At 35.9% G+C, this 144,179-nt stretch overlaps 1 protein-coding gene across 5 annotated transcripts; it reads right to left on the reverse strand.

The window, feature by feature from the left end:
- Nucleotides 1-39,464: 39,464 nt before the first annotated feature.
- Nucleotides 39,465-101,980, reverse strand: FLRT2 (fibronectin leucine rich transmembrane protein 2). 5 transcript variants are annotated; one of them, XM_072337304.1, is made up of 3 exons: nucleotides 99,279-101,980; nucleotides 97,713-98,032; nucleotides 39,465-49,935 (listed from the first exon to the last, which is right to left on the reverse strand). In XM_072337304.1, the coding sequence occupies exon 3, from the start codon at nucleotides 49,513-49,515 to the stop codon at nucleotides 47,527-47,529; it is 1,989 nt and encodes a 662-aa protein (XP_072193405.1). In that variant the 5' UTR covers nucleotides 49,516-49,935; nucleotides 97,713-98,032; nucleotides 99,279-101,980; the 3' UTR covers nucleotides 39,465-47,526. The 5 variants fall into 5 exon arrangements, with proteins under 5 accessions (XP_072193405.1, XP_072193406.1, XP_072193408.1 ...); XM_072337305.1 differs by having other exon boundaries at nucleotides 97,713-98,035; XM_072337307.1 differs by having other exon boundaries at nucleotides 100,670-101,977.
- Nucleotides 101,981-144,179: the final 42,199 nt, after the last annotated feature.

Consider the following 144,179-nt stretch of genomic DNA (forward strand, 5'->3'; position numbering starts at 1 on the left):
AATGACAAAAATCAGAGCCTGGGCTGAAATGCATGTTACTAAGTTGGTAATCTGCCATCCTTCACGTTCTCCCATAAAAAATGAAATTGTGAGTCAACTGTTCAAAAACAGAAGATATCATCCCAGAATAACTATCTGGAGATAGACCAACTATTATCTCACTAGAAGTTAATGCAACTATATATAAAATTAAAAGCCAGAAACAACAACAGACGGAAGGAATGCAGTCAGCAGCAAAAAAAACATTGGTGTTTAACTGCAGTTTTGATTCTGTGCCTTTCCCAAGGGTCCTCTTCCATCTTACACTACATCAACCATTTGGCTCACAGGCTGTTCTGTACACAATGAAGATAAGCTGCACATGTTGCTCTATCTGGCATGTGGTGGGTCACACTGCCTGGCTCTTTGCTCAGATTTGACTAAGATCCTCATATCTCTCTTGTGCTGTTTCTCGTTTTTCAGTCAATTTTGATGCCTTCATAGCTCTTTATACTATTCAATTGCAGCCAGAACCTATCCCAATTATAGACAGCTGAGAGGTTCATTGAGTAATTTTTTTTAATGATGACAAAAGCAAGAGTAGCACTATTATACAGTCCTTGCAAATTTAAGTCATATTTAAAAAGAGGGAAAATTGTAGTTGTCATTCTACTCTTCTTCAAGAAGATGTAGATTTTCTGGATAGAGATAATATTTTATTAGATCAACTGATAAATGAAGGAAAGTGTGATCTGCATCCCTGTAGATCCTCTGTTTCTCAAAGATCAACAGAACAAGAAAATATGAACATTAATGTTTTCAAAAAATGTAGAGGTTACATGTGAAGGGAAGGAGGTTGGTAGTTTCTTGCTTTTCTAGAAAATCTGAAGAAAGATACATTTGAAAGTATACAGGCCAAGATATATTTTGCTTTTATTCTATTTTATTTTATTTTTGAAAAGCAATAACTTAGACTCACATGAAATTCTTTTTTAGATTTTTGGAGAGATTTTATAGAAATCTCTCTTTTTATGTTTACTTCTTCTTAAAATAAAAGGATTCAAAGCCAGATCTGTATGAAACCTTGTCTAATTAGAAGGAACACCCAGGGTGAATACTGTGAATCATATGTGAAAGCAAATCATCTCACAAAATTTCTCCCTCTTTTGAATCTAGAAGATTCAAAATTCGAAAGAACATCTTAAGAAATTTTGTTGTTGATTATTATCTCTTGCCCTGGTTTACTTCTCACTGATGCTTTATTTGTTATGACACTTCTTCCTCTCATTTATTCATAATAAGTCTTCTTAAATGGAAAAAGAAGAAAGACAATTCTGATTTCACTACGAGATAAGTTAAGCAAAAGAACGTGTTCACTTATAATCCAAGAGAAAACACAGTTAAGCGAGGCATGCAATTAATTACTGTTTGTCAGATGCATTCAGAGCGAATGACTGTCATTTTGTCCTGAAACTCCAGAAAAACAAACAGTAGGTATTGGTAACCTAGACAGAAAGATATAAAAGAGTAATATATAGAAGTTTGCTGTGCTCTGGAAAAGGTCAGACTGATAAATGTGCTATGAAGGATAAAATACAATTTATTTAAGGCTGAACAGATTAGAAAAAAAATAATGATCATATAGGAATGATTGTAAATGTAAATGTAAATACCTTGCTAGAATTGGACTTAGTCCAAAATCTGAATCAGTTCCATGAATGAGGAAGGCTGAAATCCTGGTGCTGCCATCAAACAGATTTTGGCTCTTAGATATTATAGATATTCACTGATTTATCCCATGGAGAAATAATGATTATGAGTAAGTGTAGGTGCGGACAAAGACATTCTTAGAGTTAAGCATGAGATCTTCAAATATCTCTCTTAAAGTTAAGTGTATATATTAAGACTGTAGATTCAAAACAAAACAAACAAACAAAAAATTATTTTGAAAATTTTGTGTTAGAAGTTTGATAAAATATTGTCATCTCTACAAAAGATGGGTAAGTAATTAGAAGACTGAATGACACGTTTTCACAAGCTTTTACAAAATTCAGGCCTTGAATACACTACATCCATAATGCAGAAACTGGGACAGTTCAGACCTCTAGAGGAAAACATATCAGTAAATAGATATATGCTCTAGGAAAAGATGAAACCTGATGGTTTTGGTAGAATATGAGGATGTGAGGTTGATCATTGGCAAGATAAGAGGATTTTTATTAGCTGCCTTGTATTCAGCATGAAGTTTACCTGTTATTTCACCCTTGCTTGCAGAGATGCTTAAGAAGAAATTTAGAAATCTCACACTAACATGAGCAGCAAGCTGAACCAAATGTAATAAATAAATTGAATCAACTAATTAAGTCATTTTTCTCCATTTGATTTTAATATGATTAATCTTTCAATATTTATAAAAATACTTGAAAGTCTGAACCACTGGTGGCTATAATGCTTCTTAGCAGTGTGCACGTATTATGTAATAGATATTTCACAAGTGGGTGATACAGATCAAGAAGAGAACAAGTTATTCATTTCAGCATTACTGTTAAGCTTGACACTCTTCCATTTTTATGGTCATTACTTAAAAAAAGAAGGAGAAGAAAACCCACATTAAGACATACTCTCACACAGTGGCTTCATGTCTTCTGAAGAGCTAACCATACAAATCTTCAGTGTATGCAGTGGCATAGATGTGTGAATGCAGAACTGTATAACATATAGATATATGTTATAGGCTGCAGTTTAAAACAAACAAATAAATATCAACTGTGGAAGCGTATTATAGTTTGCCACACATCAGAAACATCTTGCTGACTATGCTCAAACTTACAGAGATATCCAAGTAGGATTAAAAAATGTTGTAACAAATAAATATCATCCAGCCACCTTATGGAGTAAAGTTAGTAACTTCATTACTGCATGTCCTGATATTCTGGTTCTAGAAAAGAAATAGCTGAGATAAAAAAGAATTTGTAAATAAATTCAATAATGATTAAACATGATTTATTTATTTATTTATTTTTAATATGCAGGGTGTTTTCTAGACACAGACTTTATTTTTTTCTTTCAAGAATGGTTCTTTAACTTCTGAATAATCAAAAGCAATAAGCCATATTCTGGATATCTTAACATAACACTTCTATCAGGGCATTTAACACCATCCTATTGGGATGCTCAGGGGGCTGATCCTGCTGTGAGACTGAGGCAGCAAACCACTGACAATGGGAAAGCTGTGACCAACAACTTCTACCTAATTGAGGTCACCTCACACCCTTGATACTTTTAGAAAAAGCAATTCCAATGTAATGAGGCATATGAGCTGAATTAATCAAAGGGATAAGAGCAAGTTAATTTCATCTTAAAATGTAATGATAATTACAGAATTTTTATACGGACGATTAAGGACACAAAGTGTTACATGTATATGTGGAAGACAGCGTTTCTTGTTTGTGCTTATATTCTAAAAAAATATTTCCATGGAAATAATTGAAGATTCATCATGCTAATTTTAGACTAATTTCTCATTGACTTTACTTGCTTGAATGGATTTATGATGAGGATCTGTCTAAGAGCTATTCTTTCTCTCTCTCTCTCTCTCTCTCTCACTGACACACACACACAAAGTTTCTCTTCTCTAGGTAACTGAGAATGAAGGCTAGGGAAACTGAAATATGACATTTATGCATACTTGCATGTCTGAAACACAGTCATCAATACTACAATACTGAGAATGCCTTCTTAGTAACATAAGTGTGGTAAGCAAATTCTTGGCCACAGAATAATTGTAGTGTTGCCTGTTATTTAGAACTCAATAAGCATCAAATGATCTTTTCACTTTGGTATCGTAAAATAAGATACATTTCACCTTTTCTCTTCTTTAAAAAAATACTTAAACCTGAGATTTGTGAAAGTTCAAAGGGCATAAAAAACAGACAAGTGTGAAATTCTTTAACTTTCTGAGATTTCCTTTCCTCTTTTTCTTTTTTCTCTTTTCCTTTCCTCTTTTCTTCCCTTTCTCCTCTCCTCTCCTCTCCTCTCCTCTCCTCTCCTCTCCTCTCCTCTCCTCTCCTCTCCTCTCCTCTCCTCTCCTCTCCTCTCCTCTCCTCTCCTCTCCTCTCCTCTCCTCTCCTCTCCTCTCCTCTCCTCTCCTCTCCTCTCCTCTCCTCTCCTCTCCTCTCCTCTCCTCATTTTCTTCAAGCTGTGGTAATGATGATTAAATTCATTCCTGAGATCTTAATTTCACTTTAGTTGAGCTTTATGATTTTATCAAATCAAGTTTTTGTTCTTGGAGATTTTTTATTTATTTATTTATTTTTTATCAGAAAGAGATTTTATTTATTTATTTCCATTTCAGGAATAAGAAAATGAAGAAATATCTATTAGGCAACAATATTGGAATAGAGAATAGGAAGCTTTACAGGATGAAGAATTTTCTGGAGGAAAAAAAATTTAAAAAAATGAGATATCTGGATGCTTCTGAACAACACACAGATCTTCTTTCCTCAAATGTTACCTTAACATGTTCCAAAATGAAAGATCATTTTTTCTGTTCCTGTCTGGTTATTTTCTCTCCCATATCTTCAATCTACAGAGAATGACTTGTAGGAATTTGCAGCATGGTGCATTTTTAAAAAAAATGTGGACTCCACATGTTCACAAGAATGAATTTTGCTTCCTTGACTCTTTCCCATCAAAGCTTTCTGGTATTCTTCCAGCTACCTGTCCTCCCTCATACATAATGTCACTTCTGATACTGTGTAGAAGCAGCTGAAAAAAAAAATTAAAAAATCTGCAGCTGAAGTCTGAAGTACCCTTAATGCTTCATTTGCCATTACTACCAGCAGAATTTAACAAATTACTTTTCCAGAGATATTTTTTGTTTTTCCTGGTCCTGCATGATTGGCTTGGTGAAAAAATGTACTCAAAGAGTGCTCACATTTTGCTTCTCCACTTTATGTAACTCTTTCCCAAATTCTGATGATCAGATCTGTTTGGGTTGCTTAGCTGGTAGCCTGGTGGAATTCCTCCCGGTGTGCAACATGTGGATGCATGGCAGGTATGTTGGAATTAAGTTATCTTTAAGAGTGCTTCCATCCCAAGCCATTCCTTGATGCTACAACTCAAAACGTATGAAAAGCTAGGAACCATTGGGATTTAATTTACACTAATTTATAATTTTAATTATTATGAAACTAATAAATATCATCTATAACATACTGAACAACTACAATTCATCTTTTACTGTACTCCTTGTGTTAACAGTGTCTCTTCGTATTTACATATGTAAATATGCACACAAAAAATATAACTATATACACATATATAAATATGCAAATATTTAAATAGATCAGGAGATTCTACAAAAATAATGCCTCCTGTTTTATTATGTTGTCCCACAGTATTAGAATTGACTTTTGGTGGTATGAAAGCAGAGACTGAAGATTCCCATCAATATTCCATTATATTTGGTTGCCCCACAACAAATGGTGGTAAACAGGTAGTCTGATAAAACTGCAATGAATGGTATATGGAAGTACATATGAAGCAAAGGCGAGGAATTGAATTCCTCTATGTAGGAAAAAAAATTGCTAACATTGACATTCATTAACACTTGCTAAATGTTTATGGAGACAAAATAGTGGATTTGAGTACCGTGATGTGGTGAGTGGTGTATTTCAGCAGTGTTAAAAGCAGAAGTGAGTTACCTCTGCTAGTGAAAATTTTTGAAACTGTGGCATGCAAGTTCTTCCATTGCAGTTCCCCTGGAGATGAAGCTCTTGACTGCACCATCTACAAGTTTAAAATGTACTTACCAAATATCTTGAGATCTAGGTATGGCAGAAGTTATTCATGCACACTGTTTTCATTTTTATGAGATGAAGGGACAGTGGAAAATATCCAGACACAACTATTTTAAGTATTTTTGGATTTGTTCTAATTTTAAGAATCCATTAAATGTAAGTGATCCAAAGCAGAGACAGTACTCTGAAAATTAATTTGAACAAGTTCAAAAGGATTGTTAGTTTTTTCACATTTTGTTAACCTCACTGTGGTAAGTGCAATGCCAGATAAACATAACTGCATCACTTCTAAACCTGAACTGTCCTGCTTAAGATCATTTTTATGAGATATTAGACAGTAGTACAGTTAAAAACTGCATTTAATGTGAAGGGGAGGCCAATTTAAAAGTATGTTTTTGTTTAATAACTTACTGAATAGATACCGCATCAAATGAGAGGATATCAGTGCTCCATATAAAATGAGATTACACACACACATACTCAAACAAAATAAGAAGGAAAAAAAAAGAAAATATTTGAAAGTAGGGGGAAAAAACTCACAGGTAAATTGAGATAAAGTTTAAGAAGATGATTAGGGACAGGGAACATCTCCCTTACGAGGAAAGTCTGTTCAGCCTGGAAAAGAGAAGTCTGAGAAGGGATCTTACTGATGCCTATGAATACCCAAAGGACAGGATTCTCAAGGTCCCTAAGACTCTATGATTCAGTTGGATTATCAAAAACATGAAATTTAGGCCTCTGATTGTCCAGAATCAGTTTTATGATTCTCAATTCCTTCTACACAAAGCAGATCTTTTGAAATGCTATTCCCAATTATATATCTCACTAATAAGAATTTTTATACATCTAAGATTAAAGAAACATAATATTCTGGTGATTATTCAGTTACTGCAGGATTTCCTCAGATTTCATTTCCAAAGTATATCTATCCAATAAAATGTTAGCTTCATCCAACCTGTTTTCCTGGTATGGAATAGTGGTGTGATTGAAAAGGTGACCAAATAGACGCCTAAACTTGCTTTGTACTAAATTTTCACTCTACTTGTAAAATGTGTTTTTAATAAAATATTTCTAGGCTTAAAGTTACTTTAAAAATCCTTTTGATGTAAATGTCGTTATATCACCTAGTAATATCTTAGGTCGGAGAGTCAGGAAATATATAACTCCATCATTAACAAAACTAAAATGAGAAGTGCAAAAAATTTTTAAAATGAATTATAAAGGAACGGGAAAATTCAATAATGAAAGACTATAGAAGAAGTCACATAGATCTGTACGTCTCTTGCTGCATTACCTGAAACATAGACAACTGTCTAAAAGATACTTAATGTCATAGCTGGCAGGCAAATGTTAATCATACCTTGTAAAGTAATATTATTCAAAATGAGATAGTTAATTAGATACAGCCCTTAAGATTTTGGCTTTCAACATGCAGAACAACAATCTGAGAGTTAATAGAGCAAAATAGGATAAGGTGTTCTTTGGATATAGTGCAAGGAGCCAAAGAAGTACAACCAGAAAAATCAGAATGCTTTCAGGGAGGAAAAAGAGTGAATCAAGTGATACTTTCTGCTACCAGAAAGTGTTTGAGAGCTGATATAAAAATGTATTGCACACTCTATTCAAGATACGTCTGTAACATACTCCCATTATATCAAGTTAACTAATCTCATGTGAGAATAATTTGTCTTATGAGAGGCAGAAATGAATTAGCAGAAGGACAAACTGGTATACCTTCAGCTTATGCCTGTAGAATATGGGTCACAAAACCAATCATACCCTAGGCAGAGAAATTGCAGTCATAAATAATAGTACAGTCAATGCACCTCAAACAGGAAATATGAAAGTCTCAGAGAATGTCAATAAATTAATTGAGTTTGAACAAAAACATGGTGAAATTTCAACAGAAAACTACGTACAGAATTGGATGGAATCTAATTTTACTATTTTGATGGTAATATGAATATGATTATCCACAGTGTAAAGAATATTTAACAAAAGTATAAACTAAACTTATTTTCTGAAAGTTTTTACTGATTGGGAAAATCAAACAAGGAAAAATTGAGTAAAAAAAAAAGAAATTATAGAAGTGAAGACAGATGAGAATTTTTCATCTGACTAAACTGTTACTGCACCTGTTCCACCATCCTCACCCTAACAAATACACAGGAAAATCTGTGCTTTCCATCTAACCTAATTTTGATTTGCAGAGGCTGTCTCTCTGCAAAGGCCAAAATCACACAGAAAGCTGGTATTGTGCAAGCCAATGATAAAGCACATATACAAAGCAGTAAGACAAAACATAAAGTTTGGTTAGTCTCTTGTGGAGTAATCAACTTCCTCTTTGGAAGTATACAGGGCTGCCTGCTCTATAGTAGCATCTTACAGTATGTCTACAAAGAATCTGATGCTGCTACTGCTGCCGTCTGGTAACAAGGGATTTTAACGTCTGTTCTATAGTTCGTTATCATGATACAAGAATACATCTCTTCCTGACAGGATAATTGATATGAGCCCTAGTAACTCTGTCCCTAGAACCCTAGTAATTTTGTCTCGCTCTTACAAGTACTTAAGTCTAGTAGAAGAATATTATTAATAGTTTCCCAGAGTTTTCTTTTTTTTTTTTTTTTTTTCCAAAATATGATGGTACAGTGAACAAACATTTGACTTTTCTATTCTTATAAATCCATGCTACCTACATTAAAAATATGGAAAATTTTTACTGTTGAATGCAGCATATAGAAATTTTGGGAAAAAAAACCTTAAATGTAAAATTGTGCTCAAAAGGTTTATTTGATCTCAGTCCTATTAATAGAAAATCTGTCGTTTAATCAGACCAACTTAGCTCTTCATTTTCACAGACTGTTTTAATTAATCAAAACGAATATCCATAAATTATTGAAATTTTCAACTGGAAATATTTCTAATGATTTTATTCGACATCAACTGATGATCAGTACTGAACAAAAGCTTTTGAGTACACTCTTGTTACTACACTACTGTTATAAGGCCGACTGCTACTACAGATTCCTAAATAACTCAGTCTTTCCCGAATCTTTATCATTTCTTAAATTAGTACTGTTAGCAGTCACCCAAAAGAATGCTTAAAGAGCTAATAGATAGAGAACCCATTTCAGACTGTGCCTGCTCCTAGTGACTCTGTAAATTATTATTAAATAAAGGAATTTTATAAGACTGGATACAGATCCTGGTGTATTTCATTTAATAAGCATGATTACTATCAAAATATTTCTTTTTAAAAAACATTATTGCTAATCATAATTTAGGAAGCAGGGGAAGTTTCTTTTAAGTTTAAAGTAATAATGCACTTTGAAGTCCACCAATTTTTAGTGGCTGTTCATTGTGAACTACGTGATGATCTATCAATAGATGATTCCAGAGGCTGTTCCTTAAAACATATCAAAGAGATTTTATGTTATAGTATAACAAAAAAACTAAACATCCTTGGAGAAATTTGAGTCAGGAAACAGTTTACATTTAGCAAGCTCAGTTTCAGCCAAATCAAATATTTGCTATGATGCTAGACTGCAACAAAGCATAGCAATCTCTTGATGAAAAAGTCACTAAGTACTTACAAGGAATGTCATTTTCCTTCCTGAATCTGCTAACAAAGTGCACAGTGACCCTAGAAATAAAAGAGTTAGGAGCTGTGCTCTGCCAAATCTGCTCTGGAACACAGAAGCCAAAATAAGTTTCAGTTGGGGAACATGCCAGCAAGAAGCTTGTTCACAGATTCAGATTCTTGAGAATCATGTTAGACCAAAATCTTCAGGAAAGGCTGTACAAGATCCTATATTTTGAGGAGAGGAAGTTAGTAAAATTTATTACCTAGTGTTATCTAGTTCTTTTTTTGTTTGTTTGTTTTGTTTTGTTTTCCTAAAATGAAAAAAAAAAATAGCATTTCTTGCATTTTAAATTACATTTTGGCTCAATATTTATCAGTTATCTTGCAGCTCTGGTGACTTATATTCCCATTTTAACACCCGGTCTTCTAAGAATCTGTGTTTGCTTGACTTTAAGCCTTGATCTACACTTTTATTACATATTGTGTTCAGTTTGCTTATCTGTAAACATATCGTGAGGTATTTGTTTTGGGAAGCCAAAAATGTTAAGAGAATGAAGAATGTTCCATCACTCTCTTGGCTGCTATTGTCAGAGAAATTGATTTTCCCAACAAAAATGAACTTTGACTACATACATCATTATAGACAATATTTTCAAAGGACTAAAGCAAATTACTCTACAATACCAACCTGTAGACTAGTTAGGTAACTTATTTTTTAGCTTAGAAAACTTGTTTAAGATTACCAAGATAATGGCATTTTTCCAACATTTACACTTTCTCCCAAGTTTGCTTCACATGAATCCAAAAAAAAAAAAAAAAAAAAAAGTCCCAAAATCAAAAGTACATGCATGAAGCAGAAAATATCTGAAAAAAATAGGTATATTGTGTATTTATTTAGCCTTGGTGATAACTCATTCCATTTCAGTGGTTTAAGCTTCAAGGCAATAGCAATAAGCCTTGAGTAGATATAGCTTGAGTATACACAGGGTCAACTTAGATATGTAGTAAATGGTATAAATTCTTCAGTGTGATGTCAAATAATGCAGCAGACAAGAATCAACATATATCAATACATTATAATGCATTTTCATAGTGAAATAATTTATTTTTTTTTCTAATGGGAACAATTTCATTTTGGTAAGACTGCCAAGAATATAAGTGGTGTATAACCATTCAAGGCAACGGTATATTATTATTCACCCTCTTCATCTAACCTACTGTATGTGAACGCAAGATTTGTCTATAATCATTTAACACTGCTCTAAGCCTTGGAAATTGTGTGTAGTGACTCTGAACAGAGATACCCTCTAGTGGTTACATTTTCAATATAAAATGGATATCATTTTATCCCCAGAATGGAGTATTTGCTTAAAAGCTGAAGAGATTAAAAGAGAATTTTTTTCTTTTCCTTTTCCACTCTATCAGTAAAGGGAGATAACCTTGGGTTTTTCTGATCTCTGACAAGTTAATTGCATTCCTTCTTTTATCACTCCAAGTACAATGCTGGGAGCCTTCCTAGTCTCTTGGCCCCATTCTGAACAGATATGACAAAATTGAGTCTACTGAAATAGATGTACAGTCACCTGTTGGCTTGTTTTCACTGAAAGTATTTTTGTCTTCTTTCCTTCATGCCAATACAGAGTGGATTGGATATAAGTTATTGCAGAAATTTTATCTACAGTTGAAGCAAGGGGCTCCCATCTGGGGCACTAGAATTTATTACCAAGTCTATCACTGCATTTAACTTTTGACTAGACACTTAAACATTGCATACCTCAGTTTGAAATGATTGTATAAACGTGAGCTTCACTCAAAGTACTTTACAGAGTGTTAATTATGCATTTTTAAATTATTTTATTCATTTATGAATAGAAAAAACTGCAGTTCCACACCACTATCTGTAGTACCTAATCAGAGATGAAACTGTGAATAAATGTAGTCAGACACCTTTTTCAATGTATATACATTGCTGGGACTGTCAGACTCTAAGATATTTCTGCTGTGTCCATAGACAACTTCTATATGAAATTATTTCAGTATCCAGTAGTACCTAAGAAGAAGAAGAAAAAAAGTAGCAGCAATTATGCATCATCAACTACAATATTAAAATTATCAGAGGACAACAAATATCTACAGGTCGCAAAGTGACACACTCCAGCACACAATAGTCTGCAGGAACTAGGGAAGTTTGATGCAAATGCTCTTTCAATTATTTAATTGTGCTGCAGTATGATACACATATTTACTGAAAGAAGTCTATATTAACAACTAGTTACCTTTGGTGCTTTCTCTGTGAAAATAATGGGAAAACTCATTATTTACACCTATTCAGAAATATCATCAAGCAGAGATCAGTTAGCTGGCTATCCATAATGTTAGATGGGAAGAAATAAGTGGAGGAATGAAAGGAGGATTTATTTTATGATTGGAAAACAACAACAACAACAACAACAAAACAAACAAACAAAACAAACAAGCAAAAAAAAACCACAACAAAACAGCTAGGCATCTTTGTATAGAACAAATAATAATAATAATATATGACAACTCCACATCTTGTTTGGATAAGTAACATAAAGCAGTTCACATGTTGGGTACAGATTAGATAAAAACAAAAATGAAACTGTGATTCTTTTTAAGTTTCAGTATCTATTTCAGATACAATTATTTCTGAATGTTAATCTTGGCCATTCGAGATGTTAAACCCAGTTTAACATCTGGGTGCTTGACCTAGGAGTCTGCAGGTGGATAAATCTGTTATAGAAACATAGGTACTCGGGGACCTTGTGAATTCACTCCCTGATAACATCAGGTCATTTAATTATACTCTTGCAACTACTGCTGGCACTGCTGACACTGAAAATCATGTCTGAAATTCAGAAGTCTGACTTAAGAGATGAAAGGTTCCAATTTTCAGTATGTACTCCCAAGTACTCAGTCATATTCTTTGCAAAACATTAATATGTTCTTACATTAGACTTTAAACATGATTCATTCAGCAGTTTTGGTATTAAAACTCTGATTGGGTAGTTTAGTTTTGCTATTGCAAAAGAAACATGCTCATTTTATTACTGAGCCATGACTAGAAAATAAAGCTTTATAAAATATAATTAATTTTGCACTTTAAAGGTCACTATTAATAAAAATCAACATGTAGATTATTAAGCCCATAGAGAAAATCATTAATAACACTTTCAGATATTCATAAAACCAATATTCTAAAATGGAAGCATAATGAATTTTATCTGAAAGATACAGCAGATTCCACATCCCCTGTTACAGATGAAAAACCTTCAGAACTTAATGTGTCTACCTTAGTATTTGAGTTATGAAGTTATGAGACTTGGTGAAAGGTAGCATCATAAATTTTAGTCATTGTATTTGCTTATCAAGTATCCTTCAATGTTAACCAAAATAACTCATTTTCCAGTTATTGTAAAGATTCTTTTATTCCAGAAAGAATTATGAATTTTGGAGAACTTTTCTGTTTCTTTCCATTTCTCTTTTTTCCCTCTTATCATCCTAAAGGTATTACTAGAGGACATTAATATGGTAATAGTGCAAGAAATGATAGAAAAATATCATTAGTACCCAACTAGCATATTAAGAATGAATCCAGAATTCATAATTATTCACAATCAAAATCTTCGTTAAAATTAATTTCCTTATTTTCACTGTGTCTTGAAAATTTCATTTTTAACAAATCATCTTTTCTTTCACCTTTTCTTTTACTCCTTAGTGGAAAGAAGCTGTTGGATGTATACGATTGATTTCATTTATTGTTGATTCAGGGTAAGAAACTCATACATTTATTCTATGAGCTGCAGAAGTCAAAATATAATGAGTTAAGGTATAGAAAAGTATAGTAAAGACTTCCAAAGAAATACAATCCTGAAATATTCTGGCCCTGATTCTTATTTACATAAAGACCTCTTTCACATTCTGACAGCAGAAAGGAACCCTAAAGTGTATTTAAATGTAATTTATGCCCGCTCTAAGACTTCTTATGCTGCCAGAAGTGTATAAATGAAAATCAGATCCATTATGTTGGATTTTACTTTTCTTTCATTCAGCTGTTACACTGTATATATGGGAAAAATAATAACAATAATAAAAAAAATTCTTTAAATCTTTGTAACTCCTACACTATTCTTTCCAAAAATATTAATCTATGCCAACAGCAAAAATCTAGGGTTTAAAAGCCAAATAATTTTTAGAGTTAAAATTGGGGGGAAATAACTACTTTTAAATGTTGTAAATTATATGAAATGCAATATGTTAAGTATACCTTCTTTGATTTTTCTTTTGTAGTCTGAGAAGCTGTGATAGGGCACACTAAATATCAGGGACAATGGTTTGAAAAAGGGAAGGGAAGGGAAGGGAAGGGAAGGGAAGGGAAGGGAAGGGAAGGGAAGGGAAGGGAAGGGAAGGGAAGGGAAGGGAAGGGAAGGGAAGGGAAGGGAAGGGAAGGGAAGGGAAGGGAAGGAATTGGCTAAATCATGTCAGGCATAAAAACAAGGTCGTGACTAGTCTTAAAAGTGAAGCAGTTATGGATGTTTCACAATGAAAAATGAAGCACTTGGAATAAGTTATATTAAATATCATTTATAGGACAGTATTTATTTCCCTTGAAGAAAACTCATTATGAAGGCAAATTGTAAGCCCTTTTTTCAGATTTGCTCTGACAAGACAGATTTTGAACTGAAAAGTCAAACTGTGGTGCTGTGGTTGCTGTCAAACTGTGGTGTCTCTGGCTCTTATAGCTAACTGCAAATAAATTATGAGACTTCTCTATGAGTACAACTCTGTCCCTGCGTAGGCTGTGTGCAGCCTGAGTTCAAGGATTTGTACTTTTTGCTTTGACATTCCTTTCTCCGGACTTTCTTTTACCTGCAGTTCAGGTGTTGGCCTTTCCCAATTTTAAATTTAGTTTTCCTTGCTTTTATACCAAGATTAATATGGATTCTGGCCTTTCTCTCTTTTCATTACACTTGGAACCCAAACTCGCAGAAAATAGATGAAAGCTTACCACTTTAAGGAAAAATACATACATATATTCCTCAATTAATTTGTCATTAGATGTAGTAGGTTCCAAGTCTGTTACATTTTGAAATTTCTTTCATTACATGAAATTTTCAGCCCTTCCTGGCCATTTGACATAATTTTTCTCAAGTGCAGACACTGGCAGTGAAGCAGTGTGCCCTGTTGGTAACCTTGATTTGTACCCCTTTTGGAAAAAGAGCAAAATCCTGGTTCTGCCTGCTTTCTTTTTTGATCCACTCTTCCTGTCTAAACTTTTTCCTACCCCCAGTGTTTCATTACTTCTAAGACCATATATGAGTACTGACAGTATATCTGGTCTGTCAAGGACTCTCTTGGACAAATAATTGCACATGAGCAGCAGCCAAGTTTGGACGGAAAGGAAAGATTTCTCCCATCACTGAAGTGGACAATTTTGTTTCCTGGATTTTCTTATGGCACTATTGCAATATGTCTCCCAGAAATGAGTGAAAAACAGATGCTCTTGACTATCATGAAAGAATGCAAAAACTTTGCCTGTTAGTGCAAATGAATTTTACTTTTCACAGACAAAGGCCTATATAAAAAAAACCTGAAATATCTTGGAGGGAAGCTGAGTGGCAGTGTGAGATGAAAGAGAGTGATAAACAGTCAGTCTAAGAGCAAAATTTCATAAAAATACAAAATTTCACAAATATAAATAAAAGGTAGGTGTTTGTGCACACGTAAATCTGGAATATTTAATATACAGAATCCTTCTACTGCATAAAGAATTTACTAATACAAATCTGTTTTGGTTTTTTTTCTGTCTCCCTTTGATCATTTATACCAAGCATTTCTTTACTGCTTTTAGAGTTCCCATCTGATTAGATTTTAAGGAATGGCATTCCTAAAGTTCTCTCATATCAGTAAAGGTTATTATCACCACCTGTCTTTAATCCTCCAAGAAGCATATAAACATGATTAGACATTAATTATTCCATTCAACATGGAACACACAGTTCACCAGTTTTCATTATATTTCATGCTAGACTTAAAAGATGCTTACTTTAAAAGAAAGTATTTATCTGTCTGTATTGCAAATTGTCTTATTTATAAAAGTTTGTATGTTATGTATGCATGTAACATCAAGTAGTGTTACTGTGCTCTTTTTAGCTGTTGAGGTTTCCATGGAAACAAATAGGAGGCATTAATTTTTGAGAGTGCTATGTAAATATGAAGAACAAGCTTAAAGAAAGGATAAAAACACCTAACTGAAATTTGAAGAGTGGACACTGAGAGTAGATCAAGTGTCACCCACATGGACAGGAACAAATCCAGAGATTAGCTGTTCTGCAGATCACATCCATACTGTTCTGATATTAAAAAATAAATCTTAAAGAAATATTGCACTGTACTTACTGCTTAATTACAGGACAACAAGCATTAGTTGTATTAAAAAACAAACAAACAAAAATCACTATAACACCAAACAAAAAAAAATCTTCAAAAACCAAATTGTTATAGCAACTTTATCTTTCCAGGAGGAAGTTCACTTTCTTAGGAGGATAGATGAATTAAGCCTAAGTCATACTACAATTTTGTCAGGCTTTGTATATTTGTTCAAAATGTCACAACTTTATGCCAAGAGATATTATTCCTTGAAAGTGTGTACAGGATACAATATTCTTCCTTGTCATTAGAGGACAATGAAGACAGTATAAAAATACTTATGAACACAAATCTTTACAAAAGTTAAAATAACAAAGATATTGCCTGACTAAACTCATGATCCGAAGGCCCTCACTGCTTTGGCAGTTAACATCTGTTTAACTCTCTTCAATTCAGAGTTGCATACATAGCAGGGAGGGCCTGAGAATGGGTGGATGAGGGGAGGCACACAGGATGTTTTTTAATCTTCTGTCTCACTGTACCAAACTGATGAAACTGACAGATTTTGAATCCTTTCAGCATGCCTGTGGAGAGCTGAACACTTATTACCTCCTACTACAAATGCATCATTTTAGTAGGGTAAAGATCTCTTGTGATATTGAGCAGAACTAGAAATAAATTCCCAGTGTTTATGTGTTTCTTACAAGGCTTGTTTCCCCTTGTATAAAGCACATCTCATTTTCACTGATGTATGTCACCACAGACCTTCATAAACATCTTTCTTTTACTGTAGTCCAGGTGTAGGTGTTCACCTGAGTCAATATATCTAACACAATTAATTGAAGTAAATATTTAAATGCTGAAAAGCCTCAGCTTCTTTGGGAAAAAATAAAAATACTTCAGGGACACAGATATATTGTCACCCCTTCACACAGTCACATTTTCACTTGCACACGTAAACACAGACACTCATCATGTATGACACTGTAGCTGTTCTCAGTGGCATTCATTCTACTTTAAAACACCTGTCAAAACAATCATTAAATTGGGTTAAGCCATCTGGCTTTGTGAAAATCTTTTATTGTGCTATGATGTACTTAATGCAAAATTGATTGACCAACTTCTGAGAGGGGAAAGGTTTCTGCACTTGTAAAAGTCAAATTAAAGCCACCATTGCCAAACAGTAAGGAAGGAAGGGAGGGAGGAAGGAAGGAAGGAAGGGAGGGAGGAAAATGAGAGTGGTGTCAGGCTATGAGTGTAACATGATAATTTCTAAAGAATAGAAGACCTGTAGCTTATTTCAGCAGAAGCTTAAGCATTCACATTCCTACATCCTGTATTCTATCTCGATATGTCTGATTTTCATCAGGATTCAGAGGTTCTTAAATAGGACTGGAGAAAACATTCCATATATTAAAATAGTTAATAGTTAATATTGATACTCTCATTACAGTACTATGTTGATGATCTATTTAGTATGTGGGTCAAATTCTATAAGCTAATTAAAAAATAATGTAATCTCTGAGGCTTTTACAATCTAATTAAAACACAATTATGTAAGAGATGACCAAATAAAGCTTTCCTGACAATTAATTTACAGGTATTTAATTTTATTTCGGTACTAAATGGTTACTTCTATTCATAGACTCGTGAGCTTTTGCTCAATTTGTTTATCTTTATAACAACTGTGAGATAAGACACTTTATCAGAATGATAGCACCTCAACTGTGAAAAGAAAAGAAATACAAAGACTGTAAAAAATAATTCAATTTCCAAAAGTTACCCATACAGTGTTATTGGTTTTGCTTGTTCGTTATTTTGTTTTCTTGAAAACATCCTATTTTAACTGTAATTTTGGCTTGACTGCTCACAGGAGGGTTGACCTCTTGTGATAAGACAAATTAGCTAGATTTTATCAACAAAAATTTCAAGCATACAGTGCTCTCAAACATTTCAGCATGGCTGTGAAATAAGTTATTTTCTGATCAAAAGTCTCTTGATTCTCTCTTTCACCAAGACTGTTCATTTTCATTCTTCAGCACAACCCAGTACTCTAAGATGCTATAGCTGCACAGAAGTTGTGGTTTACCAACTATGCCCTCTGGAATGTGCAATCATTTAAAACTTTGCAGCTTCTGCGCAATAACATACATAGCAGTTCCTTCCCTGATAACCAGAAAATGACACACAATTTTTTTTAATTCTACACACAATAATGATATCAATTTTCTGAATTCAAGTGGAGTTTTATTTCAACAAAGTTGATCTCAGCATTGTTAGATATTTACTTACTTGTAGCATTGCTGAAGCTTTTCTGCTTTGCAGCATATTGTCTGTAGACGTGAAGATTTCTAAGTTGGTGTTATTTTGCTTTTCAAGACAATGAAATTTTTGCAGTTTGATACTATATCTAATGAGAAATTGCTGACGGAATTCTCACATTCCTCCTAGCTATTAGGCACATAACACTGCAACTTACTTTTGTGTCATACTGGTAATTATGCACTCCCAGGGTGAATTGGTCTAGTGAGCTATTTGTTACATACACAATGTGAATACTTCTGTTACTTTCATGGAGCAACATATCCTCAACGTTGACTTTCATTCCTTTAAAACTTTTTAAAGTTTTTAATATGCTGTTCACCTTTAGAATGGAAGCGATTTCCTGCAGATTTCCTTACAGCACAACAAAAACACCAACTGTTTTTCTCTTTGACCTGACCTGCCAGCACAAATTACATTGAACATGCTGACCATACAGATGTCTTTCCATTGGACAGGCTTCCTGTCTCATTCCTTTCCAATCACATGTGCAGCACCTGAGATTTCAGTCCAAAAAACTAAAATACAAGGCTCTCAAATTACCATCTTAGATTCTCTGATTAGAGGTTTTGGACTCTCATTTTCAGGTCATATTTCTGACTTTTTACCATTGGTCATCAGAAACAAACAAGCAAATAAACAAAAAAAACATCTAAACATCTACTTCCTTGCTATTCCTTTGCTGCAGCCTGGTGTCAAAGCAAACAACTGACTTCTAATATTGTCTTACATGAGAGGTTTAATAAGCTCATTTGCTTTCAGACAGAGATTGGATTTTGGTTTGATTTCCCTTAGAAACTGAACACTGTGCTGAAAATAAACAAGACAAGGATTAGTTAGGAAGTTTAATATATTCTATTCTCAGTAGCTCAAGTAGTCACACACAGGGAGATTGACCAAGAACCCATGTCCAAGGGGCATTTTCTGTTCTGGATTCTGATGCATCACTTACCTAACAGTCCATGACTATAAGATAGCAATTAGATTTAATATAGCTGAATTTATGAGAGCAAGCAATCCAGTCTGCCTGAGCTCCAGTCAAAAACTCAATTACCTTTTATTCCCTCTTCACTTGCCCAAACAATCAGCCCAGTGGTGCATAACCTCATGCACTTTGAAAAAATTCTGTGCTGGGTGGTACAATGACTCAATATCTTATTCTTACTATTTTTGTATATCCTGGCAGCTGTTGCAATACTGCTGCTAAAGTTTTTATTTTGTACTGGCTCATGATGTGATTGCTAATGCTTATTCTTCATCAAAAATGTAATAGATGTGAACAGTAATTGCAGAGAGTTAAAAGGGGTTAATTGGGCACACAATTTTCTCTGCAGGTTGTCTGCTTTGCTGTAAAATCCAGTGACACTGTAAAAAAGCATTGTCCCAGTGGAAACATGAAGCCTTCATAGAATGCACAAAGCTGCTGACATAATTTCAACATGAAGAGAACTACGCTAAGCTGCTGCTGTTGCTACATGGAATTTTATTATAAGTATCCATGGAGCACTTAATTCATTATTTCACTTTTTACACTAGTGAAAGATGGGCAGAAAAATGTTTGCTTTTAGAACAGATGACATTTTACAACTCAGTGAATACACTGCAAAAAGGGATTGGGTGTGGCTGGGCTACTGTGACAAAAAGATGAGGAAATAGGAAGTGAAATATTTTCTATGAATTTTTATGATTATTTGTAGATTATTTTCTTTCTCACATTTAATTAATTCCATTTTCACTTTATTGTTTGCAGGAGATTGATAATCATTGCCATAAAATTATAAGGCACTAAACAAACAGCAAACATAAACCTATAGATGAGTACATATACACCTGGGGGTACTGCTATCTGAAAGGATAACCTGGTTATTAAGCCTAAAATGTTCTGCATCTCGGTAACCCTCCAATACTGTGATGGGTGGCAGAGGAAAATTGACACCTCCTTCTAGTGTGAAAATCTTTGTGTTACAAAAACAGCTGACATTAATAGGATTTTCTAAAGCACTCCTGCAAGAAGAAGAACTCTTTAATAACAGTGGAGTTATCAGATTCTGGCCCTTGTTGTATTGTAAAATAGAATTCTACCTTTTATGTCTCTCAGGAAAAAAAAAAAAAAAAAAAAAAAAAAAAAAAAAAACAAAAAAAAAAAAAAAAACATTATAAAACTTATAAATTGGAGTAACTGTAAGGCATAATTTCCACTGTTTTAGTTGCACAAGAAAAACATTTATTTCTTTGAGCTTATAAACAATGCAGTACATATGGCGCTTTAGGAAAGGTGAGACCCATTCCTGTATGCAAACACACTATTCTATAATTAGTAGCTGAGCCCTGCTTGTTAACACATCAATTCTCCCCACTGTTATCATTTAACCTGACAGGCAGCTAAGCACATCACAGCCCTTTGCTCATTCCCACTAAGTGTAATGAGGAAGAGAAATAAAAAATAACATGTGGGCTAAACCTGCTGTCTCCTCACTTACCTACCACCCTGTACCCAGCTAATCCACCCCCATCCCCTCCCCCCCCAAAAAAAAACAGTCAACCCCAAACCACCTCCTAATAGCATCATAGCTTAGGAATGTGTCACCTGGTGGGGACTAATGTCCTACTCAATTCAGGCCACCTGTCCTTTCTCTGCCCCACCCCATGCTGTTGCAACATAAAATCAGTGGCACTTTGCCTCTTAGGGCCTTGGCTTGAAACTGGGGAAAGAAACTGGGGGTGGTATAATTATGTTTGTAATCAGTGAAAACATGAGTATGTTATTAGTACTTTTCAGCTTAATACAGAATTCCCTATGCAATCCTGATGAAGAAGATAACGTATTATTTGTACCTAGAATCTGACTGAAGTTAATGGGTATTGAGGTAGTCTTGGGTAGATGTATGGACTGGGAGAAAAACTCATTGAGAGTAGCCCTACAAAGGAAAACTTGGTTCCAGTGAATGAGAAGCTGGATGTGAGTTGGCAGTATGTGTTTGCAGCCCAGAAAGCCGACAGTATCCTAGGCTGCATGAACAGAAGAGTGACAGCAGGGAGGATGGGATTGCCCCCTTCTGTTCTGCTCTTGTAAGACTTTATCTGGAGTACTGCACCCAGGCCTGGTGCCTGCTGAACAGGAAGAATATGGAGCTATTGGAGTGTCCTAGGAGGATAACACTAATGGTTGGAGAGGTGGAGTGCCACTCTTAGAAAGAAAGGCTGAGGGAGTGGGGCTTGTTAAGTGGAGAGAAGAAAATGTTCTGGTGGAGACTTTATTGTGGCCTTCCAGTACTTCAAAGGAGCTTATAATCAGGAGGTAGGCCAACTTTTTACATGGACTGATAATGATATGATGCAGAGGAATGACTTTGAACTAAAAGAGGGTATGTTTATGTTAGGTGGAAATCTTCTAGTGAGAAGGTACTGACACAAGCTCTCCAGAGAGACTGTGAGTGCCCCATTCCTGGAGGTGTTCGGTACTAGGTGGAATGGGGCTGTGGGCAGCCTGATGTAGCGGTTGGAGCCAGATGATCTTTATTGTCTTTTCCAACTCATATCATTCTATGAAGCATGAGGGAAACAGGACTGAACCCTTTATACAGGTAGTAAGTCTTGTAATATTTTCTTTGTTAAACCAATTCTAAACCAGTGTAACCACCCTCTGCAAACTTCAGAGGGACAAAAAATAATTTGATTATTCTGTTTTCAGCATGTTTTTAAGTAATGTTTTTTCATATATCTACCTGCCTCTGTTTATTGCTTCACTATACATTAGACTTTACACTAGCAGGATTTGTTATAAGCATCAATGGAGAAATATAATGCCAGCCAGTGTCTTTTACACAATTACTTCCTTTAAACTGAATTGCTGTGCATGTTTTGTAAATGATAATAAATGCTCACATCCTCTAGTTTATAATAAAGTATCATCTACCTATCGCACAGTTTAATCAAATTGATATTTAGAATAGTGCAGGATTTGCCTCTCCCAAGTGTTGCTGTAAATAAGATCTGACATCATTGCTCTGAAGGGCTGTTTCAATAGTATTACTGGGTACAGCTCCTACTGTGTTGGAGATGCAAATCAGTGATTAATGAAGTAGTTCATAAATCTGCAATGTCACATCTGGCTCTCGAAATGATGCAGGTCCTTAAAAGTATGTATAATGTCATTGAACTGAATTAGAGGGACATGGTGAACTTGATATTTAGCCTATTACAAATATGGGCTAAAGCAATTCTACAGACATTTACATGAGCCTGGTTTCTGTGTAGAACTTACAGGATAATAACTTTTAGGTAAAACAGATATTTCTGGATAATTTCTGTTCTGGTCAGATATATATATGCATTCTTTTCTCCTCTGACTATTCTGAGTTTCAGAGAGCTTAGAAAGGGAAAATTTCCTTTCAAATAGGGAACAGCTATTCAATCTGGATTTGTATAAATTTAAGAAGAGTTAAAAAAAAAATAAAATGAAAAGTCTTTATGTACTCCTCTTATGTTTAAGTTTACACAGAGAACTGGTGCTCTCTGGCTCCATGTAAATAGGGAAACTAAGAGACAAGTAACCGTTTAAGTGTATTTTCTACTCACCCACCAGATAAAAACCTGTACAGAGCTGGTTTTCTGATGCCACAAACAAGAAACTATTCCTTTTTAGCATGGTGCATTTATAGAAACACCATGCCTGTCTGAATGTGTAGTCTGAGTTCCTACTTCTAGTGAAAACCTTCCCATTAAGATATTTTGGTGGTGGAACTGTGAACAAACTAAGAGAATCTAGACATCTTCCCTCCACTGATAATGAAAATAATTGCCTCACACAGTTCCTTGTTATTTGGGTGGTAAAGATACATAGAAAGGATAATTAATACTGAGATCTGCAGTAAGATATATCTCCTAGATATATCTCCAGGTGACTTCAGAACAAATTTTTTAATTATTTATTTTTATTTTTATTTTTTTTGCGTGTAACAATGGGGAGATTTGTAACAAAATCATTATTCAGTACAAAAGTCCTAGTAAAGATGGGCTAGCAATTGAGACATTCAACCTGGACATTAAGGAAAAATTCTTTTCTGTGAGCCCATCAAACACTGGAACAGGATTCCTAGAGAACTGTTTGATGCCCTGGACCTATCAGCATTCAGGAAACTTTTGGAAATAACTTGAACCCTGAGTTCAAGCTGATGATTTAGACTATCTTTGAAGGACCATTCCTACTGAAAATTCTATAATATTTTCTACAATATTCTGCATTTGGGAGACCAAATCTTAGAGACTGTTTTAGTTCTGAGATACCAGGTACACATTTAGAAAAAAATTTGAGGTTGAAGTAAGCAGAGAGATATGCTGCAATAAATCTCACTCTTTTTGTGGGCAGTACTAAGAAAAGCAGTTATTATTTCCTCAATGTCTCTGCTTCTTCATAGTTTAGCATGAATTTTTAAACACTGAATTCCTGCTAGATTTACATAGTCCTTTTTGATATATATATTAGCAATGCTGACTTGTTTACACAGTTAGGTACATAGTGAAACTTGTCTTATGTCCTACCCTGGAGAAGTGAAATATGTGCTGCTTTGCAGGTAGGGCTTTTTGTAAAGGTCAGCTACAATTGTAAAAGAAACCTTGGGGATCTTTTAAAGCTGGACATGGTATTACTTGTGAAACTTTCTCTGCTTTTTATGAAAGTCAGAGTTTTGGTGAGGTGAGTGTTCAGCCACAGCAAAACATACTCTCCTGAGTGGTTTTACTGTCTCCAGAGTGGCATGAGCCAGTAAGTTCTTAATGACATAGGATGGGGAAATAACCTATTAGTCTCAAGCACAAGTTTATTTTCAGGTTTTAAAAATTAGAGAGAGTCTGAATAAAGTTAAAATTAAAGGTCTTATCATTACCACAGAAGGAGTGTAAGAGAACAAGATGATATTTCATTGAGTTATATTGTGTGTAATATGCAAAATAATTGAGTAACAACAGCAAAAGTTTTCCACCTCCTGCTGCTCCTGACTTTTGAAAATAGATTGTATCAGGTAGCACTGCATCTGTGCACTTTCTTCTATAACAAGGGAATCCTAATAATACTAATGGAACATCCCAATAATATTTCACACCTGCACTTTAATATGAAATTCTTACTTTATACTTGTGAGAGTCTTATTTCCAGGCCCCAGTGGGGCTTCAAAGCTCTTCAGAGACTAGGATAAACAACTCAGTGTGACATTTAAGCAAACTCCATACTACACTTGCTTATACTGTGAGTGGCAGTACACTAGCCTTTATGCCTTTTGTACATTCTGAGTCACTTCTGTCTGCCTTTGAAACTGTTGTCCATAAAATGAAAGATTTTTTCTCTAGCCATCTCTCATACAAATAACATTCAGCCCCTTCACATTCTACCTGTACAGCAATGACATTTAGCCTACTTCACACAATGTTGCTTGATAATACATATAGTGCGATGTCACTTTTCCCAGCCTCCCCATCTCAAAACTTATGCATTCACATAAAACTAAACAAGATTCAGAATTAGCAGGTATTTTTGAAAATTCATGGCCCTAAGTAAGATATTCAGCCCAAAAACACTCAGGGAAGAAAAAAATACTTGTACTAAGGCCTGAAAAGTTACTGAAAAATAATCCAAAGTATAATTTCTACATTTGGCATAAGAGGACATTTTGCAGAAGAAAAGGAGAAAGTGAGAAAAAAGCATGAATAAGAGGGAAGGAGACAAGGAAGGGAGAGAGAGAGGAAAGAAACAAAGTAGGAAGAAAGATGATAGAGAAAATGAAAAAAAGGAAAAGGAAGGAAGGGAACATTATCTAGCATATTTGCTACTGCAGGCAAAGTGTTTGAAACTGGAGGCTCCAAAGTACCCTGCAAACTCATCATTTATGTTAAAGAAGTTGAATCCAGCTGTTTATTTTTGTTAAGAAGGAAACTACAAATCTGCAGCTCATAACTCATCTAGTTCCTTTCTCCTTAATTAACTATTTAACTGAAAACCATCTGGTAAGCTGCTATGTGCAATCATCTCATTACTCAGATTTTCTTTTGAATTTTCTTGATGTTACGGTATCCAAAAGACCATTGTTGTCACAGAGAAGGAAATTAATCTATATCCCGTTGTTCCTCACTGCATAAAACTCTAAATCCTGTGGGTTTTTTTCCCCTCTCCTCTAGGAATTTCTGTGGTGCAAGACAGGGCATGCATTAAAGCAGAGATATTTTAATGGATCATTGGATTTCTTACCAGAGGTTTCAGCGAGGGAAGTATTTTTGCTTTGGTCAGTGGTGAGTACAAAATGTATTAAGGGACATAGATGTTTTTATGTCTAAGTTATTATGTGTCTCTACAAAATCCAAAGCAGAGAAGTTTAAACTGGGAAACCAGAAAGCGACTAGCTCAGAAGATTCAGTATTTAGAGCTTCATAGAATCACAGGGTTGGAAAGGACCTACAAGATCATCTAGTCCAACCGTCCTCCCATAACCATTGTTACCACAAGACACTATACAGTATCTCGTAGCTCCTCATCCAGGCACCTCTTGAACATTGCCAGGGATGGCGACTTTTTGAGAGAAAAAAGTTTTTCATTATGTCTAATCTAAACCTCCTCTGGTACAACTTGCAGCCATTTCCTTGGGTCCTGTTTGTTGCCTGGGAAAAGAGGCCAAACCCCTCTTCATCATAGCCTCGTATGAGGAAGCTGTAGAGTGTAGTGATGTCTCCCCTGAGCCTCCTCTTCTTCAGACTAAACAATCCCAGCTTCCTCAACCGCTCCTCATAAGACTTGTCCTATAGACCCCTCACCTGTTTCATTGTCCTTCTCTGGACATGTTCCAGGGCCTCAATGTCGTTCCTGTAGTGAGGGGCCCAAAACTGAAAATAATACTCGAGGTGCAGTCTCACCAGAACTGAGTACAGGGGGATGATTACATCTCTGCTCCTACTGGCTACACTATATCTAATGCAGGCCAGGATGGCATTGGTCCTCTTGGCCACCTGGGCACACAGTTGACTCATATTCAGGTGAGCATCAACCAACATTCCCAGGTTCTTTTCCTCTTCACAGTCATCCAGCCACTCAATCCCAAGCCTATTATTGCTATTGTGGCCAAAGAACAGGACCTGGGATGTGGGCTTCTTGAACCTCATCCCATTCACCTCAGCCCAGTGATCCAGCTTATCTAGATCTCTCTGAAGGGAAGGGCCTCCTTACCCTCAGGCAGATCGACACCACCTCTCAAATTGGTGTCATCTGCAGACTTACTGAGGGTACAGTCAAACCCCTCATCTAGGTCATCAGTAAAGATCTGAACCAAGATTGGCACCAGTAACTACCCTTGGGGGACATCACTTATAACCGGTCACCAGTTGGATTCTATTAACAACTACCCATTCAGCACAGCCCTCTAGTCAGTTCCTTACCCAAAGAAGGGTATACCTGTTCAGGCTGAAGTCTAGGCAGACTACATCAACAGCCTTTTCCTCATCTACCAGGCTGGTCACCCAGTTGCAGAAGGAGATGAGGTTGGTCAAGTACAACCCGACTTTCATGAACCCATGCTGGCTGGGCCTAATCCCCTGGATGCCATGCACTGTTTGATCTCACCCAAGATGATTTGCTCCATAACCTTCCCCTGTACCAAGGTCAGGCTGTTAGGCCTGTAGTTCCCTGGATCCTCCTTACGACCCTTCTTGTAGATGGGAGTCACATAGGCAAGCCTCCAATCCTCTGGGACCTTTCCAGAAAACCAGAAACACCGGTAGATGGTGGAGAGCAGCTCAGCAATCACCCCAAGCTTTTAGTCTTGGTTAAAGGATAGGAAAAAGTTCAGTGTCAGCTTCAGTTCAAATCACAAAAGTGACACACAGTCTCAACAAGCAATTGTTCTACAGTGACTGGCACTTCTATTCCGAGGGAGTGTTCTTTCTCTTTCTTCCTCTTCCTTTGAAAACAGAAGAAATAAAAAAAGGGCAGGCAGTAATCAAAGAACAGTTATCTTCATACAACAGTGAAGCCATGTGTTATTTATCAACACCTGTATGACCCTCATCATTGGTATAATCACACTGAGCCATCATCACCATTAAATTGAATCAAGAAAATAGTATACTTAATGTAATAGATATAGGGATGGAAGATAGAACTTGCCCAAAATAGTTAGAGAGGACTAGTAATCAGAGGCATCTTGAATTTACGACAGATAAAGGAAATACAAGGAAGGAACTGTAGAGAGAAAATAAGTTGCAAATTTGAAAGTCAGGAGACTGAATATTAGAGAGAATATAATGATGAAAATTTTAATGGGACAGTCTCATCATTAAAGACTCATCTTTCTCTTTAATCTCAGCTCCTGTTATGAAATCCACTGAAACGGATCTTTGAAACTGTAAAGCTGATTGCTGGTTTGGTTTGGGGAAAATCTTGTTCACTGAGTTCATACTTGGAACACAGAAAAATCATTTCATAGCTAGCATGAAATAATACTTTTTACTAGCATTTGGCATTTTCATGGTGTATGGTCACAGTGGAATTTTCTCCAAACAGTGGAATCAGGAACACAACAAAAAAAAAGTTAAGAAGAAGGGAAAGCTCAGGAAGAAAACAATATAAATATCCCTGATTGTATTCCTGTATCACAGGAAAGGAGGCAACCCGAGGCAACCAAGCAAGATGAACAGGTGGAAAGGGAAACAACTTGTAAGAGGAGTACAAATGAGTTGATTTGGCTCTTTTAAATAGTTTGTGTGACCTCTAGTGGCCTTTGCTGCCTTCTGTGTCCCTACCCCTTCAATTTGAGGAAATCACCTGGACCTATGGGAATGTTAGATACTGTTTGATTTCTGTTTCAAAAAAAAGATAGGGGGTGTAGGTTAGTTTTGACTACACTTCTTCCTTTAAAAAAAAAAAAAAAAAAAAAGGAAAAAAATATTTTAATTAAAATAAATACCTTTTTCTAGGTAACCACCCCCAGAAGAGAATCACAGAATGGTTTAAGTTGGAAGGATTCTCAGGAGACAATCTTGTCCAACCTCAGACCACAGTCAGCAAGAGCAGGTCACAAAGATCTATATCCAAGTAGATTTTGAGTACTTCAAAGGATACAGAATTCATAGCTTCTCTGGACAATCTGTTCCATTATTGAATCACAGGAAATGTAAGTTTTTGTTTGTTTGTTTGTTTTGTTAATATCTAAAGGTAATTTCTTGCATTTCAGTCTATACTAAGTGTATAAATTCTTGTTCTCTTGCTGAATAAAACTAACAAAACCTAAGGTAAAAGATATTTTAGAACCTGAATAAATTATAAAATACATGATAGAGGCAAATTAAATGGTTATAAAACTTACCTATTCCACATATTTTTGTAAGGTGTATTTTCCTCCTTTCATTCTCTCGTTCCAGCAATTTCCATGGCCTCTGAGCGTCCACACAGTCCTCACTCTGTGTTTGTTTTACTTGGCTATGGATTTGCTTCCTGTTGCTCTCAGGAGACTCCCTGTCTCTGCTTGCTCCCAGCTTGTCCCTTCTCTCATACTGTTGACCCCTCACACTTTGTGGCCTCCCTCATTGCCATGGGTACTATTTCTCTTAGAAAAGTACAATCATCACACCCACTCTCCCAAAAGAAACCAGAATTTAGCATCAAGGAGAAGAGATCTTCTTCCTTGTTGTTTATACATGTTCTTTTGTTAGAAATATATGTATATATTTAAAAGGCATATAAAAAAAATAGTGCAGAAGAAAAACACCAAACTTATCTTCAACCACTACTTTATATGCTGATTGTTTGGTACTGTTGCTAAACATTACTGCTAGCTTTCCAGTATGTTGATAAGCTTAAGATGGGATTTTTTCCAAGATCTCCAGTTAAAAAAAGAAAAAGAAAAAGAAAGGGATGTATTATTCCAAATCAGAATTATTTCTTTTATAGAGTAGTTCATTAAGCTGCAAGTAGCAGATGGTGGAACTGCTCGCCAAATGAAGTATACATAGCTGGTGTAAGGAAGGTATATTCTTCATTGCTCTTCATAGAATAATTTCACATTTAGTCATTTCATCAAAAAAATGTAGATGTTAATAAAATTAGCTTTTTAGTTCTTTTCTTGTTATTCTCTTGTCCTGATTTCATTGGTTATCCAGTCAAAGACAATAATAAAGATCATTACATACTATCACATCAATACATTATCATTTTGGATTTTATGTTATATTAAAAGTTTGAGTGACTTGGCTAACATGACAAGAAATCTTTAAGAAAAGAAAGATGTTATAAAAAGTTATACCTTTCTTTTATAACTATTATTTGTATTTTGTCTGTGTGTGTGTGCTTTTTCTAACCAGTGTCTGCCCCTGCTAAAGGAAAAAGGGAAAGATTTAGTTCCCCAATGTACACCACTATATCACCAGCCTTGACTGACTGACTAAATAGGAAAGATGAGGAGGAGAGTAGGGATCAGACTTAAAAGTTGAAAGCTTAGATGAATTTAGGCTTTCTTATACGTATGAGCAGGGTAATTTCCTTTACCCAACAAGTTTTTAGCAGTCACGTTATACATGAAATGTAAAAACAACACTCATTACATTCATTAACATATATTTCAAATCACCAGTTATTGAGCTGGCCTGGGTATTTTTTGACCCCGAGAGTGTTAGCTTTGTCCCTTTTGGCCTTTTGATTAATAATTTTGCATCATGATTGAATTCTGATATTCAAATGTTTGAGAAGACATAGCTGGTGCTGAGCAGATGGCATACATTGTATATGGGTAGAAGAAGGTGGTATTGTTAGCAATGTTTGCACTGTGTTGCAATTAAATTAAATAAACACAGTTAAAGTATATATAATACAGTATAAAGTATATATAAAGTATAAAGAAATTGCTGATTGTGAGTGATAAGTTGTAATATATTTTTGACATACAGTTTTGACATACAGTTTTTATCTCTGCTCAGCAATAAAGACTTCATAAATGATATCTCTGTCATAAGGTAAGCAAAGATAATAGAATTGATTTGCACAAAGCATATGGACCCTTGGAACACATTTCTTTCTTTTTTTTCTTTTTTTTTCTTTTTTAAATTTATTTCTTGTCTTTGCCTAAGACTTCTGTTCTATTTGTTGAGAGTTTATTTAAAAAAAAAAAAAAAAAAAAAAGATTCTCTTTAAATTGTGCATTGTCCCAGTTATTAATAGCGTAGTGCAGACATTTAAAGAACTGTCCCACAATATAATTTTAAAAAAGAAAAAGCTCGCACAGATCTAGCCAATTATTGACTCAATTCTCCCTTGTGAACCTTCAGCATCTTCATTTGATAGAAATGTACTATTAATGAAGATATGCAGTGGAAAATCATCTTTTGATATCTCTTATATAATGGAAGAACATTTTTAATTCGTAAGCCTTAGGACTGAATTGCTTTTTGCAGTAAGTAGAACTTTTTCAAACTGAATATGAAATTGAGGTTTTAAAATAAACAGGTAAAATGAATATTAATAAGTAGCCAACCAATATTAAACTGTGAGAACTACATGGTCTCAGAAATAAAATTTATGAAATACAGTAGTCAATCTAATCACTTAAAAGTATGCTTCACAGAAATAAATACAAGTTGTTTAAAAAGCAGCTGTTAAGGAGTGAAACAGGACCACATGTTTGATACTCACACCAGAAGACCACATATACATATAAAAATAAGAACAATAAGAGATACAACACTGTAGAATGTATAGTTACTGAAAATGGAATTTTGGGTCCCACAGACCTACCCAAGGTCTTTCGAACAATACTTACCACATGAATCAAGTAGATCTGTTGTATGAGCTAAGCAGGAGTCAACAGTGTAATGCTGTGAAAGGAAAATGCTAAACTATAACAGCAGTAAATACAACATAATTCTGATTTTAGTAGCACTGGTGGTTTCTCAAGATGTTGTGATTTCACACTGAAAAGTGGAATGCTTTGGCAGAGTCATCAGAAAGGAAAATGGAATAAAAGATCTTAGAATCATGAACTACAAGAAATAATTACAGGATCTAGCCCTGCTTAGAAGTTAGAAAAAGTAATAGTTTTTATAATCTAAAAGTCTCTGCATGGACAAATAATAAATGCTGGTTTGTTCTCCACATTCAGGATTAGTAGGATAAGGAAAAATGGTTTTAAGTTTCAGTAAAGTCTTAGACAAGGCATTGGGAAAACTTGAATAAAGTATAGACATGCTTCCCTGAGAAGTGGTATTTGTCAATGAATATAATTTATTGAACAGACATCTATCTGGAATGTATATGAAGTATGAGAGAGAGGGATTAAAGGGCTTATAAAATCCTCCCTACACATATTTTCTATAATTCAGTAATTATATCTATATATTTGAAGGTCTGTTTCAGGAGTTTTTAATCTAAGCATTTAATCTCATTAGCTGTACAGTAGTTCAGTTGTGACACTAATTATAACATTTCCAACAAAGCATCTTTGTTTTCTCATTGGAAAACATTCCTTCAATGCTTGTTAGCAGTTGCTACAGTATTCCTCAAAGGTTAGTTTGGGCAACATTCATCCCAGGCCATTATCATTCCAAAGTGCTGACTAACTTCATGTCTGGTCTCAGTTAAGAACTGGTAATGAATGGCAGGCTTTTTTTGTTTGTTCATTTGTTTCCCAATTTGTAACCTAGAATTAGGTATGTTTTGTAGTTTACCAGCTGATATGAAATGAAACCTGTTCCAGTGCTCTATCACCCTTACCATAAAGAAGTTCTTCCACAACTCAGAAACACAGAATTAGAGAATTATAGGGGTTGGAAGGGATCTCTAGAGATCATCAAGTCCAGGCCCCCTACAGCAGGCTACACAGGTAGGTGTCCAGGAGGGTCTTGAATATGTCCAGAGAAGGAAAACCCACAACCTTCCTGGGCAACCTGTTCCAGTGTTCCATCACCCTTACTGTAAAGAAATCCCTTCACATATTGGTGCAGAACTTACTTTGCTCATGTTTATGGCCGTTTCCCCTTATCCTATCCCCACAGACTGCTGAAAAGAGGTTGGCCATGTCTCTTTGATTCCCACACTTATTAACGTTAATCAACCTTCTTGTACAGAGTTTCCCATGTTCATGTTTTAGGCCATTACTCCTTGTCATATGCACCATTGAGAAGAGCCTGGCCTCATTCATTTGCCTCCCACCTCCTGTTAGATATTTGTAAATATTAATCAGAGTCCCTCTCAGTCTTCTTTTCCCCAGGCTGAATAGACCCAGGTTACTCAACCTTCCCTCATATGGAAGATGCTCCAGGCCCTTTATCACATTTGTGGACCAGGCCCTTTATCACATTTGTGGACCAGGCCCTTTATCACATTTGTGGACCTTTGCTGGACTCCTAGGAGATTCCTGACATTTTGGAACTGGGGAGCCTAGAGCTGAGCATAGTGGTCTAATTTTTGCCTCTCTGGGGCAAAGTAGAGAGGGAGGATCATCTCCCTCAACCTGCTCACTATGCTCACTCTTTTTAATGCACCCCAGGGTACCTTTGACCTTCTAGATTACAAGAGCATGCTGCTGGCTCATGGCCAACCTGTTGTCCACCAGAACATTCAGATATTTGAATAGACCTTTTGTTCACATCAAGGTACAAGTCACTAAAGTAGGTTAGGGAGAATGTAGGAGTCTATTACAAAATTTTTAATATGCATGCTATCTGTTTTATTCCATTGGCCAGTAATATGGTATTTTCATTTCATGGCTAACAACAAAGCATAGAATGTGTGAGACCTCAGGACTACAGCTTGTCAAGCTTATTTTGTCAGATCTTGCCTTGATCTGCCTGGCATTTTTCTTTGAATTCTTTAATTGTAAATAATATTTTTCTCTCACAACTGGGTGACCATGCCTAATCAGGTTAATACTACTTTTCTTCTTATATTGTAATCATAGTTTTACATATATAATAGCAATAAGCAGTTAATCTGTATGGAATGAGATATTCATGATTCTAAGTAATGAAGAAATAAAAGGAGAATATAATAGTTTAGTTGAAGGGGAACTTCTCAAATCAAATCTATCTTCCTGACCTCTTCAGGGCTACCCAAAATGTCAAAGTGTATTAATGAGAGCATTGCCCAAAATTCTTTTATACACTGATAGTCATGAGGCATTAACCACCTCTCTAGGGAGCCTTTTCCAGTGTTTGACCATCCTCACAGTGCAGAAATTTTTCCTAATATCCAATCTTACCCTCCCATGGTGCAACTTTGGGTCATTCTTGCAGATCCTGACATCTCCCAGGAACAGAGCCCAGCACCTCCTTCTGTGCTTTTCCACATCAAGAAGTTGAAGAAAAGAATGAGGTTGCCTCTCAGCACCCCCCTCTTCCTCAGATCTGTCAGCTCAGGAGTACTCAGCCTCTTCTCAGAGGACATGCCTTCTATCCCATTTACAGTTCATACAAACATATATATATATGGTGAAATATTACAGAAGAAGGACAGGATGCAGCATAGAGGAATAAAGGCTGACTAAGCACTGGAACAGGTGCCTGGGGAGGTCTTTTTCCTTCAAAAGCTATCTGGACACAATTCTGGGTAATGTGCTCTGGGGTACCCTACTTGAGGTTCCTTGCAACCCCAGTCATCCTGTGATTCTATGAATCTGTGAAAGGCATACTTGGTAAGAGATGGGTCACAGGTTGGCAGTGGAGAGACCGTAGCCATAAATAATTCATCAATAGTCAGTTAAAGAAATGAAAACATGGACAACATTGTTTTCAGGAGTATCAAAATGAACTTGTAGATAGTAAATCTGGATGTAATGTAGACTTGCAGAATCATAAAGAAAAAACATGATACAAAATATAAGCATACTAAAGTGACAACAGAAGATCCTAATGTGAAGGAGAAAAATAAACAATAGTAATACCATAGTCCTTACTGTGAAGGATTTGGGATCCAGGTGATTTGCTGTATATTATCCCAGAACACTGAAGGGTCTTGAAAGGCAATAGAAAGATGTGCCTAACACCAGAAGAATGGATAGTAGCTTAGGAAGTGTCAGCAACAATTCTAGCTATATTAGTATTGAGGATGTTCTGGTTTGGCTCAGTTGGTTTGGGGTATTTGGGTTTTATTTTTGGAAGGGTGAGATTGTATAATGGTATCCTTTTCTTTTTATTCCTTATTTTCTCTCTTTCTTTACTTAGACAGTTAGGATTTCAATTATACTAATAATGATCTCCTCGCTTCACATGTAATTGTTTCCATTCTGTACACAACCATTTTAAGCAGAATTTACAATACTTTAATTATATAATTCCACTGCAGCTTGTATATCTTTACTGAGATCCTATGGAGAACATATATTAGGTTAAAGAAATCTCTTTGCTAAAGTGGTAAACTAGAATCTTACCTCCCAAAATGCCTCTAGATTAATCTCATGGTTTTCAGCATAGATCACACCATGTAATGTGATATAATGAAAATGACTACCTTTTATATAGTGCTTATGTGAGGCAGGTCAATAAATAATACATCATTTACCCCTTATAGGCAAGAATAAGCAGGCATGCAGACTTGGGATCATTAGCATTTTGATGTCAGAATTTCTATTTTCTATGCACTAGCCAACATTGAAGGTTAAACTTTATAGATATTTTGCAGAAGAAACCATAACTGAATTTGATGGCTTTTCACAGAAATTTTTCTAATCTGACAGTGGAGTTATCATATTTTTGGTTATAGATATGCTTCTATATTCAGGATTCAGTCCAGAGTTTGTGAATCTGCTGAAATCTCTCAAGAAGTCCGTAATGTGATCCACAGATCATGCTATAACTTTCAAACTCTCATGAAATCCTCATCTTTATTAAAAATGCATAAATTCAAGTATTCTTAAAGAATGTGGATTTTCCATTAAAAATATTAGTATAAACTATTGCATAATTTTAAAAGTAGACTTAGGCATTAACTCTGATTCCTTTACAAATTCCAAAAGCTTTGGCTTTTGTCTGTTTTATATATGATCCTACAAAGTACATGTAATGTATGTAGTTTGTGAAAAGAAACAGAAGAATACAGAGCTAAACTCATAAACCACATTTAAATCCCATCTGTGCTGTTCACATTGCCCAAAGGGCTTGTAAACATACTTCAGGTCATTCAGTAGTGATCCTTATGCTGATATACATGTGTCAAATTGAAGGCCGCAGAGACACAAGGCAAGTAGTATGATACTGAGCAGAGGTGTCAGACACCCTTATGATCCATCATGTTGTAACCCTCCCCTTTCTCGGCACCTGCCTTAGTGCTCTGCATTTGCTGTGCACATTGGGCTGCCTGCAAACTGCTCTGGGGTCACCATCAGAGGACTGAAATGATCAGACACTTTTTCTCTCCCCTCTTGCATAGCTGCACTGAGAAGAACCTGTAAATGGAAAAATATGACATACACTCCCCATGATCTGCTCCAGTCAGGGCAGTCAAGCAAGAAAAAGGAAAGGAAAAAACCTGCAAGCAAATCCAAGACAGCATTACCTAGGATCTGTCAGGGCTGGGAGCAGCCCTTAAACAAAAGGACTAGAATTTATCATGACTAATAGACCTTTCTTAAGTGGCACGTTGCTGAAACTCAAGTTTTTTAAACAATCACTGGAAACACTTTGTGAATTAAGTTGTAGGGGTCATAATGTTCATTAGAAAATACAAATATTTTAGAACAAGCAATAAATTTGAACACAAGGATATCCATGTTATCCAGGTTTGTACTACTCAGTACTCGACAGGGTAATACTGCTAGTGTCTTACATAACTTTTCTATTTTTGACAGTTATTTCAATCTCATTCTTCAGCAAAACCCAAATGAGTGTTTGTCAGTTTTTACAATCAGCTCAGTAGAGGTGCTCATTTAGCAGTCCATTTCTCTATAATTTCAAATTAAGATCAGCCTTTGAAACTGAAAAATCACGTCTCTTGACAAAATTCTGTAGAACTACTGGGACTTGCAGAAATTTCTCTCTAAACAATTTACCTTGCATAACAAGGCAGTGAAATGTCTGTTTTGATCTTTTTTGTTTGTTGTTTGGAAAAATATGCAGACACTGGTATTAGCAGGAGGGAAAAAAAAAAAAAAAAAAAAAAAAAAAAAGTAATTCTAATTTAGGAAATAAAGGGTTGGAAAATGTAAGTATCCAATATTTTATCTTCTCATTCTAGACATAAAATAATCAGTAGTCTGTTACTTCAGACCTTTAAATAATGAGCTAATCTAATTAAATCCCACCGGTTGAAAATGTTTCTCTGATACAGATCTTTTGTATATTTGTAAAACTGTATCTAAATACCCCAGACTTGAACCAAATTTTTATGTTTGGAAATATATTTATTCAAAATGCATTTTGTAAATACACTGTTTTAGTTTAAATCCTATTTATTTCCTCTTATTTCCTGTTGTTGTTTTTTGTTGTTGTTGTTGTTGTTTTTCCTTCACAAATACTGCATTAGCTCTGATGCTCAGAGTAGACTGGTACAGAAAATATAAGATTTAGAAGGAAATGTTTTACTCACATATACTTTCATTTACTGGCAGGGGTGAACTCTAGCTAAAAAATAAGTTCTAGGAAAACCAGCATTTTGTATACTTTTCTATTTCTGAATATGAAAGATTTAGAAGTATATATGCAATACTATGTGTAAAAAATAGTCTCATAATGAAAGAATATTTATACTGCAAATACATGTATTTTAAAGTGGAGAACACCAGACCCTTGTTTAGAAGATCAGAGCAAGGTATGGGACTTAGAGGGTTTGCTTTGTAGGCTATTATGTGGTTAGGTGTACAGCCATTGACCCTGGCCCAGTAGCTCCTGCTCCCAGTCATAAAATCTGATTTGTCACAGTTCAATATAATTACAGAGTCAGGATACCTAAGTTGCATAGGAACCACTGAAGCAATCAGCAGGCTTCCATATTTCATTTCAGCAGCCAAGTGCAAGGAGAATGCCAGGAAACAAAGAAAGGGGTGGAAAGGCTGTATTGGCATGTGATGTCCCTTGCACATTTGTTGCAAATAGAGAAACTCCAGAATTGTACATTAGAAGAAGATTCCATAGAAAAATAATTGCAAATTTCTAAGTCTTCCTGGAAAAGCATACTAGCTGTGTGGTTCATCTCAGCAAGATATTTTTTCAACAGTTAGAAAAATGAATTGAGGATAATAGGTGACAAGTGGGTAATGGAGAATGCTGACCATATATGCTGCTAGATCCAAATACATCCCACAGGCATGAGAATATCCCTTATTTTGGACTTTCCACATTAATTCAGTATAATAAAATTTCTATGTGAAGCAGAAGGTGAAGAATGAGTTGCAAGACAGTTCATGTGAGAAGGAAACATTGTTAAGTTCAGGGAAAAATAGGTCACAGAGAAAAAAAGTACATAGAAATATTCAGCTCCAGTACTAATGATGTAGAGACATCTGAATCATTCTCTACTTGTTCATATGTAGCTTTAGTTATACGTTGTCTTTTCCTACATTCTTCTCTGTCTGAAGTTCCACAGCCACACACCCCTGCTATAAACTGATTTCTCAGCTGTGCTTTGTGAAAGTACTTTTCAGAAGGTGCAAAGTATCCCTTACAGAAACTGTGTTAATCTTCTCTGTATTATTCAAGTTTTAGTGCACATACTACCAAAGCACATACATTATTGAAAAGACATTCTCACCAACACCAACAAAACAGTTCATTAAACAAAACAAAACAGAGAACAGAAGAGGAATTTAGGATATTCTACCTCTTTGCTTTCTCTAAGGAGCTTAGGTGAAACAGAAATTAGGTGCAAATCTAGAACAAAAGATCAGTACAGGGCTTAACATAAATCGATTTGTACTTGTACACAGATATACATAGCATATGTGTGTATGCTTTTACGTTTATGTCTGTGTATCTAAATAATATGTAAAATAGTGTGCTTATATGTATGTTTGTGTGCATATTTTAACATACATGTAAAAATGTTGAGTGATAAATATTGCAGTTGTAAGACAAAGAGCAAATCCCAAAATTGCAGTCAATTGAAAAAAAGCTTTTTTTTTTTTCTTTTCCTTTCTCTTTTTTTTAAGTCTTAAATTCAAATAGTTTTAAATGTTCTTATCTTGTGAGTCAGCAAGCAGTAATCCACCCTCTAAGCCAATCATGCTAGAAAAAATGTTGACATGGTATAGCAAAAAATGATGCTAAGACAAGGGAAGTTTTAGGGTTGTAACCTCTGTGTATTTTATAGTCTGAATCCAGAACTTTTATGAAATGATAATTAAAAGACTTAAAAAAAAAAAAAAAAAAAAAAAAAAAAGAAAAGAAGGAAAACTCAGATCCTTCCCGCTTTGGTAAGCCCTCTGTTACAGGCCTCCAAGAGGATGAAGTGAAGGTACCTTCATGGGGACCTGTACAAAACAAAGGTCCTGCATAATGTTGAAGAGGATCTGTAATTTCCTGCATGAAATACTGCAGCTCCACTATGTCATCTTCTTGAGTCAGCAAGGAAAAATGACAGGACTCCGGTTATTTCCTTCCTTTTCAGGACACTTAGTTTTCTGAGAGACATCTATGTGAACTAGCTGACAACTCAGAAGTCAATCTGTTGTATCTGAGTGAGGAAGAGGAAATATTGGCCCCATTCTCTTTGTGCAGTTACTGGTAATAGCCTGTAATATCTGAACCTATAACATAAAATGCCTATAGCCACAAATCCTAGATTACTCAGATTTCAGAGCAAAACTTCCTAGATGCAACAAATGTTGAAAAATAATGAATTTAACATAAAATTTATCGAAAAAATCTTTTAAATTTTTTTCCTTAACTTGATCTTCTTACATTTTAATTCTTCTGCTAGAAAGTTTGTTGCTATAATGTTAACAGAAATCCATTTTACTTGCTCTAATGACTCTATTTCATTTTCTACTTGTTCTTAATTTTGAATTGTACAGAAGAATGCCAAAACCAAAGCAGAAAGATATAGAATTATAGTTAGCTATAAATTTGCCAGGAAAGCAGATATCACATAAAGACAGTAGAAAACAAACAACACAAAATTTTCATAGATGACAAAGTATTTCAGTGCATGGAGAGACCTCCAAATAAACATCACAACCAATTAGATCTGAGAATACCATGAACTTGGTATTATTACTCCTTGTAATCAGGCAAAAAAGAAATGATTGTCTTCAAGATACACAATCCAAATATAAGTGAAAATCTGCACAGACTTATTGTTTGTGAATAACAAATAAAATGCATGCTTGGGAGGGATTTTTAATAAAAAAACCTTTAATACCTTTAAGATTTTTTAAGTATTCAATAACATATTATTAGAATTACTATGATAATTTGAAATATCTTCCCTTTCTCCATGTATTTACTTTTCCAAGTCATGCAAGCTTTTCAGCAGCTAAGAGTAGTGGGTAGTATTTTTGAGAATTCTATTTATTTATTTATTTATTTTAAACAATAAAGTTAATGTGCATCTAGTTTTTTCTGCAGCCCTTACCTACAAAGAAACACTAATGCTCTGCTTGAAGAAATTACATTTAGATTAACATGTACTACAGTATTTGACTTCACAACTCTCAGTTTTTCTTAACATGTTTCTTTAATCAGGAAAATTCTTAACATTTGTATTGTAAGTTAGAGAACAATGAATTACATGTTGGTTTCTGAACTGTGAATGCACAAACCAGTTTGTGAACACATACAAGATTAGCCTTTCAAGACTGTCATTTAAATCATGTGACTTTAAGGCCAAGCCAAAGCTTTAAATTCAGGTGAGTGGGTTAGAAATTTGGAAGGCCTTGTAACTAGAAATATAAAGCTATTCTAGTTTGTTAGTCATCTTTTCAAATACTATTGAAGTTTTGAGAAAGCACTGTGAATTTCCTGTAAATAGGAAATTTATTGCATTTTCTTGAATCTATTCATTTAAAGGGGCTGTAGGCATTTCTGAGGATTTAACTGTTTTGGAATGCTGTATATTTATTAGAAGAGGATCTGATCTGAAAAACCTGAAAAATTGCAGAGGAAATATAAAATTACATTTAAGGGCATATGTGTCTTTTCTCATGTCCAAAAAATGTCAATAAAGAGGATTATCACTGTTTTCTGTACATCAATACTACTGTAAGTCATCTTCAGAGAAAATAAGGTTTTTCCTTTATCAGCAATTTGTTTTAAAGTATAAAAAGTATTTCATTTCATTCTTTAAATATATTCTTCAAATACCTATCAAAAAGAATTCCATTATGTGTGTGATTACCTGCTCAAAAAATTGTAAGAGTTAAAATAATTCTTTCAGTTGAGGAATACAATATTTTCATTGTATATTTCTGGCAATTGTGCTTTTCAAGAATAGTTTCACAGTATTCACTTTAGGACTTGGACTATTATTCATCACAGAGACATCTTGCTTTTTCTCAAAGAATGACAAAGCTGTAAACACAACAGTTTGAGTTGGATTTTCCGTAACAGTTTATACATCTTAGCTTTTCAAGGTATTTTACACTTAGAAAAACAGTATAGTGTAATCAGCATGACTTTCATTCTTCTTCTGCCTGCTTTCTACATTTGAATAGACGCAGTGCACAGGATCAAGACTGTTCTTGCTCTAAATAAGATGCCCCTAACTGTATCTATAATGCAAACTTTTAATGAATAAAACTTTCAATGCAAATTTATGCATGCATTTTTGCAGTTACATATGTTATCCAACATATGGAGTTCTAAGCAGGAAATATGCATAGTTTTATGTAAAAACCTTCTTGCCATGCTCAGTTTGTGAATTATAAAAGCTTGTATTTTCTGTATCGGAATGAACATTGTTGCTCTGTTTTATATTATTATCTTACCTCAGTTTCTGTGAAGTATTTGCACCACCACCTTTTCAAAACAGACATCAAGTTTATAAAGCTTAGGCCTACTGTTTTATTTGGTTATTTCATATGAGGACACTACTCAGTGTAACATTATATAGCGTATCTTACTAGGTATTTTTAGTAATCTTTCTGATGTATGTTTTACTCCTATAAATATTTGGATTATAACTGAAATCAATAGAGCCAGGATTTCACTATGTGTTCTAGCTTCTTTTAAGACTGAAATTTATTGTTAAATTGTCACAACATTTCTACTCATGGTAAAATTATCTTAGTGGTTCTTAATTTGATCCTTCATTGACAGTGGAGCTTCAAGTGAAACAAAAATATTTCATTATTTTGTGACTAAACACATTCTTTTCTTATGGTGCCATTCCTGTTCTTATATAGAAGTATTCATTTTAAATTGAAATACTGAAAAATCGTGACTGAAAATTGTTGAAAAATACTCTTCCTTGTATTTACTTTGAGAGTTCCTTGAGGCTAAATCCTTGGGAAAACACTTGGAACTAAACCACAATAAAGTTGTAAGCTCAAATAAGTGATCTTACAAGTAAATATATCTAATTATTGTTCTCTACTAAGAGAAATCACTGTGGGCTACTAAAATATTAACTGATGAGGCAGACAGTGGGTTTTTTGTTGTTGCTGTTGTTTGGGTTTTTGTTTCTTGCCTTTTTTTTTTTTTTTTTTTTTTTTTCCTTTTGAAGAAAGGAAAACAAAATCATTGCTTGAAAATGGTGAATTTTAATTTTTTTTTTAACAGGATACCTAAATGGCCACCATTATATATTTCTGTTACTTCTATTTTCCGCCTTCCCATGGTAAGAAAAGATAACTGAGGTACCAGTCTAACTCAGAGGAAATACCAGGTTCAGGAAGTACAGTGAGTGATGGAGGAAGTGGTGTACATGCAGATGAATTGTACAGCAGTTATTGGTAGTTTTCCTTGTCTTTCAGGGTTAAGACAGACAATGAGATAACTCACAGAAGAAAATTGGTATCTGTCAATGTTGCATTCCTAAACTCTGAAGTGACACAACTTGTAATGTTCAATATTTCAGGTTCTGACTAAGTCAAAATTTAGTTATTGTATATTTAACTATTCTTTTCCATGTACCTGAAACATATCTTTATCCACGCTGTATATATTGTCAAATATATTAGGTTGAAGTTATACAACATTTTATTAAGGCTTATGTCTGAAAAATTCTGAAAATTCAAGAAAAATTTTGTAGGGAGAATTGGAAAGGAAATCACATTTCATTTCAAAGAAAGAATAAATAGGTAAAACACAGGTTTAAGACTGTCAAGGATGAATGTCAAATGCATTTATCAAATGACTATGCATATAATGGGTCCTAGCTTCCACATGTAGGTACTTGTTATAGATGTGTATAGTTGCTTAACTGCACCCATTAATTGCAAATACTGGATTACAAGCTGTTCTTTACACTGATTTCTTATATGCATATCAAAATGAGATAACCATTAAATCTGAGAAATGGAAGTAACAAATGATTTAACTCTTTGACAGACAGAGGAGAAAAATATTCATCCTTTAGCATGTGAAGAGCATGGGCATACAGTAAAACATTTGGAAAATGATTCAGGAATGAAAGAACAAAATTTTTGTCTTTGTATTTTCCCTTTCAGATGTTCACACTCTTATTTTAATCAACTTGTTCATATAAATAGAGCAGGATTGATGTTATTGTTTTCAAATAACTTTTTACTGAATATGTCAACAAGATAATATATAGTGTATAGAGAGGTTTTGAAGTTAACAATGCGTGCAACATGGCATATTGCAGAAAACAGATAATGCAGACTTCAAATCATCTAATTTTCCATGTTAAAGATCAAAAATATACCAAACACATAACAGAATCATGTATGCATGTCTCAGTTAAAATCAGTTTTTTTGAAAGATCATCTTCGGATATCTGGGACCAAGTGATCATAACAATTTATTTAGTGGCTTGTTTCTGAGAGGATCAGCAGTCAGTTGTCAATGGGCACAATTCTTACATAGTTCCAGTATGGTAAAAGCTTGTCAGATCACTTTTGGACTGGTTTTGCAGAAGGACTATGAGCCAGTGTTCTATGGAAGGACTACCAGCAAGGCATTCCACACTTTACTTAATTTTAATGTCAAATAATTTGATACTGCCTGTATTACCATTTGAGATAGAGTGCCCATTTCAGTGGAGTTCAGGGAAGGAGTGATCATCAGCTTCCTAGGATTATCTCTATGTTTGGAAGAGAGCACCAGGCATTATGTAATGAGGCTTAAAGCCAGTAATGCCTGAATTCAGCATTTCTTTTTTGTTTTTTTGTTGTTTGTTTGTTTGTTTTCCCACTGAGTAAAACCATTATTCTCATGCTCTAATGAAAAAAAATAATAATAACATTAATATCTCCATGTTATCATTTATGGTGAAGAAGTACTATAAATGCGAATTAACCACTTCACTGTCAAAATCTGAGACAACTTTCCTTTCAATATCATCAATAAAGTGCCTTATGTAGACCCTTAGCTTCTTAACAATATAATATGCATAAAGTTATTTTCAATACTTTTCTTAAAGGAAGAAATTTTCTCTCTTAAAAAGAGAAAGTGATTTAGAGAAAAAATATAGTTGAACTACTCTAGTAGAAAATAGCATAAGCTATTTCATGTTTCTTTTAACATCACATTCACTGTATTTCTTTATTGGCTTACAGGAAAAACTGTTAATATTTGAAGACAAAAATAAACCAATGTCTAAATATTCTTATGAAGAAATTCAATAATAGTGTTTCCAGTAAAAACTTTTTAACACAAAATCCATGCATTCATCAGATGGGTTTTTGGTTTTTTTGTTTTGTTTTGTTTTGTTTTTTTGCTAACAAGCTACATGCAAGGAACATTTGTTATAATGACAGAATGTATGAAAACAAGGACTTGTTCTTAAACAAATAAATCTTCCAAAGGAACTGTAGCACTGAACAAAGTTGTGTTGCGATACCACTTTAACATAATTTCACTTAAACTCTTTTTTTTATTCCACTCATCAATCTTATCTGTACACCTAGGCCAGTTATTAGCAGTTTACAATGGATGATGGGTGAGATATTGTCTGTAACCATTCATTTCTTCCCACATTCAATGAACACTTGCAAATAAGGATCAAGAATTCATGACTTTTGAGTTTCTAATGAGTTATATGTGCACACACTTGGGACTTCTGCTCTACAGTTCCCTCAACTAGCATCTGTAGTCAGACAGTTCTACAAAGTGAAGATGGACCCATTTTCACAAGCCCAAGGGAGACGGTTACTGATATTAAACTTTATATCTCCAAAAGATCATTGACCACTTTTAACTATGATTTTTTTTCCCCCAAATCTAATGAAAACTCATCAATATTCTTATGCAGATGATAAAAAATGAGGCCTTAAAGTAGGAAGAAACACTCTTCAAATTCAATGTATTTTTTGTTGTTGTTGTTTATTTGTTTTGTTTTTGTTTTGTTTAATTTTTAATGTATTTTATTTTTAAGACTACAGCTGTGAATTTACTTAGGTAGTTCTCCCATGGCTATCCTTGAATTTTGTTGTAAGTAGATTTCTCATTTTTTTCTGAAGTGTACTTAATGAAAAGAATCTTTGTCAGTATCCCTTGACAATATATATTTTCTTTTTCACACAGTAAATAAGCTTAAACTATACTATCTTTAATATTACTTTGATTTTTTTTATCTAGGTGAGCCAGTTATACTCTGCCCACATAAATGTACATTTCATCATCTGGGATCAAACCACAGATTTTATGAATGTCTTCAATTTCTATCTTATTAGAACAGTAACCACATTTGTTGTCTTCATTTTGGGCTTGTGATCTTTCACTTAGAGGAAAGCTGAATTCCCTGAATAAGAAATTTGCTACAAGTAAGGCGCCTAGCTCATCCTAAAACTATGGTATCCTGAGGCCTGTAACAGAAGATGTTCAAAAAGGAGGATAAAGATTCCTCTAGCATGAATAACTGAAGTATGAAAAGCTAGCATGTGCATACATTCAAATTTTTTTTGAAAATTTCAGAATTTTTGAAATCAAACATACAGCTTGTTATTTCAGTGAAATTATATGCTACATCCACACCCAATATGAATCTCAGTCTCTACTTAATCTGAAACTCTTACGTGTCCATCATGCAATGGAAGCGTGAAGAAGCACAACTATTTGCTGCTTGTCTTTTGGGCTCTGGCAGCTAAAACATATTAAATAAACCAGAAGTATCAACCTCATCATAATCTTGAGCAAACAGGTCACAGAGAAAAGACTTTGCATAGATATTTCTATCTGGAATTACACCATTTGAAATCATATGGCAGCCTTTTATTCAGCAAAATTTCAGTGACTTTACTATTACAGTAGCCACACAGGTTGCCTAAAATACCTGTTATAGCTGGAGAAAATAACAAATATACAGAATATAGAGTGGAATTTCAAACTGCAGTTATAAAAGGCATGAGGGTGAGGATGCAGTTCCTTATATAATGATTGTTCTTTGCCATCAGTCATAAATGGATTCATTTTGCATTTGAAGAAAATGAATGTTATCATGCAACTTGAATTTGAGAAAATGCACACTCATGGACCACTGGGCTGCAAGAACAGGCTGACTGAAATGAGCAACAGAAAGGATTAAAACCTCTCTCCCAACATAAACAGTAAAAGTGCTCCAACTTTTACTTCTGATTCACTTCTTTGTCCCTAGATAGTCACTGCAAAAAAAAATTCTCTTTTGTTCCCTGCTCTATTAAAAAAAAAAAAAAAAAAAACCTAAAAAAATTGCTTCTCTTTCTTCTCCTTTCAGTGAACTTCTGCTTGTCCCCAAGCTCAGGAGAAAGTAAGTCACTTAAAGAAAAAAAAAAAAAAAAGAGAGAAAAAAAAAAAAAAAGAAAAAAAAAAAAAAAAAGAAAAAGAATTAAATTCCACCATTGAGTTGGCAAGAAATCCAGAGTTCTTGGCAGTCATAGAATCAGTGGAGTTGCAGTTGTTGGAACATAGTCTAATTTTGAGAGCAGCATCATAATTTTCATACAAGCATGATGCTTCACATAATGCATCACTCAGAAGTGATTCCAGCTAAAGAACTGGAGGGAATAAAGGAACAAATTCCAAGTCCACCCGCTGAAATTCAAATACAGACCATTGTGAAAAATTTAAAAATCTTAAGAGAAAAAAGGGTACTTTGGAGAAACAGTGTACTTGTGCTCTCATAATTCCTCAATTAATATCCATCTCTGTTCACCTGAATGGAAAAAAAAAAAAACAAACAAAAAAACAAAAAAACCCAACCCTGAATTTATTCATGATTTTCCCTGCTGTACATATTTCAGTTCACAACAGGCCCAGAGGTCTTTTCAGTAATAAATTAATTTTAAAAAATAATAAATTAAAAAGATATTCCATGCTTATTTTTCTTTTGTTGATTGTTTTTATCTTTTTCTTACTTCACGCTGAATGTAACTCAAACTGCTAAATCAGAGCTTGAACCATAAAAGCCAATGGTAACTTGTCCATTGACATTATGTTTTGCAATATGTTTTCAGCAATTTCCACTTTTAGAATGTAAATTCTACATGAACACCACAGAGTTGGGAGCACTTAGAATTTCCCTTGTTCAGGTTTTACCTGAACATGCTGTGTCAACAAATGCTGCTCTGTTAAGGAGAGGTGCAATCTAATGACAACTATCTGTTACATACTGATAACCTTCATCTCCCACTGAGAAGGGTCAAAGAATTCTTGGAGCTTCTTAATCACAATGAAAGGCAGGAACCATTTCTAACATAAAAATGCATGGCATTGGGGGACATTTTCAGAATAGCTTTTGCAAATAGGAATCAAGGTCACTTCAAGTTTGACACTGAGTTCTGTCTACCTTTCCATGTATATAGGGGAAAACTAATCAAATAAATAGCCTTTTTGGTAGCAGTCAGAACTCCAGCTTTGAGTTGGAGGTAGGAAATACAGAACTGACAAAGGGGAACAGAAATATTTTAAATTGTTTGAAGCTCAACAGCAACTGCTGGATTTTAGTCAAATGGGTTTCACCCATTTTATCTGAATTGCTTTAGGCTGTTCCTAGTAACCCTGCTTTAATATGCACTTATTTTCCTGTATTACAGGACACCTAGGAACTTACATCCCTCAGACAGCTTCGACAGCAAAGTGGTTAATGTTTGAAGAATGAACCATTCTTTCCTTTGCCATGACACTGGGTTCTTATTGTACAACCCTGTACAGTACTTAGCAATATTTTTTTAAGATTTAAAAAGCAAAGAGTTACAAAACCATTTGCAATTGACTTGAAATAGAAAAGATAGCACTTTTTAAATCCCATTATATAGTACACCGTATAAATTACAGAGTATTCAAATGCATAAATGCATCTGTGTAACATTTATCAAATGTAATTTTTTCATTGTTGTGAGGGTTACTTTTTCCAGAGTTTTTTCTCTTTGTCCTTGACACCCCCAACTCCCCTCACTATCACGTATGACAGTGCTCCAGGTCTGAGACATTGCTATTGCAGTATCGTATGTTGTTGGGGATGTGGCAGTCTGTGTAGTTAATGCCCCCATTTGGGGTATAAATGGGCTGCAGTCTGAAATCTCCTTTAAGGAGTTGATCATTATTTAAGGACACAATCTGGAAGCTGGTTTCCGTCATTTCCAGGATGGAGTTGTCCTTCTTGGTCCCTGCCTCACAGTAGTCATCTTTCCGACGGCCCCGATTGTATTTCCACTTCTGGGAGGTGTAACGCCCCTTTTTGTGCATGTGCCAGCAAAAAATGCTGAGCAGGACCACGAGCACAAATATCACTGCACCCCCAATTAAACCTGCAAGCAGAAATGGGGAGCCCAGGTTCTGAGAAGTTGTCTGCTCATGGCTGGAGGGGATGTTGCTGCCATTGTTTGAAAAGGAAGCCTTTGTTGTGGCTTCTGAACAGACAGTGTCTTCTCCAGTTCGGTAATTATTATAAGCATCCAGAGGAACCAAGCAAATCCGATAGGTGGATTTGGGCTCCAGATTTACCAAGCTTAAGTGCTGTTTCTCACCACTAACTATTCGTTCCTGAACAATTCCTCCTACCAGGCTATGGCCCATTTTAACCCACGTGAGTTTATATGCCATCACGGTAAAAAGAGATATCCAGTTAACCTGGATGCAGGTATCATTCACAAAATGGATAGAGAGTTGAATTCGTTCAGATATAGGAGGTGTTACCTTTTCTCTGTCTTCCCTGTCAGGCACAGTGGGGTGTGTGACTATGATAGGAGTCAGAGGACTATACTTAGTACTTGGGGGAGGAACTGATGAGGAGGGAACTAATGTAGTTGGCTTGGCTGTAGCTGGGACTGGGGTGATGATAAGTGACAGACCAGGGGTGGTGGTGGGGCATGACAGCATATTCATATTAAGCTCCCTGACTGCCATACCTCGGACCTGCTCTGGTCCCTGACACATAAAACCCCGTACATTGATGGAAGAGGGAATAAACTTGAGCCATTCAGTGACCCACTTAATACTGCAGTCACACAACCAGGGATTATTCCTTACAGTGAGTTGTCTCAGGTTGTGGAGATCATCAAATACACCCTTTACCAACATACGAAGCTGATTGTTAGAAATATCAAGACGTTCCAGTTTGTGAAGATTTGAGAAGGCTGTAAGTGGTATATGGGTTATCTGGTTGTCTTGCAAGTACAGCCTTAGCAGATGTGTACCTGGAAGATCAGAAGGAGGATAGGTCAGTGAATTACGCACTATAGAGAATTCCTTGAGCTTGGAGAGGTGGCTAAAGGTGCCTTCAGCTATGCCTTTATTAGTAAGCAGATTGCCATCCAGAATCAGACGCTCCAAACTTGTAAGATTCTGGAAGGCCAAGTCTGAAATGACAGCAATTCGGTTTTCATCTACTCGAAGTTCTTGTAAGTCCACTGGAAGGCCTACTGGTACGCTGCTTAAGTGATTCTTGGACAAGAACAGAAGCTTGAGGCTGATGGCTTCCCGGAATGCCCCATCCTCAACTCCAACAGTGGAGATGGAGTTGTCATCCAGGTGCAGTTCTTCCAGTTTCAAGAGCTGAGCAAGAGCAGCCCGAGAAATTGTCTGAATGTTGTTTTCCTGCAAGTGGAGAACCCTGACATTTTTAGGCAGGTTCATTGGGAATTCATCCAATTGGTTGCCATACAGATAGACTGTGTGCACAGACTGAACATTGTGCAACTCTGCAGGAAATCCAGCATTATTAATTTGGTTATTATGGAGGTAGAGGACAGTTACACCCTCTGGTATCCCAAGAGGCACTGAGGTCAAGCTTCGCTCGTTACAGTAGACAAAGTTTCGGTCACAGCGGCACACTTTTGGACAGGCCAAAGTTTTGGAGACCTGCATGTAGAGCCCCAGGGAAAAGATAAGCCATGATTTCATGAGAACAGCCCAGTCTGAGGGCCACATTCTAGTCCAGGAACCCATTTCCAATTTAAAGAAATAAAGTATCAAATTGTTAAGGAACTGATAACAATAATAAAGGACAAGTAGCAAAATCTCAGGTCATTAAAATTGGCTTCAGTTTATGTCCAGTGTTCAAGCAGAGATAAAGTCCTTCAGGCTAAGTATAAAATAATCCTTTACAGTTGGCCCGCCTCCTACTTTTGATAAGAAAGCCACAGTCCTATTAGCCAGGGTTACAAATCTTGTTGCTTTCCTCCATGTGTGCCAAAAGAAACAATAGCCACGTCCTTATAGGTGAGCAACCAGTTAATTTAAAGCTGCCAAACGTCTGTGTACATGTTGCTTGGAGTGATAGTATTTCCTTTCACTGAAGTCTGTTGATGCTCAGCTTTCTGAAGTCAGCAAAGTCCTCATAACAGCTATCAGCTGGATCTGGACTGCCTGTTAAATAAAAGAAGAAAAAAAAAAATGAATATCATGAAATGTTTAATAGGAAAGATCAGGCCTTTTGGAAGACTATTATAAGGCTGTGCTCTTCATGGACTTCTGAAAAAAAAAAAAAAAAAAAAAAAAAAAAAAAAAAAAAAAGCATTAATATTAAACATTAGCTTAATACTACTATTAAATGGTCTTGAAATAGATTTGAAGTCACTCCAATGACTGAAAGACTTTCAGTGACTTCAGTGAAAGCTAGATCTATCACTTCTGCTTGCATATTTTATCTATCCCCAGTCTTTGCCTTCTCACTGAATTTCAAATGCTAATACTTAAAGATTTTACATTTTTTCCTTAACTTTACTTTTTTATTTTACAGAACTCCAATGAGCCCTATTCATTGAGGCTTGACAGACTAGACTCTAGGCCACACTATTTAAACTGCATTTTTTATTTCCTATCAGAATCTGGAATGTTCTGCTACTATTTCCATAATGCACTCACATATTTTCTCATTCAGCTTTAATGTACGATGCCAGATTATTGCACCTCCCTACAGTAAATTAGCTATGTATGAGGGGAGTCTTCTAAAAATATGGTAATCTACAAGTACAAGATACTCTGCCGTAAGGCATATATATATGTTAAAGTTATCATCTCGATATTGTTACTTATGTAAACTGTGCTATCAACAGACTTCAGAATTAGCATTCCACTAAATGAAAATGGCTCACACCTGCTCAGTTATTGTTTTATGATATCAGCTCAGAAAACAACAGTTTTCCTAGAGAACTCCTTCTTTGGAACCATAGAGACACTTCTTTTAATTCTGCTTTGTGGTAGTTGGTGAATTTCTTCATTAAAAAAATAGTTCTCATGTAGATGAGTTTATATTTACTTACTGTATGTACAAATATGTATAACTATGTATAAAATCGTGAAATATAAGAGATGTGTTTTATAACCCAAAATAGAGGATATAAATAAGTATTGCAGATCTCGGTATCTTCCATTGTAATTACACAAACAAAATAATTTCACAAATTTTTTGATTAAACTCAAAGTTCTCTGACTGTGATTTAAGTTGAATAGAAATCATCTTTGAAATTCAATTTTTTGTTATTTAAACAGACTAAGAATCACCCATCTTTTTCAGAAGTGAAAGAAATGTAATTCAGTAGTACATGAAAGGTTGTCTTTCTGTTACAGTTGTACAGTTGTACAGTTTATAACATGTCCGAAACAATACATGAGACTCTAAGTTCAGAAAATCCCTTTAGGAGTCAAAATCTTTTATCCCTGCAATCTTGCATTTGTGGATTATCATTCCTATTTGGAGTATCATTAGATAGCAGCCTCATGTCAAGAACAGCTAGAGAGAGATAAAAACCAAGACCCTGAAAAGCCCTCTAATTCACCACTATTTCTTCAAATAGTAAATGTACCATAATGCATGGTGTCCTTTTCTTGAAATGGTAAGATTATCTACACCACTATTCAAAGATTTATCTCTCAGAGGCACATTTTGGTGAAGAGTTTTCTTTTTAATCACATGAGAACTTGTGATTCTGTAGCAGGATTAATATGATTCTAGGTGTGACAGTTTATCTGACTCTTATATGTCCTGTCTCCCACCTAGATCATACTTCTCTGATCTGTCCTGACATTGTCTTTTTAAAATAAGAAGGAATGTGCAGAAGAGCCTCCTCTGAGATGCGTGGGACTGCACAGAATAATAATGGTTCTCTCACCCCCTTTCTGTCATCAGAGACAATCTGCACCTCCCGCAGGAACAATACATTATATTTAGTTTTGTTTTGATCACAAATATGATTGTTGAGTAGGCTTTTCTGACACTCAGCTATGATAGAAAGCCAAGTTGAGGGCATGCAGTCACAGCCAGCTGCAACTCCTGATACACGGGGGATCTCCTGAGGTGAGAATGTTGTATTAATATGTACCTATAACTTTACCTTACTCTAAGACTCTGCCTGAAGTAGCTCTCTGCTTGGTAAATATGGCTTCTAAATAAAAGATTTAAGTAAAAAATTTAGTAAATTGGGTCAAGTCATGCAGTGCTTCCTATTTGGTATTAAAAGAATTTTGACTGGATGGTGACTGAAAAACAACAGAACTTTGGAAGGTGACACTCTGGAATTCCCCTCCTTTTTATGGTTACAATGATTCTGCACTCAAAAATCTTTCAAAACTTTTCTGATGAATGTTAGCTTCCCCTATACTGCTGATGCCGGTTGACTACACTACTGGTGTTGGGATTTGGACTAGATGACCCCTAAATGTTCCTTCAACTCTACAGATTCTATGATTCTATGATCTGTGTGACACTCAGCTGAACATGAGCCAACAGTGTGTCCAGGTGGCCAAGAAGGACAATGGCATCCTAACATGTATCAGAAATAGTGTATCAAGCAGGACGAGCAGGACCAAGGAGGTGATCATCCTGCTGGACTCAGCCTGTACCTCAAGTAGTGTGTTCAGTTTTGGGTCCCTCACCACAAGAAAGACATGGGTTAGTGGACGAGATTGGTGGTAGGTGGATGTTTGGACTACATATATTTTCCAACTTTTTCCAACTACATGTCTTTTCCAACTTCAGTGATTGCATGATTCTGTGAAAAAGGGTCCTTTTATTAATGCCTGTATCCTAAATTCCAACAAGCATACTAGTAACTACTACGCTGAGACTATAAAGCTCATAGTACAGAAAATATGCATTGTCACTCAGGCAGCTACTGTTGATTGTATTAAGCAAGAGCACAAGGACAAATCTAATAAGATATTTATGACTTCAGAGTTGACTGTGGTGTAACAGAGGGAAGCAGTAAAGAAGAAAATATACAACTGAATGTGTTCAAATAAATTATTTTGGTAAGACTTTACTTCAGTATTCAGCTATTCAATAATAATTGGTGGTTGGAACAGTTGCAAGAGCAGAATATTTCAGCTGATCTCAAAAACCCAAATGCAAATTGAGTTATGTCCCTGCATTAGAATTTTCCGTCCCAAGTATGTAAAAAATATCAGATTTGAGCAACAGTCTTGATTTGAAAATGAAATTCCTGGAACGAAAAACATCTAGGGCTGATTCCAGAAGGCTGGAAAAGTTGTCTTTGGCTAATCATCAATGCTGAGAGCAGGTAGAATAATTGTGCTTTCTCCCCATCTCTGTAATGTTTGCTTTCTGAAGCAAAATCTCTATTTTCAGTACTTTTAGAAGATCTTAACTGAGTCTGTCCATAAACGAATTGCTTATTTGCAGAGGCAAAATTATTGTGAAGACAGCAAATTCTAAAAATCAAGCTGGGAAGAGAGGATAAGGGTAAAAGAATACATTGCGGTTAACATGTTTTATTTTATTTAAACCAACTAGCAGTAATAATACCTCTGCTCATCATCATCTTCATCATTTTTGTTTCCATTTCTTTATCATATACACTCAGTATCTATTATTTCCCACTGTATCCTCCTTGGAGCAAAGGACATGTCTTCAAAGTTTCTAGGACATTTCCCGTCATACTGCAACCGGGATATTAAATCCTGTTAGGATTTAAGAAATGAAATATAGAAGTTGAGTGAAGCATACTGAAATCGATGAGAGCATATGTACATGTTTTAGGTGGCCATGTATGAAAATTTGGCTTAGTGGCCTGAGTTCCTGACATCAATGAAAATGTTCCCCTCTACATCTTAGAAGTTTTTGATGAATATTTTTATCTCATTGTTTTCTCAAACCTGCTTTATTAAAATTCTCTTTTGGCATAACTAATATCTACCTTTGAGTGTTGGATAAAAATTTCAAATTTTCTTCTGTTCAAATCTGTAACTAAACTGCTACTTTCATATGCTTTGTTTAAAGTTATTAAAAAGGCTGAAACATCTGTCTGGAAGTTGGAATGGTGAAGGTTTTTTAAGAATCCCTATGACTGCTGAGGAGCATCCACATAATTTCAGGCTTCAGTCATCTTGCTTTGCATAGGCCATGCAATTTAGCTTCAATAAATATTTGCATTTCAATAATTAATATATATTACTGAAAATGCTACCAAGTTAGAACCCTGTAGTACATAGGGATAAAAACTAGCAAACATCTCACTAGCAGGTATTTTACAGATATCTTTCCTAACTTGCTCAACAGTCCTGCTTTGATGGCTGGGTCTACAGTGTATAAAAAATCTTTCAAATGGCCAAAGGGCAACCTTCACCACCTTTCATGCTATGGAACTCCAAGCGCACAGTCCCAGATGCAGTAGTCAAGCCTCTGTGGCTGCCTCAGAACCTCTTGAGGTTCAGGGAGGAGAAAACAAGCACAGGAATCAAGGAGGATGAATAGCTTGTGGAATACAATCTGCATATATATACTTACAGTCCTGTGCTACAAACACAGGAGTCTTGCTGTGTTCCTGAAACAAGCTTGTCTGTCTTCATGTTGTACACAAACGCTATTAATTTTTTAGAAGAAGTATAAAATAAGAATGTTAACTACTCCATCCTTCACGGAATCCTAAAAATAATTAAAAGCAGTTCCTAGGGACCTGGATATTTTTTCTGATAATCCAACCACATAGCATCACTTTTCCCAGCAGCTTATCTATTTATCTGAACCTGAATGCCACAAATAAATAAACAAATTAGCAAGCCAAATTTGAATGTCAAAAATTGACATACATCAAAAAGCAAGTAAAACCAAAACCAGATGATAGTCTACTCTTTTCACTACTACCAGACTGTGAATACTATTCAGTACAAAACCACTGTCTTTGCTTTTCCACAGATCAAGGTCAAAATCAAGTCATAATCTTACTCTGCATAATTATCTTACATAGTTAAGTACAAGGCTATTATGTCTGGAATCAAATAACACTCAGAAAACAAATATAATTCAATTTCTCAGGAACCCAGCACTTCAGAAAGATGTTCTGTATTTCTATCACTTGGCAACAAAAATAATTGCATAATAATACCTGAGAAATGTCTTTTTTTTCCTATTTAAGTAGAGCTTGCATCTATATATGAATGAATGTTATACATTTTTACTGAGTAGGAGCCAAAAGTGTAGGTTTACTGTGTATGATTCTCTAGGAGTTACTTGGTTTCAAATATCCTTAATATCAAACTATAATGTCTTCATCACAGGCACAGAGAAAATGGCATTATTTCTTGAGAAACTAAAGTACTTTTATGGGAAAACTTTTTGCACGCTTGCTGCTGTGGCTGTCTCATATTTAGGAGTGCACACAATGTAAGAAGAAGAGGTAAGGAGGAAGAAAAAGAGGTGAAAAACAAGACAAGAAATCCTCTCTTGTGCTTCTCCTTAAGTGAATACTGTTATCAGAACAGTGGTCAGTAGCCAGTACTGGAAAGAAGAACATGTCTCTGCTCACAGTTGAAAACACAATGAAGTCCATATGGACAGATTTTGGCAGAGTAAGTCATTACTACCTTTGAAGTACTGTTATAAGAATGATTCAGCAAATACACACAATGAGCTCTTCCTTTGTATTCTTCTCTGCCTTGATCAGGGCATTTCTGTTTCTGCCTCCTATTTTGCTCTTATAGCCACTTTCAGAATCTCAGATCAAGCAGCCTGCTGGAGGCAAGTGAAGTGAATCTGGATCAGACTAGGCAGAGACAGGACAAAGTTCAGAAAGTGGTTTATATTGCAGCTATGGGTGTAAAGACCTTTCTCTCTCTTGCTCCTCTAAGTCTCACTTTCCAGCAACAATTCTGCAAATTATTAAGCAGACATATTCTCCAGAAGGATGCGGGCTTCAAGAAGTCATTTCTTCAAAGGCGTGACATTATGAGCAACAAAAGCTTTACATTTGGAAATGTGAATCAAATAATGGTTCTTGCCAGTGAACAGAAATCTGACAGATCCCAATTCCTATCCTCCAGGAAATAAAGCTAAGACAGCAAAAAACTCTCCTCTCTGTTCACTGAAAACAAAAAACAAAACCAAACAAACAAAATAACCCAAAACAAAAACAAACCAAAAAGTTTAAATATGAAACTTTACCCCTCCCATTTTTCCATTCCCACCTCCAAGCAATACAACGTCTCTTCACTAATAGGAGTGAATCCTAATAGGATTACCACTGGTTTGTTAGCTTGACAGCCTCTCTGCTGCATGACTGATAAACATTTGATCTTTATAGCATTCTGGGAAAATTACTATTTATGTGTTCTAATATTGAGCATTGTTCCAAGTTAGAATTTTATTTGCTTTATAGTTCAGGCTTGTTCTTTGCCTAGAAGTACTACAGAGTGCAATTGTTGCACAGAAATGAGGAGGTCAAAATAGAGAGCAAGCTACTGGACCACCTGGAGCAGTCACTGTATACCAGGAAGGAAAAAACTGAAGTAGCTGCAAGATCCATATCTAAAGCCTTCAAGTCAAGGCTGCCCTTCATTCCATCGGACATTTTGCTCTGCCAAATGTCTGACTCAATTTAGTGGACTTGTCTACTAGTGGACAAGTGGATATATGTGCATAAGTTCAGACATGAAGATTGCTGTCTGCCAAGACTGCCTGTCTGTATTGTTGTTCCTGTGTTTAATTCACTAGTTATTTATCTGTGAGAGAAGAACATTATTCACAAAAATGGATGTTGTGTAACTTTGTCAAGATTGTATCACCTGTGACAATTAATTAAACAACAGCAACTACAGACTATGAGCCCTGAAACATCTGTATTTCCATTCAGCAAGTAAAAATTCATCTCTACTTGTGTGAACAGATGCCCTATTGATCAATACAATCTTTTCCATAGTCAGTGAAATCAGAGTATATGACTGTATTTGGAAATGATAATAATAAAAATCAATTTCAATTTCAGAAACTAAATGCTATAGAACATCTAGTAGCAAATATCAAAGAAAGTACACTTTCTATTGCAAGAAGACACTATGGTGCTATCCACCCAAATTTATCTTTCAGTTTGTTGTATCATGTAGTCTAATCTGAATGTCTGTCTGCATGGATTAATCTTACACAAATTTCTGCTATTAAATGTTTCAGCTTCTGGCAAAACCAGGAGGGTAATTCTAGAAATGGAAAATTGCCTCTAGAGTTCTGAATTCTAATGTAAGAATCATCAAAAACAGTTATTTCAGCCAGCTGTAGCTATCAGAGGAAAAGTTAATGAAGACTCATACAGCAATTCAAAACAAAATCTTTGCCATCACAGGCATGTAGGACTTCATCATAAAACATAAGGGAGAAAAAAATGTGCAGAACTCCAGCTTTTTAACTAACATGAGATTTTGGGGTTTTTAGGACATGAAGGTAGCCCAAAAGTCACTGATAACCTAAGCATACACTTGGGAGGAAGTATCTATGCATTCATTATAAAATAGCTGCTTGTTGAAAATTTAATCCCAATGGTAACTAGCATGATATTTTAACTCTAGTAGGCAAAGAGGAACATATGATTACCTCCAGGAGTCACAATAAGTAGAATTTTACAAGTGCTAGAAAAGTGCTATTGATGTCTTTATTAGCCTTCCCCCAAGGTCTATTCTAATTTTTTACAAGGCTAATGCTGCTCTGTTCAAAACTTGACAAACCTGTTAAAAAGTGAGAACAACTGATATACTTCAGTGGAGAATTAATTCCTTAGTCTTTTGTCTCCAAAGACCTGATCTTATATCTTTGGTGAAATAGCTTAGATGAATCTCATCTAGTACTCCATAAACTCAGCAATGTATTATGTGATGATATAAACTTGGATTGAGAAAGTTGAAAATGGCAGATGAAAAGAATCATACACGAGGAGCTATCTGGAACATTTCACAAAATGCATTTTCATTAAAATATATGATTTCACTGAAACACAGAATGTTTCATGGAGATTTCTCAGTTTTAATTACATTTTCAATAAGAAATGTGTCTGAGGTCCAGTGCTTTCTGATTTCTGATCACAAATGATCAGAGTGAGAGAGGGTAAAGAAAAAAAAAAAAAAAAGAAAAAAAAAAAAGTGAGGAAGAGTAAAAATTTGACCTTTATACAAAAAGGTAAGCTTTGACAAAATTTCATTTTAAGAAAGCATTCATATAGTACATTTAAAATCATGAAAGCTGTGGAATTATCTGCCTCTGGACAGCTTTACTTGGCATGGTCAAGGGAAAAGGAAGAAATTGCTTGTTTGCTTTCTTGATCCTTTGCCAGAGGGCTTATAGCTTTCTGTGACAAAAGCATTTTTTAAACGTACATTAAAAAAATAACAACAGCAACAACAAAACCTCTAATAATACTAAACTAATTTTAAATAATTCCTCTTTTGTAACACAAACATTCTGTACTGTGTTTAGCATAATGCATTTTTTACTAAGATAAAATGAAGGCAACCTGCTGTTTCTTTGCAAGCAAATTGGTCCCTACCTATAAATTATTCTACACTGTGAAGCAAGAAGTTTGCTTTTATCTAGAGATATGTGGCCAGCCTGGCAAAACATCTTTGGATGATTTGAAAAAGCTGCTTTTAGTGACCTAAGTGACTAAGCATTGCTTCTGTGGAGATAAAATCTTGACACATTTTACATGCATTGCATGGTGCTATATCACTGATGAGACCGTGTGTGGTGTTACATTGCCTTGTGGGTACTATTCATTCAATCTTAGGAAAATGAGCATGGGCTGCCATATCTTATGATCTGCACCCAACCCCCTTATATGCCCTAATATAAATAAAGATGTATTGTATGTACATCCTTCCAACAAAATCAGAAGATTTCTCCTTCCATTTCCCATTGCTTTGCATGCTACTGGCATTCACAGTACTAAGAAGTACTCCATAAACTCTGCTAACGAGCTATTAAAAATAATAAAGTTTCTTGCACTCTAATTGCTTCTGTATACTGAAGAGAACCTGTCATGTGTATGGTGCAGTCATTTAATCACTGAGTGTACCCCTGAACAAAACGCTGTCCCCAGATAGAGAGCAGATCTTGCTCACAGGACACAGCCCATGTAATACACAAACAGAAGGTTATTAAACAAAATTTAAAATCTTTGCCATCAGATAAATAGTTAATAGGAAAAGGAAAAAAATATTTAAAAAATGGATAAAGAATGTACAATTAAGTCTCCGAAATAGCTATTCAGCTAAATAGCTGAAATATTCATCAGCTGCACAGTATCTTAGCATCGACAGTGCCTGACAAGGGTCTGGGGACCTGGGATTGTTATCTTTTTTCAGCAACACAATTTTCTGCATGCTAAGGTGAAGCAAGTGTAATATTCTCACTATTTCAAGAATGTCTCTAGAGCATTTAGTATAGGAAACACACTGTGCTTTTACATACAATCAAAATTTAAAATATATATTAAAAAAAAAAAAAACAAACAAAAAACAAAAAAAACCACAGCAATACAAATCAGTATAGTTATACCAGTAGCTGTTTTCTAGCAGTACAAAAGTACCCAGCAAGAAGTGGCATATTCTTAAAATCCACTGTTTACCTAGGCACTGGTAAAAGTAATAACTTGCATTAATTTACAGAGAGAAAGACAGACAGAAGCATTAGAACAAAAGAGTTTACCAAGGATTCAGTCCACTTAAAAATTTTCTTTTAAATTTGTTTCTTTGTCGTTTAGATTTTTTTCTTTCTTTCACTCTTTCATTTCTGCTAACTCTGTATGATACTCTCTATTTTCAGTGAGAGGGCCCTATTTTCCATTCCAATATTGATGGCTGAGTATATATTCTGAGAAGGTAAACATAGGAGGCATAGAAGGACAGAGAAAATATGATAGGTAGTTGGATAAAATAATTCAGTGCATTGAGTCTGTGAATACAGATCTTGATTCTAGCAGAGAGCAGTTTTTGGCACTTTGCTCTGGTTTGGCTCTCCTTTGGTGAAAGCATACAGCACTACACTTCTGAGGCAGTCATTAAATATTCTCATTCAACAAGAAAGTTAGTTGAGAAAAAGAGGCTGAAATGAACTGTACAGACTGAAACGCAGGTTTCAGTTTTTAAATTTTACTTAAAAAAAATAAGTGCAAGCTCAAAAGAGTAAATAGACATTTCTGACCCTATGATTCCAAGTCTTTGAATTAAAACCACAAGAAGATCATGAGAGGTCTTAAGGAATAACAAAGTAACAAATAAAGACAGTGTCGGGTGTCAAGAGCACTGCTCCCGCAGGATGGAGGAGAAAAAATTACATGTTTAAACACTGGCTGCAGCAGTTCACATCATCCAAGAAACTAATAGCTGCCCTTAACTTCTAACAGCAGTTCAGTTCATTTGGAAGAAAAGGCAAATAAGCAGAAATGATATTTATATCTGAATAAAGTCATTTCTCAGTCTTCCTCCTGCTATACTTCTTGATGGAGCAGAGATTCTGCACACATAAAGGATGCACAAAGACAAAGCAGAGCTGTGTAGACACCTTATTTCTAGAAGGTGCTGTCCCAGCTAGTCATTTTCTGCCTCACCATGATGACTGCAGAATAGAATATTCTGTGTGAATAGTTTTACATGCTATACAGCATCACAAGTTCTCTAACTGCAGAGAGGAAACAGGATAAAGACATCTACCAGTAAGCTACTAATTTTCTCCAGAATGTACTGAGTAATCAGAAAGAGTCTTCCATTTGTATGTGTTTATGAAGAAGCAGCTCACAGTAGAAGAAACCCTGGTATTCTGTCCTAATTTTTCTGTCATTATATTTTCCTAGTAGATGCTCTAAGAACTGATTAAACAGTTCTCCTGGTCTTATGTTACTTAGGAATTTCAAAGCCTTCATGTTGAAGGAATCCTGAGAAAGTTAGCAGAAAGCACTGAAAGCAATTCAGCTTTGTTTTTTGACTTCTCCCCTTTGCCTTTGAGGTCAGTATGCAGTTGGATCAGTGAGATAAAAACTGAACAGGCCTTAAAAATGACACCTACCAGCAGAAGAGCAAAAAGAAGAGTTGATGCTTCTCAGTGGGTGATCTTTAGCTTTGTGCAGGCAGCCAACAAAGAGACTTGTGCACCACTTAAACTCTCTTAATAGCTTTTAAGTGGGTCCAAAGAGGTACAGAAGCCTGGAGCTGGGCTGCAGCCCAAAAGCAAATTCCATCTGACATATGCCAAAGCATTTCAGGCAAATAGGCTCTTTATCAAAGTCTTCTTGTGCTACTGTTCAACACAGTCATTACTGCAAGGTATCACAGAATTATTATTATTAGTATTTTGTGCTTACACAAAACTAGACATCTCATATGAATCTAGGAAGGGACTCAAGGAAGAGACAGAAGGATTAATTGGAAAAAAAGAAAAAGAAAAAGAAAAAGAAAAATGAAGTGAGATAGAGTTTTAAGCTATTACATATGCAGCAAAATATGCCTGTTCAAAAATGCAATTATTGTTGTCTTCTGTCTGCAGAGCACTCTATCTATTCAGGTCACTGCATGAATCAAATAAGAAGACACTCTTTAATGTTTGCAGTGTAGATCTCTAGGTACTTTAAATGGACTTCATACAAAGATATGCTGAGAGATTTAAGAGTTAGCAGATTTTTTTTCTTGGACAAAAACTGAGATAGGAACCTTCTCATACACGAAAAGTTTAGGATCCTTACCTATTTCTACACCAAATTTTTATATACTGGAGGCATAGTTTTGTCATTTTTGCCTCATTTTGATAATGAAGAATACATTTATTGCAGCCCACTGATGAAGGGTATAAAACCAGCATATGTTCTAAATCTAGTACCTGTTATTTTCAGCACTTTTACTTCTGCCATTCTGTTATGACCTCTACACAAACCTTTTGCATAAGGAGCTATAAAATAAGGGAAGTGAAAAGCAAATTGGCTGTGATGGCCAAGGAATAATCCTACTGCTCAGACATATAACAGCAGACATCAGGCTCTCATTTGTTTTCAAATTGAGTATATACTTGCAGAAGGATACCTAAGAAGCAGATGAAGAATCAAATCCAAATAAAACAAACACAATAAGCATACATAATAATAATAATAATAGTAACAATAATAAAAACTAGAGTCTTATAAGCAGTCTGGAATAAAGATTCAGAGAACTGGAGCAGCCACAGATATTGCTTTGATTACTCAAATCTTTCTATTCCACTTCTATCTTTGGGCTACTTCATCTGTGTGGTGTTTTGCAGGATGTACAGCCTAGCTAATGTGCACACACACACACACACACACCCTATTTCAGATTAGGTTTGGTAGGAATTTATCAGGCACTTCACTCTAGACTTATCTAGACCCCTCTGACCCACTACAGTAAATAGCTATCTTTAATTCAAATAGTGGTACAAAAATAATGAAAGACAAAAACATGAAAGTTACAACTATTCCAGTGGATAACAGACTTGCTGATTCTTAAGAGTCAGCCCAGAGCAGTGAAGTTTGTTTACTCTGTAACATTATTTTAGAAATCCTTTCCCTGCTAGCTCAATCAAAATGAACTGCATTTCCTAATACCACATATCCTGAGAGATAGTGCCACTATCCAAAGAGAGGCTTAAACTAACCCACCCTGGCAGCAATTATCTTCAAGGCTTTTGAGCCTCTTGGGAGATATTGCCCTTCTCTGTTCCAGTGAAGCAGAAAACCATCTTGTATCCAAAAGGAAAAAAAAAAAAAAAAAAAAAAAAAAAGTGTTTCCACATTCGCTGCAAATATTTTAAGCATTACTTTTCCTGCCCTGAAAAAGAATGAAATTTACTCAAATCTTCTGTGTAAAGCTTATAAAAAGGAGAAAGACTTGCCAAAGCAATGGTGTTCATTATTTTTATTAATCACCAAATAATTTTGAAGCACAGATAAGGACTGACTAAGCATTCAGTGTTTAAATATGTTCATTTTGGCTGTTCTGGTCACTTTCTGAATTAACTTTCCACATATTACTGAGCTATACTTTGATGAAATCATTTTAAGATGATTTGCATAGGCACCTTTAGCAAATTATCTGTAAATTCATAGGCACCAGTCTTAAGCTGAGAAGCACATAACTCATACTGCCTGACAACAAGCAATGAATTAGGAAAATTCCTGGATGGAAATAATGTTTTCAATGCCAAGAGTCACTGCAATTCATTGAAATTAGTGAGATATTCATTTAAAACATATACTTCCTTACACAACAGTTGGCAAACTTAAATTAGGCCTGTAATAACAGACCTATATGGCAGGTTGGAATATGTATTTGTTAATTTCATGGACATCATGTCTTTAACCAGGTTCTCTTAAAGAGAAGAGGTGCGAATGCATTTTCTAACATGCTGCACTCTGTTGTTCTGTTCAGTGTTGAGAGTGTGCTAAGTATGGCAAAAAAGCAGCTCCAACAATTTCTTGTCAGTTCTAGAGAGAAAGTATTGAGCTAGCTAGACCACTAGTTTGTCTCACCTATGAATTTCTTGTTAAAGTTAGGAATTCCTTATTTTAGTGAGTCACACTTTATTATCAGAGAGCTGAAGTACCTCTCCTCTGAAAACAAACTGATGGAGTTTGCCACAAAGATAATGAAGGGCCTGCAGCATCTCCCCTATGAAGAAAGGCTAAGTGAACTAGGTATGTTTAGCCCTGAGAAAAGAACACTGAGAGGGGGCCTGATCCAGGTCTATAAATATCCGAGGTATGGGGGGCAAAGCAGCAAGGACAGACTCTTTTCAGCAGTGTGTGAAAACAGAACAAGGGGAAATGGTCAGAAACTGGAGCATAGGAAGTTCCACACAAATGTCCGCAAGAACTTCTTTACAGTGAGGGTGACAGAGCACTGGAACAGGCTGCCCAGGGGGTTCTGGAGTCTCCTCTGGAGATATTCAAGACCCGCCTGGACACCTACTTGTGCAACCTGGTGTAGGGAACCTGTTTGGCAGGGGAGTTGGGATTGATGATTCCTGGAGGTCCCTTCCAACCCCCACAATTCCATGATTCTGTGAACTGAGTTTATTTAGCTTGGAGAAGAGATGGATCCAGAGGGATCTCATTGTGGCCTGCCAATACTTGAAAGGAGCTTATAATCAGGAGGGAGACCAACTTTTCATAAGAAAGACAGTGATTGGAGGAATGGCTTTAAACTAAAAGAGGGGAGATTTAAGTTAAATGTTAGGAAGAAAATTCTTTACACAGAGGGTGGTGAGGCACTGGCACAGGCTGCCCAGAGAGGTGGCGAATGCTCCATCCCCAGCGGTGTTCAAGGTCAGTCTACATGGGGCCCTGGGCAGTCTGATCTAGTGCCTGCATTAGTGGCTGACACATCTGCATATAGCAGGGGATTGGGAACTAGCTGATCTTTAAGTTGCCTTCCAACTCAAGACATTCTATGATATCAGTTGATGAAATGTAACATACATAGGCCTGCCCATTTACACTTGCAGAGTATTCAAGTCGGAAATGAATATTAGTGATATTTTCTAATTTATTTGTTATCTTAGAAGTCATCAATGCAGATCAGATTGTGCATTGTGAACTTCTGGATAGCTGCTAATAATCACAAGTAAAATATTAAGCCAAAACTTATCAAACAATGTCATCTATAAGCATTTGTTATTTACTCCTAAGCATAATGCAACAAAAATAAAACTGAAGAGTTCAGTTTCTTTTCTGCTTCTGAAGCCATGAGTTTTTAAAGTGAGGACAAAAATGAAATGGTAAAATTCCGATGCATAAATATGTTTTCAGTGTTACAATAAGTTCTAGTTCCCTAAATAGCAATGTCCTGCTTTAGCTTTAGAGGACTGGGAAATTCATATAGTGAAGCACTGACCACAGAGGAAACTGAAACATGTAATCATGTTTTGGGTTCTTCTCTTTGAACCTTTTCTGTAGAGAAAAACCCAAGCCACAATGTCTGTACATAGAACTGCACTGCCTTGAAGATCAGAATGGTTTGAATATACAGTTTCAGCCTGAACACATCTGTAATTTTTATTTCTCTAGTCTTTACAGAAACATCATCTTAAAAGAAACAATCATTTGATTTGTATTCTTTGAATGATATAGATGGGATCTTTCTTCTCCATTTCCTTCCCAAACTTTGGTGACAGAGGTCATTGGACCAGCTGCTATAAAAAGTCTATATAAAGTCTGTGAAATAGCTAGGTTGTATCTTTTTTTCTTTTTCCCCTTTTTTTGACTGCAAGGAAGGCAGAGGCTTTTGTAAAAAAGGCTTACTCACTAGCTCACTTCACTTTGAGATAAAACATATTGAAAAAGTTTAATCTTTCACTAGCTTACGGAATCCATAGCTTTGATGGTGTTTCATTGTGAAAAAAGTTTAGTAAGACTGTTCTCTCTTTCTGAGTTCAGTACTTCTACTAAAAACAACACTGAACTAGACAAAGCCAAAACATAGTAAATACAGTGATTAAAATAAAAGCAGAGGAAATTCACACCTTCGCTTCTTCTGATTATTTCAATTTCAATCCAACTGCTAGTAATTCTGTAGCATTTGCACTCATAAATCCCTCTTTCTTTCTGGCAGATGAGCCTTTCACTAATTTCTGCCACTTTCAGCCTAATAATAACAATCACAGTTTTTGAGATCTATTCTTTATAATCAGTCACTATCTTTGTCCTGTTTGAATACACTAAACTAAATAAAATAAATTCTTGATTGTCTCTTTACAGCTATGATACTGGCACTTACCAACACCAAACAAGCTAATTTTATCCTTCTTTAAAAAATGCAGTTACAAATTTGTAATCACAAGTGAGAATTTCCTTTCTCTGTTGTCTTTGCAGTCTCAGGGAGTCAGCTCAGCTTTTGCTTCAGCTGATGTAGATCACAGTGATCATAATCTTACAGTGTTAACATGGCCATGAAGGTTCTATTGCTAAAGGATAATTGCATCCCCAAAGCTGGTGGGCACAGTCATCCTTGTCATTTTATACGCCATTATTCACCTTCTGATTGCCCTTTCTAATCCAGACTTAATCAAGGGTGTCCAGCCATCAGTCCTTAAAATATGTGATCAGTACAATGGAAAACAAAGTAGTAACTTAAAGCCAAGTACAATGGAAAACAAAGTAGTAACTTAAAGCCATCCCTTAGAGGAAATAGTCTGAAATGGTGTGAATAGGAAGCAGTTTTGAATAAGCCAGTCATTCTTCTGCCTGATACCAACACTAATGCCCTGACTGACCACTAAGCCAGGGTGTGCTTGGAGAGACAAGTGTTAAATTCTGATAGAAAAAAAAACACACAAAAAACAAAAAACAAAACAAAACAAAAAACTGTGATTTTCAGGCTTCCTTTAGATGCTTTTTTTTTTTTTTTTTTTTTTTTTTTTTTTTTTGGGGGGGTGGGGTGGGGGGGGTGTGAAAATCACCTCACTGGCATAAGTAGATGAAGATGGCAATGTAATTACATCCTGTAAATATACAGCAAGTAGTGTATTACCATACCCAGAGAAGCTCTAAATTTATTTGATGAACTTTTTTTTTTTCTTTTCTTTTTTTCTTTTTTCTTTTTCTTTTTCTTTTTTTTTTTTTCCTCATAGGCTTTGTGAAGGTATTTATGAACATTACAAGATACAGTAAACTATACTCACCTCAGTGCTCAGTTGCAAATGTAAGGCTGAGACTAGAGAGCTCTGCTCTGCAGCTACAGTCCTGACTACATTGCTGCCCAGATGTCTATCAGCAGGCAATGGGCTAATTCTCTCTTTTTTTTGTGTGAATGCTTACATAGGATTGGGACTGACATCCTTAGCAGCCGTGTTTCTAAGAGGTAATCATAGAATCACCAAAGTTGGAGAAGACATCCAAGACCATCTAGTCTAACTGTAGTTAGGGGCTGATGTATAGTTTGTTCTTCCTGATGTGAATTCTTCCATGGTTCTTTCCATTTTCTCCTGTGAGTTAAGACTCTGGGCTTCAGCTGCTTTTGGTCCCAGGGATAGCCAAAAATCTCTTACAAAATCTCAGCATGACAAGCATTATTGAACTGCTTCTGGAATTCAAAAAACATTTTATTCAGTTCAGGTACAACTGTGGACTGCATAAAGTACTGTGGCAGAATACAGGAGCTACCAAAAACCTTTAGCTTCTCTGGAGAAAACAGTTTTGGTAGAGACATTACCAAAAGCTGCTTGGACTTTTCTAAGAAATTCAGGATAAAACACGGCATATGTGACATAAGGCTAAGGATCTTACACAGGTGTGTACAATAGCTATACTGGAAGTTTCCTTTAGGAGGCTTTCCCACACTCTTAGAGCAGCCAAGAATGAAGACAATTAAAAGTGTATCTTAAACCTTGCTTGGCAGCTTGGATTGACGTTTTAACTTTTAAAAAGGCAGTGCTAGGTCTTCCTTGGAGTTGAATTAAGTCACTGAAGCGTTGCAAAGAGAGACCAGTAAAATTAAAAGTTACAAGTTCCCGTCGCTTCATCTGCATTCAATCAATGAAGTCACACGCTCTTTCTGCTTAGACATCGAGCTTTAAAGGCAGAGCCCTTAATGGCCTCAGGTTTAACTGTTGCAGCTTTGTTATTCTGGTTTGTTATTTTCCTTTCAGCCTTTACTACCCAACCTCAGACAGAGTCATTCAGTGTAAGTACAAGGAAGAAGACGGGTGTCACAGTAGGAAATTTAATTTAATGAAAGCACTTGCAGAAATTATTTTGTTTATTGAAAGTACATAAACTGACAGTGTGAATTACAAGGTTACAAGGAAACAAGTATGTAGCTTCCCCTGATGCTGCAGTTAAGGTAGTTTGGAAACTGTTGTGCGGTTTGACAGAACAGCACAAACATGCTGCTTGAAGTCACAGTAACAATTCAAATCCATCTTTGTTTCCAGTATCAACTATTAAACTAGTCATGCTGGTTTTACCTTGTTCTCTCTGACAGCAGATGACAAAAGTCCTTTCAAATACTGAAAAGCTGCAAGACTGCCTTTTCTGAAATGCAGAATGGTTTTTGAATGTGACAGTAAAGCCAAAGCTAGAAAGGGAAGTTCCACATACTCTGTCAACTATGCTCAACAGAAAGTGAATATAAACCTGGAATATGGAGGACTGGAATATGAATTAAAGTATCTCAGTTTTATGGCATACAGGTTTTAATGTAGCTGAAAATGAAAAATGTGAAGAAACTCACAGCAGTTATTTTACTTCACCAGAAAATAAATAAATAAATAAATAAAATAATAATAATAAAAAAACCCTTGTGTTGATAATGCCAGGCTATTTAATGGAAGAAGATTACCCCAGTCTCTTGATACAACAGAATCATGTGAAGAGATTTGCGCAAGAGATACAAGCTTTGTGTCCTTCATCAGTTCTTGAACTCCCATGGCCATAACATTGAATGAACCATCTTAATCCTCAATTTGAGACCCAGAAAATTTACAACAGTTTACTGAAAAATATCAGCTCTTACTCTGTTTCTGGACTGTTTTTGATTAAAATATCATGATTTTCTAAAAAAAAAAAAACAAAAAACAAACAAAAAAAAAAAACAACAAAAAAAAAACAAAAAAAAACTATTCAGAATTACACAATGAAATATTCTCTGAATTGCAGAAATTATTGAAAACATCTTTAATAGACATTTGCACCATATATTAAATATATGAAGACCCTATGTTTTAATGTTTAAGGCTCACAATTCCTAAGATGATTTTTCTGTAAAGATTCACAGAAAAATACTTAAGATAGATTCAACACAAATTGCAATTCACTTTACAAAGCCTTCTAAAGCCTCATGCATGCAAATGCTTCAAAACACACGGAAAAAAAGAATGCAAATGCATCTCTCCAGTTTTCAGGAATTTCTGCTTCCAAGGCCAAATTCTCTGTTGATGAAACAAGTGATTTTATTGTGCTTGTCCAGCAGAGAACACAGTGTACAATGTTTTGATGTTTCAAACCAAAGTCTGACTAAGGGCTTACATGGACATTTTAAGAGAAAGAAAAAATGAACAACATAATTTTTAGCACTTCACAAAGGCTTTTTTTCATGCTGATTTTGAAAGTAACCTAAGATTTGTGAAGAAATATTTTTTTATTTAAAATGATGCCACAGTCTTGTAATAAAATTCAAGAGCATGAATATTCTCCCTCCCTTAGAAAGCAAGCAAACAAACAAACATACCCTTCTGAAAGGGTACAAACATACTCTTCCGAACTTCAATCCAATATGTTACTATGTTAGAAACACATCTAGTCCTACGTGCTTTCTCAAAAAAACCCACGGTATTGGTGTTTTTAGTATAACAGTATAAAACAGATTTTACTGTGAATGACTGGTATTTTATTGCTTAATTTTAAATAATCATGAAACATAATAATTTACTTTTTACTTTATATTCAGGATGGAGTTGAATTTATTTGTGCTAGGATGCAGGACAATGTGCTTTATTTCAAGAGAAGACAAATGACTAAAGCTGTTAACAGAAGGTGCTTTATAATAAAAGTACAGTTTTGAGAAACTCATAGAAAATCATAGTCATGGATTCCTTTCCCATGTATGAAACTCCATGGCTGTGGTTCTACTCTAATGCCTTTGAAGTTAATGGAAAATTTCCCATTAGTTTCAGTTGGCTCTTTGTTTTACTTTCAGAAGTATTTTTTGAAGTTTGCCATTTCTAAGTTCCCATGATTTAACCTTGGGTGTGATCTTGAAAGAATTTTTATGCACATGGGTAGACAGAAATACTGAAGTCACTGAGCCTGGAGGGCTAGACCCAACATCCCCACTTACAGTGCCATATTCAGTTAACTGCACGGACTGCCAATCACAACACTTAATTTCTTCATTCCACTTTACAATTCAGGATAAACATCTCTGCAGCTTATGCAATAGTTATACTGCTAACAATGGAAGCTGAATAAAATCAATTAATACTCTGTGAAATGACAAAGAGATAAAATTGCAACAGAATACTTTCAATATACTGAGGGGAAAAAAAAAGAATAAAAGACTAGCTTCACCTACTTTCTTTGGACTCTCTTGAATGACTTCAGAACAATACTGTTGGGGAAAAAAAAAAAACCCTCAGAAACTTTGATTTCCATGAAGTTAGTTGATTCTGGCACGTAATTATTGCTGCATCAAGGGATTTTTTAAATCTCTGAATAATAAACAAATATTCAAGAGTTTAATTCAGTCTTCAAAGTCTCATCTGATGATGTAGTGTACCATCACACACTGCGCAGAATCTAAAAGCAATAGTTCTTTTTCACCTTTATCCCCACATCCTTCCATAAGATCAGTATCATTTTATTTATCATCAGTCAAATTTTCTAAAGTGCTTTTTCCTTCTTCTTGAGAAATAGATCATTGGTGAAGTGCTGAGGAAGAACCCAAACAGAATGGTTTACTGAATATTTTTTGTTCTTCCTAAAGCACCCTCCTCCTTCTTCCATATGTAATTCCCTTTCCCTTTTCTCTGAGTTTATTCTACGTTCTTTCTCCCCTGTCTTCCCTGTCCTTCAGGCAGAGCACAGTCCTGTGCAGGAGATTGCTGTGGATTTCAGTGAGAATAAACTGGCTTCTGACAGCTGCTCTCTTCCTTCTGTGACTCTTATTATACAAATGGTATCTGGATTTTTGAAAGGACTGTATTTGGTTAGAAACTAAATACTTCTTTGATTCTTAACAGTTCGAAACAGAATTTCTAAATAATTGATGTAACTGTATGTAAATGTATGGAAAAAATAATTCAAATAATTGTAATTAAGTAATTGAGTGTCCATTAGATCTAAGTTCCCCTGAACTGAACTTTTTCTTTCTTTTTTTTTTTTTTTTTTCCTTTAGTATTCTGATATTTTTCCAAAATGGTACCAGTGTAAAGAGCATAGAAAATAAATACATTCTTGTTACAGGTTTTGGTCTTCTGTACTAAATAAATGAACTTAAAAGTGTCCAGGCTCTTCTCATAGGAGATAATAAGAACATTTAGCACTTACAGTAAATGTACAGAGATTTTCATCTCCTAAGTACAGTAGAAACATTAAGTAATAAACCTCCACTCTAATAGAAAAACACAAAATAGATAATTAAGAAAATAAATAAACATATTAAAAAATGTAAAAATCTAGACATGCAGCCAGGCCAGTACATTAAGCTCAGTTGTACTTGATTTGTATTATAACTATAATAACTATAATATCCAGCAGATACCCCTCTACTGAGAGCCAAATGTGCCAAGAATCTCTTGACCTACCAACTTTAAATAAGTACTTGTATAAATACTTCTTTTAAATTGAATGTTTGGATTGGGGTTGCTAGACAAACCAAAGAAAGAGTACTGGATACCTGGAAAGTAGGCAGTACATATTTTGTGTATAGTAAGTGACCAAAGATATTATGAGTGGCAATTAAACATAACTGCTAATGTTTATCATAAAAAAATGAAGGACTGAAGTTTGAGATTCAAGAATGAAATAGTCATCAAGGACTCAAACAAGACATATCCTGTAGTTAAAAGTAAAATGTTTGCAAGCAGAATTTCTCACACAACTATGACCAGGACCAACATCGTAATATGTAAAACAGAAAAAATGAGATGTACATAAATAAGATCCCCTAACCAGTACAGAAGAATTCTAGATATGAACAAAATATGCATTTGTGATTTGTGTATTACATTACATGGTACATTAGACCTCCAGAGTTTCAAAGACATGAAATAAACTGTTTGGTTGTCATGTATTCAGTTTCAGGATTTTAATGTGAGAGACAAAAAGATATTTATCCATTTTTCCTTGATAAATAATTTAGGGGTAGGGACTTTTTTGCTCCAGCTGGATGCTGGAGAACAATTGCAAAGAAGAGAGGAAATGAACGAATCTTGTCCTCTTTTCCCTGGCAACATTCTCCTGTGTTCCTTGCAGCAACAAAATCTCTCTTGTATGTACTTGGTATGGATAAAAAAAACAACAAAATCACATACTTGGAGTTATACTCATTGTCAGGTTAAGGTTCAAAAGTAAATGTTTTCCCACTACCAGCAGTTTTGGGAGAGAAATATTTGCATTATTTGTCATTCTACATGGTGTCAGTAGTGTTTGACTTCTAGGCTACTATGGGAGGTCCTGTAACAAATCCACCACTTTTACAAACATTGCTTTCACTATTCCATTTTACTCCTGCTGCCCAAATTGTTCTGTTTGTCTTGAACAGCACTTTCTTGCCTGCAACATATGATAGAAGGCAAAAGGAAAAAAAAAAAAAAAAAAAGATATGAACTAATTACTGAATGATTACAAAGCTGCAAAGCTCCTTCCAATTTTTTTCTACCAATACTAAAGATACTGGTGAAGAATCAGTATTCTCCTCGCATATCTGCCAAACACAACAGGCACACAATGCTGCCACTAAGGACCTGCAAATCCCAGGTTCTCAGATGATCTATGCTCTGTGATAATGCTTTCTCTGCTGCTCTAAGGTAGCTCTGGTACTTAGAAAATTTAGAGGCACTTCAGATCGCTCTAAGCTCTTCTGGCTAGTAGCAGCCTCCACACAGTTATTTGCCATCTGAGAACAATTGTAAGCAGATGCCAAGCAGCTGCCTCCAGTAAACAGTTGGCTCTGGCCCATCTGACCCCCAGGAAAACTAATTTTTTGTGGCAAGGCTAGTGACAGAATTATCAACCAGGAATAAGCATTATTACTCATTCTACTATTTTGTTCTACAAGAGCAAAGTTGGATTGCGAGACAAATTCTGAATATTTATCTGAAGGGTAAATAATATATAAATTAAAAACTACTGAAGTACCTAGTATTTTGCATACAAAGAATCATTCAATGGCTTCTACATTGCCATCTAAAATTTAATCTTGACGACAATGCAAACTTTCTCCACATTAACAATGGACAAGTAACTTTCTTCTTCCCCACATTTTTTTCCTTTAGAAAAAGTGATGAAGCTGGTGATGAGGGTGGGTATTTAGGATCTGATTTGCATAAGCTCACTGGAGGGACAAAGCTGCATTTAACAGCTTCTTTCAAGCCCATGAAGCTTGCTGAGGGAGACTTACTCTAGACTCTTGGCTATGCAAGAGTTCCTATCTCACTTGTTTCGTTAACAGTATCATCAGAATGAAGGCAAGACCATGTATAAGAAGTGGGGTTTTACGGAGAAAGCTCAAGTGTGTCTTCAGTTTCATTTATGGGCAACAAAGCACACCTAACTCCTCTTGGACTAGAAGGGTAGAAAGGCTGTACATATATCTTTGAAGACTCTGGCCTCTAACTGTTGTGGCTACTCTGAATAGGGCTCCCTTCTGACTAATATCAGACACCTGCTGTACATAGCAGAGATGAAAGTTTCTGAAAGAAGATCTAACAATAATCCTTCATAAAGGAGCCAACATACATTCAGAATTTGAAAACAGTTCCCATTGTAATAATGAGTCAAAAGCCAGATTAGAATAATGGGTGTGGAAAACAAAATTTTCTTATTTTATTTAAGAAAAGATTAGAGGTAACTAGTACTGTGACTATATTCCAAAAACAACTGTTTTTATATCTTAATGAAAACCTTTGATTTCAGTCATATAATCCCAGCAATATTAACTTTTAGATGTTTTCTAAATTATTATTCTAAATTATTATTCCAATCAGTTAGGTATTGCAATTATATAAAGAAGCAAGATTTTTATCTCAGGAAATAAAAAATAATGAAACATCAGCATAGCCCTGAGTGCTATCAGGAAGTTCATCAGATTAAGAGCTATTAGCATTGCATGCATCACAGCAACACTTTATTTATATATCTATTTATGTTTAAAAGCATACTATAAGCACATATAAGTCACCAAAAATTCTCTAACATTACAGACAAACAGAGTGAAAAATAAAGAAATATATTTTGAAAATTCTGAGCAGTCACAGGTAGCTTGATTTCTAGTAGCATTTTTTATAATCCTTACTAGACTAGCATTTATTTTCCAGCAGTGCATATTTTCTGATGGGAAAACCTGAATCAGAAACACTGAACAGGTTTGTACTGCACTGCTATCAATATTTTTTTCATTAGAAATAAAATTTTAAAATTGTTAAGAGATGTCTGATATTATCACTGTTTATACAAACTACAATCTTCCTGATGCAGGATAGGCCTGAGGTTTGATCCTGTCTCTCAGTTTTCCCATAGAGTGCAAATAAGCACCTACTGCACTTTCTTTTGGCCAAGTTTCCACAGCCCACCTCTGGGACTAGGCAGGAAGAAAAGGTGGATCTGGAAGCATTCAGATTTGGATTTGGTCTTCTTACTGGGCATGATTTCTAGCAACAAGGTGCTATAGCCATGTTCACATAGTCAGGTCCAAGTGTCATAGCTGGCACTGATAAAGTAACTTTAACCAAATAATAAATGTAAAAAAACAAAATTTATTTTATTAAAGCTGAAATTAGTTGTATTGAAAAATATCAAGAATTCTATTTGTAATGGCCATTAAAGAAGACAAAATATATCTAAATGAAAAATCTTTAACACAGTTCTCCTTGTCACAAATGTTTTGGGGAACCAATAGAAAATAATCAGGAGTTAGTACTAGGACAGTGCAGATTTGCCCGAAAGCAGTAGGGGTCAAATGCAATTAGCCCTAGCTTCTACATTAAAGTCAGACAGATCAATATTATTTCTGCATGATCTACTTCTAGATTCATCCTAGAAATACTGGCCAGAAAAGAAACAACACCACAGTTTGTAGATTTGGCATTAATTTCATCATAAGGAATTGTTTGATTGAACAATGTGTAATAGACTACAACAACCCTCAAACTTTGTCATATTAGTTCAAATCCATCTCAGCTGGATCCAAACATTATTGCCAGCTAATGGCTGATCTATATAAAACAAGCAAGCAGATTCCAGCACAGTTAGTTATCGCTGGGCAGGTGTGACAGTAAAAATCACAGTTCTCATTTGCAGAAACTAGCACCTCATGAGGCAAAAAAATGCCAGTAAGCATGGAGACAAAATTAACTAGTTATTCACAGAAAGCTCTCTCTGGGCTACAGTGAGGTATAGAGACAAAATACATATGTGTGAAATAACATATTCGTTGCTCATACTTCTGCTATATTCCCTCCACGACTTTCATTGTACAAGGTTTTCAGTCTGGTAAATACATTAATTAATAAAGCAATACATTAGTTAATTATTGAAAAAAGGGTAAAACCGAATATTTTTCATGCTCTAAAATGACATGATGGCTAAATATAAAGCAATGTATAAGTATCTTAGTATAATTTCTATTCTGTATTAAAACAGGAAGTCATTTAAATGTATTTATTCTTATCCTTCTTAACACAGTATCAAACAAAACTTTTAAAATTTCTTCCCCTTCAAAAAACAAAGAAGAACCCTAACTAAAAAATTTCAGTGTGCTGCACAAGGATTTACCTATTTCTCCATTAACTTTAATAGGAACCCTCAGTCTAAGTCCCCAAGCCTGGCAGCAAACACATACTCATATACCCTTTCTAATTTAGGAAAGAACTGAAGAAATGAGGTAATAAGATCTAACAAATGGGGAAAAAAAATAAAAAATCAGTAGAAATCAAATTGTAACTGCTATTTCAATAGAAGACAGCAAAAACACTGCAAAATTTTTCAGCTTTCAAAATAATGGGGTTACTGGATTCCAGCAGAGTTATCAAAAGTTAAAAACAGCGCTGGTGTGAAAAAGAAGTCCAAGTAGCTTAGAAAATCAAGTAGCCTATCATCACCTCCAGGAATAGTAGGATACCAAGATGGTACAGGTGGATAACTTTTTAAAATATAGACAAAATAAAACAAAACAAAACAAAAAAATTTTATAGATATTACTTTGTTGTGATGAATCAAGTGATATTTTCTGTTTGTATCCTGTATTTTGTTATTGGATAACTGGCTTAGAATGAAATTTTTCTACTTTTGTTTCAGCAAAGGGAACAGGAAAGAAGGTGTTTATGAACAACTTGTGATTTTACAAGAAAAGGTCAAAATAATACTGTGAACAAGATGAGCTCCAGTTGTATCTTACTCAACATTAAATAGAATTCTGCTGCCTACTTAGTGGGTGGCAGCCCTGCATACAACATCGTGATTTTATCTGTTACTTTAGGACACTGTCATTTTCATAGCCATTTGAGTCTACTGATTCTTGATTCATGAGGAAATACTCCTAACTATATATATGACTGAATGCAAAGACAGCTGAAATAGATGTAAGAGTAAGTCAAGACTTCTTGTGTTGTAAGGCAACCAAACTGTTTGTAGTGCCAATTCAAAACTTAAACTTCTGAACACTACAAACTGAAGCAGTAGCAAAAAGCAAGGTGTAGTTAGTGACCAGAATGTTGACCATATCTGAGTGTCCTAGTGTAGAATCACAACTCTAATCACAATTCAGAGAACAGTCTTTCATGTTAAATTAATGCTTGATTTTAATTCCTCCTGTGCAACTCCTTAGGAAATAGGACTTTTTCTAGAGCACATGGTGCATTAAAACTTTTGTTTGTTTTATTTTTTCCCTGTTTATTTACCCTGCTCTCCATCACAGCTTTGCCTTGAGTACAAAATACATTTTCAGACCATATACTGGAGATGTCCATCCACACTCAGTAGGTCTGATTAAACTTATTTTCTTGTCTGTCTTTCAAATGGTACTGCATTTAATAACCCTACTTAATCTGCATTTAGTAACTCTATTTCTGCAGCACCCTATAGCAATGTACACGGATGCATATATATGCATACATTTTCCTGAGTAGTTTTTGTTTTTTTTTTTCCCTTTCTTTTAAATCTGTTCCAAACTTACCCAGAGGAATGTTACTGAAGGGGTTAAAGACATAATATTAATGCTATGCCACACTGATGTCAGCAATTTATATCGGGATGGTGGGTTCCACTGCCAGAAGCTATAGCACAGGAAAAAGTGTTATTATAACAGCATGATTCTCTATGAAAGCCTGTCATCTTCTGTTCTTGAACCTTTGCTAATGTACTACAGTGATGTGCCCAGATAGAAAATGAATGTTTTTCAGCAGTAATGTGGTGACTATTAATACAGTTACTACTATACAATAAATAGCTGCTACTGCTTGCCATCTTTCTAAATTCATGGAGACATTGGAATCTCTTGGGACACCATTGTTTCTAAAGGGCCACATACTTTATTCCTTATTCAGATGAAGCTCTTAATAACTTAGCTCAGTAGGAACTTTCCTTTTAAGAATTTTAAGCTCTTGAGACCAACTGGGTACAAATACCACACTGTGTCAGACCACATTCAGTGTGATTGACACAGCATAATGCAACACATGAGTTTGAATTTTTATGCATTGCCGTCCTCATACTTGTATAATCTTCTAGCAGTTGGGACAATACCAGCATCCAGCGCATGCTCAGCACCATGAAAACAGAAAATGTGAATATTATCACTGGCTTACCATTACTTCTGACAGCCTTGAGAACTCACAGCAGATAAACAAAAGTTTTAACACTTGTTTAACTATTCACAGAAATTTCTTTCTTCAGCTACCACTTTCATAAATCAATTACCAGTTGATTTCCTTACTTACATCCTAATGATTTCCTTACTTCTCTTTCAGACCCAAAGGGAAACTTTCAGTCTTGTAAAGAAAATCTGTGCACAGCATTTGATAGTCACAGATAATTTTGTTTAGAATGATGAGTTCTTGAAACACCGCCAAGGACTATGCAGCTAATTCTCCAAGGACAATTTTACCTGTTTGTAACCTATATACTAAGGAAATAATCATAGAATCACTCAGGTTGAAAAATACCTTAAAGATCGAGTCCAACCACTACTACCCTACCACTACAACCATACCACCCTAACTCCATCAACCCTCCACTAAATCATGTCCCTGAGCACCACATCAAAATGATTTTTAAACACACATCCAGGGATGTTGACTCAACAACCTCCCTGGAGAGCCTATTCCAGTGCTTAACAATCCTTTCTGTAAAGAATTGTTTCCTGATATATAACCTAAACCTATCCTGGTGCAACTTGAGGCCATTTCCCCTCATCCTGTCACCTGTAACCAGTGTGAAGAGACCAACCCCACTCTTGATGTAAGCATCTTTCAGATGTTGAAAGAGAGCAATAAGGTCTTCCCTCAGCCTCCTTTCCCACAGGCTGAACAGCCCCAGTTCCTTCAGTCTCTCCTCATAGGTTATATTCTCCAAGCCCTTCACAAGCCTTGTTGCCCTTCTTTGGACCTGCTCCAGCACCTCAATGTCCTTTTTGTACTGAAGAGGCCAAAACTGAACACATTACTCAAGGTGAGGCCTCACCAATACCAAGTACAGGAGCAGGATGACTTCCCTAGTCCTGCTCACCACACCTTTCCTGATCCAAGCCAGGGCACCATTGGCCTTCTTGGCCACCTGGGCACACTTCTAGCTCATATTCAGCCAACTGTCCATCAACAATGTTTATTCTTGGAAAGAGAATTTTACCAATGCTGTTAATCAAGACAGAAATCTAAGTCACAAAGGTGAGCAGATGCATCTTGATCATGCCAGTCACCAGAGGCAGCTAGGTCACCAGTGCAAACATGGCACTCTGGGACATCAGGTCATTCAGAGCATCACCCTAGCAAGCAGGGAGAGCAATAAAATTCTGTGAAATCAGTAGAATTTATACAAAAAATACATACAGACAAATATTTGCATCTCTGCATTTGAATTTCCTATATGTAAAGAATAAATACTTCTTTCAAGTTAAAAAAATAAAAAATAAATTTAAAAAATGTAGCTGTTAATGTCTACTATTTACCTGCCAAAAACACATGAAGCAAAACTTGAAAATTCACTGGAAAATGCAGAATTGTAGTTTTATTTTCGTCATTGGGGGGGGGGGGGGGGGAGGAGGGAGAGAGCGAAGCAACCAAACCTCCTAGAAACTGTCCTCACTGTTGGAAACTGTTGGAAATAAAACTGAAGAGACTTTAGATAACGTTGCACAAAATCTTGCAGAGGAAACAACTAATCACACAAACAGGTAGTCTATTCGTCCAAGCACAAAACTGCAATTTGTATGAGCACTTGCTGTAGAACTAGAGGAGACATCCTGGGTCAGTGAATCCAATTCCCTGCTATCATAAGTAATCATGTCGTATAATCCCATTCATTTCATTTGAGCTCCATCTTAAAACCCTTTTTATGAATTTGCAGAATAAATGCATTCATAGCTAGTTTATATTCATTTGTTCTTGTGTAACCTTGTCCTTTAGCAAAAATAGCTCATCCTCCTCCCTCCCCCTCATTTATTTATAGAAAGCAATCACACATATTCTCAGCTATTATTTTGCTAGTCTAAGACCAGCTCTTTCAGTACCCTCATGTACAGTATGTTCTTCATTCTCCTAATTACCAAATAAATTTGTTTGTATACCTGCTCCAGTTCAAACATTTTTATTTTTTTAATATTTTCTACACTGTTTCTTTTATCAACCAGCAAGGTATCAATAAATACTAGAAAAACTTCATACATTCTAAGATACCTTATTTCACTCCTTCTTTCTCTTCCTCTCTTTTCCTTTCTCACTCTTTTTCTATTTGCCATGTCCAGGTCACACAAGTTTTCTGTCACTGACTCATGAAAATTCTAGTAAGAAGAGTATGTAGCATGGGTAATACTTACGTGCAAGTGCATTTATGTATGTGTCTGCATATACTGCAAGATCCTGACTAAAACATTGTTTCATATTGACAATATATGTCATAGACAAAAGGAGGGAGAAGAAAGATAGACCAACCAAAAGCAGTCACTTTGGAAAATCATGAAGACTGAAACATTAAAGAGATCCCAAACTCTAATTGTCCACATATTTATACATAGCTTTATTCCTTTCTATGCAGCTTCTGCGTAATTAACAACTATCTTATTCACTTACTCACAAGGCCATATATCCTCATATTCATAGAATATTTTATGTTTTATACATAGGAATGTCTAATTACCTATATAGATATCTAATTATTAGCTCCAATTATAAATATTTGTCTTTCTGGATGTAACACTGTAGTTCAGTAGGATGCTTCTTAGCTACAGGGAATGAAATCACTTTATTAAATATTTGTCTATTTTTAATTCTCTGTGTAGGTGTTTATTTTGATATAATGAAAAGAGTATTTTCAAACATTCATTTTATTTTCTCTATCTTTGTATTTCCATATTAGGTTTTGAAGAAACCTGGGATTGGTCAGTACGCTTAAACAAAGCAGATCAAAAGTTAAATGACTCGAACAAGTATGCTTAATGAGTCATTGGCAGTGCCAAGTGGATTAAAACATAGGAGTTGATGAAATTGTTTGAAGTCAGCACAAAACTGTTTTCACTGCTTTTTGCAGAGACGGAATTCCACTGCAGTTTCTGTAATACACTTCTTCCTTCTCTAATCATTAAAGAAGAATTTTACTAAATGGGTCTTCAGTTACTAATATTTTAAAGGCTGTTTTGTTAGTGGTGCTAGTCATAGTTTTTGCTCTCAAAGGTACTTGATTTCCTATGATTTCACAGCAATGGTCATCATTCAATATTTCAGTCATGTAAGTTTAGGTAAGAAGCATGATTTAAAGTTCAGTGACACTACAATCCCTTTCAGAAAAACTCCAGTATAATATTAAAGATACAGGGAATCAAAATGAGTGTAATATCAAAACCAAATCAAGTAAAGTTTAAATAAAATGTGTATAGAAAGATCTAATTTTAGGCTATTTTCACCAAAGAGCATGACAGTAATACATGCTACTTACATACCTGATCTAGAAATGCTTTAACAAAATTTATTTATTTGTAAGGAGCTCGTACTAATAAACAATGATAACATTAATTGTCCCAAATCCTTGTATACTGGAAAACTAAGTCAGTGCAAAAAGTTACTGTATTTTTATTCAGAATTGGAGAAACTCAAATTCTCTAGCAGATTTAAATCTTTTTTTCTCAGAAGCAACAAAGCCATTCAGATTTTTTTTAAAATAACTTCCTTTTATTCTTTTTGTTCTTACTTTACTAAAAATTAAAAAACAAACAACAACAAAAAACAAACACAACTTATCATAAAGATTTGCAAGCACCAAATCTCTTTTAATGTTTCTGCCACTATGCCTAAAAATCAGTGGAAGCCTACCTGGGACATCTTCAATATTTTCTTGATAAACACAATAATTTTCTGATGACAGAAGCTCTACAGAATCTTGCTCAAAATGCTTGAAATGTATTTGAAATAGATGCTTTGATTTAGTGCTTATACTTCAGACCTAAGCAGATATGCATATTTTCCAGTGCTGTTTCATCAGTGACATACAATCTGGACAGATAACAGTTCTCACATTACTGCGATAATGTTATTGCTATTAATAATCTCAAAGATTCTCAGTTCGAAGGCACTGCATAGATGCAGATGGCTTCATAAAGGTCATTATTTTTATAGATATAAAATTGAAAAAAAAAAAATGGAAACTCCATACAATAAGACTTTGTACTGCTGTGTTTCTACTTTCAAAAAGCCAGAAAGGAATTTGACAGGAAGAGTACCTGGAAGAAACTACATAAATAACACTCCAGCGCAAGCTAAGTATATGGCAATATAAATATTGATGTTATTAATGTAACATGCAAGTATAAAACATACTTCCCTATCTTGCATGCAACATGGTGATTTATGTCAGAAAGGCATTAATACCATAGCAATATATTTTACTTTAAAATGATTTATTGCATTCAAGGTCTTTCAAACAGAAAGAGTAACTTGAGGAGCTGCACACTGAGAACAAGAGGAACAGAGAAAGGAAGGAGAAATGGATGTGTTCAGCAAGCAGTAACATAAATGATCACAACACCTCCCAAAGGTTTCTACAGTGCATGATTTAAACTGTTGGCCACAATATATGTATTTCTCCTGTATGAACGTAGTTTCCTAAAGTTAATGGAAATCTGAATATTTGTAAGAGTTTAGCTAGTTGGGCCTATAGACCTGGGATATACACTTAAGAGATTTTATGAATAGGTGCTCCTGCTACAATCTCAGTGTCATGTGTTCCCACTGTCTTCCTAATTACTCACCCACAACTCCAATTGAAGAAAATGATATTGCAGTCTCTACATTTTTTTTTTTTTTTTTTTTTATTTTATTTTATTTTATTTTTTTTCTGAAATGGAGATATGAATAATATGGTAAGAATACTGGTTGTTCCTTTTGTTATGCCAAATGATCAAATCCAGTTAATTAACTTATTTTAAGTAACAGGAAAGTTTCCTTATGTCATCTGTACCAGCCCCATGACTGCAGGCATATTTTCAATTAAATGCATCAGCATTTTGTCAAAGCTAATCTTATTTGTGCCTAGAAATGAGGCTTCCATAATTTTGTGGAGACTACATAATATATTTTTCTCTTAGAAACTATGTTCTGATATTTTGCTTATTTGAAACAATAGCTATAAATAAACATGAGTTTACAGCTAGTGAGGTATGTATTTGAAAGAATATTCAGCATATCAAACAGATTTTTATGTGATAGTCTGAGCTGAATGACTTATAAGAAATCTATTAGCCTGTGAAGAGTTCAAGACTGAGTCAGACAAAATGTATGGCACATAGTTTTACAAATTTTCTTTAAATAAACTTCAAAGTGATTCTTATGTTTGGGTTTTACTTATTTTGGTTTTTTGCTTTGCCCTGTTTTTCACCTGACACTGACTAACATGCAGCACTCAATTTAAATTACACATAGAAATTGGCGTATTAGTTTAGATTCCAGGTACCTTCTTACATGTTGCTAAACAAAAGTCATGCAAATTAAATTCTCTTTGGGAAAAATAGTTTATATGCATGTAATGCAATACAGACTATTATATTACTTACTGCATATTAGACTAATACTTAGTAGAAAACATTCCTGACTTACACTGATAAAATGGGGAGCAAAACCATTTCACATTAACCATGCCTGCGCATAACTCTCTGGAACAAGCTATAGATAACTGATTTGTAATACTGACAGTAATAGCCACTTCATTGCAGTATTCTTCAGAGTTCTGCTGTACTTTGAAAAGACTCACAATGTCCTAGCACTACATACTTCAAATTTGGTTTGTAGATGGAAAAATCCAATATTCGAAGCTTCAGTTTAATTAGGAATTACCTGATTATTATAACAGTTTTAATTCTTGCACTTGGACTGGAAACAGATATTTGCATTATTATCCTGGGCTCCCTCAGTCAGACATATGAATTGTAAGTTTTTCTGAAGAATGGCACGTTACCACCAAAATAAATAAATAAATAAATCAAAACAACATGATAATTCTTACTAGTTATTTTTCATAGTTTTTATTAAGAAGTCAAACGTTCCTTCTTCATTTCATTGACGTGGCATAGGGAGCCTGCTTTGGCAGGGGGGTTGGACTCAATGATCTCTAGAGGTCCCTTCCAACCCCTACAATTCTGTGATTCTGTGATTTCCCTATTGTTATTATTTATGAAAATCTAACACATCATTTGCTTTGGACTAAATGTTCTCACTTTGATTCTGCTGTTGAAAATATGGACTTTATTGCATTTACTTTCTGAACTCTACTCTGAGTGTGGAAGTGTATACCAACAGTCTCACTGTAATCTATCTGATTTGGTGATTCACTGATATTTTTATACATTGATTCATAAGCCATATGCAGCCCCTAATTCACTTCAAACTTTTCATGTAGTTCTGCAAATGCATTGCCATTTCTGATTATTTACAATCTTAAATATGTTTTGCTATAAGACAGTCGGTCTTCTGTAAGTACACTCATATTTCTACTTATCCCATGGATGAAGATTTGAAACAAGAAATATGCCCCTTCATTTCTGGACATGTAAAAAAAAATAAATACAGATTTCATAAGAATAAATCCTGATTTATACTGAAGAAAATCTGTGCTGGAAGTGTGACCATTCATGCATAATTTTTTTGCTTGTTCAAATCTTATAATTCCATTTCCCTTATTGGACATATTTCTTCATGAGAAGACCCAAATAGTGCAAAAATTTCAGATGGATCCTCCTTCATTTCATTTCAGCAATATAAATGAGATATGCAGATTATCAGGTGATTTTATTTTATTTCCAGCTTGGCATAAGGGAAAGAAATAAGGATCTTCATGTGATTACTAGCAACTGTACAGCATGCATGTTCTTTCTCATACCAAGGAGTATCTTTCTACTGAAAACTGCCTGAACACCAAGAAGTATATTGCACTGATTAATTCAAGTTGTAGAACTAACTGGGAGCACACTGCTCTCTCAGATAAGAAATGTTAAAATACATAGAATTGAAGGTCCATGATAGTACAGCCTTTTAATCTTGGTGGGAGGACTTCAATATATCTAGGCTTTTAAGTGTTGCACATTGAGATCATAGAAAGAAGAAAAAGATGAAACAGACATATATGCAAGATCTATTGGGAGTCACTTTTGCTGCACTGCTATTTGCATGTGGAATATGCAGCATCATTAACGTCATTTTACTAATCACTTATCCAGATTTTTCATGTTTACAAAGTCAGAGGAACTATAAATACAATCTGTGTACTCATAAATAATTGTGGGTACAAACCACTATTCTAAATTTTGTGTTCAGAAGGGAATTTCAAAGCTTTTTAATTCTGACTGACCAGGTCTCATATTGCAAATATTAATAACTCTTTACATGAAATTAAATAATTTGATACTATCAAACACTGAAGAATTGTTTTGTATGGATATCTTTCAGCAAAATTTATAGGTTTGTGTTAAGCTACTATACTGATGTGCAGAATGTAAGATTAAACAGAACAGAGCAGAACATAGCCCACTGTTACTTAGAATGGTTTATACCTAGATGCAAAACATCAAGCTTGTTTCTACAAAGAAAAATAAGATACAATTACTCTTACACACTAACTGCCTCAGAGGTACTAGTGAAATTTGTACTGGGAAGAGCCCAGTAAATCATGTTATAAACTAGTTATAAACATCACTAGTTATAAACTAGTGCAGATTTATACACTTTGCTTCCCATTTCTGTCTGGGGACAGCAGCATAAAATCTCACTAAACATTCTAAATATTAACCTGCAAAGCAGCAGACCTCAATTATGTCCAGTAATACTAAAGCAATTTTCTTATACAGTTCTTATCTTCCTTAGACAAAACCATCATCAAAATATGCACAACTGTCAGCTGAATAGAACTGAAAAAGTGGCAAATTGATAGAAAGCATCTGTTATTTCTTCCCCCCATTTCTGCAGTACAGAGTTCCTGTAGCAAGAGAAATTATTAAATTCACTAAAACTGAAGAGTTAAAATTTAATGCAAGTGCCAAAATTCTAGAGTTACATCGATAAAAACCACTATGCTTGCAGTCCTTTGGCACAATGAGATGAAGGTTAGACTGGTAAAATTTTTAGAGTTATATTCCATGCCCATACTGGCCACATGCATATGAAAATCAAGCCTCATTAGATAAAGCAATGGTGGCAAGACTGAAAAATGTCATGGAAAATATTTCAGTCGCAAAGGGTGTAGCAATTGCTATGAGACAGATATAAGAAACATGAAGTATAAATAGATGCCTCAGTATATTATATAACCACATCCACATATGAATCTGAAACTTCAAACTATGCCGTAAATAACTTCAGCAGTGCTGTAAACGTGACCATAAGACCATCTTAAGCCCAAATATCAGTCAACTTGTTAAAGCAAAAAAATAAAAATAAAAATACATATTTATATACTTCATGGGAGAAATTTGAAGAGCATGGTTCTTTACTAATTCAGAGGGAACTGGGGCCCAAATGGTACAGTATCAGATACGAAACCACAATTTTTCCCCTTCCTGCTAAGGAAAGAAGTTTGCTCTACAGTTCTGGCTCTAGCAAGTATCTTAATAGAGAAGTTTTCTTTTTCATGTTGTGGATATTCAGCTACTGTGGACCACTCCAGCCCTAATTTACACAAGACCTATATATCTAACATTAAGCAGCTTTCTGAGTCTGCCTGTGCAACAGTATTCCCTTGATCCAATCCCACTACTTACTCTTCCTTCTGTCTTTCATTTATGATATTACTTCTTACACAAGAAAAATAGTACAGTTAGTTTCTGGCTATGTGCTTCTTATAAGGACATGCACAGTGTGACTTTCACTCAGCTTGGCTTTGTGAGAACAGAGGAAGAGGAGGACTTGGAAGTGAAAGAATGGCTCATCCCCCTTACATAATAAATCTTTTCGCTACTGACAGGGAATGGAAAAATGAGTCTCAGTTAATAGTGGTGCGTTACCCAAGTCCACAACCTTTCATTTCACATAGATCACCGTAAGCTGTGTCTAGATTTCAAATAGAAACAGAATAGTTTTGTATTCAGTAGAAGAAAACCTGTGTCATATTGTCTCCTCTTAAACTCTAAAAGAATTACATTTTCTTGTTATTTGTCCTGGTCTGTTAGGAAAAATGCATCAGAAGCCATAATATTGTTCTTGAGAACAAGAGAGAAATGATGACGAATAAGGAATTTTAATTTTCACTTGTGCTTCATTTCCTTGAAAAGTCTAATAAGAGACTTGAAAATCTGACCAAAAAAAAAAAAAAAAAAAAAAAAAAAAAAAAAAAAAAAAAGGAGTTTCATCCAACAACTTAAAACCAATTAATTTAAAAAAGTTTGAAGAGTGAGTTTTACTTTTTGTGAAAATGGAAATGGAATAGTGAAGTGTTTCACTCACTGGTGAAGCATCACACACACCGGTCATTGGGGCAGTTGTGTCAGTGCAGTTCAGCCTTCAGCCCCACACCTGTCCTGGAGTATTCACACAGCTAATCTACGTGGTTGTCATTCCCCTGTGGGCAGCTATTCACCAGAAGCTGGACTGAGACCATCAAACTTGCATTTTATCACTCACAGAAAGTTTCATTTGAGTGAACAGCTGACATTAACCCACACAGCACTGTCTAACCACTGTGGTTTTTCTTTTCTTTTACGGTTGCTGTGAGTGCATCCTGTCAGGTTCTTTGCTAGACTTTCTGCAAAATTTCAAGGAACCAACTTAGCAGAGTTACATACTGACCCAAATATTATTCCCACCTAAACACTTTATGGAGAATGCTAAAATCATTGAAAGACCATACGCCTCTACCAAAGCAAGAACACATATAAATACCCTCCCCAAAAAAGGACCCATCTCCTTCACCTTAAATGCCTGGATACTGCTGATGAGTGTGGACATTTGCAGTGGCTGAAGGAAGAGAAATCCCAGCCTTTCCATATGTATACACATGCAGAGAGTCTCCGTGACTTCTGTCCTTTCAGTCCCCAGCACTCTTTACCCCTCACCGTTTTTAAAAGTCGTTGTTGAATTCTGTCCCACATTCAGCTGCAAGGTCATGCTACAAGCTCAGACCACAATGTGGAGTTTGATCAATGCCTGACCTACCCAGTGATTTAATCAACAGGACAGCATGAATGCACTAATGATGCAAGAGCAACATCACAACTCCGTGTGTTGCAGTGCACGAAGATCATTTCCTTCAGCATGTTTCTTTTAAACAAGAATAATGAAGACCCACTTCAGTGTCATTTGTTCCCAGTTTTACTCAAATTAAGTATTTTATTACATAATGGAACTCCAGGCTCTTTTAGATGAGAGGTCTAAAGGCAAGAGAAATCTAAACAACATAAAAGTTGACAGGACCCATATTAGATATTTTAAAAAACCAAAGAATCATTACTCCACTTTTATTCCACAAATTTATCTCTGTAAAATGGACTTTCTATCTTCATGCCTGAGAGGAAAATTTGAGATTAGTTACTCACTAGTTACTTTTTCCATCCTATCTTTACTCCATATTCCATATTTCTCCTTAAGGTTAACATGCAGACTGCCTGAGGTCACAAAAAATGAGGACATGGAACAATATTAAGAGGAAATTCAAGCTCACCTAGTCTGATTCACCAAAGCAGCCAGGATTTTATTGTAGAACTAAAACACAATAAGATAGCACTGTCTCTCCCTGATAATTCACATGTGCTTTTTCCACAACAGAAATAACTGACAGAACATCACAGATCTTTCTCTTCCAGCTCTTCCTTGATTGTACATTGTCCTACTTCTCCTCTCCAATAAATAAGATATTAGGTGTTTAAAACTGTGATCACTGAGAAATTTCATCTTCCTGATGCACTGAAAGTTTTGTTGTTGTTTTTTTTTTTTTTAAATTTTTATTTTTTATCTCTGTGTCTCATTCAGCCTGGACAGTTTTGATTACTCACTGTCATCCTGTTTTTCACCTTTATTTTTAAGTCACTTTCCCTTTCCTGCTTTTATCCCACCTCTGCAGAATATTGTATATTCAAATAAAAATAAAAGTTTCCATCTGAATTACTGTTTATTTTAGTTTTCATAGTACTCTTAGGATACTTCGTGTCTTCAATGTATCTGATGTAGCAGATACAACAGAATGAGCTCCAGCTTTAAAAAAGAAGTTCTCAGCTGAACAGCAAATTCAAAATTCTGATTCAGCCTATGCTGCCACATGTATTTAAAAAACAAAGACAGACAAAAACAGGAGAGAATTGTGCTGCTACCAGAATATAAATATATTACAATGGAAGTACCCCAGAGGGTGAGAGGGTGTAAAATGTCATAGAAAGGCTACTGATTTTTTATGTTATTGTTTGTCTTTCTTCTAGTATGCAAAAGATAGTCTTTTAGCATAACATTAAAGGGGGTAAATAAAAGCCTTTTCACCAAACATGGTTGTCATTCAGTACAAGACACAGGGCTATAAAACACCTCCTCCCAAGTTCCCCAAAAGACATTCAGAAGAACTAGTTAGTTTGTGAACAATTACTGTTGCTATCTGAAATATAAAGGAGTTTATTCTCCCTGTGCTTAAAGAAGATCATCCTTCCACAGCTAGATGCCTAGACTGCAGGATGTCTTCTCTCAATGAGCACATGTATAACCAGGCAACCATTCAGTAGCTTGTAAAATATGATTGCATATGAGATATTGATGGCCTAAGGGAAGTTCTGAATATCAGAGGTTCATAATTAGAATACCTATGCATTTGATCCGAGAGAGTTTTCATCAATGTCACAGAGATGAGTGGTTATGAATTTCAGAGTCATCTCTGCCCATACTGACTGATTTATGCACTTTTGACTTTGGACAAATGAAGGGCAAAGAATTAAAGCCAAACCCTTCTTCCTAGACAGCCCCTTATCCTTGGGGGGGGGGGGGGGGCTGAAATTTATGATATCCCCTCCTAGTGTTCAGGATCAAGCCCTTGAGCTAGTAACTCATAACCTCTTTATGCTTATGCCATCCATCCGCTTTCAGTCATTTTTGTCCTCTTATCTGTAAATCCACAGTTGCAACATGTAGGATGTGTGGATCTGCTGATAAGAAATTTTTGCAGGAAAGGGAATCTGGGCAGAAAAACAGTTCTGTTGCCAGAGCTCCTGGCAGCAACCCTAACATCTCATTAATTCCAGATTTATAAAGATCCACTGTGCTGATCTGAGGATAGAGCTGAATGTTTGAATTCTGTGATAATAGACTAACTAGTTGAAACCTGTATTTAGTACCAAATATTAAGTTAAATAGATACTGATAAGATTACACAGTGTAGGACAGTACATTGTTAACATCATGTTAACAATGAGAATTCCATAGCTCCTGAACTGGGATTTTTTATTTTTAACTTTTTAATTTAATATTAAATCATTGATTTTTAATGGAATTTTACGTAACTAAAACCTAAAGCACTAGAGTGGAGACAGATTCACCGCTATGTAGAAATTCAATTGCAGCATTCTTTTTAAAACTATATCAAACAGAGTACCAGTTGTGGAAAAAGTAATTTAATAATTATGAAGGTGAAGAGCTAGGCGACAAAGATAAACAAACCAGGAAAGATCATACAACTTCCATATCAATATTCTACAGTATCACAAACTGCACTGCCATCTACTTAAATAATAATAAAAAGGAAGATGCTAACTAAGCATTAGAAGGAAATTATTTTGCTAAATGATCTTTACTATCCAAGTGCTTTCAGAAAGCTTTTTTTTTTTAATTTTTTTTAATTTTTATTACAATTTGTGTGAATGCCTGTACATGCAAATTCATCACAATACCACATCCATTAAAAAAAAAAAAAAAAAGAGAGATTCTGATAGGTAGACAGAGCAAATAAAATAACCCTTCTGCCAGATGCTCTAGCAGAGGCTCAGGTGTCTCTGAACAACGATAAGCAACTTGGCTTTGCCAGTGGCATCCAAAACACACACACACAAAAAGAGAGAGAGAGATGCCCACTGTGCTTCTTTTTTGCCTGAGTATTTTCAAAACTGTAATGGTAGGTGCTGCTCTCTGGGTAAAAACTGTTGCACTGCACTGCAAAAGAGTAAGGTTCCAAAACTAATTTTGTCAAAGAGTGAAAGTACTTTCTCAAATAAAAAAAAAGACTTACACTGGCAAGATGCATTTTACAATTTACTGCAGAAATGCTGCAAGAAGAAGCTCTTCACTGAGCAGTATGGCACAAAGCCAAAATGAGCTATTTCAAATATCACTGTTGGGCATATACCAATTTGATACACAGGATTTAGCAATACAGCTGGGAATGACTCTGTGTGGATGTGTTCATGTTCTGTTAAATTTTAACAGTCTCTGACTGTATACTCATCTTCAGCATGAGGAATTTTGTTTGTAGACTACTAAATTTGTGTTATATATACAGAATGATATCAGTATGAATAATAATGATTTTAATTTTTTCTTTTTCTTATTTCCTGTCAGAAATTAATTTTCTAAGGGCAGTTCAATGGATGAAGTCTCACATGAAATCTTTGAAAACATTTAAAGCGAGGATGTAATTTTTATGAGTGTGAGTTATTGGCTAGCCTTTTCCAACTCCAGATTTTCTGGTTCCATGAATTACATGGAGACTTATAGTAGTGGATCAGTACAATAGGACACAATATACATTTAGAGATTTAGCATATGAAAATAGACTCCTTCTGTCCCTCTACCACCAAATCCACATTCATAAAAATTCAAGTGTTTAGAGGACAAAGCTCCAATTTATTTATTTATTTATTTATTTATTTATTTTTAGAAACACACAGGTATCTAAACTGTTATGAAATAAACAGTAAATTTTCAAGTAATACAGCTTAAGAGAGAATGCTTAGTCTAGGAGTGCTTGCAGCTAACACCAAAGCAAAGTGGTTAACCATAGGAATAAGGTAAACCTAGATCAGTCAGTACTGTGACCTGTGAAACAAGACAAACAAGATGGCTAAATGGAGTACATTTAGCTTGATGCAAATCTTTCAGTGACACAAGAAACATCACTTAGGAAAAACTTCCTAGATCACAAGTGAAATTATAAGGTAACACAAGCATCTAGAGTTCATTTAGAGACACCTCACTTGGTTTCAGCTAACATTTTAGGCATGCAGTAGGCTTGCTACCTCACTAGAATAATCATTCATTAAATGACATGCATACCCAATGCCTTGACTGTGGATAGATTTTGCAGAAGTGCTACTATGTAGGTTATGTCTGTGACAAACACGCATATTGCTAGAGTCCTAATATGGATGTAATCCTAGTCATTTAAATCACTTCTATCTACATAGCTTATTTCCACAAACATATGTGAAGACACTGCTAATGAAAGCATACAACCATACAATCACTGATGGGATAGTATCATCTTCAATTACAGCTAAATGACATCACTTTGGGGGTATTCAAATTATTACTCATGAGTAAACCCTAATCATAAGAAGAGTGTCTATGAAGTTAACTTGCTATTGAAGAGAAGGATTGAGTCTGGAATCAAATAATTTAAAAAATAATCTTTACACTGTGAAATTCTGTCTAAGCACAGATAGGTTTGCTACAGACTCCTTCCATTCACCTTGGGAATAATATTGAGCAATACCTCAGTATTTTAACCAAACTAGAGACTTCCAGTATATTGGGGAAAATATATATGTTCTTTTTCTCTTGTTTAATTTTATTTGCAAGTCACCAACAAAACTATTTTAAATGAAAATTAACTATAAGTTTTTAAGGGTCTGAGGGTGATCTCCATGATTATAGACATAGTTACCTATGTATGTTGCATGTACAGTAATTATAAGTTGTGTTTCTTCTTTAGAACTACTAACATTAAATCTCTTATTCTTTCAAGAAAAGTAGTTTTGGTCTAAAATAATGTTTATTTCTTCTTGTAGTCATTTACAATGACACTGTGAATGTCATACACATTTTAAAACAGGTCAAATACTGCAGTTCTTTTCCTTTGTAGGAAAAGCATGCAGGAAATCTCTAGAGAAAGAAATAGTTGCAACTCTGAACTTACAAGCCTAGGGCTGATGACCCTAAGACTGCAGTTTGACCAAGGTTTGGTACTCTGATGTGCATCACTAAAGACTCCCAGCAGTGCTAATGCATGCTGTGAGAGAACTGCATCCTTTCCCTCCCTGGGCTGCCTTCTCCCACATGATGTCTCTTGGTTTAACTCTTACAGAACAGCTCTGCAAGGTAAGAGTTAATCATGCAACTATATGGCACTGGACCAGAACTACTGTTGAGAAAAGCTTTTCTCTTCAGCTTAATTTTCCCTATGTGTTTTGATGAGAGGATAACAAAGACTGCTAGCAGGAATTGGGAGTGACACTGCTGCACACAGATTTCAGTTCTGAGAAGGTGCTGATGAAGCTTTTCATTCAAAGCTCTGACCTTTCCTGCTCTTAATGGGTCACAGAGTATTTCCGTACAGTTTACAGTACTTACTACAAGAAGAGCCCAGCATCTAGTCTACCGAGACTGTGCTGGAGTCACTATGCATGACAGTAAATGGCTAACAAATCATGGAGATTAATCTAAATCTTTTGCTGTAATCCTTTAATTCTCCATCAAGATCCCTGACATTAACATAATTTTGTCAGAATAGAGACTGTAGAATAGGTTCAGATTAATTCAATCATAGATAACATGACTTAATGAAGGAACTAATTTGATGTCTATGTGATTTTTTTTTTAATTGCATTTTTGAGATAATTGGACTTCACATGACAGCCTGACCATAATAAAGAACTTTCGCTAAAGAGAACTTTTCCCCCTCTATTCAAATGGCTTAATTGTCATATGGTCACAAATGATGATAAAAGAAACTAAAAGCTATCTTCTGCAATCCATGGCTCTAGACATATCCCCATAGGGGCCAGGATTTACAAAACTAGAATGCACACTGTTACAGTAATCTATAGATTACTGTCCAAACTACCTCTTAAAATTATTTTTCCTTTTCATATTACTTTGATTGAAGTCTTTAACCCATAACTGTCACAGAAAATTACAGTGTTAATTTATCTTATGAATATGTGGCAGCGATTAATAATTATGAAAATGGCCTTTTGATTTGAAAGCCAAGTGAGAATGTTAACCATGACCCTTAAGACTCTGCTTCAAAAGCAGCAGGTCCTACAAAATACTAACCAATCCATGTCGGAAGCAAGTACCCTCTCACTTGAGGCTGAAGTAAATTTCTCTCTTTCGAGTGTAGCAATGATCTTATCCTGCATATCCGACCTATTAAGTTTTGTCTACAAGACTGAAGGAGCAGTTTCAATGACAGTACACCTTTGAATGATTAACAGTTCGACCAAGTTGCATGTTTTTCTATGTTATGCTAGAATAGATGTGTTTTTAAAGCATGACAACAACAAATATACAAATTAATAAATAAAACAGTTGGAGCTTGAAGTAGAATGCACAGAAGATTGCTTCCAGGTAGAGCAGATAGATAGCACAATATTTCTTTTTAGAAGAGATGTTTTATGGTTGTATGTGTCATTAAGTTTTCAGGAATGTTTTATGATGGACTTGTTTTAAAATGTTGCTAGTATTTAGTTTTGATTCAGTTCAAATAGCTACATCAGAAGAAGGAATTGAAGAGGGAAAAACAATATGAAAACAACAACAAAAGATGTTTAGCTGCCTAAATCACCGATTTAAAAGGAACGTATAAAAAGTTCCCAACAGTCTTCACCAGTGGATGAAAATGTTAAATTTTACTATTCCTGAGAGGTGTTATTTGACGTGACTAGAGTATAATTTGTTGAGCAGATAACAGTTTTTTTTCAATGATTCCTTTCTGGGTATTACCTACGGATTAAAGATTGGGTCTACTTTAAATACATGAATAAAACATCTCTGTCAAGAAAAATATTTTAATGACTTTTTTTTTTTTTATATGTTTTTTTTTCCTTAAAAGAAGTCAGTTACTTGAAAGGAATAGGTTATGTATAGCTTTAGGGGACTAAATCTCATATCTTTAGTGTATGGTAAATTAGCCTATTGCACAATAATAGCTACATATCATGTTTTTCTTCTTCTTCTTTTTTTTTTTTTTTTTTTTTTTTTTTTTCCCCCTTAAATAAATATAAGTTTCACCAAAAGAAAATAAAATGTATTTCTTATACCTTTAGGGCAAGTTCCAGTTCTTTTCATTTCTTGAAGAAATAAATAAAAAGCATTGACAGAGAAATTTCTGAAATGACTGCCAAGGGGGAGAGAAGGAAGCACCTAAAACCATCATATTACCAAGCGCTGAGGTAATCAACCACAGTCTGGGAAATGTCAAACAATGGTATTCACCTACCCAAAGATACTGATGGTCAAGTCCTCAACTGCCATTTATAATCACTAACTAAAACATGGAGTATAGATGTGGATATAAACAAGAGACAAATTAGTATTGGGAAGCTGGGTTTAATAATCCACTAAAAGAGACCATCTGTTTATAAAGACCCCCTTTTCCTTGATCTCTGACATGTATTCCTAATATAGACACAGCTGGATATTTTATTTTTTTTTTCATTTTTTAAACACCCTGCTACTATAATGTCTACTTATAATATATCTGGTCAGACTGTTTGTCTCAAGTTTCAGATATTATGTAAGCACTCAAGGGCAATAAAATTTCACATACAGTCATCCAACTTTAAAGTAAGTATTAAACCATCAGACCAACATAAATGCACTTTCTTAGTTACTGATTTTTAATATGACTATATTCTTTTTATTTTTCAGATTTTTTTTGCAAATGTTCATTATCTCTGGAACAGGTTTCCAAAGTTCAGAGTTGTTTTTTTTTTGTTGTTGTTGTTGTTTTCCCTTTTTTCCCCCAAGTTCTTGACACACATTTGGAACTAGAGTTTAGTTTTCTTGTTTTCCTGTTTAAATTACTAGCAAAACACAGTTGGTGACAGGTATAGTATTGACAACCTGACAAGCTAGATGCAGGAATAAAAGACCAAAGTAATACAAAGCCTGTGTTTCCAAGCCACAACAGAGGGGAAGAAAAAAAAAAAAAAAAGGAAAGAAAACACCTCTGACTATACACTTTTCACAGATAGAGGTCACTAATGGACTGGATTTGAATCAGTCTGGTAACAGCCTGAAAGTAATCTTGTGAAAAATGAACTCATTTTGAGATTAAAGAGGTAGTAGAAATGATTAAGAAATAAAGTTCTCACCTTCCTGGAAACAATATTATCCTAAGTGTGCTTTCTTTGTAGTTCTTTAAATAGAAAGTACAGTACAGGAAAAGCCTGATAGTGATGTTTGTTTTAAATTCTTTTTGTTTTCTTGATCTTGGTAAAACTATGTCTCTCCATCCTCTCTGCAAGAAGGGTAGGGAAGTCAGCCTTAATGACATGCCATGTTTTGGGTACTGCTATTTTAAGCATTTAAAGGTAAGCACATTATTTATTCTTAGAAAAAAAATCATAGCCTATGTAATGCAGATTCCAACTGGGAGGGTGTAGGGTTCCGGAAAGGAGATATGTCTACATCCTAAATCAAACTACCCAGCAGGCCAGGATATAAATGTGACTTGTAACAGTGGCTCAAATTAGATCCAGACTCTCAAAGCCAAATACAGATAACATCACCTTATACAAAGTATAGGGTGTACATGTGTGTAAGGAGTGAATCTTTTAAGAATGTTGGATGCATTCCAGCACAACTTCTCCTTGCTACAGACTGGAACTTTGAAAAAAACACTGCTGACTGTTAGTTGCAGATGCTTGTATAAGACAGTGTACTTGCACAGTGCTCTGACTTTTACCTATAGTACTATAGTTCTTCACTATCACTTTTAACTGCTTAACTACCTTATCAGGATAGAGAACAGCAGTTTTAATACCAAATCTATCAGTGGTAATGATGTTTGAAATCTCTCCCATCATTTTTGAAAACAGGACCAACATTAGCATCTCTTACATCATTTTGATTAAATCCCAATGACAGCATTACATATATTAACTCTTTAAAAGAAAGAAGGAAAGAATGGTGGGTAGGATTACAGATATGATACCTATAAAAAGTTTGGAGAAAAAAATTGCCAGGACAGACCTTTTCTCCCTTCCAAAAACATGCATTTCTAAAACCAACCCACAAACTCTCTCTGAAAATGCAGTTGTTTAAAGGCGCTCTTGGAAAAAGGTGATATCAGAGAAAGAAAAAATGAATGCCCCACAGAAGTTGGCATTTGTTGTAACTCAGGTAGTGATCAATCTCAAACTTTAAAATGGTTTAATCTCCCTACAAGCACTGCACTAAGTAAACATATTTTTAACATACACCCTCTTTCTGTGCATGTGTGTGTGCATGTTTGAAAGAGGTCTGACTTGATTTAGTATCGTTTCATGCAAGGAACCTCTTCCTTTCTCTTTAGCTGAGCTCTGCATTGGGGAAAAAATAATAATAATAAATAAATAAATAAACAAAAAACCAACAGCATCTGAAGAATCTAATCAGTACTTTCCACACACTGTACAGGCATTTACACGGATTTGTGCCTTGGATTTATTAGCTTATTGTAAGCCTTAAAACAGATTTCCTCCATTAAAATTAATTAAAAGCTCCTGTTGACTGATTCCCACTATGGAAAGGAGGTGGACAGTCTTACTTCCCTACTTTGCTACTGATTTCTTTATCTTTCACGCGATTATATCTCATGCACTAGAGAGATCTTTTCAGCTGTGATTTCTTTTCGCGACCTGTTTCTCGGCTCATTATTCCCCTCCCCCTGCCCATCCCCTTTGCAATATTTATAATTATTTTGCCAGAGATCACCGTCTAACTTAGGAGCTCTATGAGGGGGTCCTTTGTACTCCCATTCCCTTCACCTCGCCCCCACTCACTCACTAACCAGCCTCCGCTCCGGGGGCTGCTGATGGAAACGTGACAAAACCTCCCGGAGGCCTCAGCTCCCTGCTCTCCCAGTTTTTTACACCTCGGAACGCTGGCCAGCGTGGACTTCGACGACCGCCGCCACCGACTGAGCCTCATCTTTTGAAGTTCCTATTTTCTCCAAACCACCTCCCCGAACGCGTCTATGGTCGCTCTCGTACGCGCGCTCTGCCAGTTTCCTACAGCAGGAGGGCTGCTCTGTGCGGCTCCTGGCGGGGGCTGGGGGCTGCGGGCTGCTTTCGACATCGAAACGAGCCCGAGAACCTGGTGACTCGGGTCGGCTGAGAGCTCCTGACCCGAGCACTGCGGTACAACCGCCCGCCGACCCTCCTCACACTTGCCGCCGGCCATTCATAAATTGTGCGTGTGCCTGCTGCCGCACACTTGCAGGCACGGGGCTCTAATGAGGCGCACGCGATCCCGGCCCCTCAACTTTGCCTTCTCAAAAGGTACCGGGGTTTTAAATCGCCTGGGCTGGAATTACCAGGAAGGAAAAGAGAGAGAAATGAAATCCCAACTGTACCTGACAGTGTCTGGGAATCCCTCGCCGGCACCGATCATAATCCCCCTCCGCGCCTCTGGCCCCCCGCACCAAAACTTTTCCTCTGCCGCCGCCGCTCCTCTCTTCTGGCCGCCGCCTGCCGCTCCTGGCCAGCCCCTGGGGCCCGCTGCCCGCCGCCGCTCCTCTCCGGAGCGGCCCCCGCGCCTCCCTCCTCCCTTAGGAGGCAGCGGCATCGTCCTCCCCCCTTCTCCACCACCTCCTCCTACGGCGCGCAGCCCTCGGCTCTGGCATCCCCAACGCACTTTCTCTCCTCGATTTGCTCCTTTCCCTCGCCGCTCCTCCTCCTCCGGCCAAAAAAAAAAAAAAAAAAAAAAAAAAGAAAAAAGAAAAAAAGAAAAAAGAAATGAGAAGGGGCCGCGAGGACGTTGCTTTCTTTTTTTCTTTTCTTGTTTTTTTTCTCCTCTCTCTGTCCTCTAGAAATGGTGAGAGGATCACATGAGGAGCTGGCACGGAGACCCAGGACCCTTGGACGTCGGAGGAGGCATCGAACACACAGATGTGAGTGTATGTGTGATTGCGTGCGGCTGGCTCCCTCCGAGCGCCGCGCCTGCCTTCAGCCGGCGTTGGAGGCTGATCTTAGCAGTAACGATGCCTCAGATCTGACTATTCCCTGCTAATGTGAGTCGTGCCTTTTTTTCCTCCCTGCCTGACACCCCAGGGAGATGTTTACAGTAATGAATTCAGTTGATAGCCATCTCTCTCTCCTCTCTCTCTCCCCTGGAGTCCCTCCCACATTTCTAGTTTAAAGAATGCTTGGAAGGCAGGGCTGCAACCTAAAGCTTTCCAAGAGGCAAAGTCAGGCTAGGTTTTCTCTCTCTTTTTTTTTTTTTTTTTTTTTTTTTTGGCTCCTGCTTTTAACCCATTACTTGCTGATGGCAGCTCAGCTCCCTCCCTCCCTCCGCACTCCTCCCCGCCCCCGGCTCGCAGCGAGGGGCAGCAGCGGGCGGGCGGTGCTCCAGGAGTGCGCGGCCCCCATAGCGCGCCCCGCCTCGCCGGGAGCCGAGGCGGAGCGGAAGGAGGGTGTGGGGATCGCTGTGCTCCGTGGCGGGCGGCCACAGTCGCGCTGCTCGGGGGTCCTTGAGGGGGTATCGGAAGGGAAGGCGGGGAGCAAGCTGGTCCGCGACTTGCGGACCTAACCGGGAGATGCCCTCGGTAGCTAAAATCAGAGCCGCGCTCTCCGCCAACATGGCGATATTTCATGTTCTGCCGGCGCCGAGCCCGCCTCTCGCCCCTTTCCTTTCTATTAATCTCCCTCCCCCTTGCGAACTTTTAGGTGGGCAACAGCAGCACTGGATAAATATAACACAGAATGAAAGTCTAGCCCTCAGGGAAGAGTCAGAGCTCCTTCAGTATTCCGTCTGGTTTTCATGCTCAGCCAGGAAAGCTTTAAAACCACTGGGGAAACCACCTTTTGCCCCAAAGGGTTACCAACGCCCCCGTACTAATCCCCTCTGCGGCACTTCGTGTGTGTATATCGAGTTATCTGGGCTTGTTTTGGGGTAACCCAGTTCCCCAGTAGGTTCTTACCTTGTCCTGACAAGCCCAGGTAGAAGAGTGTTTAACACCGAGAAGCACCCGGGCAATGCGATGCAGCCGTCAAGGTAGGATGTGGGGTGTGAAGATTTGCCTCAAATTCCTCCATTAGCAAAGAAAATGAATAGCATGGCTTTGGCTGCGAGTTACTTTAAGAGAGAGAGGCTGGGAGGGGATGGAGGAGAGCTGATCAATGCCATGTGTCCAGGAAACAGAAAAGGCAACCGAAATGCCTCGGGGTGTGCTTCCCCCTCACCCCCAGCTGATTTTAGCTCAGCCTTTTCGCTCCTTTCAGGAGCTGATTCACTCTCCATTGTCTCCGCACCTCCCTCTCCCTTCTGTAGGGGAGGGCTGACTCACTCCCAGCTTCAGAGGCGTTCCGAGCAGGCGGGTCGCAGGTCAGCCTGGCCCGGTGCGCAGCGCGCGACTTCGCCCCCGGGTCTCTGTCCTGCGGGGCAGTGGGAGGGCGTCGAGTGTTACAGCCCCCAGCCGAGCGTGCTGCCTTCTCGGAGAGGGACTTGCGCCCTCACCTACGTGGACACGGGGAGGAAGTGCGAAAGTGGGAGCGCAGGTAGCTTGGCGTTCCGTAGGGGGTTCGGTGAGGGAAAAAAAAAAAAAATCTGAGGGGGAGACATCGCCACATCTCCTAGCTTCCCTGAGAGGAATTGCTGTCTCGGGGCTCCACGCCCCCGTGATGGAGCCTCCACTCTCCGAGTCCCTACGCAGGGCTCGGCCACCTGCACGGAGCGGTGCTGGCGCGGCTCAGAGCCGCGGGGCTAGCCGCTGTCCCCGGCAAAGAGACGGAGTCGCTCTGAAGTCGAGTCTCTGCCTGCAGCTCCCAGCTGGTCCCGAGGAATGAAAGGAGCAGAAGCCCCGCTGGGTCCAAAGGTGAACGAACAACCTTTTTCAAAAAGGTTGTTTTGGGTCCTCTTTGACTTTTCAAGACCTGTCTTCTTTTGTTGGATTCTTTTTTAAGCTCTACATACTTTTATAGCACTTATATGTGTGTGATTTATGACTCTTTCCTGAAGCTGATGGAAAACCGGTGCATTTTCCTCTGAACGTTTCCTCATCCTCTCTTCACCCGTCCCTACTATTACCTACCTGTCGCTACCCTAGGCAGAGATCTGGAAGAGCGCGCCTCAGTTGATCAGGACCATTTCTGCTCCCTGACCCCCTCCCCCTCCACCCTCCCTTCCTCCCTCCCTCCCTCCCTTCGACACCGAGCAAAGTGGAAGCACGAAAACTCCAGCAGGGCTGCTGTCCTGCCCCGGGGCTCACAGGGGTTCCACCTGCAGCCCACGCTTCACATCAAAGAAGGATACTCAGGACACACTTCGGTCATATCAAGATCGTGTCAGTCCAGAAGAGACTTTAGTCATTACCTGCTCATGCGGAGGTCTCCGGTAATCACCCAAAGCCCACCGGGTCCGGCCGGTTGCAAGGGGGGAAAGTAGCAGAACAGCTGGGCTCCGGCATGGTAGTTTTTTAAGGATCACCACCAAGGTCTCTGCTTTCCATAGCTGCCGATGATCACCATCGCCCAAAGGTTCTTTCAAGGAAAGGAGGAAGGAAATATACTTCCCAAGCCTCTGTCCAGCCGGTCGTTTGACCCTGAAACCGCCGATGACCGAGGAACCCCCTCCGCAATGTTAAACGCCCGTAATTTCCCTCTGCTTCTCCCCCGGCGGCTCCGGCGCACCGCCACCGCGCGATCTTATCGCCGCGTGATCATTATTCACCGGTGACAAGCGGAGATGCGGAGCTCCTAAGTGAGGGTGACGGATTTCAAACGCGGTGCTGCGGCGTGCACAGCCCTCAAGACATATTCTTCCTCAAACTTTGCCTAGCAAGCAAGTCAGCGTCTTAACCCTTTGCATCCCTGCTTGTCGCACGGGCACCACTTACTTGCTGGGGGGCACTTCATTACATGTCATTTTCTGTTCTTGAATTGAAACAAATCTGAACCACCAAGTCTGGGGAGCATTTGGAGTGCTGAATACTTCTGTGGTTAGAGACTGGAAAAATCCTCCCGGCAAAGCAGTCCCTGGGGGACTCACCTTTGTCACCAGGTTTGGTATGCAAAGCGCCGCATGCATAGTATGACAGAACTGCATTTTGTTCAGCTTGATGTGGTTAAAACTCCGTATCTGAAAGCACTATTTCACTCAGACCTTCAGCTCCATCTCCTTTACAGGTTATCAATAACAGCAGAGCAAGCGAGAAAGGAGCTTGTTTCTATGGGGGATTATTTAAAGAAAAACAACAACAACAACAAAAGCCTTTTTGATACATGCACTTTGTAGTCAGAGAAAATATTTACCACTAGCAAACTTCAGCATGCCAGAACAGGTTTCCTCCGAAGCAGAGGAGGTGCTAAAATGAGGGAAAACAACAAGAAGGAAAAAATAATAATAATAAAATAAAATAAAAAATGCATGTGCAGTTCAAAGCTGTAAGGAAGTGCATGAAAGCTTTCCAAAGTCAGTGCCATGAGCTCAGAGGAGCCTGATGTCAAGACGACGTTGTAGTACTGTAACATGGAGACATAGGGAGGATACAAGGAAATCTGCAAGGTCCTTTAGGATTCTAATATTCATTTATATGTTTTCTCTAAGTTGCAATGTTTGCTTCCTTTCCTTGCCTCCCCCACCCAAATAAATAAATAAATAAATACCACACCAGTGTACATTTATACTCATTTACGCATCGTATTTATAGTAAAGGGTGGCATGAGGACTGATTCCGCTCAGACCCGAGTGAGGTTCCCAGGCCGGCGGGCGGTGCCTCCCAGATGCTCGGTGAGCTCTGCGGGCTGCACGTCCCGCGGCGCGGCCCAGGTGGCAGCAGAGCACAACGCTCGGCATGGAGCCGCAGCTGGGAAAATCTCCCCCATTTTCTCCCTTCGGCACGCTCTGTTTAAACTGCTTCTCCCGCCCCCTTCCCTCAATTATTAATCTTAGTTATAGTCTGGTTGCTTGGGCTTCATTTTTTATTATTTTTTTTTTCTTCTTCCCCTCTGTAACTGTGTGAAACATTTATTTATTTATTACTGAACTGCTTTGCAGGGTTGAAAGGCTGTAAACTGAGAGGAAAACGTAGCGTTTTCTTTAAATTATCTTTGATTATACAAGATAGCTAGCGTGAAGTGATGGCCTACTGATCCATAATGCATCCTCTCTTGTTTTAAAGTGGATGTGAAGTAAGGTAGCATTAAAAAAGTTTATGAAAATGTGTCTTCTTTAGAAATGTCCATAATTTTTTTTTTTTTTCAAATTATTATTATTATTATCATTTTTCCTTTCAGATATAATGCCAGAATCAATGTTGCTGCTTGTAAGACAAAAAGTAAAGGTAGCTGGAAATGATTCTGTGACTGGGAGGCTGGTCTAAAATACACTGAATATTCTTTCTGTTTTTATCAATAATGGCATATTTTTTATCAGGCTTTAAATTCATGCAACTGACAGAAGAGAAAAAAATGCAATGTGAATTCATCATCAGTTTTTTGTAAAATCAATTATTTTTAAAAGTGTTTGAGGAAGTGGAGAGCAGAAGAAACAGAAGTTGGGGGAGGGCAAGGAGGAGAGGAGTTGCCTTTAGAATGGCAGACTAATGCGTTATTGAGATATATTCTGTGTTGAATTCTACACGAGTTGAAGGGCTGAATATGTTCTTTTCCCTCTTAATGAAACATATGAAGAACTTTGACTAGAATTACATTAAACTATAGAACCCCTCTCCTCCAACAGCTTTTCTCTGAGCTTTCAAGTCTATAGTGCGATTAAGATGAAAATATCGAATGGGTTCTGAAGCACACTTTTGTGATATAACTCCAATGGTAGTTTTCTGCCATTTTGAAATGTAGGGATTAGAGCCTGATTTAGAATAAAATTAATAATAAAACAAAAATATATCATTTAACTATTCCCCCTCTCATCTCTTCCTTCCCACCTCCTTTCACTTTAGCCCACTGCTACTTTCTGGTTTTTCAATAGTTAGGTATAACCTTGTAACACTGTCTATAATGCCTTGGGATGTAACACTTCATAGATTTAACTTACAAGAGGCATTCCCTTCTTCTCTCCAAGGGATTTCTGCATTTAGCTTTTGACAGTATCTTGACAAACTATTTCTATTGGCTGCCTTTGGCCACCCTTCTCTCCCTTGTTCCAGGACACAGGGATCTGAGCGTTTAGTAGATTCTTAAAATTAGTGGTCTTAAATACTTAGTCTTTAATACTGAGCAAGAAGATTCAAGGTGTTCTGTTTGCAATTTCTTTGTCAAGTTGATGGACATAAGAACATAAATTGGTCAAAATCTAATGAGAATAATTCTTTTTGCTTTGGTGGTTGTGATAGGGATTTATTATTCTTATTGGTTTTTTGTTTTGTTTTGATTTCTTTTCTTATTCCCTGCTAAACACTTTAGAGAGTCAAATCAAATTTTGTTCAAAATTGTTCCACCCAGATGCTATCTGATGGCAGCCATGTTATAAGACAATAGATGAGTAGGCAGGTCTGAAATACAAAAGTATTATATAATTTTTGAAAAAATAAAAAATCTTTTTTGTTGCACTTTTGTAACCAAAGAAAACCGTGACAAATCACATTGCATATTGTACCACCTCATTTTAAGCAAAAATTCTGCAGGAAAGAAAAAATTCTAAATCACTAAATCACTAAATCATCTTAATTTTCATGCTATAAACACTTGCATAGATATGGATTAATTCAGACAGCCATTAATTGTATCTGATGAAACTGGAGTAATTTGGATGGCTGAATCACAGTGGACGTAATAAGCACGTTCTTATACTTTTTTTTTTTTTTTTTTTTCTCTCTCTCTCTGCTTATTTGTTTGTTCTTAATGTATGCAAAATACAAGAGAAAAATGGAAAGACAAGAAAAGGAACTGGCTGAAATTAACACACAGTCAAAAGAGTTTATTTATGATGGGCCTAGCTACTTATTAGGCTGATGAGAGTAGAAAGCATGAGTAAAATCTTGTGAATAGCATTGAAGTGGTCCAGGTAAGCTATTTCTTTAACAAATTCTAAGCAAAATCACAAAGGTCTTTTTCGTCATCATCACCAGTTTTTAAAATAATAATTATTTTTTTTTTTCCTCTGATTCTGTCACTGAGCATTTACCTTTTAGGAAAAATAGTAGATGCTTTTGTCATCAGTACTCTAGTTGCACTACATAGAACTAAAAATCCACCTCAGTGGCATTACATTAATTATATTTGTTGTTATGCATTCACCCGCCTTCTTTCATTTTAAGTGAAGGAGGCTAGAAGGCAAACTATCAGTCTGCTCTAGGAAAAGCATCACTTTCTGATTGCAAGGCCATCTTCCCTGTCTCACAAAGGATCTCAAGATCTCACACCTTCTGAAATTCTATAAGTTTTTGTATTATCAGGGGAATGGTTGCAGTTACTGCAGTGTCCCTCTGAATGATCTGAGAGTTTTCTTTCAGCTCGATAAACATGAAAGAACAGTTAATAAAATTATGAGTATTTATAGAATTTAGGTGTGAAAAAATAACTTAAAAACAATTTTATACTACTACTACTAATAATAATAATAATATAGACCCCTAAGCCTCATACCATGGCTTTTATAGATGTATTTATTGTTTTCCATGAACCAAATCACAAAAGACTAGCAAACCATTTCTACAACATTTAAAAAGTCCTTGAGCTCTACCTGCTAAATCTTGTTAACCATCTTTCAATTTCAGAACAAGTTAATTAAATGCAATAGGATACAAAGAAGAATGTGGATTTTCTATTGCAATTTATTGACTTTTACTTTTTCTGGACTAATCCCTTGATTACTCTAAGTAGGTAATGCCACTTTGTGAAGCTGTTTCTAATCCTTTCTGTTTATTTTAGAACATACCACTATAAAAGTGACATGTGAGAAAGAAAATTGTTTTCAATTAAGTAAAGAAGAAGGTATAAAGACATTACCCTGACCATTAAGCTTGATATGAATGAACAACATGCATTTGTGTCTTGGAAGACCAACAGTGTCCTGGACTACATTAACAGAGGGTGGCCACAGGGAGAGAGAAGGGATTGTCCCCTTCTGTTCTGCCTTTGTGCAGCCCCATCTGGAATTCTCTGTTCAGGCCTGGGTCCCCCAACACAAGAAGGCCGTGGAGCTGTTGGAGCAGGTCCTGAGAAGGGCTATGAAGATTCTCAGTGGGCTGAAGTGCCTCACCTGTGAAGACAGGCTGAGGAAGCTGGGTTTGTTCAGCTTGGAGAAGAAAAAGACTCAGTTGAAACCTCATTGCAGCCTACAATACTTAAAGGAAGTTAATAACTGGGAGGGAGACAGAATTTTCTATGGATTGATACTGTTAGGAGAAGGAATGGTTTTAAACTAAAAGAGATGAGATTTAAATTAGATGTTAGGAGGAAATTTTTTACTTATATGGTTATGAGGCACTAGAACAGGTTGCCCAGAGAAACTGAAGAATGTCCCATCCCTGGAGGTGTTTAAGGATGGGTAGGGCCCCAGGCAGTCTGATCTAGTGGATGGCAACCCTGTCCATGACAGGCAGGTTGGAAATAAATAATCTTTACAATCCTTTCCAACCCAAGCCATTTCACAATTTTATGGTTCTATGAGTTTTCTGTGATTCTATGATCAAGGGTCAAGAATTAGAGGCTACATAATTATACCTTCAAAATCAGAAATGACTGAGTAAGAATCTTTACATGCTGCTCAGCCAGAAAATCCACTTGAGAGCAGAAGAGCATTTCACCGTGGTACAGAATGTTCACCTGAAAGTGGAACCAAAAAACAGCCAATCACAAGTACAGGCAGAATGTTTGGGCAGATTGCATCTGTTTTGAATCCTGATAAATTAACAGTAAGCTTTCAGGTTTTTGGGGCAGTGGAAATATCTTATGAAACCATTTGTTTTGCTCTTCTGCAGTGCAAAGCACCCACATTACAGGTTTGTGGACTGAGGGGGATAGAAGTGTTGTCACAACAGTCAGCAGCCCTTCATCCATTTTGAAGCATGGGGAACTACCTTCAATTTTTTATTTTATTTTAATTTTTGTTGTTGTTGTTCTAAAGTTATTATTAACATTAATGAAAGGGATATTATGCTACTTAAATGTTCTTTATAAACAGAAGGGCATTGCCTTCTAGACTTACGGGAAGCCTTGGTGGAAGCAAAAGGATCAGTGGTAAGATCTGCTGAACTAGTGAAAGGTTCAGCACTCATTTGATTAACCATTGCCTGCTGGCAGAGAAATAGACGTGTTTTAGTGGGGGGTGCATGCTATGTGAAATACAGCAGAAATACACTGCTGACAAGTAGGAAGCTACTTACTAAATTGATGCTGTGAAGAATATTTAGTCACTGTCACCAAATGATTTGTTCCTAATTTTATTCCCATATTGCAGCAAAACTCAGTGAGGCTCTAGATTAATTGCACTAACAGGATTCTTAAGGAACCTGTCTGGTGGAAAAATATATATGTACATAGAATGGTATCAAGATTGAAAATTTAGTGTGAGTTTAATTTAGGTAAGAGTACCTGTAAGGAAATACTACTTCTACTTCTTTTCTTTTGTTTTGTTGTTTTTATTTTATTTATTTTGCAGTCTTTGCATTTCTCAAGACCTTGAATATTCTCTAGAGAATGAGATATAGCCTTATATCTCAGCTATATCCGCTTCATATGTACTTTTCAGCCTGTGAGACAGAGTTGTTCATTTTGTAAAAATATAACAGCTTTATGCAAATTAGCACATGGGAAGGCTTTTGAGGATCATATAATAATTTTTAATGTATATCTTGCTGAATTTATAATTGACTTGTTTCAGTCTGCATCTTTGTCACCTTTGTCTCAAATGGAGCCTTCCCCAAATCACAATGAGTTTTCTCCTCTGGTAATGTTTCTTACCTGTTGGTGACTAATTTCACTTGAAAGAAGCCATAAGCTTGTTTAGTTAAACACTCCACACATACAATGTGCTTGGTAGAGTAGTTATTAGGGAAAGTCAGGAATATACCCCAAGGATAAATGCAACTTTTTACTTGTGTCATAAAATGTTCTTCCTTTCTGTGCCTCAGGCAAAAATAATGCTTAAAAAGTTCTTTTGGTAGGGTTAGAGAATGCAATGAAATCCTCCCTGGAGACAATCAAACAGTTTGAGTGTATAATAATTTATTGGTGACTTTTAGTAGGCCCCCAGAATATGAGTTAGGAAGAGTTTTCAGGAATTTACTCTTTCATTTAATTTCTTAAGTATAACCATGATTGTCAGCATTCATTCAGCAGAGGAAAAGATTTCTACAATCCTAAAGCCAAGCTGGATTTTCACTACAGGAACATCTTTGGAGCTTTCTTCATGCATTTGTTTTACATAATTAGACTCAGAGACTGTTGAGAAAGTAGGCTTATTGCATTATCATCATTCTTGGTATCAGACTTGCTATCAGATATTGTTATTGTCTGTCATGGTATCCCTGTGATTATTGTTTTATTGCTAGATTTATTGTCAGGTAGCCACTAAAGCAGGATGGCTCTACTGGAAGGATGAGCTAGAAGGCCAGGGTGACTTCAGGCAGGGGCAGTTCCCTCACCCAGGTCCACAGGGGGATGTTGAATGGGCGGAGCAGGGTGCTCAAGACAAGGTCCATTACCAGTACCAGATGGAGCACAGTTGTCAGTGAGGCTCAGGATCCACCCAGAAGACAAGAATGGAGACAAATCTGGGATAGGCTATCATGTATGTCCAGGATCTATTTAGAATACACAACTAAGAGACCTGCATACCTCTAGCAGTGCTCAGGTCTGGGAATCAGCCTTGAGGTAGCACAGAGCCTCTCCCCTGGAGCCAGGGGTGGGTGGGAACTCACTTTTCTCAGTCATCCTCATTATGGTACATGAAATTGAATAGTCTTACAGAGGTAATGGAGTATTACCATTTTGAGGAGGTAGATATTTTAACATCCCTGCTTGATCAGTGAATTCAAATAGTCAAAACTTTCAAAAATGCAAATCCTCAAACTAAAAAAATGAGTTCACCACCAAGCAAACATACTCTAAGATGGCATAAGAGAATACTGAACTTTGTTTATGTCACAAGATATCATAGCTAAGGAGTGCATTGCAGCATATGAGCACTATTCAGGATTGACAGTTGATAATATTAACCCATTTGACAGCTCCTATGACATTTCTCTTGGAGACATGGGAGCATATACTTTGGGAATATCTCCTCTAATTGTTCTAAAACTGTGGACATGAAATTGCTTCCTATGAATTGGATTACTATTATAAATCTGGTTACTCATAGAAATTCTCTGAGAAAAAAGTGGCCTAAGCATGGCTTCTCAATTGGATTGCATTCACTGCATATCTTTCTATGCAATGAATGAAAGATTTTTAACAGGTATGTCAGCACTCTACTACCTGGTCATCGCATTGTTGACATCTTGATTAAAAAGTTATGGATTAAGAATTGTAAGTCAGGAAAACTGATGATCATTTCCTAGTTGCATGCTCAGCAAGACACCTTGTATTCAATAGTACATTAAAGAAATTCTCTTTTGTTTCTCACTATTTTTCTAAACGATATTTTATGAAGCATGCATATACTAATCCACAGATAACACAACTGGATGATTAAGACTCATTAAGTGCATTGATTTGTCTTTCTTTTGTTTCTTATCAGTCATTAGTGATGCACAGTGACGTGCCTCCCAATTTTTTCATCTGTTTTCATCTATATTCCTCATATTTTATCATGAACAAAGAGTAGTCCTATGTCATGAAGGCTTATCAAAGTCATGATTATATTTCACTCATCTGCACTGAACTGTCTATCATCTGTTAGCATTTTGAATGCTCTGTATATCTTTCTGCACTTGTACTCATTCTTCCTCATTATTTATTCTTCCTCGACCATATATTATTGCTTGTTTCTGCTTTCTGATTTTGCAGACTAGCAGTTCTAACTCAGATATGTCAGCATTGCTTTTTTCCCTGTTTAGTAAGCATATTAAAAAGCAGTGCTTATATTTTAAACAGTAGTGTTTATCTGAGTCCAATGTGTTAAAATAAATAAAGATAAATCTCAAGATCAGGCAGCTGTCATATCCCACATCTGTCTACACAGTTTTTTAGTGTATCTTTTATGTTCTGGACACTGTCCTGAACATAAAACTCAAAATGGTTAAAAATTCCTATTTTTAAGTAATTTCTTTTCTAAAATCATTAGCAGATAATGAGTAGATTGCTAGCCAGGAGTAAGTAAGGACTGTTACTGTTGGTTTTCATACTTTCTCATTTTTATTTATGTATAATATTTTATTCATTTTAAATTATTTCCTTGCTTTTTCCTTCTCATCTGTCATTTTATGCTTTTCTTTTAGATTCTTGTACTACCATATGACTGTTTCATCATTTATCACATCTTATTTTTAAATAAAATCTTATAGCAAGTCTGCCTTTCCTTATATATGCTATATTTGACAAAATTAGATCCCAAAAGATGATTTGCAGCGTAAGCAAAGAAACTGAATTTTAAAGACCTTCTTAGAAATAAATAAATAGACATCAAAATCATTAATTATGCACTATACCAACATTGTATTTTTAACTGTAAAATGGGACAAATAAGCATACAGCACTGAATTCTTTATCTATAAAATGGGACAAATAAGCATAATTTCCTTCACAAGGAAATCATTTTTAGGAGTAAGTGAAAGTTATCAGACAGAAGTTTTCTGTCGAATGATAGCAGAGTATACACTTTATTCTTAAGATGTTTTATAGAAAAGTAAATTTGCATGGGTTTGTTTGCTTTTGCTTTCTATAGAGATTAATACAGATCTAAAGGTGGTGTGATTACATCATCCTGTCTGATTTCAGAGATCTAGGAACTTCACTAAAGTTGAGGTCAACAAAGCACTACTTAGTGTTTAGTAATTCTTTAAACTAGAACTAGTAGTAGGTGACAAGAAATATTCTGAGACTCAGTTTGCTTTCATACCTACCTGCAATTCATTAAATCAGAAACTTCTGATGATGCGTGCAAACTGTCAAATAGCATAAGGGAAGATAAGAGCAGATGCCTGTTCAAACACCAGATGAAGAACTTTTTACTAGAATGGGCCCAGTAGCATTTTAGGACATGCATCCCAACCATGATACAATAGAACAAACCAACCACTCTTTGATGTTAAATAAAAGTCAAGGTTGTATGCTCGATTTTCTTTTTTAATATTGTATTTTGTGAAAAGAATGTTTTTAAAAATGTGAATATGTGAAATATGTGATATACACAAATAGAAATGTAGTGATGTGACTTTGATGGCTTAAGAGAATATTTTTTGGCCTGTTGAGTGAATAAAATGCATTTTTTAAAGCCTCTCAATAGCACTTTCACATTATTAAGGGAAATGATCTAATTACTACAGAGGCTTTTAAAATGAATTTCCTGTTTATATTTATCTGAGAGACTCACACTGTTTGAGGGGAAAAAAAATCTTGAAAGTCATCAGTGAGGTTTTAATTTAGTTTGGTTACTTAATTAAAGATAAACAGAATTTTAAGACCATTCACACTCAAAAACAAAAATGCAGGAAAGCCAAATAGAAAGAGGTATATTAGAAGGAAATTCAGTAAGCCAGAGATCTAAAGATTTATGAAATACAGCTCTGATGGGCAGAGGTATTAAGAAGTGTGTGATCAGTGTGTTTGGCTTGGCTGACATAAATGCCTTTGACATAGTTATTCCAAAATGTGCTGTGACTGAAATAATTTATTTTCCTTGGTGGAAAATTAACATGAATCAGAAGTGGAAAAGTACAGTATATTTAGGATAGAGTGCAATAACTCTTCTAACACTTTTTATTGTGGGGGTACCTGGGCATTCAGGACAAAATCCTTAATGAGACAACTTGACACATAGGACAATTCTTTTCTCCCAGAAGTTTCTTACCCACTGTGCTCCTTTACTCCAGTCCAACACACTGCTGAAAGCAGGATCTGTTTGTTGTCAGAGGAGGTTATTCAGGGCTTTATCCTCTGAGGCCTTGAAAATATCCAAGGATTGAGACCTCTGGGCAACCTGTTTCATCCTGACTGCTATCACAGTTTTTCTTTATGTCTTTTGAATTCCTCTTCACGTTGTGCCTGTTGTCTCTCGTCCTCTCACAATATACCACTGTGAAGACATTGGCTCCATCTTCTCAGCACCTTTCTTGAAAGTGTCCGGTCCTCCCAAAACCCTCTTCCAGGATGAAAAAGCCCTGGTCTCTCAGCCTTTTCTCACAAGGCGAATGTTCTACCCCCTCTGTCAGGATCACCTCCGATGAACTCACTCCTGTTTGTCAGTGTCTTTACTACTATACAGAGTAGGCCCAAATTGGACAACGTAGCATAACAAGTTCTGTATAAAGGAGGATAAACACTTTCTTCAGTCCCCTCTGTATTTTTTGTGCCTACCGATTTAGTGCATTCTCCTATTGGTTCTTGCACATGGAAAAATTATATCGAGCTTGCTGCTCGCCAAGGCTCCCAAAGCATTTTCCACGGAGTTGCTTGCAATCATTTCCCAGAATGTAATACTGCAAGAGTCTCCATTTCCCATGGGTGGAAATTTGCATTTACCTTTGCAGAACTTTAACATTTGTCTTTGCTTAGTTTGACAAGTTTCCTGTTGGCCCTCTTCCTCCAGCAGCTCTGTGTTTCTCTGGATGACAACTTTGCTATCAGCTATATATTCTGCTTACATCCCCTGCTTGGTGTCATCTGCAAACTTGAAGAAGAGGTACTTCATTTCCTTATTTGGGTTATTGGTAATGATATTAAACTAGGTTGCTGCATACATGACATTAGTGTTTCAAAAAATCAAATCACTGAGTCTTCCTTCCTGTCTCAGAAACCCACAGTCTCTAACCTAAATGTTGTTAATTCTTACTAGTTAATTAGATTTGGGGCAAGAGCAAATCCATGAGATGTACTGTAACACCAGAAAATGTCTTTATTTCACTGAATATGTTGCATGAATGAAGACTGAAAGATTTTGTCAAATACATGGTTCATAATATTCGGCAGGGATTCAAGAGAAGGGTTTCAAGAAAAGCTCTGGTTTAGCAAATGCATAAAAGAAAGTCTTTTGATTTTCATAGTTGTACAGTATAGTGCTGGCAGGGTGAGTTGGTGTATAATTATTTCTAAGAATGAATTCTATTAAAGTCGACATAAAAGATCTGTGAGAAAATATGAACTCTAAACTGTAAGTGTTATATTCTAAGGATTGTCATTATTTTGAAGCCTTAAAATAAATAAATGCTTCCAGAAACAAACACAGGCTATTCAGTTGCCAGACTCTTTTGTCTTCTTAAGTGTCCCTTTGAAAGCATTGAATTCAGCATTTAGCACTTGGCATCTAATTAATTTGTTATCATGGAGGAAGTCACAAAGCAATGCAAATCCTCATTCCCACAAGTACCAGAATTTGTTTTTAAAACTGTGGAGGCAGAGTGCTAATAATAACAGGTTTCTCAGCTTAAAATACTATTTCCCTTCTAGCTTCAAATCATACCTTAAGAAAGCCTTCCCCCAAGCTTAGGAAAAAAATAAAAATTAAAACTTCTAAGCAAAATATAACCCTGATGATTTTTTTTTTTTTCTGTTATAATATTAAAACATACTGTTCTTTTATTCTGCTTTGAAAAAATATATCTTTTTTTTAATCTCATTAAGGTAATTGAGGTCATATTCTGAAGAAGATGAATCAAGGAGTTCACCTGTTTTTTCTACTCGACTTCCAAGTGTCCAATTATTTTAACTGGAATGATGGAGAGAGAGTTCTATTATTCACCTTTTCCAAGTGCAGGACAAGCTTCACTTTTACTGAGCAGGCTCATCAGATTTACATCATCATTTAATTAAATGTTTGTAGCAATAATTAACCTCAAGAGTAAGCAATTTCACTGTTCCTAAATAGTAGCTTACTGAGTCTGAAAAGCTGTTCATTTCCTGTTAGTTTTGCCACAAACCTCATCAACAATTCACTTAAATGCATATTCCACTGTAAAACTGACAGTGAATCAGAATGACATTTATCAATAGAGATTTCACCACATCACTGAAAACAGAAGATAAAACAAATTTCTCTGGAATTCTTTTATTTTCAGTGATATATCAAAACTGAGATGTGAAAAAAAAAAAAAAAAAAAAAAAAAAAAAAAGAAAGAAAAAAAAGAGAAAGAAAAAAAAAAGAAAGAAAAAAAGAGATTTATTTAGTGTCTTCATGTTTTTCCTATATTTTTTACATGCTTAAATAGTTTAATTTTTATCTCAATTTGTGTTCAGTAATGTTTGAAGTAAGAATGTAGGAGCTTCTATTAGTTTTGATGAAATGCAAATATTTCACAACTTTCCTCCTCCAAACTATTGATTTATTACTGTTTTTTTTTCTTTTTTTTAAAAAAAACAAACAAACTATGGACTAAGTTCAGAGGTGATGTATAAACTGTGTTATTCAGACTCCTTTATGCTCAGTTAGATACCTTAAGACCTACTTAAACTTGCTTACTGAAGTCAGTGAAATGGAGTGTAAGCTGATGTGATTTAAATGTGGAGGAGCTGGAAGAGTAAGAAGGCATTACGTATAGGAGGGAATAAATTTTTTATGGGCACTTTCTTATATTCAGCTGGTTTTCTTGCTACACCTCTGTCACTCTGAGTAAACACATTTGCATTTGCCTGCTTAAGCTACTGTACATTCAGTAAGAATTTCTGTGCCAAAGTCAGAGATGATATGTAAGAAGTGTTAGAAGTTGTGTTCTGAGGAGTATGAAGTTCATAAATATCTAAGTAAAGGCTCTGGTTCACATTCTGTTCTGCAGTTACCTGTAATGACTGAAAAAATTTCTAATGTGAGATACTTGCTCTGTCTTCTATTGGGAAGGGTTCTGCATGCAGTACACCCAACACATCATGCCCTGGTGACTTGTTTGACAAGCTGGCAGGTAAAAGGCAAACTCTGTCAACTCTGGGATAAGAACATAGACCTGGCAGCTACCACATCATTGCTGTAATTTCATACTTTAACTTACCCTGTTGTAAGTTTCTCTTTTGCCAAGTGAGCTATGTAAAGCCTTGTCAGGTCCCAGAATTATACCACTTGAAATGCATCTATTAAAGTGCTACCAGTATCAAGGCAACTTCTCCAGGATTAAGAAATATAAATCTATTAATCTCAACTTCTACCTCCTTGAAATACTCTATTGATAATACAACAATTTAAATTATTTATCTTAATAAAATACTTATCCTTACACATATGAAGTATGTTCTTCAAAGAGGATAACAAAAATGAGAATAACAAATATGAAGTCATTTGGAGAAACTGATGATGTTCATACAAGCAACTTTTATTTATTTTTTTGTAAAACTGACTCTGTAAAACAAAAGTTAATTCAAATGTTACTGAAACAATTTTCTGTGCAGAAGTAAGACATTAGAATTAGTTTGTATGTAGAAATGCAGCTTAGAAAACTGTGAAGCTACCACAGGGGAGTCCTGGCTAAACAGGGAGTTTGTAGTAGCATATTCAAGCACATGAACAAGTTGATTTATCAGTATCATTTTGACATTTGAAATGTTCAATTATGGCTGAGGTTTCATGCAAAGATGTACAGTAAGTAACTAAGGGGAATACAATCATGTATTATCTTTATATGACTCCAGTTACTGAAATATTTTGGTACCATCTATATAGTTTGGGTAACAACACTGGCACAAGGAGATATTTATCTCACCATGGTTCAGCTGAGGGGTCAGGGAGAAACTTTCATATTTCTTTGACTTTTTGCATTTTTTTTCTTTTTATAGAAGACTTAGGGGTACCAGATAAATCCACCTTGACACAGAGTAAAATAGGAGTTCAGAAGTTCACCTTCCCTGTGAAAAGAAGACCAGTAAGTCCGTCATGAGGAATTTACTACCTAGATTTAGAAAATCTTGGTCTTTCTCCTGTTAAATAATATTCTTGGAACATTTTGGTATGAAATTTTGCAGGAATTTTTCATTCCTGTTTGGCAGACTTTGGAAAGTTAAATCTGAGAATACAGCATTCATCAAACAAATCTAAAAGCTATTCCCCAGCACCTTAATCTCCCCATGTTGTCATTGGATATAATCAACATTCAATGATTTTTTTTTCAACAAAATCACTGCCACTGTTGTCACTGTTGTATGGGAAGAAAGGTAGACTTGGATAACTTTAAACAGTTTTACCAATGTTAGCCTTTGTATGATTAAATGAGTCATTTTTTCAAGCATAGTTCTTACATTTAAGCAGTTCCTGTACACTACATGTATATGAGCAGTTCCCATATATGTGTAAATTGTGCAATACTGGCCAAGTTCATTTGTTAGTTCCAACCAAGCTGTTTGTTGTGTAGTTTCATACTGAGTAGTTTTTCAAAGCTATATATTTGTCTTTAACAAATAATAGGCAACATTGTTATTTTCAAAGGTACCTCACATTGCAAAAGTGGTATTGCATTTTTAGGTTTTGGAATATATTATGAAATTTGATCCATGAGGTTCATATGTTGATAAACCTCCCAGTTATTATTTGTATTCTTTTGTTTTGAAGAGCAGATTGGACTGCAAAGTTCATAGGATGTATATATTCTGATTTGATGTAACAAAGTCACATTAAAGCCAAGGATCCATATTCTCTCATGATTGAATGATTGTATCCTCACTGAAGTAGAAGATTGGCTCCAGATTGTTGAAAGTGTGAAATGAGAACAGGATCTTCCCCTAACATGCATTGCTGTGAATCTTAACACCATACATATGCCTAAAATCTGAAGTGATTCATATCTATATTTGGCTTTGGAAGCATATGACATTTGAATGAGAATTTTTCTCAACCACAAAAAATTAAAAGTAGTTGATAAAGATATCTAATTGTCAACGGTTTACGGGCTGGTTCGGCCCAGTTTCGTGATTAGTGGGGAGGAGGGATTTCGCAAAATCTGCATCTCCAAAGAAGGGAAAGAGGGGACACCAAAATAATTAAAAACAGTGGCAATGATCTGAGGAGAAACAAACTAATTTTACTAAATATGGTATCGGAACTCAAGATAACACACTATAATACAATTAGAACTGAAGCTAATAAATAAAATGTAATGAGAGAGTATCTGAAAGCTGTAGGCCTTAAAGTAATACTGAAGCGATGTGCACAGTCAAGACGGGCAGCAGTGAGGAGTGGAGAAGGAGAAGAGAGTGAAGAATAGCACTGAAGAGCCCCATCAGGTGACCTTGCCAGGAGTTATATCTCCTCTCTGACTGCAAAGCCCCCTGGGGAATGTAATTCTTCTCTTCCAAGCAGGTAAGTAACTGGAGCATTAACACTTTAACTCCCTGTGCACTACATGATGTTATGATACCAGTAACCAAAAATCATAAAATTGTGACACTAATGCAGAGCAAAATTGGATACAAATGGCCCATAAGTGAATTAATGAACAGTTGATTGATTCATTAGTAATTTAAGTCTTGATCCTTATAGCAAGAACAACTACTCTGGATTTTATGATGATAGCTGCACTGAAAATAGCACCTTCCCTGATCACTGTCAGATCTCTATTGGGTCAAGTTTTCACTGTTTTGTTCTTCAAACAAATTCACTTTTAATATTACAGAATAAGAAAAATGAATCCTCAGCATTAATGCCAATGTTACACCTCACCAACTGTATTTCTGCTTCAGCTGAAGGTAACTGTTGGTATTATTACAAGAGATATATGCTGAATTAATGATGTTCAGAAAGACTAGATCAGAGTTACAGCAAGCCAGGAAGAGAAGTCTTTTATGTTCTGATCTAATCTGTTGGGAGTGATCAGCTCTCTAATGGAATGCTCGTAGGGTAGAAATCCTGACTGAAATCTTTAATAGAAGAAGGACTCCGAATTTCAATGCTGGTGAAATAATTAATGTAGCTATCATATTCTCAGATTCCTCCTCCCCACATTCCATCCTTTGTATATTTTGGGCTTAAATCCATTCCTCTCATGTCCTTGCTCAAACTTCTGTTTTTTAACCTCTGAAATATTAAGCAACAAAGGAAGGCCAGGCACAAATAAGAAAAGCACAGACACATTCCTAGAGTGCTTTCCAGTTTGTTTTCTCTTTCACTCACTTGTAGTATCATCGTAGTATCTACTTGAAAGATATAACACGGTGCTTAGGAAATAAACGTATTCTATGCACATGAAAATAACCCAATTAAATCTCCATGTTTTGGTGTTTTTTTTGTTTTGGTTTGGTTTGTTTTTTTTTTTTTTCAATTGGACATGCACAATGCCCACGCTCATTTTTTTGTTTTTTAGGGCACTCAGTCTTTATTAATGCAATAAAGCATTGCTTTATTGAGGAGAATGAGAAGAAATAGTCAAATTTCATCAAAGCACTTCTGGCAAAAGATCCAGACATAAATGGTATCACAGATAAATCTTTTGATTCCCTGCCAGGACTTTAGTTTCCCAGCAAGCAAAGAATACTGGTGCTTAGTCCTCTCCACGGTGAGGAGCATGTAATCTTTAGCTATACTATCTATTGAATAAAACTGGGTAGGATTCAGTCTAAATTCAAATCTAAATCTAACTCAGATGTAGAATAGAAGTTGGACTATTGACCTCTTATCGCACATGTATTTATTTGTTTATTATTTAGGTCCATGTTGCTGGGCTTAAGACTGAAGTTGAAACTTGTTTCTAATGGAAAATAAAAAACTGAACAACTGTAATAAGGAGTAATAGCTTAAATTAAGTCAATAACTGAATGAATCAGTAGGTGACAACGATCTGCAAAACACAGATAAACCATTTCATATTATAACATTAAACCTCATTTAATTCTTAGGATTCCTTCTAAAGGCAATAGGTGAGCTAGTTAGGTAAAGCAGATCGAAAGCCACAGTTCAGACTTCAGGAATCACAGACCACAGCCTGCCTATTTTTGTGTCTCAAAAGGCAACTTTTGTCTAACAGCATTGCATGAAAACACTGCTAACCATTTGCTCAGTGCTTTCACTGCTTGCAGAATGCATCCTGGACAAATGGCATCTCTCTTCCCTGCTTTGACCGTTTACGTAGACTTAAAAGAGCTTAAGTGAAAGACGGTAGGTATTTTTTTATTATTTTTTTTTAAATGTCGTCATATATCCATTAGTTTACATTTTGATTTGATTTGAAGTCTGACTATTGCATCTTGGTACTTTATGAGCTGTCTCAAAAAGGCAAAAGGATAAGTGTGAAACTTGTACCAAGGACAGAAGGGGAAAGCAGCTAGCACAAGGCATATAGTGTGGCAGGAACAGCTGCACTAAAAGTCTTTTTTACTTGGGATTGGGTTGGTGAGAAATAACTCATGGAGGGATGGTGGAAGTCTGAAGAGCTACCACATTGTTGCAGCAATGGCCTTTATGATTTCTTTTTGAGTACTGGCCTGCACTAGTCTTTTCAACAGTGTTTGCATCTCTGAAAACAGAAAAAAAAAAAAAAAGCATGAATTCCAGGAATAAATTAGAAATACGTATATAAATTTATTCTCTCTATAACTGTTCTAGAAAGAATCTTTAAGTAATTTCTGAAGACTTCACACATTCATGAAACCCCTATAAAAAGGTCCGCCTCTGTGTCCAGTGTATTTTTCATGTTGGTTTTTCTGCTTTCTGAGTACATTAAATTGGCATAATGACATACATAAAAAAACTGATAGCAAATATCAACTTATCAGAGGCCTCAGGAGAGACAGATGCTTTCATTCAACATGTTTGTATAAATAATTTCAACTGCTTTTTTCAGCTTCCCTGTCTCTTTTATAGCTCTAGTTACTTTCACCTGTCAGAAAAGGTCTTCTATGGATCACCCTCATGAACAGCACTCGCATGCATTCAATGTTGTCAGATATTTTAGTAACTAATGAGATTGTAATTTTATGATTGTTATCACAAAAACACGGTGAACTGTGGCTTACAAAAATACAGTAGGGATAGATTTTGCAGTTATTTAAAAGGGTGACTTCTGAATGTTTTCTGCTGCTTCACTGTTTTTCTGTTCCTACAGTGGCATGGATTTCCTAAGAAAATCCTTGATCCTTAGAGACCAGATCACGTGATTTCATTAGACATATCTCCTCTCTAAACCAAGAAGTTTTGATCCACTTGCTGTTGATGTCAGTTTATACTCAGGAGAGGTGCTTCACTGTGTTGTTGTTCAAATGATTTCTCACTTTACTATATTATGAACTAGTGAACAAAAACTACTTAGGTTTTATCACTAATAGAAAAATTCTTAACTAAATATAGCCAGAAATAATGATTAATCTGCCTGAAATAAATTGTAGTACAAAAATGATGGGACAGCAGTATAAGGTTCCAGACATTCTATAGCATAATTCTGTTTCAGTAGGTTATTGATTATGATGACAGCAAGGGCAAGATCAAATTTTTCTTATCTCTTGAAGAGAAATTGTGTTAAAACATGTAATCTTAATATAACTTTGAGGAAATGTAAATTCACTCATCTGACTCAATGTAACTTTGTTCCTTTTCCCCTTAATTTTCTTGCAAGGTCCTGAAAACAAAACAAAACAGAAGAAAGATAAGTAAGGACCTTTTAAATGTTGGAGGAGCAGAGTTTCTTCAGTGTTAAGTTGCTTTATTATTAATAGAAGAATTCTAACTCTTTGGTGCACTGGGCCTGTGAAATGGAAACAAGAAGTTCCTTTGATTGTTAATGATAATTTATGAGTGATTTTTGGACTGAATATCAAAGCTCTAAGTACAGACTTAGGACCTTAGTGATTCAATAAATTAAGGCATGTCAGCTCAATCTATAGCTTTTTTTCATAGCTTTTCTAAGAATTTGTAGCCATGTAATATTCAGAGTGTTGCATATAATTGTACAGCATATCAATTCATTGTTATGTATCAATGTAAAGTATGTCCACTTAAACAGAAAGCATGAAGCACTGTACCAGGTACCAGTCATGCTTACTTCCTGTTTCCAGGATCCAGATTTAAAGCCTTCCTTGACAGAGTTATCAATGTTCTTTTCTGCTAAGGACATGAAATTGTGCTTATCAGATTTCTTTCAATTTTGCGTAACTAGAACTCTGGGAGTGGCTTTTTTTTCTCTGTTCTTTGATACTGATGTATTGGCTTCACTAGGTTACCTTCTAATTTGTAGTGATTTCAATGAGAAGAAGAGATACAAGTCTGTCATGCTGGTGATTTATATGAACAACTCCTTGTTCCATATGCAACACTGGGAAAGAATTCACAGTACCTGACCTATTTATCATTCTTTTTTGTTCCATTTCTTAAGATAAAAGTGTTGTATAGATCAATCACAGACAGCAGAGTATGCTTGCTTCGTTACCATGTCACTTTTGGTTAATCACGAAGAAAAATCATTTCTAATCATCTAGCCTTTAACTTAATAACACTTTTGATAAATTGCTTGTGTACAGTAGGTTATCAAACCCAAACATTAAAGACTTCAGTTTGACACTGCATACTAAAAAAAAGGCCAAAATTGCAATTTTTTATCTGGAGTAAAAAAAAAAATAAATAAATAAAAAAAAATTCATGACAGTCTAAAAACCCACACTAATGATTCAGAAAAAGATTTTAGATCAGTCCTAAGGAATTTAAAGATATACTTGAAGCAGAACTGTTCATTTCAACGTTTCAGATCCATTTACCGCTGAGTTTTAGTGCTCTCTATAGATCACTGTTCTGTAATTAATTGCATGACACCATTAAGAAAGTCTTCCTTATTTATTTACTCTTATTTATTTATTTATTTATTAAATTATTAATCTATCCCCGTTTCTTATACCTTTTTGACTTTTACTCCTGCTACAGCTGTCGCACTTAAAAATATATGAGTGACAACAGGTTTGACAGCCTCTGGGGCAGTGAGACATTGAACAGGAGAAAACCTCCTCAGCACATTCATAGTCAGTAGGGATAGTGGCATGAATAGCAGTGACATATATTCCTGTCAGCTAAGAGTGACTCAGTGTAAAGTGAATGCAGCCATACTTTCCCTCACAGGAAAGGAAGGAAAGGCTGAAGAAATGTTCACTAGATAGCTAGCTGAAAGATTACAATGATTTCCAATTTATAAAATAAGAATCCATTTAGAGTACTTTGCAGATGGACCTGCTCCTCATTTCTGTTACTTTTATGGTGTAAAGATATCTTACCATGACTGTATACATAATTTATTTTAACTTTATAGTCTTTTATGCTGCCAGAACATTGTGCTGAGGCTTCAGTATAAATAAAATCTAAGTGCCAGCATGTATCATTAAAGCTTTCATTGGGCTAAATTAGAAATCCTCTGAAGAAAGGAGGCGATGGAAACAAAACCACTTAACAGGGTAACCCTAACACCACAAGGGAAATACTTTGTTCAGTTTTTCTATGGCTCAAGCATGTCCTGCTTTTATGTGTATGTGCACATGCAAGTACAAGCCTACCTGCATCTTGTACATTTAAGTATAACTATAACAACTGCTGAGTCCCAGGTACAAAAAGACCCACCAAGGAAATAGCATTAATGCAATTGTATCTGGCCCTGTTCTTAGGGAAATTTAGGGAGATGTATGCTATAATTTGGTGGCAGGCACATGAGAGTAGCTATCTGTTCGGAGGTCAGCACCTGTGGAGTAGGAATCTAGCAGTTGTTTCTGTTTCTCCTAATTTTTAAAAACAAAAATGCAGTTCTCATTTCAGTTTGTGTTCCAATGTGTTCCATTTTTCCTGCTGCAAAGTTAATAATCCTTGGTAGCTGAATGAAGCTGAGCACTTACCATGTTATTGTCCCTATTAAACCACACCACCAAATGTGACCAAACATTCTGAGGTTGTGAGAAAAAGCACATTTTCATGCTGATTGAATACAAGAACAGTGTGGTAAAAAAACTATTTTCACAAGTTTGTTTTGTTACAGGTAGCCTATTTAAAGCTGATGGGTGAAAGACTCATAGATATGTGTCTGGAAAAGAATCAGTATCTGTGTTTGCAATGGAGTGCATTAGCCCAAACTCCTGTCTTGTGTTCCCATAGTCAAGTCATATCTTACAGAGCTGAGCTGGTGATGAATGCACTATGGAATTTGCTTTGCAAAACAAATATTTGACTTCCTACAGATCATTGAAGACTTGATAAAACTCAGAAGTGTCACCTAACAAATTTCCTTTTTTTATCAGAGGTTTTTTATTTCTTTCATCTAACTATAAAATTGTAGATTCTATTTATCTTCAAAAATCTTTCAAAAAACAGGCCTCCATAGAATCATGGTGCTCAGAAGACTTGTAAGAGAAATTTCCATAAAAATTATCAATTATTTCAAATATAGAAATTAAATATTCTATTAGTCAAGAAGGCCAGTGTTTCTTTTTTGCTTTCACATGTGGAGTGATGAGCTAATGCTGAAGGCAAAAGGCCAGGAAGGGTGAATGATACAGACAGCTCGGCAACCCCAGCATTGCTTGCTGGCATGCAAGCCTGTGGAACAGATTCCAGAGTGGGGAAGGGCAGTCTGGGAGCCAAGTGTGTTCTGAAGTGGACAAGATAAGGTGGTAGATAGTTCCCTCCCATCAAAGGCATGGGAATGTCCACATGAGCTAATAATTTGCCCATCTCCAATCTCAAAAGCAGGAGATTGAAGAGCATGGGAGTCATTCTGAACATGATGAGAGAGGGATTTTTGTTGTTGCTGATGTTTACAATTCTTCTGAGAGCTGAAGGCTTTTCTACATTTGAGTAGAAGAGCAAAGACAACATAGATGCTGAAAAATATATCCAATTATGAAGATGTTAGGGAAAAAAAACGTCTGAAAATATCAGTTTGATGGAGGTGGATTTTACCTAGTATTTTTCCTGATTTTTTTTTTTTTTTTAAATTAATTAGCCAAAAATATTACCTATGTCATTTTTTGTTCTTCTTCATTTACATAAAGGAAGTTTTCACTGTGACAGAATTTTTTGTTTGTTTGTTTGTTTTTTTCATTAAAACCTCATAGGTTCAAATTTGAAATATTTTGTGTCAAAGTCCCTGCTTCACTCCTCCCCAGAAAGTAAAGAAGGGTACTTGAAAGTGTTAAAACATTTCACTCTAACAATTTCTGATACTGAAAAACGTGCTAAAAACAAACAAGCAATGAAAAACCACAAAGAAACAAACAAACAAAAATGTCCAATCCAGTATTTGGAAAGAGACTGAATATGAAATGGAAACAATCATTTTGTTACCATATCTGTTGGTGGAATGCATCAGTTGATCATTGAAAAGAATAAATCTTCCAAGTGTGAGTAGCAAAACTGAGTTTATTACTCCTAAATATAATGTACTAATTGTGCAAATTCACTTTCACATTATTGAATCTTGAAAGTCTTAACGTCAGTTTTAGTATGATTATCACTTTTAATTCAGGAAATTCTGATGTTACATGGGAAGAGATTTTTTTTTGTTAAACCAACTGAATCTAAATAAAGTTTAGCTGTGAAAAACAGATAAGCTTTTATACACAGACCTTTCTGTGGAACTAGAAAAAAAAACAAACAACAAAACCCTTTATTTTCTATGTCTCTTTTTTTCATGGTCTTCACTCCTTTCAATGACAAATATTTCCTCTTCTTACAAAAATTTTTACAAAAACTTTCTAGTCTCCTAGCTTTTAACAATCATATCTATGATGTCAGTATTAAAATAAAGAGATCCTGAAGGACTATCAGACTGAAAAGTGACTAAGAAGAAGCCAGAGACATCACTATTTATTTGGGGATAGATATCCATCTGTAAATGATATGTAGAAGAAGTGATGATCTAGCAAGTTCAGAACTGGATCTGCTTGCTCTAAGCAGCTGGAAAAACACAGGTGAAGCATGTATGATTTAGTATCATTCTCTGTGTTAGGAAAATCCAGCACGTCATGGGAGTGATGAATGACTATGATTCGTCAGACTGGTCCTTCTGCAGTACAGTTTGACTATTTGAATTTACTCAGTGTTTGAGATAAGGAAAGACTTTGACTCTTTCCAAAATTCCTTAAGAAACCAGACTCCTGAACTGCAAACAGATGACATAAGCAGTAATGGTCAATAATTCAGAAGTTTATCTCTTATGTACAATTCAGTGGGTGTTTAATCATTGATTTTATTAAATTAAGAATCAAGCTCCTGGATTTAAGATTAATTTTTAACTAATGTACAAAAATAAATGCATCATTAATTTGCTGCTACTGTGTTTTATGTCACAACTCTGATACTATGTTTTGCTGTTGCAGAGAACTCAGTTCAGCAGCCCTTCATCCTCCAAGCTGCTTGAAATCAACAGCACCCTTAAAATAGCAAAAATATCGATAGCTTAAATCCCATTTAGGGCATAGAGATATGGGTTCTTATGTCCTCATTGTTGGCCCACTTTTATTTAAGAACAAAACAAGGATTGAGTATTACTCTTTCAAAGCATAATCTGTTTGTTTACCTAGGGCTTTGTTCAAGAAAGCCATGTTGCTTCATGGGTTCTCTGTGGACTTACAAATGAGTACAAAACCCAGGGTCAAATTCTGAATGTTCTCTTCCTGAAGTTTTCAACTTTTTGGATTCAAAAGTCATGCATTGTTGGACTACAGTCTAGTAATGTGACATTCAGCTTGCATCTGGTTTCCTTCCGTTAAGGAAAACATCTCTGTTTGTTAAATATACCAATATGCTACCTGCTTGAAAGCACTAGACTACATCATACAGACTGAAATTTTGTTAAATATCTTGCAGAAACATGTAGTGTCTGGCATACTTTTATTTATCTGTGTCAACCACAAACTCATTTTAAGTATAATACTACAGCAATAAATACAGTGGGATGATTTTTATTACGATGAACTTGTTTAGCATTACTATGTCAAGTTAAGATATATTTTAACTGTAAAGCACCAAATTACCAAATAAAATTATGGTTCCAATATGGTTAAGTTAGAATGTGTTTATTAAGATAAAAATTTTACAAAAATATACAAGCCTTTGTATTTTTTTCTATTAATTTTAGAATGTTTCTGCTATATAAGAACAGATAGAAAAACAATAGCCAGTGTATGTCCATAATATATAGATGAATCTGAATACATATGCTTCACTTTTAATTTAAAAATAAAGCAGCTTACATACATCCTGTTGTATATTATTTTAGCTGATAACATACAGACTTTACTTTGCATGAGAAAGCAAATACAGCTGTACATCAAGTCATAAGTCTATACTTTGAGATGAATAAAAAAATATTTTAGTGATTTCAGTGGGCTTTCAGTTAGATCTGGGGTATATCTCTGGAGATACACACTTCAACTACAAAAGTAGATAAAAAAAATATGGCAAAATACATCATTTTTATGATTGACTATTTTGTTTTCACTTAATAACTAAACTGGACTGGTTTTCTTCAGGAAGCTTTTACAGCTTCATTCTCATTGCAGTAAAAGAAGTATAAAATATTTTAAACATTTTTTTTTTCTCTCCTTGCATAATATTACCAAAGAGTTTGATCTTTCATAGGTGGTTTCAATTAAGTTAAAGTACTACATTCAGTTTGGATAAAACATTAATTTGGAACAATCATGTTTACAAGTTCAAACGAACAGAGTGAACAGAAGAAATGCCTCTTCACATCTTGATATTATTTAAAGTTGAACAAATTTAACTGTTGACATTTGATTTTATTACAGGTTGAAGTTCAAATTACAGACATGGAGGAATATTTGTTTCCAGTTTAAACTTTTTTTGTCTTAGTATAGCTGTCAAGTCATGAAAAAAATGTCAGATCACACAAATGACAGTTTTAAATAGAAAAAAAAAATTTATAAAACAGTTAAATTTCATTTGTCTTAACTTCAAAGAAGAATGGGTTATTTCAAATTTGCAAAGTTGCTAGCAATCAATTTTGTATCTGATTTGTAAAAGCAAGCTGCAGCAAGTAATTTCCTGTTCTTGTTCACTGTAAACTGATCCCCATGTTTCACAAATCACCAGAGATATTAGGTTCTAATTTGAAATGCTTGATGAAGAAAGAATGTTTTTTTCCTGTTTGTCTCTTCGCTTTATAACCTAGTACTGGACAAAGAAATATCAAGGAAACATTCTGTTGAAATGTGTGATTCTGTCTAAACCAGGTTTCTTATAATAGGTATAATTTGGAAAGTCTCACTTTGAGAAAAATAAATACAACATTAAAATATCTCATTTTACCATTTTCAGAATGGTGAATTTTTGCTTTTGAACTTAAAATTTTCTTTAACATTTTCTTCCTTCACATTCTATTTCTTACATATTTTATCATACTTCATAAATTTACAATGCTTTAAAAATTTGATCAGCTAATGTAATCTTTCTTTTTCCCCTGCTAAAACATTTCTTCTGGCATGGTTTGGAATTTGAATTGTTGTATGTTGGAAATTCTTCACAAAACTGAACTTCTAGCTCCTACCCAGCTCTAAAGGTTTCTATGCAGATTCTGTGCAGAATGACAATCCAGCAAGAACCCATTTGCAGTGTGTTGCTTGGTGTACTTACAACAGAGATGAGCAGACAGGAAGAGGTCATAGAAATACATCTCAGCCAGCTGAAAACAGTCCTGACTGTCTAAAATGAAAAGGGTACACCTCCACAGCCATAGTCTTGGCCTATGAATTACTTTTAAAGGAAAACACAGTCTGTCCATGTCAATGAGAGGAATGAGGTTCTCTGTCCAGGAGGGTAGTCGGGAACAGAGATCAGGAAGGAATAAAATGCTTCTGGACTCACACCTGTAGTGACATTTCTGATGTTCTCCTGACCACAGAGTGTCCCTGTTGGCTAATTCTCAGCTTGTGATTGCTGAGCTGAAGGATATGGACTGGCTCCAGCTTCTTCATCTACCTTTTGGCTGGCTACTCTAAAGAGTCTGGCTATTTTAACATACTCTGAGGGGAATTTGCCTACTTAGTGCAGAAGTTTCTATGCCTACAATTGATTAGTCACTTAAGTCCTTTGTAAGCTCTGGTCTTCAATAAAAATAAAAGCAACAACTAAATTGAAGAATATTTGGGATGTAGTTGTTTAACAAAGATCACTTCTTCTTCCTATATCAGTGTTGCTGTTTTGCAATGGAACTACTTGCTGAATTTTAATGACTTGGAAAACCTAGAGAAGAAAATTTTACTGACTTGATTTTCAAAGTTCTGTACATTTTCTTTTTAGAATCAGTGGTTATGTTCCATTGCTTATGCTAAGTGCTCTTCATAGATTTTACAATTATTTTGTTCACATAATCACTCTGTCTTTGTTTTGGTTTCATTTCCATAGAGATATATTCTTTCTTCCTTTAAGGAAAGAATATGTCATGGATGTATATAGATTACTCTTTTGATGATTGCTGTGTATTTCTGGCAACATATTCAGGTGTTTTGTTATGTTACTGGCTGCCAGCACCAGAAAAAACATTTCGGGATTAGTACTCGATATGTATCTACTTTTTCTAGGGTAGTTGAATAATGAAATCATGTTTAATTATTTCCAGTCTCTCAAACAGTGTACAGTATAATTATCTATGATGTGTATTTCTCATCTAATTAGAGAAAATTGTAGCATCAAGCTAACTGGACAAAATAGTACCTCTGAAGAACTATGGCCAGAAGAGGCTTGACCTCTTCTGGCGGACAACGAACAGGACCCAAGGAAATGGGCACAAGTTGTATCAGATGAAGTTTAGACTGGACATACGAAGGAACTTTTTTTCTCAGAGAGTGATCAGGCACTGGAATAGCCTGTCCAGGAAGGAGGTGGTGTCTCCATCACTGTCAGTGTTCAAGAAGCATCTGGATAGGGAGCTAGGAGATATGGTTTAGGGGTTTTCTGTAGGTATGGTAAAGGGAGGACGGTTGGACTAGATGATCTTATAGGTCCTTTCCAACCTTGTGATTCAATGATTCTATGATTCTATGAAACAAGTTTATTGCTTCCTGTCAAGGGCATAAAAGTAGTATCAATACAGAAGGTAAAACAAAATTTTGAACACTGTAAAGATATTCTCCATAACAAGACAAATTCCTTACTATCTGGTCATCTCAGAATCAAGTGTGTGTTTCTTTACCTTATTTCACTCAGATCTCCTTATTTTCAAGCATATTTACCCACCTGTTGATACTTCCCACACCTTTCTCCACTAACAGAGAAGCAATCTGCTTCAGTAGGTCCTGGGTTTCTCATGAGTTTATCGTTGCAAAGCTCCAGGATTCTAGAACACAGCTCACTGACATTTTCTATTTGTCTTAAAGCCATTGCCTCCAGAATCATACTAATTTTTATGAATTTAAGCTCTCTTGGAGGGAAATGCATCTACAGAAGCCTGACAATAGGTTCTGTGATATGCTAAAAGGTAAAAAATAAACTAAGCATTCTGTATAATGCAACAGTGATATCATAATGATAATTCGATATATTTAGTTTCATAGGTTGTAATACAAGAAGAATTTTACAGAGCAGCAGCCATGGATCAAGATAAGGACTTCTAAGAGCAGCAGCTGTGGAGCAGGATAAACAACATGAGAACCAAGGACACCTCTAGGAAAAGAATGAATGGCTTGTGGCTTTGAAGGGGGGTTTTAGGGTTGTTATTGCAGTAGCTTTCCTCCAATTAGCGTGTGTGATATTTTGATTCCCTCGTCTGTCTGCTATAAAAGTATGGCTTTTCGGGCAATAAATGGACGCAGCTATATTTAACCATATTGGTGTGTGGCTCTTTGTCCAAGTGCTCTGACCTTTTGCCTTCAGGTTCACCAACATTCATCATACTGTTGAAGTCAGCTTCTAGCTCCTGAATTTTGAATGTCTGAGATTAGGAATACTACATATTATCTTAAATCTCATGGCATCAGTGTCTGAGAAAGTCTGGTTAGCCTTCCCCAGATTTTATCATTTTAATTTTTCCATTCCTTTGTAATATTTTCTGGGGGGAAAAATGATGGAAAAAAAATAATAAAGGAAGGAAAAAAGAAAGGAAAAAGAAACCTCTCTCCACTAAACAAGTTTTTCTATCTTTTTAGTTTTTCTGTATTGCTTTTACCCCATTTTTGTTATTTCAAGATTCAAATGATCATGTTTTTAATTTTGAACAGAAAAGAATTCTGCATCCACCTAATTAAGAGTTATCTTTATTTTGAGGCACAGCCTAATCTTTCTGTCTTGTTCAGTGAAGCATTTCAGGATTTGATTTCTGAGAGAATAGTGTACAGAAGAATCAGGAAAAACTCAGTTTTAATGCTACAGCAAAGATGTGTTTAACTGTTGTCAGGACAAGGGGAATTGTCTTTCAGTTGAAAGAGGGAAGATTTATATTGGATGTCAGGGGGAAGTTCTTTACTATGAGAGTGGTGAGGTACAGGAACAGGCTGCCCAGAGAGGGTGGGGGGTGGAGTTTCATGATCCTTAATGTCCCTTCCAACACTGGCCCTTCTGTGATTCAGTGATTCTGTGATTAATTATGGAAGTGAGAATGTGGTGGTGTCAGACACAGAACGTCTACAAGACAAGCAAATCAATTCCTTCTTTGTCAAAATTCTCCAAGTAGCCAGACATGGTTAAATTAATTTTATATTATCTACTTCAGTCCCAGCTGAGAGATGAGTTGTAACACCTCACACAAGTAAGCAGGAGTCTCTGCCATTACTCTTCTCTCTGGACCAGGAGACTCAGACCAGAAGCATCTCTTAACAGCTCCACAGCCAGAGGTCTGGCATCACACAGTTGCCCTGTGTGAAGAGGGGAATATGACACTATAACATTCCTCATTCCTGTAAAAGAATTGATCATTGTATTTATTTCTTTGATTGTGAACATAGCCAGTGCTTTCTTATCTGATCTGTGACATAAAAGGAACACTGGGATCTGTGAGCTGGTCAAAATCAAAACACAGCTGTCAATTTTTTTCAGATCTTAGCACCTATGACAATATTAGTGTTCTCTACAGTATAGCCATGGGGAACTGTCTCTGTGCTTGATGCTTTACTTCTTTTAGGCAGTCCCATGCAGTCATACCCATGACAATAATGGTGTTAGAAAAAATAAGAACAAATAGGGCCTATCTAAAAAAAGTGCACCTCTGTAGACAATAACTACAGTTAACCTGAGAACACTCAGATGCACTCAGACATGAAATGAGACTGTAAGCTCCTGAAACCTTGGCAGCAATACAATTTATATCGATGTTATCATTGGTTAAACTGTACTCACTGGGAATTAATTATAAAAAAATCCAAGTATAGATAAAGCCACTGTGAGTCCAATTTTTCACTATTAATGGGGAGAGATTAAAAACATTACAAAAGAGATATTATCCCCACACATTCTGTTGAATCTGTGTTTGAATAGATTAAAAATGAAATGTTATGACATTTTTGGACTTTTTCTAAAAAAAGCTCACAGCTAACAAAAGGAGACACTTAATTCTGATAACTTTGATGCACAACCATTTAAATAAATAAGGCATTAGGGAGATGACCTGCAGGACTATTTATACTTGTGCTTTTCTTTCTTAAAGGATGAAGTCTGTTTTCCTTTTGATTTCTCTAAGAGCAGCTACAGACTTTATGTCCTCAGAAAAAGAAGATGGGCAGCACAAAAACATAAGAGGAAAAAGATGGATCCAAGCTTTTTTTTGCTTTTTTTTTTGGGGGGGGGGGGGGGGGGGGGCTTTTTTCATTTTTCCCCTAGAAGCCTTCCTTGCCCATTTTCTTTCTCACAGTAAGAGAGCAACACAATATTTAACTGTTGTTTTGCCCTGAGAGCACTAATAAATGTCAGTGACCATGACCAGTCTCACCTGGAAGATCCAACCCTGCAAATAATCCAAGAGCTCCATTTAAGCTCAGTTTTGGAAGCTTAGCCCTTTCTTGAGCTTATTTATATTTATTTATGTCAATCTTGTATCCTAAATGCAAAATATTGCATAAATATGTAGCTGTGTTTATTTCTACATGTTAAAAGATTGGTCTAAGCCTTAGAATAAATTTTGATATATGTACATTTTTTTTTTTCTTTTCCTAATTGTCCTGCAAAGAGTTTTATTCCTCCTGGAGGTAACTGAAGAACAGCGTAATCAAAATGCTCTTTACTTGTTCCTATAGTAAGAGCCAAGAAACAGATGATGAAGAAGTAAATATATGTTGATATGCTTTGCAGTGAGTGAAGGTTCTTGCTGGAGGTGCAGGATGGACTGCCTTCAATCTGATTTGTGCATTTATAGCCTGAAAAAAGATCAGAGAGAATTTGTACTCCTCAGAGCAGGTTGGCCTTTCCTGTGCAAGTTATTCTGTGTCTGAACGTCTAGTAATAATGAAACTGAATTTGAAACAGACACTGGTATATCACATCCTAATGTATGTGGAGCTGGTGAATGGATTTAAGTGCTTTCCAATTCTTCTGTGGTATCAGAGGAAGGAGATTAACTTATCCACTGGAAGTGTGCCTGTGTTATCTTTGTCCAACATAGATGATTCCAACAGATAATGATTATATATTAAGCCCAGACTGAGAGATCAATGGAAAAAAGAATAAAAGAATTGCTTAGATAGGAAGAGACCTTAAGGACCACCCAGTCCCAGCCCACTGCTGTGGGTTGGTTGCCACTCAACACATCAGACTTCACAAGGCTCCATCCAACCTGGCCCTGAATGCCTTTGGGAAGGACATGCAGTTTGTTTTGGCAGCTTGTGCCAATGACTCATCATTGTCTGAAGAAGAAATTTCCATTTCATACCTACTTTAAATCTTCCCTCTTCTAGCATTTTTGGCCATTTCCCCTTGTCCTGTCACCAGACCACGTGAAAAGCTGTTTCTCCTCATTTTTATAAGCTCTCTTTAAATACTGGAAAGCTGTAATGAAGTATCCCAAAAGTCTTCAGTCTGAACAAGCCTGTCTTAGCAGGAGAGGTGTCCTCTGAGAATCTGTATGTTTGACTCACTCCAACAACTCCACCTCTATTGTGAGCTGATCTTCCCATGCCTAGATGCAGCACTCCAGATAGGGCCTCACAAAGGCACAGCAGATGAGAACAGAACCCTCCCTCTCCCTGCCACCATTCTTCTTTCAGTACAGCCCAGGATACTGTTGGCCTGGGCTGCAAGCACACACTACCATCTAATGTCCATATTTTCATCCACCAGGACTCCCAAGTCCCTCTCCACAGGGCTTCCCTCAGTGAGTTTTCTCCCAGTCTGAACACATACGACAGTTCCTCGCACTTGGCCCTGTTGAACCTCATTTAGTTCCTACGGTCCCACTTTTCAAGCCTATCAAGGTCCTTTCGGATGACATTCCTTTCTTCTGCAGTGTCAACTACACCACTCAGCATGGTATCATCAGCAAACTGCAGAGGGCAAACTTAATTTCATATTCTAAATTATTGATCCATGTGGGTGGAAATACAGAATTTGAAACACCTATGTGGAGATTTAAAAAGCACTAACTTTTTTGTTTTGTTTTGTTTTGCTTTTCCTTCTTTATTTACTATTATTCTGCACAACCTATTGTACATATAGAAGGTGTAATAGTTTTGTTTTACAGTGAAACATTTGCTCAGACAAAAACTGGAGCTGAGGAAATTGTCTTTTCACCTCTCTTGCCAGCTGATGCTCAGTACCTTCTAGCAGTGCTTAGGACACCGGTTTTCTGTTTTTGTCCTCATCCCCAGTCCTGATTTTGTCTGAGACTGAGAAATAGGATTGAAATGTGGAAAATGACTCAAACAGAATTTCTGTCTGTACTAATTTCCCTTACTAAGTACTGTGAATCAACAGTGAAACCATCTCTGTGACAGTGTAGTTGTATGCACACAGTTTTTTTCACTGAAGTATAAACAAATGCCGAATGCCCTTATGTGTAGGGAGAAGAGGTCATTAAGCTACCATGTCAACAATCTCTTTCATATCTCCATGAGGTTTTATGGTTACATAAAATAAATAGTGGTAGATCACCGCTCCTTGAGTTTTTTAGCAAGTTGCAGCTGGCACACATGGCTGCAGACTAGACAAATGTGAACTACAGTTGCTTTTCACCCTTCACCTCATTTATGCTGCATGTCACTCTTGTCCTTAATAAGCTGTGTATAGTTCCGTCTGAGTTTTGTCTGGCATTTTTTGTAATTCAATCTGTTTCTGGAAAAAAAACCACAAACAAACAACAAAACCAACCAACAAACAAAAAGAAAATCAAAACACAAAAATAAAACATTTCCAAAATATTTAATCCAGTTAATCACAAAGTGGGATGAGCTTGTAAAACCAATTGTGCAAATATAGAACCAGAAAGAAGAAGAAAAAAAAAAAAAAAAGAAAGAAAGAAAAAAGCTGTGTGAACAATGGCATAAAGGGAACATGAAAGGTAAAGAGTTGCCAGAAAATTTATTCTTCTGGTACCTTCTTGTCTGAGCTTCAGAAAGTATTTAAGAGAACAAAGACTTCATTGATGAGTTAACAATGTTCATATAATGGAATTGTCGTAGGTACCTGTCACACGCTGTTGTTACTGAAGTCATGTTCATTAATAGAAGTTTTTCAGGTGTTAGAATGTGTGGATTAATGACAGGATTAGACAGATCACCATCACTGTTTGACATGCTTACTGACAGGCATTTTTCTGCCCTCTGCAAAGGCATAAATTAAACTAAAAAGCTGGGGTTTGTAAAAAGAAATGAATGTCAGTATTACTGTGCCTCTGTTTGCATGGAAATTGTCTCAGTGTTTAAGAAGTCTCTTGAATATCTAGGCTCCTTGGGCAGTTTTTAGGGGAGGTAGGCATCAGGACTAGGCTTCACAACAGCCAAGACTCCTAAATTAGGGAAGGAGCATGGGAGAAATTAGATTACCCATCAAGAGAAACAGAAAGAGTCTTCTGTATGTGTGATTCTTCTCCCTTATCCTTCTATTGTTTCAGTCTTTTATGTATTTATTCAATTTTTTCTTCTAAAATGATGTGGGACAGTGATGTCCTTATTTACACTAAACTAGTGTGGCTGAAACCCTGAAATGGTAGAATCAAATTCCAAGATTTTGACAGTCTGTGGACATTCATTGTTTGATCTCCAAAGAGAATAAAGTGTTTCTGCTTTCAGATCTAGTGGATGTGTGTATCTGAAATCATACTTTAGGTGATATAAACTATTTGGCTCTCTGTCAATTGGGGCTGACTCAATTTTCTTTTTTCTTTCTTTTTTTTTTTTTTTTTTTTTTTTTTTTTTTTTTTTTTTTTTCATTCAGAGGGACCTAGACAGGCTGGAGAAGTGGGCCCCTGTGAACCCAATGAGGTTCAACAAGGCCAAGTGCCAATTTATACAGACTGGAAGAAGAAACCCTTGAGAGCAACCCTGTGGAAAAGGACTTGGGGTTCCTGGTAGACAAGAAGCTGGACATGACCCAGTACTTGGCTCTCTTGAAACTCATACAGTTTAGCTTGCCTCATTGAAACTCATACACTTTACCTCGGTCCATTGATCCAATCTATCCAGGTCCCTCTATAGTGCATTTCTACCCTCCAGCAGATCAACACTCCCCCCCAGCTTGGTGTCATCTGTAAACTTATGGAGGGTATACACAGTACAGTGCATCTCACATACTGCTTGTTCAGATGTCCAGTTTTCCATTATGGGCAATCATGAACAGCCTGGATGAAGGGAAGAAAATAATAAAAAATAATTCCTGCTTAAAGCCTCTTTGTCTTCTATCCTTTATCCTATCCAGTATGATCTACAGCAAGTATGTAACACACCATTTCTCCAGCATCAATGGATGTCTTTAAAAACAACTACAACAAAATAACAAAACAAAACCCATAGAATTTCTGTAATTTTCTCTGTGTATTTATATCTCAAAGATTTCACTTTCATATAAAATCTCAAGCTAGCTGTCCTCCCACTCTGCTGGGGAGTGATGTGTGTCATTTGAAGCATCTTGGTCCAAGCCCAGAAGAAAAAGCAATCTTTGTAAGCTTCTTTGCAAGTCATCCTCTTGGAAATACAGTCCCCTTTCACCTCCTCACTTAACCTGTACCACTTTTCCCACCAAGTATTCCCCTTTTCATGTGTTATTTTCTCAAGATTTTCCCACTTTCTATCCTTAACCTATGCACACTTTCCAGATGTGTAGCAAAACTGCCTTTCAGAACACAGTTCCAAAAACAAAAACATTCCAGGGGATAATTTATCTCAGAACACTGAAGTCTTTGTGTGAGCTGATAGCAGACAAGCTCTGAAGCCTGGGGATGCCTATACTTCTAAGCCCTCCTGATAATATAAGTCAATACTCTGTGTACACAGGATGAATAGGAAACCTGCTTCCTCTGGCACTGGATGGGACAAAAAAATAACTGCAGCTGAGCTGATATTAGTCATTATAAGTTCAAAGAGGGTTATTATTCCACTCAAAAAGGGTAGATTTAGGTAAGATATATGGAAAAAATATTTTACAGTTAGAATGGTGAGGGACAGGAACAGTTTGTCCAGTGATGTGGTTGATGTCTCATCCTTGGACACTTTCAAGGCAAGGCTGGATAAGACCCTGGGCAACCTGATGTAGATGTGCACGTCCCTGTTCTTTGCAGAGGAGCTGGACTAGATGGCCTTCAGTTGTCCCTTCCAAATCTAAGGATACTATGATTTCATGATTCTATGATTCTATGATTATGATTTTATAGCTGTTGATTTTGAGATTTTATAACTTTATGATTTGGTAGTGTTCTCTTGTATTTTTTACAGGTTTTGCAGAAATTTAAATGCCTCTTTGCATCCCAGGCAGGTGAACACTTCAAAATAAAAGGTACAGAATATATCCTTTCTGTTTGAGAAGGGTCTTTCTGAATGTAGATGAAAAGCCTCTGTAAAAAATATTTTCATATCAGGAGAAACATTTTAGGTAGCACAAGTATCTACATAGATTTTGATGATAAGCTTTACTTAAAAAAAAAAAAAAAAAAAAAAAAAAAAAAAAAAAAAAAAAAAGGACTATTTCTTGTCCACTCATTTTCATTTATTGATCACATTTCTAAGACAAAAAGTAGAGGATTATGTGGACAGATAGGGTAAAATCTATGCAAAATTCAAATTCCTCCCACTGAGTGTTTTCTGCCAAATAGCCAGTTATTCAGAAGTTTATTATCTTCTTCTGTCACTCAGCCTGGAACAGGAAAAGAGAGTTAATTGTATTTGTTATATATTTCTGTTACACATATTGCTACTTGTTCATTTATATCTACTTTTATCTGAAAATATTTTCATATAGTTTCATCCTATTTCATATGAGTAGTTCTTTGATTAGGCAGTTGCATTTACTTTACTGCATCTCCTTTTTATCTTGATCAGAACCTTTAGACTGATTTCCAGAGCTTTCTTTCAGAGTTTATGTAGGTGAAGCTTCAACTGTTTGATAGAAAGTGTGACTGACATTTGGTTAGGAAGATAGAGTAAAATTATCCATTTTTCTTGTTACTTGCAACTATTGCTTCATTATATTTCTGAAAATGAGGGGCAGGTTTATATACTGTATGCCAACAGATTCATATGCATTAAAGACAGAAAGTTAAAGAAAAAATATAAAAGATTTGTTTATTTTTTTCACTAAGGACTAAAAATGAAATTACAGCACCTTGTGATTTCAGTAGTGTAAGTTATTCACTGTGTTATTGATTAATAATGAAAAATGAAAGGCTAAATACGTTAACCCTTAAGAAAGGGTTGTTAAGCAGTGCAATAGGTTTTTCCAGGGAGATGGCTGAGTCACCATCCCTGAATGTGTTCAAATACTGCTTGGATATGGCTCAGGGACATGATTCAGTAGAGGGTTGTTGGTTAGGTTGCAGTTGGACTTGATGATCTTTAAGGTTTTTCCAATTTTTTTTGAGCAATTTTGTGCTTCTATGATTTTATGAATAGGGGAACACTTACAGGGATTAAATTTTCTTTTCCAGAAGACTTGTTGCTCAGAGTAGGAAACGCGGGCATAATTCAGAATAAGCTAGAGGAATCAAAACATTGTTTCTAATTGTTTTTTGTAAAATAGTTACTTTCCTTACACAACACTTCTATTGCTGCTATTTGGCACCGGTGCTTTCTGTATCTCTTCCTGATGCTACTAATTCATTTATAAGCAAGGCTGAACTTGTTTAGTAATAGAACAGAGTATCTTCCAAGGTATCAGCAGTTGTAGACATTCTTCTGGGAAAAAAAGTGAACAGAATTACATACAGATTGGTCTTCAAACTGCCTGGCAATTTTATCTATCTATCTATCTATCTATCTATCTATCTATCTATCTATCTATCTATCTATCTGGCAGAACATTGTTAGCTTTAAACACATGAAGTCTTGTGTCCTCAACCAGGCTGGCTGGATGCTTGGAAGCTGGTATCACCATGCTGATTCAGCCAGCTGGAGAGGGAGTGGCTGTAGTTGTACAACCCTGGAATCCAACTTGCACAGCTGTTGAGAATAGATCAGCCTGAAGGACAGGATTAGGAAAGTGGAGGTTGTGAATGTTCAATGAGCACCATGTCAATATTGATTGGATTATTTTTACTTTTCTGATGCTGCAAACCTAGAAGTGCTCTGGAATGCTATACTGCTATAAAAATACATTATTTCTACTACATGTACCATTAAGCACAGTATCCTCTAAGTCTCACAATATTTTATCTAGCTAATATGCCTAATGAACTTTTATTTTAAGTTGACTGCTTGGATTAAAATATATATGTATATATTAAAGATGGTATGTTTTCTTACTTAAGCTGTTGTAATGAATATATTTTCACATTAAGAATGATTGATTTTAAACCTGTGAGAACACATAGCATTAATCCCAAACCTACAAAATCAATCTTTGATACTTGATTTTACAATGGAAATATAAAAATATTTGTCTTGGAATAGAATATTATTGATAATTTAACAAATATTTAATACCCTGAGCCAAAACTCCATCTGGAAGCATCAGAGAAATAACGCCTATGAATTTAAAAGATTTTGTGGCATTTTTTTGGCTACAACTGAGGTGATAATAGAAGTGAGACAGCCATAGCCAGATTGCTCCGGAGGGAGAGGAGGGGTGGTTTGGTTTTTATTTTGTTTCTGCTTTTGTAAATCTGCTGACATCCCTGAAATCTCAAGGGTTTGTTTTGAATGAGAGGGCTACAATTAAGATTAAAATCTAGTTCATTATCACAGTATAGTCATAGAAGCATTCTCTGGGCCAGAACAGATGCATGGGATGTTTCATTCACATTGAACTTCTGTGTCATGGGAGATAGATAACAACTGTCTGGACAGAAAACATTTGTGTAACAACTAATACTATTTCTTACTCCTGAAAATGGCTTGGTACAAAGATAGGGAGATGTAGCTGTCACGATGGTTCTTCCACTGACTAAAGAGAAAGAGATACTTTGAGTGTCTAATATGATGTCTGTCTCCCATGGTTACCAAGTCTGGATCCCAGTTAAGAACTTGGGACCCAAATTACAGAATCACAGAATCACCAAGGTTGGAAAAGACCTAAAAGATCATCCAGTCCAACCATTCACCTATTACCAATTACCAATAGCTCCCACTAGAATTATCACTGTTTTTGATCAGTTCTGTTGGATTGTTATTACCTTGCTCTTCTTTTTCTTTAATCATAGAATAATATAATTGTTTGGGTTGGAAGGGACATTTAAGTTCACTTTAAGTAGGCCAGGATATCTCCCTCTAGATCAAGTTGCTCAAAGCCCAGTAACATTTATTCATTCCTCAGCAAATCAAGTAATTCTCACTTGTCAGTCTCATAATTTATTAGCTTTAGAACTCATCAGAAAAATAGCAATTCCTATTTTTATTTTTTTTTTATTTTTCCCAAAGGAAATTATGAATTTTCACTGAAAGTGGCAATTTCTCTGAGAATGTCTGCATTATTATTTCATTAAATGTTTCACAGGAAAAAGTCTAGGTGGAAATAACCAGTTGATAAATACAGGATCTGAAAACCTGTGTAGGCACGTGCAGGATGATCAGGAAAAATGTAGGTAATACAGATCACAAACTGCATGTTTCCTGTTGCTAAAAGCAAACATCAACTTGAGCATATGAGGAAAGCTACAATTTGAAAGGCACAAGGGTAAAGTGTAAAGATTAGGATTTCAGATAAGAGTAATTTTTGCTTGAGTGATTGCTAGTAGCCAATTTGAAGAATTCTAATAAAATGTCTCATTCAATGAAATAATGCATTAGAAAATATTTGTCAGTACATTATCTTTATTCAATATAAATGAAATGGGAAAACTTATTTGCAGAGAACTTACATCAGTCTGACCCTCAAGAAATAAATGTCTGGTTGATGCCAGTCTTAGGAACAGGTGAGTTATTGCATATTCTCAGAAGTCACAGAATCTATGAAACTCAATCAAGGAGAAGCTTGATAGTTGTTTTTTCAAGTTGAAGCTAGTGTTGGTACTTAGTTCTTTTCACAGGATACATAAGAACACTAGCAAAAAGTGTTTTTCCAACTTTTGGGGTTTTTCCAACCCCAAAGCCAACAATGCAATTATTAGGAAAAAAAATTTCATTAACAAAGTGCTTCTTCTTTGGAATTCCTAATTCAGATTGCAGTGACGGCCTGCAGGATATAGACTGAGGAACTGTGTGTGAGGAAATCACAAATGGCTGAATTACTACACTGCAGAATACCCCATTTGTCAGGGGAAAAATATCATCCATGTTTGGAATTACAGCATCTCTTTTACAGTGATGATAAAATGATTTTGGTTATGAGGCCAACTTAATATTTCATTTTATATTAATTCATTTTTGTATAAAATTAGCACTATACTAGCAGGTCTGCAAAAGGTCCTGTAATACTGAATTATTAAGATTTTATAACCATTCAATTCATATTAGCATATATTAGGAATGACCGTGACCTATCTCTTTACCAGAGTTGTCAGAATGAGTTTAATAAATTTTTTTTAAGGTATATGAGAATTGCCTTAGAGGAACTATCAATCCTGTCTCTCTTCTGCTATGGATAATGATGGAAGTTGGAAACCTAATTTTCTTCCTCCCACTGAACCTAGCTCCAATATTTCATTGTGGTCAAGTGTTTTCTTCTGATCCTTTTCCATGCTCTGGAGCACAGTTATTGACAAGCATTGTTTTGTATCTTTAGAAGTTGATTTTGTCAGTAAATGCATAATCCTTTCCATGAATGCTTTGAAAATACATTCCAGTAATATTCTGTTACAGCAAGTTGCACAGATTAATTGTTTATTATACACATCAGTGTGCCTGTGGTTGAGTCTTGTTTATAGTTTTACTACTTTAAATTTGATCAAAATAGCTTTGTGAAGCTTATATATTTATATATTTATATATATTATATATATATTTATACATTTATATATTTAAATATATTTTGTGCTATAACACCAATTAAGGAAAAGATTGAAGTAGAAGAGAAAAAACGTAGCAACAACCTCAACTCCTTGTCTAGTTCTTCAATATATTCTGCTTCTCAAAGATACCAAGACTGAAGGAAGTTTTACCTTTGTGCTTGATAAGATGGCTGAAAGATCCCATTATAAAACAGAGTACTCAAGAAAGGTTTGAAAGCATGAATAGAGATAGCTTTAGCATAATAAATACTGGATACAGAAAAAGGTATTTCAGTCATATGAAAAATCTTATAATTTAGATCACTTTTTCCAATAACTGTTAGTTGTATCTCATCCTAAAAGTCTTGTCCAGAGCAATTCCACTAGCCTTGTGGCACTCTGGCACTGCAGCTAAATTAGTTTGGAAACTGAATACTTTCAGTTGGTTAATTTTCATACTTTTGTAGGACATAAACATCAGATACTCCTGCTGTTCATTGACAGTTTTTCAAATTTTACTCACTAACAAACCTATTCTTTGCTGGTGACCTACTGAGCTGGAACTTCTTCCTCAAAGATGTGGCTATAGTTAACTGTGTAAGCTTAGACTTTAAGTTTTGATGTGTTCTGATGGAATAGCTTGACTTGGCTCCTGTTTCAGTGCTCATGAAATTCTTCCTTCATCTTTGAACTTGAAAAATTACCCACTCTCATCTGATGCAGATAAATGAGATTAAATCTCTCTGCTGTCTCAGTAAATACCATACTGTGCCCTAACAAATGCAGGTGAGTAAGTTGTTTGCCACTGCTGGTGTTAAAGGGGCACAAATCAGAAAACCAAGATGTTTTGTTGAGTGTGCCTTGTGTGAATAGAAGGCTTTCGGAGCATCTGACTATTTTCCTGGTTGCTAGCAAAGCACCTTTCCCTTATTCAAAATAGGGTAATTACAGAGACCTGGGTTCTGGTGTTTTCCTCTCATTACAAAATTAGATCTTTCTTTTTCTGGCCTTCTTACGTAGTTTCAAATCAAGCCTCAGCAAAGGAATATGCTGTTCTCCATTGAATGTATAAAAATCAGATGATTCAGACACTAAATTTAGTTATTTTTTATCTTGATAACTGTTAATTGGAAACTCCATTCATTACTTTCCATTATCAGAATATTTTCCATGTTTTTCTCCCCTCAAATCTAAATAATATAAATTCTTTTCTTTCAGTTCATTTTAGTGTTTAAAAAACTGATTTACCTCCTGCTATAGCTGAGATTTTCACTGCAGTTGCTGTTAGAAATTTACTCCTATGGCTAATATTTTGAAGTATTATAAGAGGTTCATAGATTTTATTTTATTTTATTTTATTTTTTAAATTAAAGCTAACAGCAACTTGCACATCATGAAAATATGATAAATGATGATCCCAGAAACTTATGTTTAACCAGAAATTATCTTTTCAAAATAGCTATTCTCTAATATGTAGATTGTCTTATTTCTTTATATTCAGTGTGTATCTTCAACTTTCAACCAGTAACCTTTTTACTTTCCTCTGGGAAATTACTTAATATCTTTTCTCAGATTCCTTATATGCAGGTGACACAGCTTTTTTGAAAGATCAAACAGATGGACCTCTCTACTTTTATTCTTACTAGAGGTGCTATCATATTTTTTTACTGTTTTTCTCCAACTCCAGTATATATAGTCAATTTTTTGTAGCTTGGTATGAATCTTGCCAATTCCTTAATGGTTTGGATATGTGGGAATAACTCCTAACCTGCCTTGCTTGTGCTTACATTTTCCTGTATTTAATTACTGTTTTTTTTTTGTTTGTTTGTTTGTTTTTTTTGTTTTTGTGTTTTTTGTTTTGTTTTTGTTTTTTTTTTTCCTAACTGATCATGCTGATATAAGGATCTTGGCCATGTTTTGTCTAGATAGATGGGTGGAAGCAGAATAGTTACACTATGAGGAATTCTGTCATGTACTGTTCTTGATCAAGATGGGATACAGAATCTGAAAGTGAATCACAGAATCACAAGGCTGGAAAAACAAAACCATATCTTGTAGCTCATCATTCAGATGCCTACTGAACACTGCCAGGAACAGTGACTCCAGCACCTCCCTGGGCAGGCCATTCCAGTGCCTGACCACTCTCTGAGAGAAAAGGTTTTTCCTTATGTCTAACCCAAACCTCCTCTAATGAGTGCTTATTATTGATACTGTTGTAATACAAATAATAGTACTCAGCTCAGCAAGTCCTACCTGGCTCTTAGATCTGCACTCCTGGAGAAAGGGAGAAAAACAGTAACAAGTTTGTCTGTTAACTTCATATTTGATGAGACTTTTTATAGATGATAAATCAGAATTTCTCAGGATTTCCTCTAAATGACCACTTTGCCTTTTTTTCCGTCCCATCTGTATTCAGTATTACAATAACGGTTATGACATAGTTCTGTTTTTTTGTTGTTGTTGTTGTTGTTTTTTTTTGGGGGGGGGGTGGTTTTGTTTTGTTTTGTTTTTTTAGTGCAACAGAAATGAATTTGGCTTTTCAGTTCTTCTCATTGCTATTAAACAATTGATAAGCACAAACTATTTTACAGAAATTTCCCTGGCACTAGAAGTATTTCTGGAGGCATGTAAAAGTGTTTAGGATTCAGATGTCTGTCTGTATTCCTCAAAGACATTAAAAGAAACAGACTGACTAACTAGTAGGTGTAGCTTAGTCATAAAATCCTACATTGTAGTAATCATAACTCTAGACTATAATTCCACTGTGTATTTTCATTAGTGCTATCAACTCCCCTGCACAGCAGGATTTAGAAGCAAGCTCTCTGATAGATACCTTCCAAAATAAATACTGTGTTCTTTTCAATGAAGAGTCAAAGTAGAAGAGCTTCCAAACATGATGAGTCATAAAACAGGGTTATTTAAAGCTTTATCATAAAGATGGTCTGGATTATAAACACGAGAGGTTGCTTCTTACTCTCCACCTTTCTGTTGGAAGGTATTTGCCAAAGCTGAAGAGGTGCATCAAAACCAAGTGGCCTGTTAAGATCAGTTTGAATGCTGGGGTGTAAGCTGCAGACCCCTTCAGGCTGACAAGGATTAAGACAGTCTCTATGAATGAGTTTGCTGCTACTTTTTTGTTGAGAGCAGTAAATAGCAAGGCTAATAAGGAAAGAAAAAAAGCCTACATATTGTTAATAACTGTGGCAAATGGGGAGTTGAGGCTTAGTTTTTCTTTTTTCTTTTAGATCTGTATGGCTAATCTTTCCAAAATAAATTTTTTGATTTAGATTTCATAAATTATTTCTCACTGACTAATTAAGGGCTTTATATTTCTGAAAAGAATTAATTTATCTGAAATTTAACACAAGCTTTAATATTGAATCTGAT

Source organism: Excalfactoria chinensis, chromosome 5 (assembly GCF_039878825.1).
Source record: "Excalfactoria chinensis isolate bCotChi1 chromosome 5, bCotChi1.hap2, whole genome shotgun sequence".
Classification (NCBI taxonomy): Eukaryota; Metazoa; Chordata; class Aves; order Galliformes; family Phasianidae; genus Excalfactoria; species Excalfactoria chinensis.

Excerpts from the sequence above, each read along its gene's own strand:
- FLRT2 (XM_072337309.1), bottom strand. The coding sequence starts at position 49,515 with ATGGGTTCCTGGACTAGAATGTGGCCCTCAGACTGGGCTGTTCTCATG.